The 142,119-nt window shown below is 52.7% G+C and overlaps 1 protein-coding gene and 1 long non-coding RNA gene across 4 annotated transcripts; one reads left to right on the top strand and one right to left on the bottom strand.

The window, feature by feature from the left end:
- The first annotated feature begins 39,754 nt into the window (after nucleotides 1-39,754).
- On the top strand, nucleotides 39,755-41,616 carry LOC106021885. Its single transcript, XR_001197022.3, has 4 exons — nucleotides 39,755-39,996; nucleotides 40,716-40,811; nucleotides 40,920-41,210; nucleotides 41,394-41,616. It is a non-coding gene; the product is annotated as an uncharacterized LOC106021885 (long non-coding RNA).
- Nucleotides 41,617-45,927: 4,311 nt separating this feature from the next.
- On the bottom strand, nucleotides 45,928-99,367 carry Disp3 (dispatched RND transporter family member 3). 3 transcript variants are annotated; one of them, XM_040734996.1, is made up of 21 exons: nucleotides 99,275-99,367; nucleotides 79,031-80,006; nucleotides 77,934-78,153; nucleotides 68,850-68,986; nucleotides 67,675-67,809; nucleotides 67,071-67,231; nucleotides 65,680-65,819; nucleotides 65,024-65,172; nucleotides 64,682-64,843; nucleotides 63,376-63,537; nucleotides 61,594-61,707; nucleotides 60,237-60,373; nucleotides 58,702-58,886; nucleotides 56,867-56,997; nucleotides 56,570-56,742; nucleotides 55,655-55,781; nucleotides 55,069-55,214; nucleotides 50,284-50,443; nucleotides 49,555-49,668; nucleotides 48,910-49,076; nucleotides 45,928-47,960 (listed from the first exon to the last, which is right to left on the bottom strand). In XM_040734996.1, the coding sequence occupies exons 2-21, from the start codon at nucleotides 80,001-80,003 to the stop codon at nucleotides 47,598-47,600; spliced, it is 4,056 nt and encodes a 1,351-aa protein (XP_040590930.1). In that variant the 5' UTR covers nucleotides 80,004-80,006; nucleotides 99,275-99,367; the 3' UTR covers nucleotides 45,928-47,597. The 3 variants fall into 3 exon arrangements, with proteins under 3 accessions (XP_040590930.1, XP_005079388.1, XP_040590931.1); XM_005079331.4 differs by lacking the exon at nucleotides 99,275-99,367 and adding an exon at nucleotides 96,573-96,948; XM_040734997.1 differs by lacking the exons at nucleotides 45,928-47,960; nucleotides 48,910-49,076; nucleotides 99,275-99,367 and adding exons at nucleotides 49,091-49,294; nucleotides 96,573-96,949.
- Nucleotides 99,368-142,119: the final 42,752 nt, after the last annotated feature.

Here is a 142,119-nt window from a genome sequence, read left to right as displayed (position 1 = left end):
TGACTGTGATCCTGTGGGTGGGGATGCCCTCTCCTGGGATGATGCTGGGGCAGGCAGCAAAGGTCCTTTGGCTAAGGTGCAGTGACCTTGGGCTCCAGTCTCTTTAGTAGCCCAGGAGCAGGAGCAGGACAAGGTTGGGGAACAGAGGTGTGCATGCGTGCGTGCGTGTGTGCGCGTGTGTGCGCGTGTGTGTGTGTGTGCGCGTGTGTGTGTGTGTGTGTGTGTGTGTGTGAGAGAGAGAGAGAGAGAGAGAGAGAGAGAGAGAGAGAGAGAGAGAGAGAGAGGTGGGGGATTGAAACTACATCCTGTTATGCATAACTGAGGATAACTGGTTGGTCAGCTATGCTAGAGGCTCCCCTCCTCTCCTCTCCCCCAGGGTATGTCCCCATCTCTCTGGCCTTTCTCCCACATCTACTTGATCAGGTAGAAGGTGTGGCCAGCAACAACCTCCAAGCCTGGTAAAAACAGTAAGTCTCCAAGATGGGGGTCACCAAGTCTCTGGATCAGTACACGCTCCCGAAGGGGCTGTGGCTGCTGGCGTGTTCCCATCCCTTTGACCCACATGCCAACCTAGGTCATCACCCTGGGACCTAACTCAGATGGGGATGCTGGCTCTCAGGTGCTGTCTTTGTGGAGAGTGTCCTTGCGAGAGCTGTGGGGTCCCCAGCTGAGCAGCCTGCCCTGCCCAGGCCTGTAGCTGCCAGTAAGCAGTGTTGTGGGGGTTTGGGATGCCACCCTCCTCCAGGCTTTCCTGTTTCCTATTCATGGAATTGAAAGAGGGAGGGGATACATGCTGCAGGCCTATTAACTCGAAAATACGCTCGATGCCATGCCGGCGAGAGCCAACCGCCTGGCGCCGTAACATTTTTTGTAGCTTTGTTCTTCATGGGTGAGAGGAGGTCCTCAGCACGGCAGTCATGCTGTGTGGTCGTCGGCGGTTGCTGCTGGCCTTGGCCTTGACCCAGCGTAGCTCTTAAAAGTCCCTGTAGGTTAGGGATCAGATCTTGGGGATTCTCTTAGGGCTGGAGAACAGGATGGGGAAACTGAGGCTCAGAGAGAGCCCCCCCATCCCTTGTTGAAGGTCACAGCAGGGCTTCATGTGTCTGAGCTTTTTAGGATCCCACAGAAATCTCCGAGACTTTAAAATATTTATCGGCTGCCAAACGGGAAAAGAAAACTGGGAAATCGAAATTAATAAATGTTAAATGTCTACACAGAGTAACACGAGGTCAGATGCATTAATTACCACATTTGGTATTCATAAATGTGTCATTACCCGCGAAAGCAATTTGTCAGCTACATTCCAGAGTGGGCCCAGAGAATGGATGGAAGGCACAGCCAATTATCAATGGAACCAGTGCCCGCCAGCCAAACAAGTTCAACAGCCAAATTAGAAAAACCCCTTTAAAAATCGTTGGCAAAAAGATGTTGCATTTAATGAGAGTTGCTGGTGTCTTTGCTCTTGTACAGGGACGGAAGCTTTTAAAAGCCTTTGTTGGGAACTGATGGGGGGAAGGCTCAGTGGGTGAAGGGGCTTGCTGCTAAGCCTGACCGCTTGAGTTCAATCCCCAGGACTGGCATGGTGGAAGGCAAATGCTGAGCAGGAGCAGCGTCCAAGAGCTGGGGGCCCTGACTGCTGGGGCCCTGACTGCTGGGGCCCTGACTGCTGGGGCCCTGACTGCTGGGGCCCTGACTGCTGGGGCCCTGACTGCTGGGGCCCTGACTGCTGGGGCCCTGACTGCTGGGGGCCTGACTCCTGGGCAGCCCGAACAGCAGCTGTTGTGTACGATGGGGGTGGGAGGGAGGTGTAGGCTCACGGGACCCTTGTTGGGAATTCCCTTGGCAGTGGAGCTGTCACAGGTGTGGTGAAGAGAGCCTTGGAGTTGAAGGTGTCCTCACCAGGTTCGAGAGTCTCTGCTTCCTGCTGGCCATGACCTCCCCGAGGCACCAAACAGGTTCTTATTCTGATGACTCCAGGGCTTCAGGGCAGAAGTCAGACATCCATGTCTGCATAACTGCTTCACTTATTCCAGCGTGTGGCTGACACCATGAGTAAACCAGAAGCGAACACCGTGGGTGAGGCAGCATTCCTTCAACGGGGGCTTCAGAGGGCCACGAGGGACAGAACTGAAGTAGTGAATTACGTAATGGAGTGAGGACCAGTGAGGAGCTGGGGACATGGCTCAGTTGCTTGCCGGGCGTGTCCAAAGCCCAGGTTTGATCTCAGGTGCTGAATAAACAGCCTTCAGTCCCAGCACTGGGGAGAGAAAGGCAGGGTTCAGAAACGCTCAGACACTTAGGGAAGCCAGGCTGGGGTAAGGGATCCCATCTCAAGAAGACTAAAACAGAAGCCTGGCGGTGGTGACTTTAATCCCAACAGAGGCAGGTGGATCTCTGTGAGTTTGAGGCCAGCTTGGTCTACACAGTGAGACCTGATCTCAGACAAATGAATGAATGAATGAATGAATGAATGAACAAAATATTAGGAGTTAGAGGGGCCCCGGGGTTGTTCTCCAGAGGTGGTCAGGGGCCTCTGTAACAAGAGGACATCTGGATACAGACACGGATGGATGGGGCACGCGCTGTGTGGTTATTTGAAGGGGAGTGTGTGTAGGCAAAGGGAACTGCAGGCGAAGGCTCTGAAGTGGGAACAGAGCCCGGTGGGACCCTGTGTCTGAGGCTAGTGAAGCCTGAGGGCGGACCTACGGGTGTATGTCTCCCTGATTGTGCCCCATGCTTCCCTTCCCGTGATTAGATGGCTAGATACACCCAGGGACTGGAAAACCTGCTCGCAAAGAGCATTTCCCCTCTTTCCCATAATTTTTATGTTTTAGAAGGAATCGCTGAGTAGATAGGTCAAGAGGCTGGCTCCGGGGAGAGACGGGTGGATTCTGTGGCTCCCGGGGCTGGCTGTGGATCTCATCTTGCTGTCGTGGGGGAGGGCGTGTGAGAGGGCTTGCTGACACGAAGTGCTGGACTGGTAATAGCGTGTAACGGTGTAATGCCTTAATGGGGGCTGTTAGCTGCAATCACACAAAGTCATCCTGCCCTGTCGCTGCCGCCTCAGAAACCCTTTGTCCTGACTTTGTTATGTGAGCCTCCTGAGATGTTCCCTCATGGGGGTGGGGCTTCATGGAGGAGCCCACCTGTGTACAAAGCCCGCGCTCTGGCTCCTCCTCCTTCCCCAGCAACCTGGGCACAAGGGAGGCGAGGGAAACTGAGGTCACGGTTGGCTGTGCATCTCAGTTGTGTGAGGATCCACGCAGACACTGGCTAGCTCGTTCTTCTGCTCAGCTCTGCCCCAGCCCAGTGGGATGTGGCTTTCTTAACGGATTATGCTGGAAAGGAAAATTACGGGAGAGCGCGTGTGAGCTACCTGGGAAAAGGAGGAGGAATGATTTCTCACTTGTGCTAACTGCACCCTTTAGGCACCCTGCCATGTAATTCAGAGGGTAGAGTGCTTGCCTAGTGTGCAGGAAGCCCCGGGCTCCTTCCCCGGTGAGCACTATAACGCCTGAAATCCCAGCACTCGGGCTGTGGAGGCAGGAGGATCAGAAGTTCAAGGTCACCCTCAGGTACACGGTTAGTTTGAGGACAGCTTGGGCTACATGAGACTCCATCTTAAGTTAAAAAGGAGGAAGAGGAGGAGGAAGGCCCATGAGATGGCTAGGAGGATGAAGGTGCCTGCTGCTAAGTCCGTGGACCTGAATTTTATCCTCAGGACCCACACAGTGGAGAAAACTAAGCTGCCTTCTATTCTCCACACTTGTGTCATGACATGTCTGTACTCAAATACACACACACACACACACACACACACTTTAAGTAAATAATTGTAAAGGAAAACAATCCATTCAAATTGTTTAAAGCTATTTATTTGTTTGTGTACATGTGCGCACGTGCCTGTGTGTGCGTGTGTGTGTGTGTGTGTGTGTGTGTGTGTGTACTTGCACTGTGTGTGTAAAGAAGCCTGAAGCAGTCAGGAGAAGCGTCAGATCCCGTGGAACTTGGGTTACAGATTGCCGTGAGCTGCCGTGTAGGTGCTGGGAATTGAACCTGGGTCCTCTGCAAGAAGTTTAAGTGGTCTTAAACCACTGAGCTAACTTTTAGCCCTCAGATCATTAAAAAAAAAGAAAGGTGGAAGGAAAGACCATATGCAGACCACGCCCTTATTTTTCTGTGTCCTTGGTGCATAGACTGTGGGGTCTCTTCCTAGGACCCACTCAGTGTCTGGTGACTCACCCCACCTGGGGACACCTCTTCTGCACTGGCTGTTGAGTTTGGGGTCATGTTCCCGAGGCTGAGTAAAACTCGTTGCTGTTAAATCTGGGGAGCATCGATTCCCACGAAAAATCTAGAGTTCAAATTTAACACCACCCTCACCGACCCATCAAAGATGTCTCTTGGAAGCTGTGCCAAGGTTGCAGCGATAGTGGAGTTGTCACACGGCCCTGGACGTGGGGGGGCAAGTGGCAGCAAGGGTTTTGGTAAGCGGAGGCAAATGTGGAGAAGGATGGGGGGGAGAAGACGCGTTGTGAGAGAGGGGGCAGCAGGAGGAAGGAAGGGGTTAAAGCAGGTTGAGGCTTTAGAAAACTGAAGAGGTCATGGTTAGCTCGATGGAGCACACCCCCACCACCCCATACTCCAACACACAAGTCCTGGGGCTGCCTGGACTCGGAACACAGTCACATGTCCAGTCACCCCCCTGGACTGCTGCTTCCCCCTGAGCAGGAAGCAAGCGAACTCTGGCGTGACTTCCAAGAGTGAGAAATTCGCCTCCTGGGCCAGGAAGCTGAGCCAGGCTGCAGCCTGGGGCGCTCGAGGGGGGCTCCAGAGATCTGGGTGTGGATGGGGGTGCCACTGACTAGAAGCCCCCTTTACCCGTCACCGGTGAACCCCGTACATCCCTCCCCTCTCCCATCCCATCTGTCTCCTATGCGCAGATAACTGGAACTGTTGATGGGATTTGGGAGCCAGGATGGGGAACATGGGAAAACAGAGGGGAAGATTGGAGACAGATGTTACATTTCAGGGCCTTGGCCGGCTGCCAGCTACAGACAGGCAACAAAGTAGAAAGAAGACACCCAATCAATTACCTATTAATTTGGAAACAAACAGAAGAAGGTTGGACATCTTTACTTTTATTAATGATAAGGCTAGAAATAAACATGAAAGAAACAGCTACCATTTGTCAGACACTGACGACCACAGGCATCGGGCAATTTCTGAAGTTTCCCTCCTTCCCTTCTGTTCTTCTTTCCTTCCTCCCCTTTCCCTACCCTCCTTCTTTCCTGGAAGGCTCTCACAAAGCCCGGGCTAGCCTCCAATTCTCCCTATAGCTGAGGATGACCTTGAATTCCCAATCCAATTGCCCCTACCTCCTGAGTTCTGGGATCACAGTATGCCCCACCATGCCCTTTTTTTTTTTTTGGTCCTGGGGGTCAGGAGCAACTGTAGGGATCCCTGCATGCCATTCAAACACTCTACCAACTAAACTATATCTGTAGCTTTCACTCCAGAGAACCCACTGGTGAGGCATGTGGGAAGGGGCCAGGCGGTGGTGAACTTCCAGGTAACCCCAGGATGGGCATGTGGGAGGGATCAGGGCTGCTTGACTGGTGTCTGTTTATTTTATTTATGTATGAGTGTTGGGCCTTGCATACACGTTTGTGCCACAGGCATACGGCACTAGGTGTCAAAAGAGGGCTTCAGATTCCCTGGAACTGGAATTATAGGTGGTTGTGAGCCGCTATGTAAGTTCTGGGAACTGAATCCCTGTCCTCTGGAAGAGCAGTCAATGCTCTCAACCTCTGGGTGGTCTCCCTGGCTTGATTGGTGTCTGTTGGTCTAGATGAACTCGCAGTCTCAGGAGAGACTAGCGTCTTCTTTTCCTCATGGTCATGGCTTCACTTCTCAGTGGTGGACCTAATTATTTCTTGAACAAACGAATAAATAAACCAAAGGGCCAGCTTCTCTGGAAACACGGACAGGCTGCCAGGGCCTGGGAGTGGTGGTCCTCACAGAAGACAGAGAGTTCAGATTTAACCTGAAGTACCCTAGGAAGAGGGGCCCTCAGAACTCTCGGATTTAGGTGCTATAGCTTCCAGATGCCTCCTGCTCCTACTGAAAGCCAGTCATGTTCTGATGATTGACACACCATCCAGTCTCCCTGCTGTGAACACTCATGTTCCCGTGGACCGGCCAGGCTCTGCTGGGCACATCTGCCCCTGGGGTCTCTTACACAGCTATGTAAACTGAATACAGGGATATGTGCTATCTGGCTCCATAGAGGCCAACGAGCAGGGACAGGACTTACACCTTTAAGTTGCACTTTATTCAGAGAGCCACTGAGCTGGAAAACCAGCCAGCTAACACCTGTATTAGTCATGGTTCTCCGGAGTAACAAAACTTATAAGTAACTCTCTCTCTCTCTCTCTCTCTCTCTCTCTCTCTCTCTCTCTCTCTCTTCTCTCTCTCTGCAGATAGAAAGGGGATTTGTCAGAACGGCTTGCAGGCTAATCCAAAAATGGCAGGTTATCAATGGAAAGCTCAAGAATCCAGCAGTTGCTCAGTCCACAAGGCTGGATGTCTCAGCTGGTCTTCAATAGATGCTGGAATCCCGAAGAAGTAGGCTCCAACGCCAGTGAAGGAATGGACTTCCATGTCCTTATACAGGCTTCCAGCAGAAGATGTGGCCCGGATTAGAGATGCGTCTTCCGACCTCAAAGGTCCCGATTAGGAGGGGATCACCCCACCCCTAGTTAAACATAAATCCCTCGCAGGTGTGCCCCACCATTTTTGGGTTTTAGTTAATTCCAGATATAGTCGGGTGGACAGCCAGGAACACCCATGACTCCACCCTAAAAACTGCTCTGTGTCTCACCTGTAGCCAGCAAGTATTATAAGGAATTGGGGGGGGCGGTGTAGACAAAGGTGGTCTGAGATTCCAGGGTACAGTCTTTCCCCTGTGCCTTTTTCTTTACCATCTCTGGACTCTTCCCTTATCTCTGGATGTCTGGGCTCAGAAATCCTGAGTCAAGAGTTTCTGCCGGTGTCAACCTTGTACTCCACCAAAGGTGTGTGGACTGGGAGGGGTTAGCTCACAACCAACAAACCATGTCCAGAGGTTTAGCTTTCACTGTCACCTTGACACAACTTAAAGTCACCTGGGGAGGGAATCTCAGTGAGGAGTTGCCTACACTGGATTGGCCTTAATAAAGTTAGTCGAGGTGGGAAAGACCCAGCCCACTGTGGGGGGCACCATTCCCTAGAAAGGGGGCCCTGGGAGGTTTGAGGGTGGAGGGACCCAGCTGAGCACAAGAAAGCAGGCGAACATGCATGCCTTCATTTGTCTCTGCTCTCGATTTCAGTGTGAGCTGATTAGCTGCCTTGACTTCCCCACGGTGATGGGCTGTAACCTGGAGCTGTGAGCTGGAATCTATCCCTTGGCCTTCTAAGTTCCTTTTGTCAGGGTATTTTAATCACAGTCACAGGAATGAAAGCAGAACAACTAGTAAGAGTTTGCACATCCTGATTCCTGTGTACAACATCACAGTACAGAATATGAAAGGGCCGCCGCCCCTCCCTCGCATCTCCTGTCTGTTACAGCAGTCGGTGGCTGGGGCTGGCACTGTCTGAAGGCTCACCAGGGTGTCTAAAGAAGCTGCTTTGCTGCTTGTGTCAGATAAGGCACGGGGGAAGGGAGAATGGCCCCAACACAGCTTCCACACCTGGCTCGCCTGGCCATTTGCACAGCAGGGAGGAAGTTAGACTTTTTATACACAGACGCGGGCTTTCCCTGCAGCAGTGTCCCGAGATCCTACACAGAAATGACAAGGTTTTCTACATCCTAACCCCGGAAGGCATGCACATCGCCCACAGGAGTGTGTGGCTCTCGGGAGGCAGGAGAGGAGTGTGGCACAGTGGACAGCTCCGCGACACGACGGGAAGACCTGTGTCCCAGTCCTGGCTCTGAGGGTTACCTTTGTGGGTCTCAACATCCCAAGGTGCAGAATGAGAAGACCTGATCGCCAGTGCAGACCTGGGCTTGGACCCCCAGCCTGGGCCTCTGGAGTGGCATATGGTTCTGAACCCAAGCTCCGTGAGGCCGCCAGGGAAGACTGAGAGCAACAGGACTCCAGTCGCTGAGCTTCGGAAAGAAACATCACCCTCCCCAGTCAGCTCTGGGCACATTATTCACGGGTTCATTACTGTTTAATTTAATCACCAAATGCCATCCAAATGCCATTTATTCTGCCTTCTCACCAGAGACCTACCTATTTATTTTACATTTCAAATGGGTTGCTTATGATCCTGTCGTTAGGGCTTTATTTTGTAATTCATTTGGTGAGTTCTGACAAGTTGAAAATGACGCTGTATTGAGCCACCTCCCAGCCCTGCTCTCAAGGGCTCTTTCCTTAAAGGACATCCCCTGTGCCTTTCTTTGTCAGGGAGGACCAGTCCCCCCACCCTCCCCACTTTCCTGATGAAGGGAGAGAAAAATGCAGAGTTCGGCTCTCTCTTTCTTCCAGGCAACTCAAATCTGAACCGCAACAACTCCTTAGTAGCAACTCCTCCGGTTGAGAAAAGCAATTCCAGTTTAGCTGAGTCTGGTGACACAAGCCTGTAGTTGCAGCTACTTGGGAGGTCGAGATAGAAGGATTAAGAGTTCAGAGGCAGTCAGGACTACAAAGTGAGCTCAAGACCAGTCCAGGCAATTTAATGAGATCCTGTCTCAGAATAACAGCACTGGGGGCTGGGGAGAATTTGCAGTCCATGCCTGGGGGCTGGAGAGATGGATTGGTAGGCAAAGTGCATGACTTGCAAACATGAGGGCCTGCGAGTGACCTCTGGAACCCGTGGTAAAATACTGGGCATGGTGGCACTTGTTGTAATCCCAGCACTGGGCTAACAGTGACAGAAGGACTCTGGGGCTCACAGGTCACCCTGTATAGTGTAATTGTTGGACTCCAGGTCAGCAAGGGATTCCGTCTCAAAAGAAGCAGACAGGGTCCCTGAGGCTGATATCCTGTGTGGTCTTCTGGCCTCCACATACGTACATCTATCTGTGCAGGAGTGTGCACTTGGGAGGCAGAGGCAGATGAATCTCTGTGAGTTCAAGGACAGCCTGATCTACAACACAAGCATCAGGACAGGCTCAAAAGCTACAGAGAAACCCTGTCTCAAAAAACAAAACAAAAAGAAGCAGGTTGAGCAAGCCATCGGGAGCAAGCTCTAAGCAGCTCCCCCCACAGCCTCTGCATCAGCTCCTGCCTCCAGGCCCCTGCCCTGCTTGAGTTCCTGTCCCGGCTTCCTCCATGACAGACTACAATGCGGAAGTGTGAGTCAAATAAACCCTTTCCTCCCCAACTTGCTTTTTGTTGTGGTGTCTCATTGCAGCAATGACAACCCTAACTAAGACAGCAGAGCACCCCAAAACTCCCTAGTGTAGAAGACTTGGTAGGTAAGTAAGGAGAAGGCTATGCCGAGAATGTAACACAGGCTGAGTTCTAGTTTTGTCACTCGGTTGTTGGCTGAGGTCTTCCTTTCCTGGGCAGGAGTTTCCCAGCGCCACACCTGGAGGTCCTCACTTGTAAAACGGGACGGTAAACAGATCTGTGGTTGCACGATGCTTTCGGAGGCCAACCAGGGTGAATCTTGCCCTGCCCATCGGCAGTGCTCCCTAATTGACATCATCTTATTCAGAAGGCCACAGTCCAGCTGGATCCCTGCCAAGGGACAGGGGTGGAAAGGTCAGAGGCCTGGAGAGATCAAATTCAGCAAGGGGATCAGAACACTTCTGGAGATGCAGGCTCCCACTGGGAGGTCCTGACCCCATCCTCCTAGCTTCAGGCCTGGCTGGGAGGCTGCCAGGTCCAAGTTCAACCCTGCAGCTCTCCCAGGCTTTGGCTGCCCAACCTGGCTGCTGAGCAAGCAGTCTTGGCGGGGCTGTCGATCTGAGAGATCAGTGACGCCTCAGCTTGGCCCCTAAACCCGCGTCTAGACTTAGGTAGCACTGCAGAATTGGAAGTTTCTAGGCAGCCACCCAGCCTGTTCTCCTCATAGTTCCTGGGGAGCCCCACCTTAGGATTCTGACCCTAATGGTCCTGGGAGGGAGAGGGCCTAGCAAGCTAGAACATCGGCCTCCTGTGGGTCCTTTTCCTACTTAGAGTGTCCCAGGTCGCCTGGAGTCTTGGAAAAATGTCTTTGCTTTTCTGATTGGTGGTGGACACCCACCCATACTGGAGGCATGGAAAAGAGACCTAAAAGACGCCCGTGCAATGGGCAGTGATTACTGGAGTCTTTACCCTGCCTTAGTCACAGCTTGCTGGCTCTCATGCTGCCGCCGTGTCGGCTACGGTCTGCCCGTCTCCCACTCTCCGCCCAGGCCTCTTTGCTCCCTTGTGCTGCCCTCCCCCCTTTAATCTTACCTTTGGTTCCCCACCCCAATGAGTCCTAGATCCTCACTGAGCTGTGTCTTCAGGTCCCTTCTTAACTTACTGATGGCTTTTGGAAAACAGTCCTCACCCCTGTGCTGCTTCTGGTGGCCCCCCTTCAGGGGTGCCCTTCCTAACTCCCAAAGCCAGCTCCCTGCTTCTTCCTGGTCCCCAGAACTCCAGGATAGCCCCCCTCCCTCTCCCCCTCCCCAGGGGAGCAATATGAACTGTGAGTGAGGTTTAAATTGTTCCAGGAGCCATGTTTGTTTGTTTTCCAAGGTGAGGTTTTTCTGTGTAGCCCTGGCTGTCCTGGAACTCACTCTGTAGACCAGGCTGGCCTTGAACTCAGAGACATTCACCTGCCTCTGTCTGCCAGTGCTGAGATGCTGAGATTAAAGGTGTGCACCAACATTCTTGGCCCCACTTAAACCACCACCACCCAGGCTCCCAGCAGCCCTGTTTAAACAGAAATTCCCACTGTGTGTGTGATGTCACTAAGACATCCAGATGGTTGCCACTTAATCCATGCAAAACTATGAATGGGCGATAATTGCCACTTAATTCATGTGAAGCTACGAATGGGTGATTGCGCTCTTCGCTTTTGTCTGCACTGGGATTTGGGAGTCATGTGTGTTTTGTTTGACATTATATCACATCTGGATTTAGACTGCGAGCTCAGAGGTCACATGGCTGTGGCCATCTGGGATTCACTAAGGACAAGTGTGTGGACCCCTGGTCTTAGGTCTCTTGAGGCTGTCTCTCACTGAGCCTGGAATGTCTCTGGTATCAGTGACACACGCTATGTTTCAGTGTCAGAAGAACCCCGATATGGTGAGTTGGGTTTTTATATGTTAAATGGAGCTGGAGAGATGGCTCAGCGGTTGAAAGCACTGGCTCTTGCAGAGGACCCAGGTCCCCATTCCCAGTGCCACATGGCAGCTCACAGCCTTCCCTAACTCCAGATCCAGGGGACCCATGCCTTCTGCTGTACTACAGGGACATCTGCATACATACAGTACACTTGCAGACAAGCAGGCACGCGTACACACACATAGATAGAAAGCAAAAAAAGTTTAAAAGGTATTACATTTGTTTACCGAGTGTGTGTGTGTGCACGTGTGCGTGCGTGTGCCCTCGTGCACGCCCATGTGCGCGCACACTTGGAGGTCAGAGGACAACTTGTAGGAGTCATTTCTCTCCTGTTAGCATCTTGGTCCCAGGGATTGAACCCAGGTTGTCAGGCTCCAGAATTAAGAAGCAGCTTCCTGCTGTGGGTGTCTCAGTGGGAGACTGCTTGTCTGGACTGCAGGAGACCCTTGATTCTCAATGCTGGAAAAAAATAAGAAAGAAAAGAAAGATTGAAAAAGGAACAAGGGAAGTGGCCACCACCTTCCACAGCAGCAGAGCTGGGCCTGTGCTCTGCCCCCAGAGCTCAGCTCACTGGGCCTTCCTATAAATGGGGCTGTGAACAAGCAGACAAAGACACTCAAACCACACAAGCCCCAGGGGCAGCATTTAAGGTCGCGACTCCTGCCTGCCATCCCAACACCAGGGAACCAGAGGCAGGATTGTTGTGACTTTATAGACAGCATGGGCTCAATATGTGGAGGGAGGTGAGTGTGGTGGAGGTCAGAGGGCAACTCTCAGGAGTGGATTCTGTCTTTCATTGCGTGGGTCCCAGGGATTGAACTCAGGTCATCAGGCTTGGAGGCAAGGGCCCTCACCCCTCCTGAGTCATCACAGGGGCACCTATGCAGACTTAACGAATGTATATCAACCCCAGGACAGAGCAACTGAGATGCTAATCTGCAGACGGTTTACTCCCTGCCTCCCTCCCAGTAACTTGCTGGGTCTTCTTCTCACACCAGCAAGTGGTCCCATCTGCCATGTTCACGGCTCTCTCACAGCTCAGAGACTGGGTAAGCCCATTATTTATTTAAGCGGATGCCCACTGTTGTGAATTTTCTTTTTTAGAATATATAGAGGTTGGTCTCAATTTTCTCTGCAGAAGCAAATTTACAAAGGACGTTTTAGAAGCGAAGTCTCGAGACGCATGGCTGAGAGCAAGCTGCTCAAACCGGTGCGTTTTAAAGATCGTGGCTGCGCACGATGCGCACTCAGGAGGAATGCCACAAAGTTCTCTGCCTTTCTCGGGTCTTCCATCACGCTGGGTACCGCCATTGAAGCCTTCCACTCTGGGCTGGAGAGAGGGCTCAGTGGTTAAGAGCACTGGTTGCTCTTCCGGAGGACCAGGGTTCAATTCCCAACACCCACATGGCGGCTCACAACCGCAGTTCCAGAGGGGGAGGGTCTGACACCTTCACATAGATATGCATGCAGGCAAGACACCAATGCACATAAAGTAAAAAGAGGTCTTTAAAAAATCTATAAAATATGTTAACAAACAAAGCAAGCCTTCTTTCTCCCCTTCTTATGTTTTTTAAATTTTTTATTACATTTATTTATTGTGTATGTGTGTGTACACTCCTGTGCGTTTATGCATGTGTGTATGTAGGTTTCCGTGTGCCACAGAGCATGTGGAGGTCAGAGGACAACTTTTGGAAGTCGTTTCTCTCCTTCCATCATGTAGATGCCTTGGTGACAGGCACATTTGCCCCCTGAGCTGTCTCACTGGCTTTTAAAAATTGGTATCATTACTATTTATGTGTGTGCATATGTATGAGGGTGCCAGGGAAGCCAGAAGAGATGCTACAGTCCCTGGAGCTACAGGCGGCTGTGAGTCACCTGCCCTGGGTGCTGGGGACTGAACTCCGGTCCTCTGAAAGAGCAACAGTCACCTGTAACTACTGAGCCATCTCCCTAGTGCCCCCTTCTTTCTTTCTCTGTTTTGAAATGGGGCTTCATAGAGCACAGGCTAGGACTGAACTCACCATGTAGCCAAGGATGGCCTTGAACTTTTGATCCTCCTGCTCCCACCATCTGCAAGGTGCTAGGAATGTTTATGTATTTGTGTGTGTGTGTGTGTGTGTGTGTGTGTGTGGTGTGTATGTTTGCATGTGTGGTGTGTATGTGTGTGTGTGTGGTGTGTATGTGTGTGTGTGTGGTGTATGTGTGTGTACGTGGTGTGTGTGTGTGGTGTGTGTGTGGTATGTGTGTACGTGGTGTGTGTGTGTGTGTGTGGTGTGTATGTGTGTACGTGGTGTGTGTGTGTGTGTGTGTGTGTGGTGTGTGTGTCGGCAGCATCTATTCTCTGTTTCCATCATGCAGGGCCTGAGGGTTGAATTCATGTCATCTGGCTTGGCAGCTAAGTCACTTTACCCACAAGGCCATCTTACCAATCCCAAAGGGCTCTTTGTTCTGCAGACCTTTGGGACACTTTGTCGCCCTGGATGAGGAACCAAGAGGCCGGTGCTTCTCCATCTCTTCTGGGCTGTCTCTGAGAGAGTGTCCTTGCCACTGGATTCCACCTGGCATCTGGCTATGTGATTCAAGGTAGCCACCGCTGCTCATCACTGTCAGCATCAGAGGCAGGAGAAACACGGTGATCCTGCCTTCTGAAACCGAGGCTTAACGTGGCCAATGGGCCAGCTCAGAGTGGCCTAGTTGGGTACAGGACTCCGTGCCCACCTGGGCAGACCGACTGTGGCTTGTGAGCCTCCCATGTGCGGTCCTGTGAATCACGCCGCTGCGAGGAGACGGGGATGTAGTTAGGAGCTCATTCACCTCCCGAGCTGCGAGGTCCCCTCAATCATAGGCTCCTGCAATTTTCTGGGCTGTCGGCTCCCCACTTGGCGGGGGTTTGCCTGCTGAGCCCTGTGGAGAGGAAATGAGCCTCGGGGACCCTGAGACCAGTGCCTGCCTCAGCTTGCTTTTGATTAAAGCGAACCTGGGTGTGAACTGTGTGAGCAAACTTGGTCCTCATTACTGTGGCTGGGAAGCCCCCGCTTGCCTGTGTGTTGAGTGGCACTGAAGGGAAGGCCTCTGCTGTCCACCAGGGCCAGAACCTTCGTCAAGCCCAGGCTGGCTTTCCCTCTTCTAACTCTGTTCCCTGTGAGAGAATTATGATCCTAACTGTAGCAACAGTGGTAATAGCTGTTATCATTGGCTGAGTGCCTACTGCATATTTGAAATGGTGTCTGTGTTAAGTTGTGTATATTGAGTGATGTAGGCATATGTTTATATATGCTACAGAAAGTAATTATAGAAATAGGAATATGTAAAGATTAGGCTGTTGAATATCTACAATACCTTCATTCTTTAGAGGCTAAACTGAGTTTCAGAGAGGTTAAGTGACTTGCCTGGGATCACACAGCCAGGAATGTTGGGGGGAGGAACCTGAGACCAACTCCCCGCTGCTTGATGTCAAAGCCCCGCCTCACCTTTGAGCTCCTGCCTCGACTTCCCACTCCTCCTCTTAGGTGTACCTCTGTGCTTTTCTGGCTCCAGCTACTTCATCTCTCTCTCCAAAAGAGAGACAAGCCAAGGTGCCACTCTCCCTCACTCGGCTTGGAGTGTGGCTCCGTGGCTGGGGGGGGGCTTGCTCAGCAGACAAAATGCCCAGGATTCATCACGGGCACGACGAAAATCTGTCACTCAGTCACACTTGACACCGCCGACCCTGCAAATGTTCCCCTCCTGAACCCTTCTCATTAAAGATAAAATTAAATTACTTTTTTTTGCATGTGCTTGGCACAGCAGCATGCATGTGTGTGTGTGTGGGGGGGGGTCAGAGGCCAATTTGCAGGAGTTGGTTCTGTCTACAATGTGGATTCTGGGGGCCCCTCTTTTTCATTCTTTTTAGGGTGCTCCCGTCCTCAGCCACGCACCCGACGGGTCGCCCGATGGCAGCCTTGTGCCCTGTTTTTGCTGCAGCTTCAGACTCCTGTTTCCTCGTGGGCTGGGTTTGACTCTGTTCCCATTAGCACTGTGTGACAACCTTGTCAAGAATGTCATTCTTAGAGCTGACAAGTGACGATGGTGACAGTTGTTTCTGTCTCTCAGAGAGCTGTGACTAATCCAGGGTCCCACTAGGCTTTCTGGAATTTCTTGGATAGGGTGGGGGGGTGCGGGTGGGGGGGTGAGGTGTGTCTCAGCTATAGAGTTCAGACCCTTGTCTCCGCTGTCAGAGGGGACACACGGACATGTGACTAAAGGAGTCACTCACCGTGAAGCTTGAAGGTCGGCAGCCATGTCTGCAAGGCTGAATGGAGGAGGAGACCCAGGCTGCAGCTCTAAGTCAGACTCCATAGCAGCCCAGCTCCTGAGCCGTCTTAGCTATGCCTGGCTCGTAGAGATTTGCTGGGAAGGGTTCAAGGGTTAGAATTGATTAGCAGACTACCCAGTACATGGACCAGTTCCTTCCGTATGAGCTAGGGTCATTTTCCAGTTAGAATTGATTAGCAGACTACCCAGTACATGGACCAGTTCCTTCCGTATGAGCTAGGGTCATTTTCCAAGTCACACAAGCAAACTCACCAAAGTGTTGGGAATAGAGAATAGATTTAATCGCCATGCCCCACCCTCCCCCAGCACTAACAATCAATGCATTTTTAATTGGGAGTCATGCCTGGCTAGTCAGGTCTCAGGAGCTCCTTGGAGCTGAGCGGGCTTGGGTAGCTCTGGTCTTTGGACTCAAGGCAGCTCTGATTTGGGGTGACTGGGGTAGGAGTGAGGCCACATTCCTGCCTTGGCCACTGTGGAGTTGGGGTCGAGGCACCTGGTGGCTCCCAGGCCACCTGATCTTTTCAAATTTGTAATTTCCCTTCTTCTCTATGTACACACGGGGTAGCCCATTAGCCTGCATACAGGACTCCTCCTGGAATCCGTTTGCTCCCGGGAGGTAAGTAGTTCTCCACTGGGGCCTTGGGTCTGTAGGTCCATTAGGGCCTCTGGAGAGCAGTCAGAGAGCTCCATGGAGTAACCTTTCTTGTTTCCATACCCAGCTTGCCCCATCTCCCGAGGTGTCTAAGGGGAGGCCTTATGGCAGCCAAGTGTGGCTGGAAAGGTTTCCACCCCGAGAACTCCAGCAGCCCGAGTCTTGGTGGAGGAACTCCGCTGTACAAAACCAGATGGTACACTGTGTGTACACTTCGTGGGACTCTACTGCTTGGTGGCTTTGGACCCTCTGAGTGTGGCTCCAGAGAGTACAGTCAAGATTATAGTCAAGCAGTTGGGCGTTGGTGGCGCACACCTTCAATCCCAGCACTCGGGAGGCAGAGGCAGGCAGATCTCTGTGAGTTCAAGACCAGCCTGGTCTACAGAGCGAGTTCCAGGACAGCCTCCAAAGCCACACAGAGAAACCCTGTCACAAAAAACAAACAAGCAAACCAAAGATTATAGTCACGCTGCAACCTGGATGGTTCCCACGGTGGCTTCCTCACCCTCTTGCCTCATTGCTGCCATGGCTGCAGGTCTGTTACTTCCGCCTGATGCTTCTGGAACAGACAGCTTCCAGCAGGTGACACACAGGTGACACACAGCCTCCACTTCCTTCTTCCCACACATGGGTTGGATCCAGGAAGTCAAGCATGGGCGGTTCCCTGGCATCCCTGACCCAGCTCAGCATCCTTCCCCACAGTAGGATCCAGGCAGCTGATAACAGCCTGGGGAAGTGTCTGACCGGTCCCGAGTTTGGAGACCCAGGCCGGTCACATGCAAGCATATGCTCAGCCGCTGAGCCTCCCCCACCCCGCCCCCACCGACTCCCAGTGCCTGGCTCCATGTTAAGGGTTAGTTTCTTGTATGCTGCCTTCAGATGGGCTCTCTCCTCACGGTGGCTACTGAAGCTCGGCCTCGAATCTTCCAGGCTGGTGTCCAGTAACCGACACCCAGATGCACAGATATGCGTAACCAAGAAGCTGAAAGGGACTGCAGCTCTGTCATGAGCTGAGAGTGACCACCCAGGGTCCCTTCACACACGGCCCAACTCTGTCTTCTCAGGACAACTAGGTCTTCAAAATTCCAGGGGTCCCCTAAATCTCAAGGGTCTCCTTCTCACAAACCTACCTTCTCTTAGGATGGGGGAGCAGCCCAGCCTCCCAGGCCACTGTGTAAGCTAGCTCACCTGGAAAGGGACTTCACTAACCCGTGCCCCCATCCTCCTGTCACCTCCACTATCCTCCAGCCCCACCTGTTTTAAGACCCCAGCCCCTCCCACTCAGCCCTGGAGCCTTGTGCTGCAGTCCAGGACTGCAAGCTCTTCAGTGAGCATGGGTGCTCTGCAGTGAGCATGGGTGCTCTGCAGTGAGCATGGGTGCTCTGCAATGAGCATGAGTGCTCTTCAGTGAGCATGGGTGCTCTGCAGTGAGCATGGGTGCTCTGCAGTGAGCATGGGTGCTCTGCAGTGAGCATGAGTGCTCTGCAGTGAGCATGGGTGCTCTGCAGTGAGCATGGGTGCTCTTCAGTGAGCATGAGTGCTCTGCAGTGAGCATGGGTGCTCTGAAATGAGCATGGGTGCTCTGCAATGAGCATGGGTGCTCTGCAGTGAGCATGGGTGCTCTGCAGTGAGCATGGGTGCTCTGCTGTGAGCATGGGTGCTCGCTCTGCAACGAGCATGGGTGCTCTGCAGTGAGCATGGGTGCTCTGCAGTGAGCATGGGTGCTCTGCAGTGAGCATGAGTGCTCTGCAGTGAGCATGGGTGCTCTGCTGTGAGCATGGGTGCTCTGCAGTGAGCATGGGTGCTCTGCAACGAGCATGGGTGCTCTGCAGTGAGCATGGGTGCTCTGAGGTTGCTCATCTGAGAAGAGGTGAGGTTTAAAGCCTGGGACAAGCTGGAGTGAAGCCTTAGGCTCCTGCTCACACTAGGCCCCTGTGAGTCTGGTTCTGTTTGCAGCAAGCTGGTAGCCAGCTACAGTCAAGCCAAGTGTTCATTCTCCAGGCACAGAATGTTCCAGGTCCCCTGCACCCGTGACTAAGTACCAGCACCAAATGTTCTTCCCTCCTGGCTGGTTCTGCCTGATATGCCCCGAGCAAGAAGAAAGAAAACACTCTAGATCCTTCCACTGGACATGAGGCATTGTCCCTGCTCCCGTGAGTCAGCGAGACAGCACACTGAACAGAAAACCTGCTGTGTCATGGGGAGTGTGAGCTAGCCAGGACCCTCCTTCAGCTCGTGCTGCCATGGAACCCCAAACTAGAACATTCTCTTTCCCTCTTCTTGCCCCCATGCCTCATCTCATCTCTGCACCTTGCACTCCCCCTGCCAGCATCCCCAGAGCAGCTGTGTCACCGAGCTTCCAGGGCCAGCCCTGTCCTCACCTCTCCAAGTGTCCCAGGCTGAGAATGGTGACTCTGGGTTTTGTGTTGACAGCTGTTTCTGCACACCAGGCGGCTCAAGGCCCTCTGAGCAAATCCTCATCCCTTCCTTGAGATGCTGTGCTGCCGTTTGACAGACAGCTCTCGTAATTCATGCACAGATCCAGGGGCACCGTGTAAGCAGTGATCCTTAGCACTGGGCAGTGCACAGCCTGTGCAGCTCGCTCGACAGCCGGGGCACATCACAATCCAACAATGGACTGCAATTGTAAATATAATGCGGTTCAAATGCTCAGTTATACACGCCGAATCATTTAAATAACAAACTGAGTTTTTGCTTGGGGCAGAAGAGTCCAGGCTTTGGTGAAAAGGGAAGCAAACTGGGTCAGTGATAAATAGACTCTCATAAAGAGACTGTTTAGACCCTAAAGTGGGTCAGGGCTCAACCCTGTGCAAATTAGCTACTGTTTATTTAGCGACTTCTCTCTGGTGTCTGTGTGCATGCGGCTGCACTGATGGAGACTTAACTCATTTGAGAATTGAATTTCAATAGGGTATCAAAATTCCTGTTTAAAAATAGCTTTCCCCGACTGGCAAGTTTGCTCAGTGGGTAAAGGCACTTGCTGTGATGTCTGAAGACCCAGGTTCAATTCCTGTACCCATGTGGTGCAGAGAACTGACCTGCAGGTTGTCCTCTGACTTCCATTTGTGGCACCCACATACCTTCACACACACACACACACACACACACACACACACACACACACACACACACACACACACACACACCCATAGTGGTGGTGACATGTATCTCCTTACCCCAAGCCTAAACTTACAGCCCCTTGCTCTTTGTAGAGAAAGCTTGCGACACCTCCTTAGACATCACGTCTCCCACCTGCTCTGTATGAATGGCAGAGAGACCTCTCTTGGGCCATCGCTCGGGTGGAGTGAGATCCCTCCCCATGGTGAGCACCCCGAACACCGCCCTGCTCCCAGAACACTGCCCTGCTCATGCCTCCAGCTTCCTCTTACCCTCACTTCGTCCACCCAGCTGGCCACAACTCCTCAGCCCCTTGCTATAGATGAGCATAAACCGAGGTCCGCCACTGTGCTCCAACAACACCGTCTAAAGCACCATCTGAGGGTCAATGCTCTTCAGAGGACCTGGGCTGGCTCACAGGCTGTCACACTGAGCTGGAGGCCAGCAGGCTTTGGTGATTGGATTTCAGTTCCATTCCCCCACTCCGAAGCTGGCACTGAGGCATGACCATCTCGTGCCTCAGTTTCCCCATCCACAGAACAGGCATGCAGTCAGTACCTGCTGCAAGGAGTAATCCCATTCCCCACACTCTGCAGCTGGCACTGGGCAAGCTTCACGACTGTCTCATGGACAGGAGTAAGTCAAGCACGGTGCCTGCATGAAGGATGGAATCTGCAGGGCACTCTGAACCCCTACGGGCAGACTTACTACTGGTAAGGTTTAATTCAGAGATTAGGCATGGGAAGAGTCTAGCAGCCTCCCCCAACTGCTGTAGTCAGCATTCTGTGAGTGCTGCTTGTGACTTGAACCTAGGAGTGTCAAGTCTGATTCTTGCCCAGCTTGTGGAGGGGTAGAGTCTGTCCTCACCCCTTTGGCCAGCTCCCAGTGTCTTAGTCAACATGGACTGTACTTATGTGAGTGCTCCGTGGTTCTGTGTCCCGTGGGAACTGGCATGGGGCACAGACTTGGGAGGGAGCCCTGAGGACCAGTTGGGGATCTCCTCCACTGCGGGTGTTAGCAGGGCAGGGTCCTCTGCTTTTGGAGAAGGTCCTGGAGGAGGCCACCGAACTGCCACTGGCCCCTGTGCCCTCTGCTGGTGGCTGTGCTGGGGACAGTGTGAGGCTCCAGCTGGGGACTCAGAGGCAAGGCTGGCAGTTAGAATGGCTTCCTTGGTGCTGCTTAGCTTGGGAGGAGAAGGGCATGACAGATGAGCCGCCATCCCCGAGAGCCAGCTCTGAGCAGCCCATACATTTCTGCCTAAAAGAGTTTTATACAACCAGGCACTCACTCAGCGGGGCCGCTGTGTGTTTGCCGACGTCTTTAAACGCATGTCTCCCACCAGCCTATAAAGCCACAATTAGCTGGAACCTAATTTATGAGCATGAGCTGTGGCTGAGGGAGAGCCGGTGCTGTCCTGGCTGGCTGCAAGTGGCTGGGGGCTGCTGGGACACAGTGGAGGGAGACCGGGCTCCTGCGGTCTCCAGAGCAGATGGGGTGCAGAGGGTACCCTAGTGCAGGAGGTTTCGCTCAGCAAAGCTTGCCTTCGATCTCAGATCCTCATGGTGGCTCTCGAGGCATCTCTGATGTCCCTTCAGTTTGCAAGCGAGGAAATCAGCATGGATGGGGGTCACGTGGTCTGTAAGAGTTGGGCAGTCTGGCCGTTCTTGGTATTGTTAGGGACTCAGAGAGCTGACAGTCCTTTCCAGGCTTGCCAGTCATGGCCGTGCAACCACTGGGAAGCAACTCGCTTCCTCTCCGCTGTAGCTCCAAAATCCAGTTATGACGAGGATGGCCAGAGAACCTATGTTCTTAGACAACGCATTGGTAACAAGGCCTCGGACACAGTGGGCTTAGAACTGTGAAGGGGATTCACTTCCAGCTCTGGAGACCAGAGTCTGGCAGTGGCCTCTGGCAGTTACTTAAGAGGCTCGGGGTGGGGGAAGGGGAGGCGGGCTCTGGCTCTGGTGGCATCTGGCCATCTGGTCCTCTGTGACCATCTCCCAGTTCTAGCTGTCTCTACCTTGTCTCCTGAATTTTTGACCATCTTCTGTCTCCTGTGATGACATGTGTTACTTTTCGGGGCTTGACACTGAATGCTCTCAGACGCCTGGGAGATGGCTCAGGTGGTAAAGTGTTTGCCACACAAGCATGGTGGGACTTGAGTTTGATCCCAAGAACCCACGTTTAAACAAATCAGGGTTTTGTAGTGTGTACTTGCAATCCCAGTGTTGGAGACGTAGAGACAGGAGAACCCTGGGGTCACTGGCCAACCAGCCTAGCTGACGGTGTTCTGTGAGCTCCATCTTCAGTGAGAAAGTCTACCTCAGAAACTAAGGCAGAGGGTGATGGAGGAAGACACAGGATCTCAACCTTCAGCCTTCCCGTGCACACATGTGCACACCCCAGAGGCTTAACTGTATCCCCCGTCTTCCAAATTAATTATAGTCATAGTCTCTGGGTGACCGTGTCTTTGGGGGACCCCAGCCAACTCACTGCAGCTTGTGACGGGGCTCCTGCTATCCGTGAGGGGTCAGTGAGAAGCCTGCAGAGTGTCCCCATCCCATTCTTCTTGCAGAGCACACATCTGGCTCTGCTCTGGGTCTCCATGTCTGGGTCATGGGGCTGAGGGCTTGCAGACTCCTGGTCACATGCAAATACCCATGCTTGGTTCTTCCCTGTGGGTACCAATGAGGACAGCAGCCTGTACTGTGTGAGGTGGTGGTTGCCATGGGCTGCTTGTCTCTCAAGAAGGCTCCTAGGTTCCCAAATGCTGCTGGAGGGGTGATTGTGGCAATGTATGCCCGCTTCTGCTTTGGATTCCCCTATGAAGCTCTGACGTGGCTGCTAGAGGTTGTCCCAACCCAGGGCAAGATACAATGGGCTTGGGCACCTCAGGCCTTGGGGGGGAATGTGCCATGACTTCTTGGGCCTGTCTTCGCTTGTGGGTAGCAGAATGGAATGAACATAGTGGACACAGACATCCAGTCTTTTGTTCTTAAAGTGAACACTGATTAGCTGTTAGCAGGCTCAAGGCACCAAACTGGAACAATGAGCTAGAGGGAGAGTGACCCAGGGTCTGTCCTGTCCCCATGACCCAGTGACAGTCATTGTCACTGAGGGTTAAGGGATCCCATTCCATTTGGCTTCTTTTTTTTTAAAGATTTATTTATTTTTATGTGTATAAGTATTTTGCCTGCACACAACACCTACATGCTGCTTTCTGCCTTGAATCCCCTGGAACTGGAGCTATAGACAGCTGTGAGCCGCCATGTGGGTGCTGGGAACTGAACCCAGGTCCTCTGGAAGAGCAGCCGGTGCTCTTAACCCCTGAACCATCTCTCCAGCCCCTTATTTTGGCTTTTTTGAGAGATGGCCTCATGCAGCCCGGGTTGGCCTTGAGCTCACTGAGCTGTTGAGGATGACCTTGAACTCCCGACCTCCTGCCTCTGCTTTCCAAGTGCTGGGGTCACAGGCCAGCACCACCACTTTGGTTTGGTTCTCTTTTTCTATGTGTGGGTTTTCATTCACTGGGTTGAGGCTCTTGTGTCCATTCTGAATCTTGCTCTCTTCTCACCCACCTGGTTTCCCCAGGCAAGGAAAAAACAATCTCCATTTTTAGTGGCCAGAGACTATCTCACAGGGTGAATGCGGGGACTGTCGCCTTAGTCAGTATTGTTGGACGTGCCGGTCTTTTCCAGGGTGGTAGCCGAGATCAGAGCAGGCATGAGGAGCAGATGAGAGCTGGGGGGCGTGGCTAGCCGCAGGGCTGGGGGCACAGTGTGTCTGAAAGTCTGCCTGACCTGTGGTCATCCGCCACCTGCACCGCTGTATGCCCAGCGGGAGCCACAGCCCCTGCTGTCAGTCCTCCTCACTGGCAGGCAGCTTTATCTTCATTTCTGATGGCTCTGCAGCGGCCCAGCCCTGACACTTCCTCTTCACGTCTCTCGATCTGGGAGCTTCTCTGTCAAGCAGCTAATGAACTGTAAACAGACACTCCAGTGTTCCAGGGACCCTCTGAGGAACTCTGGGAGGGAGGAGCTGCGAGCCGCTTTTGACTGTACCAGAAGAACACAACAAAGCCGCCTGCAGCAGCCTCAGGGGAGTCAGAGAGTGGGCCCCCTGATGTGCTGCCCCTGTCGGGACAAGCATCCAGAACATTGCAGAAGGAGAGTGGGGCGGGTCAGGAGCTGCCTGGGTTTCTGATTCCCTTGCCCAAGGCTTTGGGCTCCTCCAGGGTTCCTGTCCTTGTCTTTTCCTCCCTGCTTCCCAACCCCAGATATCTCCAAACAAAACCAGAGCTGACCTATCCAGGGGACCATGTGCATTCCTGGATCCCCAGACTATAGAGCAGGGCTCCTGGGGTTGGGTGGGGTCCTGACTTGACTCAATTCTCAGACTGTGCTTGGAAGCCCTGACCTAGGCTGCGGCCCCACAGAGCTTGGCCCTGAAGACCCCTCTCTGGGCTGCACCTTCTCAGACCAGCCTCTCTGCACACAGGGTCTTCTGGGAGGGGAAGCCTCTTGTCCCCTCCCTGCTGCTTCCTAGGCCTGAGCTTCCCGCAGAGCACGAAGCCGGTCGACATCACGCGTATGGCCTTTTGTCTCCGCCCCCACATTAAGGAAGTGAGTGTGAAGGTTGTGGGGGTTGTGCCCAGTGCTACCAGCCTCTCCCTGACCCACTCTTGGAGGAGGAATGAAACGGTGGGACCCAGGCTGCAGCTCCTCCTGGGCTCTAAGGACTTTGCTGTGTGATTCTGACATCACACAGTCGCTCATTCCCCAGCCGCACCGCTTTCGGAGCGGCCTCTGAGGAAGCCTCAGTCCCCTCACCCCCCCACCCCAGGCCCCTGACAATCATCAATGCTTGTCTTCCCGGCTGTCCCTGCTGTGGACATTTTACATGAACAGAGTCACGCTGCATGTGGCCCTAGTGTGGGGCTTCCGCTTGCTCACCTGTGTTGGAAAGGATGCCAGTGACATGTTCCTTCCTTTCTGTTGAACAACACTCCATTGCATGGCTAGTCTGCATCTTGTTTGGTGGCATTTTGTGTATTTGTGTGTTTGCCTGTGTGTATGTGAATACATGTGTGTGTGTGTGCGTGTTTGCCTGTGCATATGTGAATATATGTGTGAGTGTGCATATATGTGTGTGAATGCATGTGTGTATGTGTATGTGTTTGTCTATGTGTATGTGAATATATGTGTGTGAGTGTACATATATGTGTGTGAATGCATGTGTGTGTTTGCCTGTGTGTAGGCAAACATATGTATGTGTGTGCATGTGTGTGTATGTGTACATGCATGAGCGTGTGTACATGTGTGTGCATGTGTACATGCATGTGTGTGTATGTATGCATGAATGCTGTTCAGGGGACTGAGCCTCATGAATGACAGACAAATACTCTACCACCGAGCCATATTCTAGACTGACACTGGGTTTTCTGCCCTTAGGGGCTTTTACCGTTGGTGTGGTTATGACTGTATATGCAGAGTATTTTTCTTCTTCCTCCTCCTCCTCTTCCTCCTCTTCCTCTTCCCCCTCCTCCTCCTCTTCCTCCTCCCTCTTCTAGCTTCATTGTCTTCTTCTCTTGTTGGGGATGAAACACTGCTTGCCTTTTAAATTTTATTTGTTTACTTTCAATTTTTGAGACAAGGCTGTGTAGCCCAGGCTAGCCTCAAACTCATTATGTAGTCTCCTGAGTAGGGGGACTGCAGGTGTGCACCACCATGCCAGGTTTATGTGGTGGTGGGGGCCTGGAACCCAGGCCTTCGCGCATGCTTGGCAAAGACTCTACCCACTGAGCTGCATCTCCAAACTCTCTTTTTCTGTTTTTCCAGCGTAAGTTTGACTCCATCAGATTGTCCCCCTCCCCCATCAGCTCTGCCTAATAGAATTTTGATACTTGGTCCAGGCGTGCCGAGTCTGTACAACTTATAGTAAAAGACATTCCCCTGAGATAAGACGGAAAACAAACTCTCCACTTTCCCTGAAGCTGTAGAAAGCCGATTCTAATCGGCTTCAGAAAAACCCACCCTTGCAGATGCACTACCTAAGAAAGCCTTTCCCTGGCACACTGGCCTCAGAGATGACTGGGCTGTCGTCAAAGACCCTTCACTCTTAACAGAACCCAATAATCCTGGTTGATAGCTTAGCTGCATAATTTAATACCCTTTAAGTGACTGTCCTTTTTTTTGTGAGTGGTCCTGAAAGCAGAGAAGGGTCGCAGTGGGCGGTGGTGTTGGCCAAAGCTGCCTGGGTCTCTGGGGATTCCTTCCTATCTGAAGTAGAAACTGGAGGCCCCGGGGCTCACCGATACACAAGCCAAGCGCAATTCTTCACTTGGGTAATCTTGAGATCTTCATAGCCAGCCAGATGAACTCTGTGATACCTCCTTTTTCAGGCGGGACAGGGAGACATATCAGGGATGACAGAGTGCCAGAGGCTGCACAGCTGGCAGATGGTGGAGTGCAGTAGTCTGACCCAGAGGCTAACGGAGGGTAGGGCAGTGCAGTGCTGTTTGTTTTGTGCACTGAAGAGCGGGAAGCAGAGAATGAAGAAGTTTGGAGCCTGCTGGGGAATCAAGCATGCGGGAAAGAGGGGGGAGGGTGAGCCTCAGCAGCAGGAGCTCTGGGGCCAGGAAGGAAGAGAGAAGCGCAGAGAAGAGGAAGGAACTGAGGATTCTCAGGTCAGGGACAGGTGGCTGGGGGTGGGGTGGGTATGGAAAACAGGACATGGGAAATCGCTCAGGAGGTGCTTCAAGAATAGATGTCAGAGGGAGTCCCGAGTCACCAAGCAGTGGCTTCCAGGAGTTATCACAAGAAGTTCCCCTGGGAAAGAGCACCTGTGTCCCAGCCAGCATCCACTGCCATTTCTCAGTTTGAGATACCCCACTGCTAGCTGCTACAGTGACCATTGGACCCTCAGCCCCATTTACACCCAGAGGAGCGGCCACCTTGATGGAGGCCTTAAAGAAGAAATGAAAAATTGCCTTGAAGAAATGGAGGAAAAGACGAACAAAGAAATTGGAAAAAAAATCGACAAGTCCTTTAAAGAAAACCAAGAAAAATAAGCAATCAAACAAGTGAAGGAAACGATTCAAGACTTGAAATCTGAAATAGAGGCAATAAAGAAAACATAGACTGAGGGAATTCTGGAAATGGAAAAGCTGGGTAAATAAATGATCAGGAACCACAAATGCAAGCATAAACAACAGAATACAAGAGATGGAAGAGAGAAGTTCAGGCATTGAAGATACAATAGAGGAAGTAGATTCATTGGTCAAAGAAAATGTTAAATCCAACATAGTCTTAACATGAAACATGCAGGAAATCTGGGACACCATGAAAAGACCAAAACCTAAGATAGAAGAAGGAGAAGTCCAATTCAAAGGCACAGAAAATATATTCAACAAAATAAGAGAAGAAAACTTTCCCAACCTAAAGAAGGAAATACAAGAAGTATACAGAACACCAAATAGGCTGGGTGTTGATAGCGCACACCTTTTATCCCAGCACTCAGGAGGCAGAGGGAGGCAGATCTCTGTGAGTTCGAGGCCAGCCTGGTCTACAGAGTGAGTTCCAGGACAGCCTCCAAAACAATACAGATTAACCCAGTCTCAGAAAACCAAAAAAAAAAGCCCCCTCACCACATAATAATGAAAACAATAAACATACAGAATAAAGAAAGAATATTACAAGCTGCAAAGGAGACAGGTCATATAAAGATAGGTGTATCAGAATTACACCTGACTTCTCAATGGAAATGAAAGCCAGAAGGTCCTGGGCAGATGTTCTACAGACAGAGATGCCAGCCAAGACTACCATACTCTGTAGTCAAAAAACAAAAAACAAAAAACAAAAACCCAGAGATAGATATTGGGGTTCAAGCTGAAGATCAGAAAAGCAAAGCCACTGGCCACCAGCTCTTACCTCTACTTCAGCTCAGACCAAAGGGACAAATCTCAAACTGTTTCCAAACTCACTACTCTTCAGAGCCACTCAGACTGCTATGCTCTCCTCAACATGGCTAGACTAACTCTCAGACTGAATGCCAGCACTGAGCCCCTGCTCCTGTCTTATATACCTCCCTAATGCTGGGATTAAAGGCACGTAACCCCAGGTGCTGAGAATACCCAGAAAAGTTTTCAATAATCATAGATGGAGAAAACAAAGTATTCCACGATAAAACCAGATTTAAACAATTCCTACCCGCAAACCTAGCCCTACCGAAAGTACTAGAAGGAAAATGCCAACTAAAGTCAGCTACATCCACAAGAACACAGGCAATAGATGAGTTTACAGCAGCAAATCCAAAAGAAGGGAATTGAACACACATGCCATCACCACCAACAAAAATCTTCCATCTGCTCCTCGGAGAGGGTAAGGCCTCCCCTAGGATGTCAACAAAGTCTGTCTCATCATCTCATTGATGCAGGACCATGGCACACCCCCCATACCTGGGCTAAGCAAGGTATCTCTCCATATAGAATGGGCTCCACTAAGTCAGTTTGTGGATTAGAGTTAGACCTTGGACCCACTGCCAGTAGCTTCGTATATTGCCCTAGTCACACCAGTGTCACCTACATTCAGGGAGTCTAGTTTGATGTTACACAGGCTCCCCATTTATAAGACCTGAGTCAGTGATCTCTCACTAGCTTGGGTCAGCTGATTCTGTGGGTTTCCCGGTCATGGTCTTGACTCCACATTGAACCTCATAGAAGAGAAAGTGGGAAATACATTTGAATGCATAGGCACAGGAGACTACCTTCCTAAATAGAACAGCAGTAGTACAGACACTGAGAGCAACAATTAATAAATGGGACCTCCTGAAACTGAGATGGAAGGTGTGGGAGGAGGGGAGGGAGCAGGAGGAGAGGAGGGAGGGGGAGCTGGGATTCGAATGTAAAGAATAAATTAATAATAAAGAACAGATTATGTTGTTCTGCGGTGTGAGAGGGGACTCAAGGCTCATGCCAGTGGTGTGGCACAGCTCAGGGGACTGGGTAGGACTTGGATAGGGTGCAGACCTTGCTTGGGGACAGCATGCTTAGACGAGAACCCAGGTTACCCAGCGACTGACAAGAGAATGTCCAGAGAAAAACCTCGTGTATTAACCCTCTGCCAAGCTGACCAGGCTGGTAGTGTGCAGTATGTAGCTTATGTTCCTGCATCACTCTTCCCCAGGGTGAAAGTTGACAATCTAACAATGGAAGGAGTAACCAAGTGTTATGGCGCTGGGTGGAGGGTAGCTCTAGTCCAGGACTTCTGGGGTAGTTTGCAGAACCTTGTGAGACACTGTTTTTAAACAGAAAAGGGTCTGGGGATGCGGTTCAGCTGGTAAAGTGCTTGCCTGAATGTAGGAGGCCACGGGTTTGATTCCCCAACCCTGTAAACATAGTAAGTGGCACAAGGTGGCCGGATAATCAGAGTTCATAGTGAGTTTGAGGCCAGTCTGTGACACATGAGACACTGTCAAAGGCAGGGAGCTATGGAGGGTATCAGGGTCCTCCAGCCATCAACCAGAAATGGCTGCAGAAAGTACGTGACTCTGGACCACCCTGCTACTTGCCAAATTCCAGAAACAGACCTGTGGCTCATCTAGGGCATAGGCTTAAACAATAGAAGGTGGAATGTGAAAGATAAAATTAGAGTCTGCAATTAGGTTACCAGAGGACACAGGATGCCCTACCCATCCCACTGACCTTTGCTCTGCCAGGTTCATCGCAGCTACAGCACATCCCAATTCCTCCCCCTCCTCCCTTCCCCTATATAAATCCCTTTGGGATGAATAAAGTTGTTGCCTTGATCAGACTCTTGTCTTGGCGTCTGTCCTTGGTCCCCTGCCTCCTAGATGTCCACCAGACCCACATTGAGTGTCCTGCGGGTTGGGACAGAGGGGGTGACAGTGTGAGGGAAGGAGAGACAGAAAGAGAAAAAAAGGAGAAATAGAGGAGAGAAGGAGAGAGATGAGGGAGGGAGGGAGGAGGAAGAGAGAGAGAAGAGAGAGAGAGAGAGTGTCTCACATTATGTGCCTCAGAGGCAACATGATGGAGCAAAAGCTTTGAAGACCTTTTTCCAGAGGAGTGGGCAGCAAAGCCTTGGTTGTCCCTAGCCTGGAAAGTTACTCTGCACTGAAGATGTCATGCCCATCCTCCCAGGGTGTCAACACCCCTAACTACTTTAGGTCAGCCTAGTCTAAAGGTCAGCCACTAGTCTGCTCTGTAGAACGCCTCTGTCACATGGTTCAGCGGTTGAAAGCACTGGCTGCTCTTGCAGAGGACCCAGGTCCCCATTCCCAGTGCCACATGGCAGCTCACAGCCTTCTCTAACTCCAGATCCAGGGGACCCATGCCTTCTGAACTACAGGGACATCTGCATGCATACAGTACACTTTCTCTCTTTCTTTCCTTCCATCCCCTCCCCTCCCTCTTCCCCTTCCTTTGATTCTTTCTTCCTTTCTTTTATTGTTTCCCACCTGAGGCAGGGTCTCTTTCTCTGTTGCTGTGGCTGTCCCAGAACCATGTCCAGGGCACAATAATTCTTAACAGTCGAGCAGGGAGTGGAGATGCCCGCACCACCGAGTCAGTGATGGCATGCAGCGTTTGCGCTCCAGAGCTCAGCCTGTGCAAGCACTCCTGCAGAGGAAGGACAGCATCACTCAGGGGACAAATGGCACGGGAATAATTTGGGGGAGGCCTCACTCCCACAGGGTATAATTACCCTGACTTCCTTTCTCCAACTGTGATTTAATGTCCCAATTGGGGTTGGAGAGATGACTCAGTAAAGTGCTTATCTTACAAACATGAGAATCTGTGTTTGAGCCTCAGAACCCCTATTTAAAAAAAAGCTGGGAATTGGGTGGTGGTGGTGCATGCCTTTAATCCCAGCACTCGGGAGGCAGAGGAAGGCAGATCTCTGTGAGTTCAAGACCAGCCTGGTCTACAAGAGCTAATTCCAGGACAGCCTCCAAAACCACAGAGAAACCCTGCCTCAAACCCCTGCCCCCCCAAAAAAGAAAAAAATCTGGGCATGATGGTGTCTACTTATAAATCCCAGCATTGGGAAGGCGGAGCAGGAGGGTCCCCAGGACTCTGGCTAGCTAGCCTAGCCTACATGGTAAGTCCCAGGACAGAGAAAGACCTTGTCTCAAACCTCTGGAGAGGAGATGATTGGCACCTGAGTAATAACACCCGTGGTTGTCCCCTGGCCTCCACTTTCGCATGCTGGTGCATGCATGTTCACAACACACACGCATGCACATACACACTTGCACATGTGTGTGCTCACACACTTTCTGGGGCTAGAGGGAGATCTCAGCTGTTAAGAGCACCTGCTGCTCTTCCAGCCCCAGCATTTGGTCCCCGCCTTAGTTAAGGTCTCCACCGCTGTGATAAAACACCATCACCAAAACAGCTTGAGGAGGAAGGGCTCATTTCACCTCCCAGTTTATAGTCCATCATCCGGGAGAGTCAGGACAGGAACCCACACAGGGCAGAGACCTGGAGGCAGGAGCTGATGCGGAGGCCATGGAGGAACGCTGCTTACTGGTTTGTTCCTTGTGGCTTGTTCAGCCTGATTTCTTATACACCTGGGACCACCTGCCCTGGGGTGACACCACCCACAGTGCACTTCTTCAAACATTGCTGTTGGACATCTTCAAACACCAAACAAGAAAATGTAACACAGTGTTGCTGCCTGGCCAATCTGTGGGGCCATTTAAAATGACCCTAGCTTGTGTCAAGTTGACACAAAACTAGTTACCACAGTTCTCAAAATTCACATTGAGCAGCTCACAACTGTGCCTCCAGCTACAGAGTATCTGACTCCCTCTTCTGGCCCCCATAGACACCTGCACTCATGTGCACATACCAACACACACACACACACACACACATACACACACACTTAAAGCAAGACTGCAACTGCGACCCAATTGCAGTGCAAGGCACACATCAAAGCCTTAGGGACCTGACCCTGGGTGACATGGGCTCTTCGGGTCGCCATGATCCCTGCCCTGCCGGTTCTGAGATATGACTTCAGTGTTTGTAGCCCAGCTGTGTTCTGCCTAGGGCAGCTGGGAAGGATTGGAGCCTGTGGAGGCTCTGGGGTAGATCTGCATGGATAGGCGAGTGGTTTGTTCCATACAAACACCATGTTCCAGACCAGGAGCCTTGAATGGAAAACCTTCTGAAAGAGTACTCTCAGGAAAAGCCCATAGTGTCCTCCTCCTCTTCCCTAGCTAATGAGCCACGACTCCAATTACAGCCAGGGGCTTGTGTGATGAGCTCTGGCAATGGCCTTGAAAGGAAAATGGCAATGCCTGCGGCAGGGGCGGCTTCCTAGCCCAGGCCAGGGGCAGCTTCCTAGCCCAGGCCAGGGATGGCTTCCTAGCCCCATAAAGCTAGCTTTGCAGGAGAGCCAGGGTCTGACAGGGACTAGACGGGGCTGGGAGGAGGGGAAGAGGACTTGGGGAGAGTGAGGTGGGGGGGGTGTCCACGTCAATGCCCTCCAGTTAGTTCAGTTTGCCTGAGCAAGCTGCAATGGGCCCTCATTTAGCACCCTGTAGCTGAAGCAGCAAAGTCTTGTGGATAGTCGCGTGTGGCCTCCAGGTCTCATTGTCTCTGCCGGGAAAAGAGTGTGTCAGTTATTTTTCTTGGCTCTGCAGTTTTGCGGCTGACTAGGCTGGAAGTTTTATTTTGGCTCTCAGTGGAAGGTACAGTCCATTATGATGGGGGCAGACGTAGTGATGGGGGCAGCTGGCTGTCGTGGCAGCTTGCTCATGTCTTGGTGGACCAGGAAGCAGAGACAGGACAGAAAGAGGGACCTGGTGGTAAACCTCAAGGCCCGCCCCAGAGATATACCTCCTACAACCAAGCTCCACATCCCAAAGGTTCTATGACTTCCTAAGCCATGCCACTAGCTGGAGATCAAGTGGTTAGTCATAGACATTTTACATCCAGTCCGTGATAACAAATGGGCACAGTAATTGCAGTCTATATTTTGAGAGAGTTTTAGGACCACAAGAGACACTTGAATGTGAAAGTCAATTATAGGCAGAACATGGAGTCAGGGGCAATTTACAGACTTATGGATGTTTCAGCTGGAGGGTCACGAGGTCCAAATGAGTCACTTACTTGTCTTACAGATGAGAAGAATGAACCTTAGAGAGAGGAAGGGCTTCGCCTAATGTCCCCAGTAAGCAAGTGAGATGGGACAAAGGACCAGGGTCTTGGCGCTAAGCCATGCTGTCTTTGTCCTTCCCGGTGGGTGGTTCTCCTGGGTACAAGTGGGGTTGTCCAGGTGTTTATGACTGGCAAGGTGGGGGATGGACTTGATATCTGTGGTCTTTCTGGTCTTGTGCCTGCAAAGTGGTACCCATATTGAATTTTTTTTAAATAAGATTTTAAAATTTATTTTGTGAGTGCTCTATCTGCATGTACAACTTTATGCCAGAAGAGGGCATCAGATCCCACTAGAGAAGGTTGTGAGCCACCATGTAGGTGCTGGGAATTGAACTCATGACCCCTGGAAAAGCAGCCAGTGCTCTTAACTGCTGGGCCATCTCTCCAGCCCCCATGTTACATTTGTATGTGTTTATGTATGTGTGTGTATACATGTGGATGAGTGTACATGTAGAGGCCAGAGGATTTCCTCATTGCTCTGTTTTTCACACTTAAAAAAGATTTAAAAAATTCACCTCTCTCTCTCTCTCTCTCTCTCTCTCTCTCTCTCTCTCTGTGTGTGTGTGTGTGTTTGGTGTGAATGGATGTCATATGTGTGGGGGCATCTATGAAGGCCACAGAGGGAATCAGATTCCCTGTAGCTGGAGTTGCCGATTATCTTAAGCCACCTGGGCGCTGCACACATGAGTTGCAGGCACATATATGCAGGCAAAACACCCATATGCATAAAATAAAACCAAAAATGGGTTAAAGAAAGCTCAGCATGTGAATTGATGGTGTGTGTGAACTTGGGTCTTTTGCACGAGCAGCAAGCGCTCAACCCCTGAGCCATCGCTCCGGCCCCTTCACCTTGCTTTACGAGGCAGGATTCCTCACTGGAGCTTGCTACACTGGCTGGCCGTCAGGTCACAGAGGTTTACATGACTTTGCTTCCCTGGTGTTGGGATTGCATGCACACAGTACCACGTTCGGCGTTTTCACGTGGGTCCTAGGAACTGAACTCAGGGCCTCACGCTAACACAGCAAGTACTTTGCTGACTGAGTCCGCCCACATTGTAAATAAATGCTGCCTCTTTTGCTCATGAGTAACTGATAGTGTGCGGTCTCTGTGGTTGGCATCCCACCCGCCCGAGCCCACACATCCCATCGGCTGCGGTGGGGTGCCCTCCTCGGAGAAGGAGAACCCAGGAGAGAACTAAAGGCTTTGCCTGCTTTTCCTTTCCTCCCGAAAGCCTGTCCCCATCCCAGCCTACTCCCTAGTCCCCAGACTTTCTTCTTCCACGCCTCCTCTCTCTCGTTCTCCCACTCACTGTGACCCCCTCCCCCCACTTTGGTTGCACCACAGTGGTGTTCACCGCATCCCCTTGCTGGTAGCGGCCCTCTTCTCTCGGGATGCATTTTGTCCAGGTTTCCCCATGTCTGGCTCTTCTCACCGTTCAGCTCTCATCTCAGGCATCACCTGATCACAGCTCTCTCTGGCCATCCAGACAGTGACTCCCACCCAAGACGCTAAGTATTTAGTTTCTACAAGTGGAAGTGATCCCAGGTATTGGTTATGTCACATTCCCACCCTTACTGGAAGGTAAACTGCCTGAGGGCAGGAGAGTTCATTGGCCAGCCACTGTATTCCAGTGCCCAGCACACAGTAGGCTTTCAATAAGAGTTCAACATACTGGAGCTGGAGAGATGGCTCAGTGTGTAAGAGCCCTGGCTGCTCCTCCAGAGGTCCCATGGTCGATTCCCAGCACCCACACGTGGCAGCTAACAGCCACCTGTAACTCCAGTTCCAGGGATCTGACACCCTTTTCTGCCCTCAGTGGACACTGCATATATGAGTTGCACGTACATATATGCAGGCAAAACACCCATATGCATAAAATAAAAACAAAAAATCTTTAAAAATGGGTTAAAGAAAGCTCAGCATGTGAATTGATGGTGTGTGTCTATGTATGTGTGTGTGTGTGTGTGTATGAGTTTATGTGTATCATGTGTGTGTGGGTACCATAAGAGGCCAGAAGAGGGTGCTAGACCCCCTGGAACTATGGTTACAGGAGGCTGTGAGCAGCCATGTGGGTGCTGGAAGCTGAACTCAAGTTTTCTGCGAGAGCATTACCACTGACTCGGGTCTTCAGTCTGTCATCGTCATTGTCATATATTTTAAAGGGATTTTTTTTTAAAGCAAACAGCCTCTCCTTTCACTTAGAACATATTCTTGAGTCTAGGTTTTGGGAAATAAGCTGAGTCCCAGGGGTCCTGTTTTTTTGTTTTTGTTTTTTGTTTTTTGCATGTACTCTGACGATTTCAGTTTCCAAGAATGCTGGAAACCTGAGCATTTCCTGGCATGCAGGAACCCCGGGATAGCCTTGGATTGGAGGAAGAAGGTGCAGTGGGAGGCACATGTTGGGTGTTGTACAAGTCAGTCTTCTCATTACACATACGTTTCAACGTTGCCAGACTTTAATTTGTTATATAAAGCTGGAAACAGCAGCGCCACACGTAATAGAATAGCAAACCCTGGGAAGACTGCTCTTTGCAAGCATGGTTTGAGGAACCTCGCCTGTATCCACAGAGAGCAACCGGGATCTCTGTCCACAGTTCTGAAACAGTCAGACCCAGGACTTCCTAGGGTGACATCTGTCCGAGGTGCTGAAGGGACCTGTCCCATTTCCTACAGTGGGTCTTGCCCTGGCAGTGGGTGGTCACTTCATCGTGGGGTCACCATGCTCCATCATTGTGAGATCACATTGCTATAACAGATGATGGTAGTCACAGGCTACACCTCTGGCTTCTACTGAAACCTACTCAGAGTTGCCACTGTGGTCCTGTTCCTCACTAGAGGGGTCCTATTCCACTGTAGGGACAGTGGGAGGGTGACGGGAGGCTATGTTAGTTACCTTTATTGCTGCTATTAGACAATATGACCAAGGTAACTTATAGAAAAAAATAGTTTATTGGGGGCCTTATAGTTACAGAGGGTGAATCCATGCACATCATGGTGGGGACACGGCAGGAGGCAGGCAGGCAGGCAGGCATGGCGCTGGAGCAGTCACTTAGAGCTCCCATCTTGATCCCACAGACGTGAAGCAGAGAGGGAGGAGGCAGAAGGAGAAGAGGAGGGGGAGGGGAATGTGGGAGAGAGAGAGAGAGAGAGAGAGAGAGAGAGAGAGAGAGAGAGAGAGAGAGAGAGAGAGAGAGCAAGAACACTGATTGGGAATGGAGGGGCCTGCCCCTGGTGACACACCTCCTTCACCAAGGCCACGCCTCCTAATCCTTCCCAAATGGTTCCACCAACTGGGGACCAAGCGTCCCAAAATATAAGCCCATGGGGGCCATTCTCATTCTCACCCGTATCATGGCAGGCTCTCAGCCATTTTAGCATCTCTCTGGGGTATTTTGGAACCTACCAAGAGTGCTGTAAGTACAGGTAGAGGTGCCACAGACTTCGGCTCACAGACCCCACTTAGCACAGCTGTCTCCCAGACTTAGATTCCAAGGTTTGTAGTGACCCTGTGTCTGGAGACCCATGCTCAGGGATTCCCACATGTGACACAGCTCCCCTCAAGATGGAACACAAGGACCCCATGTGGCAGAATAATATAAAAATATTTGTTAGAAAGGCCACACAACCCTAGCAAGGGAAGCTGAAGCATGAAGATTGAAAGTCCAAGGTTACAATCACAGAAAGACAAGCAGGGTATGTACTCACTCATATATGGATATTAGACATAGAGCAAAGGCTACCAGCTACAGTCTACACCACCAGAGAAACTAGGAAACAAGGAGGACTCCAAGAGAAGGACACATGGTCTCCTGAAGAAGGGGAGGGGGACAAGAACCCCTGAGCAAATTGGAGGGGGAGGGAGGTAGGAAGGGGAGAGGAGGAAGGGGGAGGGGGGGAGAACACGAGGGATCAGGAGGACTGAGACAGGGGAGAAATAGAGGAGGGCAAGATGCCTTGATCGAGGGAGCCAGTACAGGTTTGGAGAGAGGTCTGGCACTGGAGAAAGGTTCGGAGAACCACAGGGATGACCACAACTAAGAATCTAGGCATCGGTGGAGAGGCTGCCTTTGATGCCCTTCCCTTATAATGAGATTGATGATTACCTTGGTTGCCATCCCAGAGCCTTCATCCAGTAGCTGATGGAAGCAGAAGCAGGTACCCATAGCTAAACACTGAGCCATACTCCTGGAATCCAGTTGTGGAGAGGGGGGGAGGGATGAGCAAAGGAGCCAAGACAGTGCTGGAGAAACCCCCAGAAACAGCTGACCTGGCCTAGTGAGAGCATGGAGACCCCTGTCATAAAGCTGGGGAACCAGCATTGGATGGAACCAAGACTTCTGAATGTGGTGCCAACTAGGAGGCCAGGGCAGTCTATGGGACCTCTAACAGTGGAATCAGTGTTTAATGGACTTTGGGAGCCCATTCCCTATGGAGGGAAACTATTGCAGCCCAGATACACTAAAGAGGGCCTAGCCCCCCCCCAATGATGTGACAGACACTGATGGCCCCTCCCCATGGAAGGTCTCACTATCCTTGGGGAGTGGGTGGGGTTTAGGTTGAGGGGGTCATGGGAGGGCGAGGGAATGGGAGGACTGATATGTAAAATAAGATTGTTTCTAAAATTAAAAAAAAATAGCTGGGCGTTGGTTGGTGGCACAAACCTTTAGTCCCAGCACTTGGGAGGCAGAGGCAGGCGGATCTCTGTGAATTCAAGGCCAGCCTGGTCTACAGAGCGAGTTCCAGGACAACCTCCAAAACAATACAGAGAAACACTGTCTCGAAAAACCAAAAATAAAATAAATATAAAGTGAAAAAAAAAGTTCAACGTTAGCCTGGACCACGAAGTGAGATGCTATCTCAAAAATGTCAAACATTTCTGTGTATAAAACATTCACACAAATTTTAAGTCTATAGCAGAGGAGGGAGAGGGAGGGAGGGAGGAAGGGAGAGAGAGAGAGAAAGAGAGAGGGAGAGAGAGAGAGAGAAAGAGAGAGAGAGAGAGAGAGAGAGAGAGAGAGAGAGAGAGAGAGATTATCTAGATGAAATTACAGGATTCCTAGCAGGCACCTAAGTCTCCGTACACGTAGAACTTCCTGTAAGGGTAGCTGTTTCCCTGCAAGCTGTCGCTACAGATACGTCTCTCTTACTCCCTAACTTCAGGACTCTTCAGTGTGCCCTCCCCCGTCTCACCTCCTTCACTCCACGTCACGCCTTCAGCTCTGTTGTGCACCAGAGTTTATTCTTCGTTGATGTACAGCGCTTTTGTGTGTGATAATTCACTGTGGTTCATTTGCTCCTTCATTGACAGGCAATGGGGCTCTCTCCAGTTTATTTGGAAGGGAGCTGACCACACTTTTGTGCAGTTTTTTTTGGATGGGCAAAACACCCAGCTGTGCCAGGTGTGTATTCAGGACAGGGATCGCTGAATCGCAGTGAAGGCATCAGTTTTCACATTGGTCATATTGATTTACAGTCATTACAAAATTAATTCCTCCTTCCTTGCTTTGCCTTTTTCTCCTGACCAGTGGAGACGATGTTCTGGAAGTGTTTTCTGGGGCACTTTACTGATCAGTATTGATCAGATGACTTCTCTGCTAACCTCTACCTGGAACAGAGGCAGCCCCCCACACACACACCTGCCTTCTTCTCTATCACTGACATGACCCGGTCTGTAATGGAACCGGAATGAGATGACACTGGGTGTGTAGTGAGTGACCCCCCTCCTTTTCTTCCACATCCGTGGCTAGATTGTGACTGAGAGAAGAATCCAGTCAAGCAGGGCTTGTGTCTCCCTCCCTGCTCCCCCCTCCCGTGTGTTCTGGACACTCAAAGACCAACTTAAAATCTGCAGGAAGCATCGTGCTCCAAGAACAAGATGGGGACAGAGGCCGTGAAAGGAGAAAGTGCTTGCCCACAGTCTCACCTTTCCCAAAGGCGTTCTGAGGTTCACGGGCAATATATGGACTGCTGATGCACAGTTTTTAGGAAAGTGTGTGTGTGCACGTGCGTGCATGCGAGTGTGTGCATGCATGTGTGTGTGTGTGTGTGTGTGTGTGTGTGTTCACACATCCATTTGAGTGCATACAAAGACCACAGGGGAGCACACGGAGTGTCCTGTTCTATCATTTCCACCTTATTCCCTTGGGATAAAGTCTGTCACTGACCCTGGAGCTTGGCAGTCAGCCATTGCTTGTCTTGTTCCTACCCCATGCCCCCCTCCGGCACTGGGGTGTCAGGCACGTGTGTGGCCAGGCCCAGCTTTCTTTCAGATCTGTTCCTCATGCCTGTATTGGCTCTTACCGACCCGTTACCCAGCCTCCGGGCTTAAGTAATCCCAAGGCACAAGCTGGACCACAGACAGTGCAGTAATCTCAAGAGCAAGGGGAATATTTCCCACTGTCCTCAACGCTGATCTGTTCACGAGGGCCCCAACCCCCTCGTCCTGATGACTGTGCACTCTGACTTTGAAGTCACAAGGTTTTCAGCTATATAGTTACTTTTCTGTGAAGCTAATCTGTCCATGTAGGCCTGTGTATTTATATATGTGCATGTCTGTGTATGTATATGTCTCTGACTGTGTCTGTATGCATATGCCTGTGCGTGTCTGTCTTTCTGTGTATATGTCTGTGTGTACAGATGTGTATATTTCTCTCTCTGTGTGTCTGTGTGTGTGTATCTGAGTGTTCATTGGCCTGTATATGTGCATATGTCTGTGTGTTATATCTACTTCAGTGGTTCTCAACCTGTGGGTCATGACTCTCCATAGGGGCTGCATATCAGATATTTACATTATGATTTGTAACAGTAGCAAAATTACAGTTGTGAAGTAGCAACACAATAATCTTATGGTGTGTGTGTGGGGGGTCACCACAAGGTGAGGAACTGTGTGAAAGGGCGGATGCATTAGGAAGATTGAGAACCACTGGTCTATGTGTTTATGTGCATAGGTGCATGTCTGCATATGTGTGTGTCCATCCATACATGTGTAGTCTGTGTGTCTCTGTGCTCCCTGCTGCTGCCCCTTCTGTGTCTCCCAGGCTCTGCCGTCAGTCTCCCTCTCTCCTCTCACTCCTGTTTTCACTGGGTTTCTGGCTCCCCCTTCCCCTCCTTCCCTCTGGCTCCCCCTTCCCCTCCTTCCCTCTGGCCTCCTTTCTCCCCACAGCTGTTTCTCCTCCCACTGCCCTGCCCTCTGAATTCAAAACATCCCAAGGGCTGGCACAGAATAAAGTAAAGCCCCTGAGTTCTCTTGAGACGGAGCAGAAGATGCCCAGGACCCCATCTGCAGCTGCAGTGGAGACAGGCAACACTTGGTGCTGAGAGACGTTGGATCAGGACTGGGTTAACGGCGTTCTCATCCTGAACCGACATCCACATCCAGGGGGCTCTTTGCTGGGCTGAGTTGAAGGTTAAAGGGCTCTGGGCATAGCATGGGTGTGTGTGCGGAGTGGGGATTAGCTTGTTTGCGGGGGGGGGGCGTTCGCTTGGTTTGGATTCTCTCAGCCTGGAATTTTGGGGGCAGGCAGATGGTGAGTCATGACAGAGTCACAGTAGGATGCAGTATTTACCTGGGAGCCTTGGGGATACTGGAGGATTCTGTGGATTCCCTACACATCTTGGAATATTCTGAATCTGGGGTTGGGGACGCTCTCAGTCTCAAGGGAACTTAACTTTCCTATTAGCCATCCAGGTTACCTGTAGGTCATACAGGAAATGCTTTCAAATCTGCCACAGCTGCAGGAGTTTCAGTGGCCCCTCTAGCCCTGCTGGCCCAAGGATGGTCACTGTCAGCACTTTCCCTCTCCATGAGGATCAATAGGGCCCTTGGATGTGACCTCGAGTTCAATTATGGCTTCAATTATGGAATAAAGAGGCTGTTATCGCACCTACCTCTTATTAGAAACACCACGCTGGGGGCTGGAGGAGACCGGTCCCGAGGGAAATCATTAGCCCACTAATTTGAAATCAATTTAAAGTGCATTTGCTTAATGATATGAGCATTGTGAATTATCTATAAATTGTTAATTTAGTTGAATGTCACACCAGATTTTCGTTTTACGAATTGGGTTTCGGGGTTGGCGGATGCGAGCATGGGTGTCACTTCTCCCTTGCTCTCCTCTGACACAGAGCTTGGCCATCTTCCTCGGGCTTTTGAGCCTGTGACCTGCAGCTACTCAAGAGCCTTCGAGTGTCTCAGGCAATTAAGGCAGGAAAGGGATGCTGGTGAGTGCTTGCGTGGCTGCCGTTTGCCTCTGCCGACAGTCTGGGGAGGAGCACAGAGTAGAGCAGGGCTAACCCTCTCCCAGCTGCCTCTGCCTGCTCTCTTCACAGGGATTCACTGCCTCCGTCTGAACCGGAAGACAGGAACCTGTGAAGCGGATTCCTGGGATGAAGGAGAGCACAGCGGCTGACAGCCTGTGGGTTTCCCACAGCCCCTGTCACGGGAACGAGGCTGCTGCCTTCAGAGGCAGCTTCTTTCCTATGGACTGGGCACCTGCCGATAGGCGGTAGCACCAGGTGGGCCCTGTGGGCAGGCAGGACCTCCATGCCAAGCAGCTGGAATTCATTAGTCTTTTAGTGTCTGCCCCATGGCAGCACTATCCTGGAAACTGCAGTTAAACTGTGAGTAAAGATTTTTGCTTAAAAAATAGACTTCAGTGTATCATCACTTTGTGGCCTCTGCCACATGCCCTGCTGAGATCTGGCTGCAACAACACCGTGTGAAGTGTGTCCTTGCCTTGTTCAGCACATGAAGTCTGGGAGTGGTTGATCACGACCCACAGGCTGCTTTCATTTCTCTCACAGAACCCGATTCTGCAAACCATCGCAGAGGACTTCTCAGCTCCGTTGGCGGGACGGACAGACAGACGGCATCGCTCCACCAGCATTTGACCCAACAGACCCCACTTCCTGGTCCATTTGGATGTGACACCAGACCTAGGTCAGAGCCAGCCAGCATCCCTTCTACTGCATAAAGGATGCTGGCATCTTGGTTGCCTAGCTACCCTAATAAAGTACCAAAAGTGGACATGTGAGGCCTTCTGGTTCTGAGGCAGGAAAGCAGGATGCTAGCAGCCCGTGGTCTGGTGAAGCCTGTGGCTTCCATCCTTGCCACTCCCCAGTTTCGGGTACTCTGCTGTCCATAGGTGTTCTCCAACTTCACCTGGCATGTATCTCTGGATGGCCATGTTATCTGTGTGTGTCTATGCCCAGATTCCTTCATTAAGCACACCCGCACCCGACAGTGTGTGTGTGTGTGTGTGTGTGAATATGTAGCTACATGTGCCAAAGTGTTTGTGATCGGAGGACAGTCCTCTTGGCACACCTTGCTGAGATAGGATGCCCATTTGTTCTCCACTGGGTATGCCAGGCAAGCTAACCAGTGAGTGATTGTTACGGACTCACCCTCTGAAACCGCGAGCTTCAGTCACACGCTTTCTTTTAAAGTTGTCTTGGTCCTGGTGTCTCTTCGTAGCAATAGAACAGTAACTGATACAGCTCCATCATAGGAGATCATCCAATTTCTCATCTAGACGGAGGTTTAGTGTGTGTGCGCATGTGTGTGTGTGTGTGTATTCAGTCAGTATTTACAGTGTATACATTATGTAAAGAACTTGGACACCCATCCTTGGCATCCATGGAGCACCCTCCGCCCAGTGCGGGAGACAGCCAAGTCGTTAAGAACGGCACGAAAGGAAGGCTAGGTGCTGTGTGTTGACTAACCCACACTTGGGGTCCCCAAAAAAGGCTTCTGGGAGGAAGCCAACTCTTACAGGGAAAGAAGGCACTGGACAGTGCCGTGGGTTCAAGATGAGGATCGCTCTCGTGTAAAGGTTAGGGGTGAGTTGCAGCATTGCACGTGTTAGGGGTGGAGCTTGGTTAGGAGAGGCCCGAAGGCAACGTGGTGGATGTGACACGAAATGAGAGTGGGGACACGACAGTGAGACCCTGCGGAGCCCCGAAAGCCGTGTGAAGAACCCTCAGTTGAACTCTAGAGGTTCTAAGCAGGGCTTCGGCTATTGTGGCTGTAGTGTTGCATAGCAAACACCTCCAAACGCAGGGTCTTCCAGGACTAATCACTTCCTGTCCACTTGGAGTCTGATCTGTGCTAGGCCCATCTAGGCTTGGCTACAGGCCAGAGGTGGGGTCAAGCTGATCCCACTGACTTCTCAGCTTCCTGGAGCCAGGAGGCTTGGGGACCGTGTCCTTTACTCAGAGAGGCAGAGACACAGAGGGGCACCCATATTTGAGCCTTTACTGCTTCCTGCTTGCCTTATCCCACTGAACAACGCGGGTCCCGCCCCAGGCTTGCTGTCAGTAGGGGAAAAAAGCGTATTCCACCCCAGTCAGCTGGGGAGGGGGGTGGACAGCTGGGGAGGGATTAGCTGCTGCTTATTGAGGAGTTTTGGAACCCTAAACACATCCATCTTCTCAGGGTTGGGAGAGGCCTGTCTGATAACAAGGATGACGGAGAAGATGGCATGACAGGCATTACCGTGGCCACGGCCTGGGCAAACATCACCTTATTAAAGCACAGAGACCATACTCAGTGGGTATTATTCTATTTAACGGATGAGCAAGCAGGTAAAGACGGAGTGTGTGGCTTGCTCAGACACAAGGCCAGCGGAGGCAGAGTGAAGGTGCTATTATGAGAGCCGAGCTGTGACCCCCTGCCACCCAGGGCAGCCCATCCTGAGTGTCTTCACTGCCCATTCGTCCACACCCGGGCGGGGCGGGGCGGGGAGGTGATCAGGGCCACCATTGCTTTGATCACGCCAGTCTCTCTAGCTCCAACCCTGTCCTTGCTTGGAGAATGTGGCGGGATGGGTACCTGGCATTGCCCCCAGCAGCTCCTGGAAGGGCATCAGATGTAACGAACGTCAGCTCCTGTTTGTCGAGGCCTTCAGTGGGACCCCTCGTCTCCCTCCCGCTGCTGGAGTGTGCTTCGCGAGAAGCCGGTGTCAGCCACCCCTCTCTTCACAAGAAAATCACCTACGTGATCGATTCCCGCAGTCAGAACAGTGAGTGCACAAAGATTTATGGTGGGAGGCTTCCTCGGTGGCTCTCTGCCTCAGAGTAGCGTCCCCACTGGCACACACAGGTAACCGCGGTTTCAGTTTCTCCTCGTATTGTTCTCCGGAATTATTTAATGCACATGCAAACAGAAAGCAAAACAAGCACGGGTTCTCACCTGCTTGGGTATTGTTCCAACACACAAGCTAGTGTATCCCACACAGTTTTACAACCTCCTCTCTCATTTACTCTTCACTGGCAATTTTTGCATCCCCGCACCTAGGAAGCCCCTCCTTGATTTTCAGCTGCAGAGCACAGACCTATGTAACTCACTTCCTCTGTTCTGGTGCTGATGGGTGTGGGGGACCCTAGTTCTTTGATAAGTCAGACTGATCGTCAGTGCATACCTTCTGCACTTGGCCAGGGTTAAGTTTACCTGCAGGATTAATTCGCAGGAACAGGGGTACTAAATCCAAAGGGCGGCGTGGCTATAATTCTGCTACTGACAAGCAGTCCTGCATGGTTGAGCAGATTACACACTCCAACAGGAGATACCGAGAACCTGCTTCCCCATAGCCTCACCGCCAAACTTTTACATCTACCAGGCAGAGATGGGCTTCTGTTTGGAGAGACTGCCATTGTTCCCCCACTCTCCCTGGGACAAAACACAGCAGCCTCTGGCAGATGGGGTGGTGGGCACAGTCCCATCTGGTCTTCGCAGCTTGAGGAGGACAGGGACATGTCTCTGGCCGCAGCTTCCTTAATGGAACAAGACTGAGGCACACAGAGGATTCTCAAGGGACAAGAAACACCCATTAAAAGCAGAGTAGCCACCCTTAAAATCAGCTGCCGTTGACATCTGGTTTTGGTGGAGAAGTGAAGCCAAGCGGCCTCCCTCAGACCCCACGCATGCCCTTAGCCCCTCCTCCATACGGAGGACTGTCACCTTGGCACACCGATGCCTGCCCGTCCTGGGTCCCCCAGGCTGGTTGCTGAGCTCAAGTGAACAGAGATCTCATTAAGCTCATTGAAGCCTATTAAGACTGCAGCCCTCACTGGCGTCAAAGGAAGGTCAAGCCTCTGTTCCCAGGAGTTGGTACCTCTGGGACCCGGTGGTGCCAGCAGCCACAAAGAAGATGAAGGGGATCAAAGAGGCAGACAGCCACGTAGCCCAAGTTCCCCAGGGCACCCAAATTGTTACCACCTCCTTTCCCCAGACCTGCCCCCACCCTGGGTCTATTAGTCACTACACGGCGGCTCCCGGGAGGAAGGCAGGGAAGTATGGCTGAGAAGCTACGATTGGATGTTGAGATTGCCATTCTTGGAGGAGATAGTAAGCCGGCTAGAAGCCAGGGTGCCGTACACACTTGTCCTCCCCGATACCCAGACCGTTCATCTGTATATTGGAGGCTGATTTACAGGAGTCCCGAGGGGCACAGAGATGCCCAGAAGCTAGGGAGCCTGGACCACAGTCCCCCTCTGTCCTCAGCCCACCTGCCCAGCATCCCCACAGCCCTCTGAAAAGGTAGAGGTCCAGGGAAAAATGAGCTATTCCTTTAAAGTAATGGGCCAGGCAGGGCTCTCCCTCCAGTGAGCAAGTGTCATGCGGGCAGCATGTAAATGAACCAGCCCTACATTAAACTGGGTTATTGGGAAGATCTCACGACAAGGTCTTGGAGACATCAGTCCTTTTGGGATGTGCTGTCAATCTGCCAGCCCCCTTTCCAACTCTCTGGACCTGCCGTTAACACCACACTCCGAGTTGTGGTCAGCTAGATGGATCCTGTGTATGCGGCTGCCACACAACGGCTCCAGAAGCCTGGGTCAGAGCTAGCCTGCTCCCTGAGACCTTTCCCCCAGTGCCAGGCCCTCCCAGGGCTCTAGCTTTACCAAGAAAAGAGAGTGCTAGGCAGATCCAAGAACTTGCTGCAGTGTTCAAGGCCCCTTGATCTGACTGTAGCCTCCGGCCTCCTAGTAATACAATCCCCTCTGTGAGAGGTTATATACCTTCGGGGACACACTTAGGCTCCATGTCTGGCTCGTGATACAGGAAAACCCGTCTCTCATGCGTTGGTTCCCTTGAATGCATCATCTACCCGTGATGACTAGAAGAAGAACGGACTCCTGCTGGGTGTGGTGGTGCGTGCCTTTAGTCCCAGGCATGAACTCAGATGACTCTCTGAGTTCAAGGCCTGCCTGTTCTACTGCATAAATTCCAGGACAACCAGGCTACACAGAGAAACCCCATCTTGAACTCCCCTGCAAAAGAAGAAAGACCGGACTCCTGTGTGTGACCACTCTGCCCCCATGTATGCTGTGGTCCTGATGACTAGTCGCCACGGACAAGAGTTTATTGGGAGTGAGGTCTCTGAAGCCAACAAGGTTAAGATGGAGTGAGGCCAACTCCAGCATGACAGATGTCTCTCTTAGAGAGAGACAGGACATAAAATGACATATTCATGGAGGCCAGCAGGTACCCAGCAGCCTGGGTGGGGGGCGCGCTGGACCAGATCCCTTCTTTGGATTCCCAGAGCGAACAGCCCTCCTATCAGAGCTGAGGGACCTCTTCCAATGCAGACATCTGTGGTGCCGTCATGGCCCCTCAGGAAGTGAGTACCAACCCTGAGGAGAGCATCTGCTGTGTAGCATGGCAGCCCGTACAGTGAGCATTCTGTTTCTTCACTGTGGATGGTGGGGCCAAAGTTTCACGTTCCCTCAACAAACAAACACTGGGCGCCGCCCCATGCTAGGTGCGCACTGTGCAAGGACGCAGCGCTATCAGCCCTCCCTTCAACGCCTATTAGTGACCAGGTGAGCTGGTGTGTGGACCACCCTGGATTCCTCTCTCCCCATCAGGGATCTGTCCCAGCTCAAGCTGTGTCCAGCCATAAGCCCGACGGATCACGGTGTCTATTCCCAGAAAGGCCAGTGACTGTCACAATGGCAGGCTTTCAAAGACGCCCAACTGTGGGGCTGGATAGGCCCCGTGAAGTCAGCAGCATCCCTTGAACCCAACCTCCCGTTGGGAGGTCCCAGCCTCCCACTGAGCCCAGAGTGTCCCCACCTCTATACTGGACACTCCTTTACCCACCCCCGCGCCTGTCCAGGTCCATTGCCACCCTCTGTGCCGGGCTGCGTGTGGACACTTGGTTATTTCAGTTTTAAGAACATGATGGAGCCAGCGAGGCTGAAAATGCTTGTGTTAATAGCAGTGGTCTGCAGTTTCGTCTCACTTTAATAAGGACCATCTGCTGTGAGCAGGCGGCTGGTGCAGCCAGCCCCTCCCTGTGCGTGCAGCTCCGCACCGCACACAACTCCTCCATTCTCAGTCAGGTGTGGGGGGGTGAGGTTTGGGATCTGTGGGGTGGCTGAGCCAGGCTCCCTGGAGGCCGGGGCTGGGGCTGGGACATGCATGACCTCAGCAAGTGCCTCTGTCTCTGCTGGGCCTGGACACAGGCCTGGCGAGGACCACGGGGCCGTCAAGCACTGGCTATATAAAGCTGAAGGGGTGTGGTCGGGGGGTTCCCCCCCAATCCACTGTGCTCTTCCTGCAAAGGCCCAGGGAGCCCTGTGCTCTGAGGCAACTCTGGCTCTGCCCTGATCCAGCCACCGGGCAGTCCCTGCCTCCTGATGCCTCAGTTTCCACACCTGTAGAGTGGGAGTCCTGGAACGCCCATCCAATCAGGTTGCGAACATGGAAGCAGTGTGAGAGGAGACCCTGGTAAGGAAGTCACCTGTCTGGTGGTGACTAGGTGTGGCAGGGGGGTCGGTATCCCCCATGGTCAGGCGGGCCTCAGTCAAGGGGCTGTAGCCCAGAGGGTGGAGCGTTGTCTGACTTCACTCCCTGTCTGAGCTGTGATGAAGGCGGTGCGGCCCACGCAGTTCTGGGTCCCAGCTCCACGAAACCTGCGAGCAGAACTAGTTGGAACTGGGCCAGAAAACAAAGAGGCCCCCGAGTCTCAGGATGAGATGCTGAATCAGGACCCAAGCACAGGGCTATAGCGTCGCCCCACTGGGCAGGGGGATCTTGTAGCCACTGCGCAGGAGCACAAGACAGGCCCCCAGCCCCAAGGCTCCCGCCAGCAGCACAGCACCCAGGGCCTTGAGGAAGGAAGTCCTGGTCCGGGTAAAGGAGCCGGGGGCCATGATGCCCAGCAGGGCGGTGCTGACGGTGAGAGTGTACAGGATGGACACGCCCGTGTTGAGCGCCACGATCTTCCCGAACTTGGCGAATGGGGCGATTATGCAAAAGAAGAGGGGGACGGTGGCGATGACGGTGGTGAGGGCACTGGACACGATGGCCACGCCCACATGCCGAACTGCCTCCAACGTCCTCCACTGGCGCTGAGAGCTGGCATCCTGAGGCAGCGGGGAGAGAGAGGGCGAATCAGAGAGGGGGGAGGGAGGGAGGACAGGCCTGGGGGTTGGCTTTGGAGAAGGTGAGCAGATACTGCCGCCCCAGGCCGGCTCCGCCTGAGGCTGGCTCCCACCCCATAAGCGGGACAGTGATGGAGGGTCACAGGGCGCAGACGTGCTAATGGATAAGTGACAGGAGGGTACGCATGGCGGGTCCTTAAAAATGGGAGCTCTGACTGGAGTTATTCCATTCTTTTAACTAAAAAGTGATTAAAAGTGTAGCTGGCTTGGTGTCACCTTTTGTCAATGCTTTCACATCAAGCCTAGGACAGTGTTAGTAGTCTACTCGACACTGCCTACAATCACCTGGGAGGAAAGTCTCAATAAGGGGCTGTCTACAGCCGGCTGGGCTGTTGGGAATGATTGGCGGATTGGGAAGACACAGCCTACCGTGGGCGGCACCATTCCCCAGGCAGGGGAGGTCCTGAACTCTGTGTGTAACAGTGCATAAGTTGAGTAAGCACAAGCCAGAGGAGGGCAAGAGGGCAACTTCTCTCTGCCCTAGACGAAGAAGTAGTGACTAGATCTGGAGTTTTTGCCCTTACCCGTCCATAATGGTGGATTACGAATTATAAGCCAAATCTTTCTTCCCCTAGGTTGATCGGGGGTATTTTATCACAGCAACAGACATCCCACCCCAATCCCTTCCTTAGGTCTCCAGCAAGCTTTGGCCGCCACTGCACCATCAGAGGGCTGTGCTGTCGTGGCTAGAAAGACACCCCATGCACCCAGGGCTGTGGGTTGAGACACGGCAGTCTTGGGGACAGCTCCTAGGACACAGCTTGCTTATCGGCGGGGAGTATGGGATGTTCATCTGTCCTTATGGGCCCTCCCATGGCCCCAGGGTGGGAGCTGAGTCAGCCGTCACGGTGGGATACGCAGGATCGCTTACCTCAGCCTGGTGTGGGGGTAGGTTCTCCCCAGCCAGGAGGTAGCCCTCTACCAGATGGACACAGTAATCCACAGAGGAGCCAACCAGGATGGACAGGGAGATAGCCTCCACGGCGCCCATCTCCCAGCCACTCCAGTACATGATGGTCACCACGAGGCAGACAATGCCTGCAAGGCGAACATGACGGTCATGTATACTTAGACCTTTTCCCATCCACGTGATCCTGGACGGTCCCTGGGGAGCAGGGCCATCTGGAGTCAAGAGGGACGATGGTCAACACCAGAGAGAAGGGAAAGGATGAAGGTAGGTGCAGTGCCGTGTCACTCATCCAGACGACGTCACAGAGATACCTCAGGGAACACGGACTTGTAGTTTCTGTGTGCCCCTGTCACACAATGCCAAGCTGAGGGTCTTTTTGTAGGGGGTGAGTGTGGCAGCATGCCTTTGCTAGGACTGGGTGTCCGGAGGCTAAGAGGAACTTGCTGCCTTGCGGTCCAGAAGGACCCTCCCTGGTCCCTTTCCCACCAGCCTGGTCCACTGCTCCAGCAAGCACATCCCAAGCCCGGACTGTTGTCACCTGCCACACACCCCGGCTTGTCTCGCCCCCCCGCCCCCCCCCCGGCATGTCACCCTTGGCACACATACCCAGGATGCTGAGGAGCACAGGCAGCAGAAGGAGGACATGGGTAGTGAACACGGCCACCGCAGCCACGCAGATGAGCAGCGAGAGGACCAGGCCATACAGCGCACTCTGCACCCCTGCAAGGCAGGAGAGGAGGGGACTCAGGGGGCGCAGGGTGAAGAGACTGTAGCTCCCCTCGACCCCAGAACAGAGGTTACTGGCGGTGTACAGCTAGTTTCACCACTCTGAGACTACAGGTCAATTTTATTTGGAGTTCAACGAGTTAAACAGGCCTCCGGAGAGGGGTGCGTCCTAGGAAGGGCCATGACCTACTTTTACAATTACTATTGCATGTGTGCACTTATGTGACCCAGGACATGTCGAGGTCGGAGGACTCAGTGGAGTCAGTTTTCTCCCTCAGCCGTGGGATTCAGGGATTGACTCAGCTCATCGGGCTTGCATAGCAAGTGCTTTTATCTGCTGAACCATCTCGCTGGCCCAAATGTTACTTTCCATGTGGCCAAATTCAAGATCACACGTGGCCAGATGCCGCCAGCGGGAGAGGACCCGCACTCTGGCCTCTCATCAGGAGCCTGGCAGCCGCATCACACTTTCCCCGGGTTCTGAGCCAGGACTGAGGAATAACAGAAGCGTGGCACAGACCACACGGTGCCCTCCATGTGGGTGGCTGCCTCTGTGTGGCTATTCACCACCCAGCCTGGGGGGAGGGGGAGGGTTGGACTCACACCCACCTATGATCTCCATGAAGATTTGCTTCCAGTGCTCGCAGGTCTGGAAGCCTCGGCGCAGGGCGGAGCCCTCGGGGAAGGTCTGCAGCTGCTGCCGGAGGAAGCCCTCCCATCGCAGGTAGTCTGAGTAGGTCTGGAAGGAGGACTTGCCCTTGTATGTGGTCTGCAGGGGACACGGGCTGGTGAGGCTACTGAGTCTGCTTGCATTTCCTAGGGACAGCTACTCTGTGGCCACCGGTGGAGGGTGTTCTGTGAGGATGTGGGTGCTGAGCTATTCCCCACACACTGCCACTAGGTCTGGACCAACACAACACTCTTAGAATCCTCCATGCTTCTGTATTCAGGAAGCCCCTCCACATGACCCTAAAACTGGCTAGGGTCAGCCCCCTCTGAGAAACTTTCTTTTTGTTCATGATGTCTCTCTTCTGGGCTCTCAGCTCTACTGGGCAGATGCCTGCCTCTTGGCTGATGACCCAAGCTAACAGGGCCTTGGGAAGTCTGCTAGCTCACAGGGACCTAGGGCTTTCTTCTGTGTTTCTTACTGACACCGTTCTGTTCTTGCTATGATCTAGCCTCAGCATGCCTGTGCACAGATGTGCGTGTGTGTGTGCATGTGCGCGCTCATGCACATGCATGTGAGTGAGTGCTGCTGAGGTTCAGCTTGGAAAGGGGGTGCCCTGTTGGGTGGTTGAGATGATCAAGGGCATCTCCAGTTTCAAGGTGGCTGTGGCATCATCACTGGGAAAAGGAAGGCAGTTCCACTACATATGGGCAGATCTTGAAGGACATGTTGCCCATGTAAAGGGCAGATCTGTTATTCCATTTATGTGATATATTTAGTGTAGTTAAACACAGACAGAAGATAGTTGGGGTTGCCAAGGGCTGGGAGGAAGGGCAGGAACTTTGTGATTAATGGATGGTATCAATGATAATACAACAGCGACATTTTTATTTCTTTTTGAGACAGGGGCTCACCATGAGGCCCTAGATGGTTAGGGATTTACTATGTAGACCACGCTGGCCCAGAACTCACAGAAATCTACTTGCCTCTGCCTCCCAAGTGTTAGGGTTAAAGGTGTGTGATACCACACCCAGTTGTCAATGTCACAAAAAAAATTTTATGCTTAAATGTCATGGAGCTCTGCTCCTTTCTGAATGGAGATGAAGGAGGAGTGGGTGGGGGGAGGCAGATGAGAGGTGGGAGGAGGGAACAGGAGGAGTGGAGGGAAGGACACTGTAGTCTTAGCCATGATGGACTAAACTCTTCCTCCCTAATCCCAGTCAGGCATTTAGGTCATAGTAATAGAATACTAACAATACAGAAAATTGGTACCAGGAGTGGGGTTGTTGCTGTAACTAAGCCTGACAATGTAGTTCTAGGGGGACTTTGGAAGAGTTTGGCACTGTGGGCTAGAAAAACTCTAGACTGCACTAACCAGAGCTTACTGGGCCATCCTGGTGGGAGTTTGAAAGACCAGTATTCATACAGGAATCTGACAGTAATGACTGTGTGCTTGAAGTTTCAAAGGGGAGTAAGGACTCAGAGAATCAGACTAAAGACCATTCATGTTATAATGTAGCAAAAAAAAAAAAAACACCAAACCACTGTGTACATCTTGTCTATGTCCCTGTCATGGATAATCTTAATTGCCAATTTGAAATATCTACAGTGACCTGAGAAGAAACTTACATTGAGGAGCTGTCTAAGTCATATGGACCTGAGGGCGTGTCTATGGGGGGATCATCTTGATTACATTAATTGAGATGAGACCTACTCACTGACAGTGGCAACATTATCTGAGTAGGGAAGCTTGAAGTGTCTAAGATTGCAGAGCTGAGGGCCTGGACAGATGGCTCAGTGGTTAAGAGCACTGGCTGCTCTTGCAGAAGAGCTGGGCTTGATTCCCAGCAATCACATATTAGTTCACAACTGCCGGTAACTCCAGTTCCAGCACATCATGCCATTTTGGCCTCTGTGGGCACTGAATACAAGCTGTATACAGACATACACGCAGGCAAACTCTCATACACCAGTAATAATGATAATTTTAAGAGTGTAGAGCTGAGCTCACACACGCAAGCCTTCAGTACTTTCTGCTTCCTGACAATAAATGCAGTGTGAACAGAAGTCTCGAGCTCCTGTCACCGTGACTTATCGAGATGGACTGTGACTTGGAACTGGGAGCTAAACTGCACCCTGCGTCCCTTGAGTTGCTTTTGTCGGGTGCCTTGTCACAATGTGCTGGATAGTTTTATGTCAGCTTGACACAAGCCAGAGTCATCTAAGGGAGGGAATCCCAACTGAGAAAATGCCTCTGCAGGACCGGGCTGTCCGCAGGCCTTCAGGGCACTGTTTTAAATTGGTGATTGATGGGTAGAAGGGCCCAGCCCACTGTAGGTGGTGTTGTCTCTGGGCAGGTGGTTCTGGCTTCTGTAAGAAATCAGGCTGAGCAAGCCATGGGGAGGAAGCCAGTACCCATCCATGGCCTCTGCATCAGCGTCGGCCTCCAAGTTCCTGTCCTGTTTGAGTTCCTGTCCTGACTTAGTTCAATGAACGGTGGTGCGGAACTGTAAGCCGAACAAACACTTTCCTCCCCAAGTTGCTTTTGGTCATGGGTTTCATTGCAGCAATAGAAACCCTGAGTAAAACAAACAGCGACTAGAAAGATATTAAGACAGTCTCAAAGCATTGTGAGAGGACACATTTAAAGGTGAGAGGTTAATTAACCTGGCTGAGGAAGTTTCAAGACAGCATAGCACTGAGGTCGCGGCATAGTTAATGCTGTCCACTTTTAGCCAGATTTGTAGTAAAAATGAGCGTTCAAAAGCAAAAACAGAGTAGAAGGATTTGAAAACTATGCAGTCTGCTCACAAAGGGAACACGTTGGAAGCTGTAGAAGATGGATTGTTACACAGATTAGCACTATTAAGCAAAGTCCAAACATTGAACTAGGACACTAGGAAAGGCCTTAAGCACGTCTCAGGAATTAGACTCCAGTGCATAAAAAAAGACAACTCATTTGGAAGATTTTCCTGGGCAAACACGGGCCAGCCAGGGAAGTGTTTTTCTGAGTTCAGCTACCTGGGCACTTAGAGGCTATTGAAGCCATGGACCGAGGGGTCCATACACTCACTGCTCAAGTTGGTGTCAGACCTTGGCATCACCCACATGGTGCTGGTTTGCAGGTATGCAGGATGCGAGAGGCATAGGTCATGGAGCCTTACAGGCGCTCACAGCTGAGAGCTTGCCTTGAGTCTCAGAGCAGACTTTGAAATCAAGACTTTTGAAAAACATCAGAACTGTTAAGAATACTTTTTTTTCCCACTGTGAGATGGACATGAGCCTTGGAGGGGACCAGGGATAGAAGGCCATGGCTTTGACTGATACATTTAAGTGTCAAGCTGACAAGGGGTGGGCTCGTAGCACATTATCTTTATTGTTGATGCCATAATATTTAGAAATGCCTAGGAGATAGCGAGGAGCACATGCAGGTTTCTAGAGAGTATTGAGCGAGGTGACTGGCCTTGGATGTGGGTGGCGCCCCCCACAGGCTGGAGGGACAGGTGCAATGAAAGGGACAGCCAGTGGGACACCACCATTCTCATTACATTACTGTCTCCTGGCCTACCAGATGTGCTCCCTGATCTACCAGATGTGCTCTGCTATTCTCTGCTACATCTTCCTCACTATGATGGACTGAACTCTCTGAAACCCAAAGCCAGAATAAATCTTTTCATTCATAAGTTTCCTTCTTTCTTTTTTTCTTCCTTCTTTTTTGGTGGGGGGAGGAGGGGGATGAGCAACAAAAAGCCAACTAATTAAGACACTGAGTTTTATAGTGTGTTTCACACACACACACAAAGCTTGTCTAGAGCTTTCTTTCAGACCATGCATCAGTCTGGGATTCCACTCACCAGGTTTGGGGTCTCCAGTCCCCCTGATTCAGACCAGCGGCTTCGTGGTTTGTACTAAGAGTAACACTGACCATGGGAGAGTGCTTGGGGACTGGAGAACAGGCACTTCCTCCCACTTGTCACCTGGTCTCTGTCTCCATGAGGCTGTGTCTCCTTAACAGCCAGACTGGGCTGGGTAGGGGAAGGCTTTTTCCCCCCCCAGACAGGGTTTCTCTGTGTAGACCTGGCTGTCCTAGAACTCATTCTGTAGACCAGGCTGGCCTTGAACTCATAGAGATCTGCCTGCCTCTGCCTCCTGAGTGCTGGGATTAAAGGTCCAGTTAGGGAAGGTGTTTTTTAACCCCGCGTCATAGGTGGGGAATTAGAGGACAGAGGGAACTGGGGATCTGATCCACAGTGTTATTCACACCAGGGTCAGGCAGAGGCTGGGACCCTGGTCTCCACACGGAGGTAGCAGGACACCGTGTCGAGCCTGAGAGACTCAGTGCCAGGTCTCAGGGAGGCCAGGTCAGGTGATATATGACTGTGTGCATACAGTCTCTCAATGCCAGGTCACAGGGAGGCCAGGCCAGGTGATATATGACTGTGTGCATACGCGTGTACACACATTCCTGAACATCCCTTGGCAGGGCCTAGAGGCGTAAAGATGACAATGGGGCATCTCCTGGTCCCCTTCCCTCCTACAGATTGTTAACCTACGTGACAGGAAGGACGAAGCTGTGTCGTCAGATGGGGTAGTTCTCGTCACTGACAACTGCCAGCTAGGAACCCCAGGCCAAAGCCTGGGTATCTTTCTCTGGTCTGGGTTGAGGGACAGGAGTGGAGGGGACATGGGTTCAAGACAGGCGCACTGCGCGGTGTCTCCCGGCTCACCGACTCAAAGGCCATAGAGATCCACTGCACTCGGCCCTCTTTGACGCCCACCGCCCCGTGGGACAGCTGCCCTGGCAGCAGGTTGGGCTCAGGCAGCTCCTTGCACTCGGGGTGCAACATCTGCAGGAAGGAGGAGATGCTGTACCCTGTAAGAGGCGAGAGGGAGCTGTGACAGGAAGAGTGGCCAATCCTACACATCGTACCCGGGTGCACACGCTCTCCTGCCTCCCAAGCTCCCAGTGTGCTTGCAAATGCCGGGCCGTGTCACTGAGAGGCCTGCAGCCCATACTTGCATGGAGGTGGAGAGTAATATTTTGGATCACCAGGTAGTCTTTGGGCCAGCTACAGGCCTTGCTCTTAATTTTGGAAGAGCTCCCCCTTGAGGTACACCTATACATCACACTAGCACACCCTTGCGCGTTCCTATTCACTTGCAAGCCTAAGCGCATCTGGAAAAGGTTTGAGCAGCCCTGTGAGCACTGTGTAGGCACACTCCAGCACAGACATCCAAACACTAAGCACGCATTATCGTGCTGTATCGTGTGAACCATGGCCACACAGCTTCCCCAGCCATGACCACACATACCTGAGGGCAAGCACTGGGCCCCGCCGGGCTTCACCAGCTCCGAGTTGCCCGCGATGGCTTTGCAGAGGCGACACAGGTGTCCAATTTCTTTGAAGAGGTCAAAGCTGCTGTCATAGATGACGCTGCCCTTTCCCGAGGAGACACACCGGCCCGGGCACTCAGTGAGTTGCGGACTCGGTCCCAGGCTCCCCCTCCCCGCCTTGGGGTCAGACCCTCCCGGCATCTCCCTGGTACTGGGTTACCACCACAGCACGCCATCACGCGGATGCCCATTGCCCCCTTTGCTCTGCCCCTTTGGCGCTTCCACTCCAGTAACAGCTCACCCTGCAGCCCCCTACTCCTGCCTCTGACCTTCCTCTCAACTGGCCTTTATGCTTTTCGCCTTTGCTTCCAGCCAGCTCTGTCTTGGGTGCCTGCCTGTCCCCTCCGTGCTCCGTCTCCCTCCCCTGCACTGAGCGTGGACACTGACCACCTGGGCTGGATAGACAGAGTTCATCTTCTTCCTTTTTGTTACTGGGGAGGTTGTGCCTGCCATGACCGTGTCCACCCTGACGATGTCCTCTAGTGTCATTGGAAGTACCCCTGCCAGGCCTTCAGGCCTTTCAATCACACGTGGTCACAGACCCCACCCCAGAGGAGGACGGGTTTCACACATGACTTCTCTCATCTCTGCTCCAACCCCTAATGGAGCCAGCCGGCCAGTGTGGGTCCCCAAATGTACCCATATTCCCGAGTAATTCTCAATCAGTCCTGCTCAGCCCCCCAGGGGGACGAGGCCTCCTCAGGGGCCTGGGGAGAACTTTGCAGGTGTCATGAGTGTATGGGGAGGACCGGACTGGCGGGCCATGCACACGTGTCAGTTTTCAAGGTTGCGGCTGCGGCTGGGCCCCCTACGCCTTCCCAAAGTGGCCGTACCGGGTCCCCGATAACGTGGTTGTCCATCTGCTGGGTGCGGTTGATGCCAACGATACCAAAGACCACGAAGACCATGGCCCCGGTGTCCACCAGCGGCCGCACGGCGGGCTTCCCACAGCCTGTGTTCACACAAGGGTTGAAGCCGAAGGTGGCAGAGATGCGGGCCTTGGGCACTGCAGGAGGAAGTCAGAACCAGCACTGAGGGCAGGGCCCAGGGAAGTCGGAACCAGCACCAAGGGCAGGGCCCAGGCTTCTGGGGCCCCTTTGGCTCCCCCAGGGATGTGCCCCCACAAATACCTTTGTCGCTAGGCACGTAGAAGAAGCCTTTGGTGGGCCCATCGGGGCTGGAGCTGAGCAAACACCCGGGTGGTGCCACACACAGGCGCCCATGGAAGGGGGGCTTGTGGGACTGGGCGAAGTACAGCTTCCTGTGGAGGCAGGGGGGCCAGGCTGAGTCGGGAAGGCCAGGAGAGGTCGGGGGAGGTGAGAGAGGAGGCCATTTCAGGGGCCAGGGAGGGTGGGGATCAAGCTGGGCTCCCCCAGAACAGGGGCAGAGCGTGCCCGGGGCTGGAGGCGTGGTGGCTTGCTTTAGTACTGCCTCTGCCAAGACCAACCTGGCCCTGATCAAGGCTCTTCCCCCCCCCCGCCCCCCCCGCCCCCGGCTCTCAGTCTCGAACCCTGGACAAGAGGGGAGGGAACATGAGTGTCTAGCTTTAAGACCGTCCTCCAGAGTTCAGGAAGGACCAGGGCCAGCCTTAGCATCTCAGCAGACGAATGACTGTCGAAACCCGAGGAGTCTAGGAACCTTGAGTTTGCCACTGGCTTCTAGTTTCTTCTAGAACATCATCCAGGGAGGTTGCCAGGCTCCAGGTCAGGGCTGTACATATAGAGCAAGCCGGCCCGGGGCTCAGGAGTGGACAGTCCACCCTGAGACAAGGGGTTCTTAAGCAGAAGGAACCAGTTAGAGGCACCTCAACACCCGCCGCCTCCTGACTTCACCTCTCTGCTCCAAGTGGAGTCAACCTGTGGGGATGGGGGAGCTGAATGTCCTGAAGTCGGTTCCTTGTTGGACCACAGTCCCCAGGTAGCACGCTTAGTGCAGGCCTGGCATTGAGATGCCCTTCTGGAATGGGGGCTGGGCTGTTCCTGAGTGTGAATCCTAGTCTGCCCAGACGCTGCTGCCACTTGGTAGCTGCCTGTCTCCCACGGAGGTGCCTCCTACCCGATCCTGCCCCTAGCATGACGACACACAGCCCACATTTGGTGTTTGTGAAAATACTTGTGCCGAGACAGCCTTGCCTGAGTAATAATAAGGCTGTGTTCATAACACGAGGGTATAAAGCCAGGGACAAGACTGCCCTGGAGGCTTGGGGCCCCATGAGGTGGGAGAATGCAGCGCTCACTCAGCAGCAATTAGGCACCTGCTGCATGTCAGGGGATGCAGACTGGGTGTAAAGTAGAAACTACAACAGATAATCTATGCCACTCCCCAACAATGCAGGAGAGGACAGGAAACCTGCTGCTTTATGACAAGTGGGTGAGAGCCTCATAACTGAAGTGCGTCACACCCATCCAGCCAGCAGAGACCTACTGAGCGCCTGTCATATTGTCAGACGCCACACAAAGTGTGGGATGAAGCCGGAATGATCTCTCAGACTGCCCTGAGGGGCACATCCCTGGGGCTGGACGGGTCACATGCCAGACCAACATGACTGACAGTAGGTGGCAGTTGGGTCAGAAGCAGCAGCAGGTGCTGGACCGAGGGTCTGAGTGGGGGTGATGCCTGGATGGGCAGGGGCTCTGTACAGGGACAGCCTTCCCCAGGAGGTGGCACTAGGCTAGAAACTTGAATCTGGAGGAGTAAAGCTCAGAGTGTTCTGGGCACGGGGGATGGCGAATGCCAAGGTCCTGAGGTGACCCTGCAGAGCTGACAGGAAGAGTGGCCGACTGGAGTGGGGGGACTGTGGGGCGGTAATCTTTGCTAATACCCCACTCCGAGAGAGAGAGAGGGAGAGAGAGAGAGAGAGAGAGAGAGAGAGAGAGAGAGAGAGAGAGAGAGAGTGAGGGGGGGCGGGGGAGGGGCGAGGTGAAGCAACGGTCTAGGTGTTTGCACAGGCCCGTGTGGCTCTTACCGAGTATGCTGTTGCTCCTTGGTGGCCACGTAAAAGCTGAAGTCAAACTTCCAGCCCCGCTTGGCGTCACAGGCCAAGGCCGTCACCATCCACTTGCGGGAGGGGCTCGCCGCCTGGAGCAGCCCTACTGTAGACATACAAGCGGTCAGCTTCTTGGTGAAGTCACCAAAAGGCGCTCTATACACCTAAGCAGTGGGTTGACAGAGACAAGACACGTGACTCGGGGAGGCTGCCTCGGCCTGCCCGGCCTCAAGGTGGGTCCCTCCCTCCTTGGCCTGTCTCCCGCCCTGTCCTGGTTCCCAGCGCTCAGAGGGCTAGGCTTGAACTTGAAAGTTGGGCAGTTCCTCCTCTGTCCCTTTGCCCCTTCTCTCTGAACCTCATTTCTTTCCACCAAGAACTCACAGGAGTGGCCTTGACTGTGACGCCACTGAAAGTCATTTGGGAAGAGAGTCCAAACGAAAGACTGTCTACACTGGGTTGGCCTGTGGGATGTCTCGGGTAAGCTAACTGAGGTCAGAAGACACAGCTCACGGTGGGTGGCACCATTCCCTAGACAGGGGGTCCTGACTGTGTGTGGATGGGGAAATCGAGTCAAGCAAGCAGATAATCAAGCATGCACGCACACATGCATTTCCCTCTGCTCTTGACTGCAGACTCGGTGTGACACTGAAGTTCCTGCCTTGATTTCCCCACAATGAGAGACTGTAACCTAGAACTGTAAGCTGAAATCAGCCCCTTCCTCCCCTAAGCTGCTTTGCATCAGGGTATTCTATCACAGCAAGAGAGAATGAAACTGGGTTAGTGGGGGCCTTCTTGGGACAGGCTCTGTGTCTGGCTCTAAGGACTCAGACTGGGCAGGATGGGCAATGCCCCGCCCTCATGGAGCTGGCAGTGGGGATGGTGTCAGATTCCAGCTGGGCCAAATTCAGTCAGACAGCACCGTCCGGTGACAGGGGTGCAGGGGAGAAGGCATCCCGAGGAGAGGGGTCGGGCAGGGCTGTGGAGGGAGGGGTGGCTTTTGTGGTGGGAAAGACCAGGTAGATCTCTTGGTGCCAGACATCTGGAAAGTGGGAAAGGTCAAAGGAACGTGAATGATCCTGTTGAGGGGACACTGAATCTGGGCTGCTCCTGGGAGGCTGTCTTCTTTGTTACAGGAGGAACTATGGTCTGTCGGTGTGGACAGTTACTGTGCTCCAGACATCAGGTGCTACACAGCTCTCGTGCCCTGTATGTCCAACAATGCCTTTTATATTCCAATTTCACAGATGAGGAGACAGAGGCTCAGAGAGACTGAATCACCTGCCCAACAACATGCGAGTTACACATGCCGGAGTTAGGACTCAAACCCGGGCCTGCCTGGGTGTAGGCCCTGTAACACAGCTGACTGCCTGCTATGGCCGGTCCTCACGTGCCTGGAGCAGCTCCATCCTCAAGAGCCCTGGTCCCTGCCTACACGGCCAGTATCCACCAGTATCCACCAGTATGGCACTGCTGACCCCTCCTCAGTGCCTAACTTGATGACAGCCGAGGCTCACCTGGAAGGATGGCACCTCTCCATCCCCAGGGGACACGGCTTGCCAGGGGGCTGGTAGGCTGGCATTGAGGGAAAGCCTGTAGACAGCTGGGCGGCCTTTGCTCTTCACTTTGGAGATGTACACGGTGCTCATGGACTCTGAGAACAGGCAAGGGGCGGAAGAGGAGTGGACAGTGACCTCAGCAGCCTCAGCGTGTGACAGAGGCCGCCTTAGCTCTGTCGGGTGAGGGGCTGAGCACTGATCTTGGGCTCATCCTCAAGTGCTGACGCTGACCCTTTCTACTAGGAAGGGGCCACGGGAATGATGGTGGAGGTGACAGTCATGGGATGGGTGGTGACAGCGATGGTGACAGAGATGGTGACAGCGATGGTGACAGCGATGGTGGAGGTGACAGTCATGGGACGGGGTGGTGACAGCAATGGTGACAGCAATGGTGGAGGTGACAGTCATAGGATGGGTGGTGACAGTGATGGTGACAGAGATGGTGGAGGTGACGGTCATGGGACGGGTGGTGACAGTGATGGTGACAGCGATGGTGGAGGTGACGGTCATGGGATGGGGTGGTGACAGCAATGGTGACAGTGATGGTGGGGGGTGATGGTCATAGGATGTGTGATGACAGCGATGGTGACAGAGATGGTGGAGGTGATGGTCACGGGACGGGACGGGAAGGTGACAGCGATGGTGACGGCGATGGTGACAGCAATGGTGGAAGTGACGGTCATGGGATGGGTGGTGACAGAGACGGTGACAGCGATGGTGGGAGGTGATTGTGGAATGGGTGGGGGCGGTGGTAGGTGACGGTCAAGGAATGGGATAGTGGTGATGTTGGTGGTCATGGGATGGGGTGGTGACAGCGATGGTGGCAGGTGGTAGCAGTCACACACAGAGTCACACCAGGGAAATACCAAGAACAAAGCATCCACAGGACACAGTGTGAAACATGGGGCTAGGTCTGTAATGACAATAGTAGAGACAGCTGGTGACAATAACATGGGGTGACAGGGACAAACACAATTGCCCACTAGGGTTACTTTTGTCCCAGCACTCCCTCTGGAGACCCCAGGAGAGATGTGTCAAGGCTCAGGACACCCCTATACTGACTCTCAGGATGGCTTTGGTGACCAGGGCAGGCTCATGGAGGCTGCGGTTGGCAGGAGAAAACTGAGTTCTCCTTGAGTCCTGAGGGCTGAGATGGTGGGTGAGGACTCTGAAGTTTCCATAGGCTGTCCTTTAAATGACCCAAGGACTCAGGCTCTTGTTCCCATAGAAACATCAGCTTTGGATGTGATCTGCTCTCTGTGTGGAGTCAGACATGGGATCACCAGGGCGCATGTATGGACCCCAACCCACTCACCCTGTGCAGCGGCCTCAGGCCGGCTGGCCCATGGAGCCCCAGAACCTCGCTTCTTCTTCTCCAGGGACGTCCTGACGTTGCTCTGCAGGCTGTGGGGCTTCTCCTGGAACAGACCTGCCCCTCCCACACACACACTGAGTCAGGGACATGGGAGTCTCTCTAGTCACCCCTGGAGGACAAGGAGGGCAGCCCAGAATCTGCAAGGGCCCAGAGGCTGGAGGGAGTGGCTGTCAGTGGCTTGAAGGAGACTCAGCAGAACCAAGGAAAACATCAGATGTTTATTATGTCCCTATCTGGAGGAAGACACGCTGGCGATGTCCCCCACGTACCCGCTCTGTGCCTCACTGTCCCAACTGTCAGGTGGGGGTACGGTTGGGCAATGCCCTGCTTTGCAGTAGCACTACAGACAAAGCATTTAACTGAGAGAAACCGCACACATTAAAATAGCAGCCCGTGCCGGGCGGTGGTGCGCACGCCTTTAATCCCAGCACTCGGGAGGCAGAGGCAGGAGATCTCTGTGAGTTCGAGACCAGCCTGATCTACAGAGCGAGTTCCAGGACAGCCTCCAAAAACAATACAGAGAAACTCTGTCTTGAAAAGCAAAAAAAAAAAACCAAAAAAAAAAAAAAAAAAAAAAAAAAACAGCCCACACAGCCACCCCGAGGTTAGAGGAGAAAGCTGTAGACAGACTGTCCTCTGCTGCCACAGCAAAGGTCCCCCTAAGAAGGGGTTCAGAGTGGTTACAGTATAGGGGCTGAGGTGGCTTCTCTGGTGTCTGCCCAGCTGGGAAGTGGCGGTGGCAGGGGACAGGCAGGGGGCCCTGGAGTGTGTGCTGTGAAGACTCAGAGCAGCTCTGAGCCCTAGTGGGGACCTGGGGGCTGAGCTGGGTACCTGTCTGCTCCAGGCTGCTATCATGCATTCAGCTCATGCCATGACCAAGGGGGGAAGGCTGGGTTAATGGGGACGACGCCCTAATTAAGTGGAGGCAATTACAGCGGTGGCGGCCAGCTGGGCTCCACCCCCGCACTGTAGGCACTCAGCTAGCTCGGTTAAGCATTCTCTCACTTTGCTTCTGCCTACCCAGGCGGAGTGTTTGGACGCCCGTCCACCTTTGCCCCACCCCCAGTCTCCCTGCCCTAGGTAAGGGCCCGGGCCAGATACCTTGGAAGGTACTCCTCCCCATCTTGGTCGTCTCAACACCTGCTGTGTCATCATCCTACGGGCGTCAGATCACTCCTCAGACAGCGACTCCTTAGCTCCTCTGTGCCTCTCCCAGAGACAGTGCCAGACTCCTGCCTACCTCAACCCGGCCCACCAACCCAGCGCCCCCCCAGAATCCTGCTCTTCCTGGCAACCCATGGACCGGTCTCGGCTCCTGCAGCCACCTGTCTCAGGCTTGGCTCTGCTATTCACCATCACCGCCCCTGCCCTCAGCCTGGAGCCTTCTTTCCTTGCCCCTGTCCACCTGGCCTGGCTGCCCTTCCTCTCCTTTGGCCTAACCTATCCCTTCCCTCCCCAGCTCTATCAACCTGACGACTCTTTAAGTAGCTCCTTAGACGCCTCCTCCGGGCCGTCTTCCAGGATATGCATGCCCCCAAAGCACCTTCCCCCGCAAAGGTTCTATCTGCTATTGTCACGGCGTGACCCTGACTCGGTGACCTGGGCACCCTGAGCCCAGGATGTCTGTCCCTCCTGCTCAGTGCGTCTCTGCGATAGCTCATTTCTCAGGGCCAGAGGGCTCGGACACCACGGGAAGTGGGCTCAGCCAGCGGGGATCCTCACCTGAGCAGGTGATGCAGGATATGCCCTCGGCACTCAGGTTGTACTTGAGGTCCAGCAGCACCTGGATGTTGGTGTCAGGCCGGAAGAGCAGTGGGGCCCGGCTGGCAGGGCGCAGCCGGCTGGCGAACACCAGGGACAGGATGAGGATGGAGGCGAAGAGTCCTGTGAGGAAGACGCCGTACGAGGCGGTGCCCGTGAAAGATCAGCGGCCGGCACCCCGCCCTGGCAGAACCAATGTCTTTGTAGAGAGGGAGGGGGAGGGATGGCCCCACCAGAGGCCGAGATAGATGTCATGTTTGTGGAGTCGCTGGGGAGTGGCTGTAAGCTACAAGCTGACGCTTCTCCACAAGGGCTAGTGTGGTAGTTTGAATGTCGTCGGCCCCCATAATTTCGTAGGGAGTGGCCACTATTATGTGGTGTGGCTTTGTTGGAGGAAGTGTGTCACTTGGGGGGCGGGCTTTGAGGTATCCTATGCTCAAGCTACATTCAGTGTAGACAGTTCACTTCCTGTTGCCTGCAGATCAAGATGTAGATCTCTCAGCTCCTTCTCCAGCACCATGTCTGCCTGCTTGCCTCCATGTCCTGCCACGTTGATGATGGACTAAATCTCTGAAACTGTAAGCCACCCCAGTGAAATGCTTTCCTTTATAAGAGTGGCCGCAGCCATGATATCTCCCTAGCTAAGACAGCTAGCTGGTGTCTCAGAGCATCTGACGGTCCCCGGAGTCCTGGTACTTCTGCTTGACGGCGGCAGCTCTGAGGAGCCGTTGAAGATGGCAATGCTGAACAGTTGGCACACCCGCCTGTGCCAGGCTAAGACCTTTATAAATGCATCACGGTCTTAGAGCTATTTTACTAGACCCTTGGGACAGAACCCAAGCCTGGAACATGGGTTCTACCACTGAGCTACACCCTAGCCCCTAGGCACTATTACCACCCTCATTTTCAGAAAAGGAATCCAAGTGTTAGGTTGGCTGGGATGGCCAAGGTCACAGAGGGCAGAACCGGGGTTCAGACTCAGCCAGGCTGGTCTAGTCCAGGGCCAAACATGAGCACTGTGCTTTCTTGCCCGGCACACAGCAGTGGCCTTGGCTGAGGGGGCCCAGGTACAGCCTATGCAGGAAGAGGAGGAGGCAGAGAGGAGGGCCCACCCAGGCCTATGCAGGAAGAGGAGGAGGCAGAGAGGAGGGCCCACCCAGGCCTCTGAATGCTACGTCACACCCAGTGCTTGCCACCTGCTTTTGTTTTTGTTGTTGTTGTGTGTTTGTTTGATTTTGGTGGCAGGAAGGGGGTCGTTCGCACTCACCTACAATCACCCAGCGGCTCTTGACAGCTGCCCATAAAACCCAGTGGTGCAACAGCTCTTGCAGCTGGGCGAGGAGCTGGCCCCGGCTGTTCCCGTCGGGGGCGGGTTGCAGACCCTCACAGGGCACAGATACCAGCGATACGTCTCCCAGTTCTAGAGACACTGCCAGGCAGAGTGGTAGCCGGTCAAAGTCTGAGCCTCAACCTGCTCTGGCCCACACCTGCACTGGAGAGGCCCACATGCTGGGTGAGGGTCCCCATAGGCCAACTGGCCCCCTTGGGACCAGCCTATCTTTGAACGTCCCTGTGGAGGCCAGTCCCAGTCAGGCTGGCCCGCTCTCACCTGGCTCATCCTCGACGTTCAGCAAGGGGATGTCGTCATCCAGGTAGGGTAGGGGGCCATGGGCAGGGCCACCCCCAGCCCGCTCTGGAGCTGCGAACAGGTCCCCAGGGAAATGCAAGGAGCTCTTGCGGCCGCACTTCTGGTGGCAGCTGTGGAGGGCAGGGGACAGGCATGAGGCTAGGAGTCACAGCACCCAGAGAGGATGGGGCGGGGCTAGGAGATCACATAAGCCCACACAGCACATGGCTGCACCTGCCTCTCAGGAGGGCGCCACTAACTACCGTAGCTAGTGCTGAGCTCCGTCTGGTGTCGCCTACCCTCAGCTGTCACCCTTCTTCTGGGGATACAAAGGGTCACAGCAGCTGAGAAAGCTGCCCTTTGATGCCCTAAGCCTCGGTTAGGTTCCTCATTTGCATAAAAGGTACAGTAAGAGGACACGGGTCCCTTGGGTCCTTCAGGGGAAGGGTGGTTAAAGTCGTGCATGAGTATGCCCACCTCCTGTTCACAGGTGACCACAAACTGATGATTGACAACAGCTGTCCCTTCCCTGTCACTGCCTAGCCTAGGGCCCAGCACACAGAAGCAGCCCAGGGGTTTCAGAAAGACAGGCCAGGGTGCTGTGGCCACTCAGGGTGTGAAGGCTGCAAGCCGCTCACCTGCTCTGGCAGGAGCTCTCCAGGGGAGCCATGTAGAGGCTCCAGAGGCCCAGGGCCGCAGGCATGGTGAACAGCACGGCCAGCCAGCAGCAGGTCACAATGAGAGACATGAACAAGCCGAAGTCATGCACAGCGGGGATCTGCAGCCGGGAGGGCAGGACGATGGTCAGGCTTGGCTGTCTCTATGGCCAGAGACAACCAGAGAGCTGGCTCTCTCCAGGCTGAAGCAGGAACAGCTTGGCTGCAGGGCAACAGCACTGGGCCTGGAGGATGCCAGAGGCTGGGGACTCTGCCGGACACAGCAGCAGAGGAAGAGCTTGTTCTACCTGCAACCAGCTGGGGACAGCACCTCGCCCAGAGTAAGTGTGTGGTAGCATCCCACAAAACCAGGCTAGAGGTTGATGAGGAGGAAGGGAAGGTTGTTACCCAACAATGGAAACAGGAGACAGGAGCCCCAGAAACCCCAAGAGGCCTGCCCAGGGTTGAGGAGATTGGCGGAAACCCTCACCAATCAGCAGGCAGACCCGAGGTTTGTGAAACCACCTGACTACAGGCTCTTCTCGGCCCCAGACAAATCCACTGAGGACCTGAGGCCCAGAGAGGTTTACGTGAGCTCCTGGGCCAAGCCACGAGGTCTCTCAAAGATGTGTTCGCAGGTACACAGGAGCCCACTTGGGAACATGAATGTGAGAGGGGAGAGGGGAAGAGAAGGGAGAGGCGGGGAGAGAGGAGAGGAAAGGGAGAGAGGAGAGGAAAGAGAGAGGGAGGGAGACGGACAGACAGACTGACTGTACAAGAGGTCGAAGTGGTGCATGAAGGGGCAGGGAGAGAGAGCTCAGGCCAGGGGTTCTGTACCGGGGTCACCATTTACCAGCTGTGACCACAAGAGTCACTTTAGCTTTCTGGGACAGTTTCTGTGCTGGGAAACAAATGGTGGCTACACTTTCATCTTGTTTTTTGTTTGTTTTTCAAGACAGGGTTTCTCTGTATTGCTTTGGAGGCTGTCCTGGCACTCGCTCTGTAGACCAGGCTGGCCTCGAACTCACAGAAATCGGCCTGCCTCTGCCTCCCAAGTGCTGGGATTAAAGGCGTGCGCCACCAACGCCCTCATCTTGGGTTGTAAAGATCAGATGGCAAGGAGTTTCAGAAACTGCCCGGTCTCCCGTGGCTGCGGCAGAGTGCCTTATTCACGGGCACCAACAACTAACTGTACTGTTGTAGCCGCCCTGCTTGTTGGCTTTGGAATGAGTGGTTAGTGGCAGCAATGCACTGGAGTCTCCACAAGGCCTTGAGATGAAGGTGCTGGGGTCAGGAGCCAGCCATGTGTGGGCGGATGGACGGCAAGCCGGGGCGGGGACTTGGGGGCGGGGACTTGGGGGCGGGCCTCCCACCTGGGAGAAGACGTTGGCTGCGTAGGCAGCGGCAGTGGTCAGCGAGGTGAAGAAGGTGGCCTTGCCTGCCGTCTGGATGGTGTGGATCATCCTCACTTGGGGGTCTTCCAGGTGGGTGGCCTGACGGTAGGTGTTGATGAACACAAAGACATCATCCACACCTGCAGGGGGGAGGCCCGGCCAGAGGGAGGCTCAGCTCAGGTCCCGCTTCCGTGTGCCTGAGGCTAGGTGCCGGACACTCTGGCCACTCGGTTCTGGTTTAAGAGTCCTGTCTGACTGGCTCCATCCCGAGGTCAAGCACCACCCAACAGACTCCTTGGCCTCACTCAAGTGTCTCCGAGCCCCACCCACTGTGGCCAAGCCCCACCCACCATGCTCCTTGGCCCCACTCACTGTCTCCAAGACCCACCCACAAAGTCTGAAGTCCCACCTACCTTGGCCACACTCTCTGAGTTCAAGCCCCATCCCTCATGCTTCCTGGCCCCAGGCATCCCTCTTCCAAAGCCTGGTTGTCGCCCCACCACCCTCATCATCACCCAGAACACCTTCTCGGGGAAGGGGCGGAGGTCTCAAGTGGGAGTCCCTGCCGTGGCTGGGAACTCACCAATGCCCACGATCACAAAGGCGGCCACTCCATTGAGGATACCCAGGTACTGGATGCCAAAGACCACGTGGTAGAGGAAGAGAGCCACCAGGCAGCTGAGACCGATGCTGGCGATCCCGAAGAAGGACAGGAACACTGGGCAGGGGAGGAGCCGAAGGGTCATGGGAGGGCCCTCACAGAACACAGGTCAGTAACTCCACCTCGGGGCCGCAACCTGGGCGCCCTGCACCGCCCTGCCTGCACCCCCTGCCTGCACCCCCTGCCTGCACCGCCCTGCCTGCTCCGCCCTGCCTGCACCCCCTGCCTGCACCGCCCTGCCTGCTCCGCCCTGCCTGCTCCCAGCTAGGTGTAGTGACCATTTGCAGTATTTGAAGCCCTTCATTCCCAGAGAAGGGGCTGGGCAGAGGAGGCCCGCGTGGCAGATGGAACCATCTGAGGTCAGGTTGCCTATGGGGCCTCTTCCAGACGACCTCATAAACAAGGAATGGATTGTGTTCTATGTGTGGGTCACCTGAGGTGACTAGAGGTTTGTAGCGGTCTTGCCGGTGACCCTGTCATGGTGGCCACACCCCCTTTGGGCGTGGCCTCAAGCGGCAAAAAGAAGCCACGCCTCAAGCCTCCCTCTTTTCGCTTTGGTCCGCCTGAATCCACGCCCAAAGGGGGTGTGTGGCCACCATGACAGTTTCACCGGCAAGACCGCTACCGAGGTTCCATTGTGCAGGACCTATGTCTGGTTCACCACCGGATCGCGATGAGTCAGAGCACGGGGCATGTAACTAGAGCCCAATTAGTATTTGCTGCGTGGATGACCGCATGATTTGTCCAGTTAGTTTCCTATCTCTGCTCACTTGGGCAAGAGCACACGCCTACTGTATACAAGCAGCAGTTGGGGGCAGGCAGCCTGGGCACGTGAGGAGGTGCTGGTGGTGGCGGCGAGGTTAGCTGCGGCCAAAGGGGCAGCTGCTGTGGTATATAAAGAGTAGACTCATGAATAACCCATAACCGTCTAAAAGCATCCCCGATACCCCTACACGAAGCTGTCATGGTGCCTGAGCACCGTCCGACCCAGCGCCGACAAGCCGGATTCGAGGCTCTCCCGGTACCCTTGGACAGGCTGGCACGCGCTGCGGGGAAGAGAAGGCACTGGCTCTCGTGAGCCTTCCGGGACGTCGTACCCGAGCAGGAGGTGAGGATGTAGACTAGGGCGGCGATGCAGCTGCTGCTGATGAAGGCGAGGAGCATGTCGTTATTGAAGGTCCTGCGCACCTCGTAGTCGAAGAGGTCTGTGCCCCCATAGAGGACCTGGACTTTGCTGGGGGAGGGAGGCATGGAGAAAGGAGAGACAAGAAGGGGACTGAGGGTGACTGTGGACACGTGAGAGCCAGGGCTGCGCCCTTCGCCAGCGGCTCCTTACCTTGGCTGCTCATTGAAATTACTTGAGCTTCCAAAAGTCCTGATATCTAGGCCTGATGCCAAGCAAATTAAATCATAATTTCTTGGGTGGAGCTGAATCAAGTGGGTTTTTTTAAAATCCCTCCCCAAATCTCCCAGGAGATTCAATGCACAGCTGAGGTTGAGAGCCGCCATTCTACACAAATAATAATCAGGGACAATCAGTCGCTATGTCATCTTTCGGTTCTCAGCGGTCCACGGCAGAATTTAAAGGCAATCAAACCGGCTCCGGATAATCCCGTTTTACACTGCTACTCGGTATGTGTTCACTGCAAGGTATTTTCCGCAAGAAAGCCAACCAGGATGGTCAAACCACTCTCTCTCGGGCGGATGTAGATGCGATGTGTGTGTGTGTGTGTGTGTGTGTGTGTGTGTGTGTGTGCCTGTTGGTGTATTTGTGGGCCTGTGTGTGCAGATACACTTGCGCGTGTGCGGGTGTGGAAGACCAGTGTTGATACAGAAAGTCCTCCTGGATGGTTCTCTGCTATATTCACTTTCAAATGGACCCTGAGCTCTCTGGAAACATGAGTCGGGTTTAGCCAGCTCGCTCCAGAGACCCAGCTCCAACTCACAAGCCTTGAGTCACCGACGAGCTGCTGCAGTCACCCGGCATTCATGTGGGTTCTGGAGATCTGAACTCTGGTCCTCACTCTCAGGCAGCACATGCCCTAACCACTGAGCAAACCCCCCAACCCCAAACGGTATTTTATTTATTGGTTTTTATTTTTGTGAGACAGAGTCTCACTATGTAACCCTGGCTGGCTAGAAGGTGCTAAGCATACCAGGCTAGACTTGAATTCATAGAAGTCTATCTGTCCCTGTCTCGTGAACACTGGTATTAAAGGTGCACCGCCACCCCCAGCCACCCCCAAACTATACTTTTAAGGTTTGATTTAGCTTTATTTGTGTGTGTGCCACCTGTGCATCGGAGCCCCTGGACCCGGAATCACAGGTGATTGTGAGCCACCTGAGGTGCATGCTGGGACCCGAACCGGAGTCCTCTGGACGAGTCCTGCATGCTCTCAGCCACTGAGCAATCTCTCTGGCATCCAAACTGCTTTAAAATCCAGCAAGAGAGACATTTCCAGCAGCGATGGAGCAAGGACTTGACATCTGGACTGACCTTACCACTGCATCCACAAAAATACGAGAAAAAAAGGGCCGGAGAGGTGGCTGAGTGGTTAAGAGCACCTGCGCTCTTACAGAGGGCCTGGGTTTGATTCCCAGCACCCACGTGGTGGCTCGCAAACATTCGTAACCCCAGTTACAGGGGATCTGACAAGCACGCACGTGGTGTGTCACATATGTCCACAGGTAAAACATTCTCTCACATAGAATAAAAACAAATCAATGTAAAGATACTTCTAAAATATGAGGAAACCCGTGAGATGGGACTCTGGACTCCAGACCGCAGAGGACCATGATCCCCTGAGATAAGAAATGAAGTAGGCACTGTGGTTTCCCCAGGGCCGACAGACACCGTGGCTGTGGTTCCCCGGGGCCGACGCCTCGGCAGTGCTGCTGTACTCGGGACAGTCTCACAGATCAGGCACTAGACTCTCCAGTTGCTGGGAAGTTCCTCAGACTTGATGAAAACTGTGAGCCTGTTGATCCAACAAGCTTGAATCATGAGCTTCAAAGACCAAGCAACTAAAAGGATAGCAACGCACATCATTGACTGAACTGCTTGGACACTCCCACCGAGGGAGGGACTGGCAGAGGGGGGAAAGAAATGTCACATACTAGAGAACTAAGAGAAGACAGACGGCAGATTTCTCGTTGGGAGCGATGGAAGTCAGAAGATGGTAAAGCAGCGTTCCCAGACACTCGGGGGAGACTCAACCTAGAATTCTATACCCAGCAAAAGTACATTTCAAAAGCAAAGGCAAAGTCAAAACTCTGTCAGCCCCACAAGCCTGAGCTTGCCTCTGGTACACCCACACCTCTGACGAGGCTGAGGGGGCCCCTCAGGCAGAAGGGAGATGATGAGAGTGTGCGGGAAGGAGTATCTACACGAAGGGCAAAACGCTCTGCAAATGGAGATGTCGTGAGTGAGAAACGCAACCTTTTCGTTTATCTCTACAAAAGAAAACCGGCCACTTAAAAATAAGGTCGTGTGGGGTTCATGACTACCAGAATGAAGAGGCCACTGGAAGCACAGGAGGCCATGACTGTGTGGTACGGTACCACCTCCCTCAGAGATATACTGTGATATTTAAGGAGGTACACTACAAATCCTAAAGTAGCCACTAAGAGTCATGGCTGAAAAATCAAGATTAAAATAAAAGTATAAGAAATAATTCATCCAGAAGAAATAAAAAAATTCCCCATGCCATCTATTGAGCACTAGGTTCTGATGGTGTTAGTCAGTGTAATCAGGTAGGAAAGAGAGAAACAAAATATAGACTGGAAAAGAAGATGTAGATCTGTCTTCATCAGTATAACAAACACATGCTTATCTGTGTGGGAAATCCAACAGAACCTAAAAAAACAAAGCAGCGACAACAAAACCCCCTAAGTTTAACAAGGTCATAGAACATAAATAATAAATGAACAGTTGGAGAATAATTTTTAAAATTATATTATCATAGGAGCATGAAAATAGGGACTACTTAGAGAGAAAATGGAAAGTGACATTAGACATGCCATGTTCCTGGGTCCAAAGACGCAGTATTTTAAGGTGTCAATCACATTCAAGAGTCCAGTAGACTTTTCTGTCTCCTGATACTTGGGATTGAACTTAGGGCTTCATGATTGCTAAGCACATTCTCTACCTCTGAACTACAGCCTCAGCTGTTTTAATTAATTTGTTTATTTTTAGATCCGAGGCAGGGTCTTGTGAAACTATTCAGGCTGTCCTTGAACACACTCTACAGCACAGGATGAACCATCATCCTCCTGTCTCCGTAGTAGGCTGCTTGTCTAGCACCCTGGGCTCAACCCCTAGCACTGAAGGAAAAAAAATACAAACAAACAAACCTTGGTATGAAGCTATAATGGCCATGACTGTGTAGTTCTAAAGTGCAGATCCACGGAGCAGAACAGAAGGTTCAAAAGCAGACACACACATAGACATCAAGCTTTTGTCCGAGGTACAGAGGCAGTTCAAAGTAGAAAGAGGGCCCTTCCAACAAAGGACACAAGATAGCCAGATGCCCATGTAAAAATAATCAACCTCAACTTACATCTTGTTCCACGCTCAGGAGTGAACCCAAAGATGAGTGTCACAGTATGAAATGGAAAAACCCAATTTAAAAAAATGGGCACAAGGGGACACATAGGAAACTCACACTTGATCAAAACACAGAGAATAGACGTTTGTAGAGTGCCCAGCCACAAATAGGACACCGCATCCCTAAGGCTCAGGGAAGGTGGGGAAAGAGGGGGGTAGGAAGACTTTTAAAAAGACTTATCTTTATTTTATGTGTGGGAGTGTTTGCCTGTATGCAGGCATGGGCACTACGCCTGTGCAGCGCCCATGACAGCTGAAGAGGGCGCCAGACACAGTGGCTTGGAGCCACAGATGGTTGTGACTGTCATTCGGGTCCTCTGCAATAGCAGCGAGTGCTCTTAACCACCGAGTTCTCTCTCCAGCACATGTGAAAAGAGTGTGCAAGACAAGAGGCTGAGGAGGGCCAGAGGGAAACAGTATCTTTTGGACATGGCAGGACTCTGCACTATGAACTTAGGGGGCCGCACAGCATCAACCCAGTCGTCAATCCAGCTTGGAAGTAAGACGGGCTCATGAGTCCCCAGCCCTGGCTAAGCAGCTTTGGATGTTGATGGCTTCTGGGGAGGAGAGTCAGTTTTCTCTAAGGGTGTGGCCCCTGGGAGGTCTACTGTGCTCAGAGGATGGTCCCATACCCATGAGTATATGGGCAGCACAAACCGGTCTCAGTAGGTTATAAAATGGAAAGGACATTCATTACGTATGACGGCCGTGATGTGTGGGGGAGGTGCTGTGGTTGTCGTTGTTGGTAGTGGAGATATTGATGGTGGTGTGCTGTGTTGGTGGTGGTGGATCTGGGAGGAATTAGGAGGGGAATGCGAGGAGAATGTGATCACAGTACATCATACACATGTATGAAATTCTCAAAGAATACAAATGTTATTTTTAAATGGGCACAGGTTCAGCATCAATAGTTCACCAAAGAGACTAGATGGTTCGTGAGCCTCTGGCTCACTCAGTTTCCAGCACAGTGAGGTGACCGGCTTCCCTTGCCACGTGTTTCCAACACAAAGCTCTGACATACCACAGGCCCAAACCAATGGGGCCAGGAGAAGCCAAAGACTGAAAACAGGAGTCGAACAAATCTTCCTTCTTTAGAGAGATGACAACAGATGCTCAACATCATCACTCATTAGAAAAATGCAAACCAAAGCCACAGGATTGCTACTGCATGCCTAGTAGAAAGTCATTTAGTAGAATAGTCATTTCCTTCCTTCCTTCCTTCCTTCCTTCCTTCCTTCCTTCCTTCCTCCCTCCCTTCTTCCCCCATCCCTTCCCCCTTCCTCTTACATTCTTTCCAAATTAAGAATAGTTTAGAAACTGCACTATCTGTATGTGATGGTTTATTTTTGTCTACCCAACACACTGGAGTCAAAGGGAACGTTTCTTGGCCTCCCTCCACAGTGGGCTGCCACTTGGAAGAGTAAGACAAAGTAACCCCCTCCCTCCCGAGTTGGTCACAGTGACAGAGAAGCAGATTAGAACGTGATAGCAAGCATTAGCAGGGATGCGGGAGAACCGGAATTCTCACACACGCAAGTTGGAAAACTCCGGAAGTCTCTTAAGTTAAACATATGTTCACCATGACTGCTCAGTCATTTGACTATGAGGCTTTTCTCCAAGGTGAAAAGTATCCGTCCCCACGAAGACTTAACACTAACATTCACTGGAGCTTTATCTGTGATGGTTAAACCTGGAAGCAACACAAACACTCACCAAAGAGTGAGCAGATGAACAAAATACGATCCCCATACAGTGGAATACTATTCGGTGTTCAACAATAAACTGTTGAAACATGGTAAAATATGGGTACAAATTAGCTAGAAGGAATGAGTGAGTTCCATCAAAAGAGAATGTAAGATACCATGTATACAAAATTCTGGAAAAGGAATGCCTATGTATGATGGTAGAATGCGGAAAATGGGGGCTGAAGACATGGCTCTGTTAAAGAGCTGCTCTGGCAGAGGACCTGGGTTCAAATCCCAGCGCTTGCCTGAGAGCTGGCCAATGTCTGTAATTTCAGTTCCAGGGAGACTAACGCCCTCTTCTGGCTGTGTAGAGCACTACATGCATGTGGTGCACTTAAATACAGACAGGCAGATGCTCACACACATAAAGTTAACAAACAAAAAATCCGGGAAGTGACTGCTAGGGTTAGGGCTGGGGAGCAGCTTGGAAGCAGGATGCAGGATGAGGCGGACATAGGGAAACGTACTGGGAAATTCTCCATCTTCACAGCCCATGTGCCAGGACTAAAATGTAAGTATAGACTGTTGGTCCTGTGCCAATTACACCTCGACAAATTTTCTATTTCCTCAACTTCATATATAATAGCCAGGAAGAAAAGATCTCTGACTTTCTTACTTTGACAAATTAGATAGATGTTTTTCCTTGAGTGAAAAAAAAAGTTGAAGGTTAAACCAGCCATTTATTGTATGTACATAAATGTATCCGGTGTTTACAGAGTGTCTTATGGGGAAGGGGGCTGCAGAGATGACTCAGTGGGTAAGAGCACTGGCTGCCCCTGCAGAGGACCTGGGTTCAGTTGCTGGGACTCATGTGGTGGCTCTCACACACAATCCGCACAAATGCGCACAAGGCAAAACACACATGAAATAAAAATAGACATTTAAAAAGTAATCAAATTAAAAGGAGAGGAAAAACCGTCATTTTAAGAGAGCAACGATGGACAGTCAGGAGGCTCGGAGGGTAAATGAGTTTGCCGCCAGATGTGACAACGTGACAAGTGGAAGGAGAGAGCCAAGTCTGGAAAGCTGTCCTCTGGCTTCCACACACACACAGTGGCACGCATGTGCCCACACATACAAAATAAACGAACAAGTGTAACAAAAAAATTAACAAACCAAAAGAGCAACAAGTAAGATTTGCAGCTGACCTCTCTACAGAAAGTGATGGAAGCCATGACACAATGGAGTGACATCTTTACAACAGTGAGTAAACACAGCTGCCAATCTGGAACACCACACAAGTGAGGTGGATTAGAAAAATAAAGATGTTTTCCAAGCAAACAGAACAGAAGTCACTACCAGCAAACCTAAACACTACAAAGAATTCTTCAGACACAAGGACAGTGGTCCCAGAGGGACGCATGGAACCGCAGAAAGCAATGAGGAGCAACGGGAGAGGTAAATATGGAGATAAACAGCAATGAACAGGTTCTGCAAGACAGAATGGGCTGTGGGGCTTAAAATGCATATACAATTAAAACGCCCACAACAGAACCACACAAGGCTGAGGAACAGAAAATGCCACCGACTGTTCTCAGCTGCTGGTGTTATCAGCGATGCCATAAAAGTGATGATTCGTGTAATTCTGTGTCGTCAGGTGTGCTTTCCTCTTGAGTCACCAATAACACAACAATAAAAGGTATTTTGCAAATCTGAAAGAAGGCATTAACATCAAGTCCTCTGGGTCCCAGCTGTCACTTCCTGCTAGAAAGAAAGGGACAGGACAAGGCCTTGAACTTAGCAGCTGAATATTTCAGCAAATGAAACTGTTGCTTCTCACAGCTACCTTTCCTTGAAGTACCATCCATTTCATCCTCAACCCATTATCTCATCCATCATCCATCCATCCATCCATCCATCCACTCATTCATTCCTTAGATTAATCTTTACCAAGTGGTTCCAGGCACCTTGTTGAGGCTAGGCTTACATAGAAGTGAACCAGAAACAAGCCCATCCTCAAACCAGATCTTTCTTAAACATGTGTGTGGGAGGAGAGTGTATGTGCATACCATGGTATCCATATGAAGGTCAGAAGAAAACTTATGGGACTCAGCTCTCCTCCCACCACACTGGTTCCAGGGACCTAACTGAGGACATCAGGTGTGGTATCAGGCTCCAGTGAGCCATCTTGCTGGCTTCTCAAACTGTATGTGTATGTGTGTGTGTGTGTGTGTGCGTGTGTGTGTGCATGTGTGTGTGTGGTGTGTGTATGTGCATGTATGTGTTGTGTGTATGTATGTGTGTGTGATGCGTGTGTGTGTGTGTGTGTGTGTGTGTGTGGTGTGTGTGTATGTGCATGTGTGTGTTGTGTGTATGCTTGTGCATACCCATGTGTCACTCTGGTGCATGTGTGTGGGGGGAACAGAGGTCAGAGATTAGCCTTGAGTGTTTCCTGTTATTTTCCACCTTAAAAAAGATTTATTTAGCTGGGCGGTGGTGGCGCACACCTTTAATCCCAGCACTCGGGAGGCAGAGGCAGGCGGATCTCTGTGAGTTCGAGGCCGGGCTGGACTGACAGCCTCCAAAACAATACAGAGAAACCCTGTCTTGTAAAACCAAAAAAAAAAAAAAAAAGATTTAATTTTTAAAAAAATCTACGTACATGTGTATGTTTGTGTCTGTGAACAGGACTCCAAGTCACCACCGAGGCCAGAGAGGCGCAGTGGGTCTCCTGCAGCTGGAGTCACTGCAGGTGTGAGCGGCCTGATGTGGGAGCTGGGAACAGAAGCCCCCTGGAAGAGCAGCAGGCACTCTTCACCGCCGAGCCCGCCCTGCCTTCGTTTTTGAGGCAGATTCCAATCTAGAGTTTACCAATTTGGCTAGGCTGGCCAGCAGTGAGCCTAGGGATTCTCCAGCACTGGGATTACAAACGCATGCCACCATGCCTGGCCTTTCTAACACGGGCTGGGGATTGAACTCAGGTCCTTGCACGTACACGGCAAACACTTTACAACTGAGCCATCCACCCAGCCCTGACTTGCTTAAGCTTTGCAGGGCACACAACCCCCTGGAAGTACCACAGCTCTGAAAGAGGGCTTGCAAGCCTGCGGTTCTAACAGTCCTATTACTGGGATTATACCAGGATTTTATGTGGGTGCTGGGGATCTGAGCACAGATCGTCACGTCTGCATGGCAAGTCCCCTTACTAACTGAGCCCAGCTCATTTCTTCTTCTTTTAGAAAACATATTTGATCTTATACATACGAGTGTTTTACATGTGTGTATGTGTGTGCACCATGCGCATGCCATGTGCCTGCAGAAGCCAGAAGAGGTTGTGGGATCCCCTGGGACTGGAGTTACAGGCTCCTGTGACCTGTCCCAGAGGTGCTGAGGACCAAGCCCAGGTCCTCTGCAAGAGCAGCGGGTGCTCTTAACTAACAAACCACCTCTCGAGCCCTGCTCTCTCTTCTTAATGACCAGAGTAATAGGAACCACGGCCTCATCTTACAAATAAGGATACTCAGATCCAGAGAAATGAAGTGATTTTGCCTACTAACTCCTTGGGTATTAGAAGCAGAAAGGAATTGCTTTTCTGGCTAATCATACCCCAGCCCTCCAGGACAAGAGTTTTGTAATTGCCTCCCTCCCTCAAAGCTGCCCTGTCTACTAACCATTAGCACCAATCAAGGAAAGAGGTCATTCGGAGGGACCAGGTGATGTGCCCGACTCTGTCCATAATTGGGGGTAAAGCCTTCCTGGGGTTAAGGTTGTGAGGAAGGCGATTTGGGGGCATAAGAGGCGCCCTGTTATCTACACACAGGTACACGTGGGGTGGCTGGACTTCCTACCTATCTACACACAGATACACGTGGGGTGGCTGGACTTCCTACCTAGTAGACTGCTTGGCTAGCATGGCCACGTAGGTGACCACGAAACTCTGAAACTTGGCCCTCTGCTCCTCCCAGCGATCATCTACTGAGTAGTAGTTGGGGAGCGGCGCCCCAAACAGGATCTCGCTGCGCAGGAGGGAGCTCTTCAGATTATCCACGGAGAGGCCTTCATCCACGTACCAGTAGAACTCGGGGTGAGTCATGGCTAGCTCTAGGGAGCCTGCAGAGGACAGGGAAACCCAAAGATCTCAGCCCACAGCTCCCACCAGCACCACCCCCTACAACATTTGGGACAAACGCATAGCTTGGAGAAGCTACTGCTTCCCAAGCATGAGCCTTCTTAGCCTGAGCAGGCAGTCCCCACCACGTTGAGGTTTGATTCCAGTTTGAATCCCACCTAATTCCAAGGCTCAGCCTGCAATCCTGTAACTCCATCTGCTAAAGCCCTGCCTGCCTGTGCCCTCCCTCCACCCAAGCTCTCCTCTCCCATCCTTCCCCAAGCCCCACCTCCAAGATACCCTAACCCTCACGTTCCTCTTTGTCCTGGTTAGGGGTTTTTGTTTGTTTGTTTTGGGGGGGCAACTTGACACACACTAATGTTATCTGGGACGAAGGACCTGGGAGACTGAGCAAACACCTCCATCAGATTGCTTGTAGACAAGCCTGTGTGAACATTTTCTTGGACTGTTCACTGACAGCGGAGGACCCAACCCACTGGGGTGGGTGCTATTCTTGGGCAGGCGGTCCTAGGGTGTCTTAGAGAACTGACTGAGCAAGCCAGCCAGCAAGCAGTGACTTTCCACGGCCTCTGCTCCAGTTCCTGCCCTGACTTCCTCCCATGATGTACTGTGATGGGGAAATAAACCCTTTTGGTCTCTAAGTTGCTTTTGGTCAGAGTATTTTATCACAGCAATGGAAACCCAACCCCATCCCCAAGTATCTCTCCGCTCTTTCTCTCTCCCTGGACTCAACCTAACTCCCAAAGTCGCCTTCTCTCCCTCGTCATACCCAATCCCAGCTGCACATCCCACTGACACCTCGCCCTCTGACCATGCTCAAACTCAGCATCGTCCCTTGCCATCAGTGCAAGTGCTCACCCCGAATATCGGCCAGGTCCTGGCCCATGCCGTCGTAGTAGATCTTGCCGCCCCTCTCGGTGGGAAAGAAGTAAGTCATGAGCGAGCTGGGCGGGGAGCAGTAGGAATAGGAGCCCAGAGGCAGATCCTTGAGCACCTCATGCGGCTTCCAGCAGAACTCCCGGAAGCCCGGGTGGTCCATGATCTTTCGCTCGATCTCGTGGATCGTAACCAGGCGCTCGCTCGTGAAAATGTTGCGCTCCGCATCTCCCCGCGCCAGGAAGATGAGCTCGATGCGCCAGTGCGCGTGTGTCTGGGTGTTGGCGCTCACATAAGTGCGCGAGTAATCCCAACGCGAGGCGCCCCGACGGGCTCGGCTCTGATTGGCTGCCTGGTCCCCTAGGGTTGGAGCCTGGCGTCGACGTCGCTCACTCGGACTGGCTGCTGATCTCTGAGTGGCGGGGGTGACCCTCGGAGCTGAGCCAGGGGTCCGGGATGCCGGTCGTGAATGGTTCCCCAGGTGCAGCTGCTGCAGCTGCTCTGAGATGAGGCGTTGCAGCGTTTCGGAGGTGAAGTCCGCCAAGTCTCTCCTGTTGCGCCCCCAAGATCCAAACTGGGACTTGAGGGCCAAGGCCAGAGCGTCGAAGCGCTGCGACGCCTCATGATTGCGAATTTCGAAGGCATTGTAGGAGATGTCGATGTCCAAGGGTGGGTAGTAGAGAAACATGAAGGCGGACAGCACCATGGGGATGCTGCAACCGAGGAACAGCACCAGACCTGCGCAGCATGGGTTGGTGAAGGCCCAGCCCAGGGTGCTCCAGAACCCTGAGGCTGGGGGCCGGGAGGGCAATGTCCAGCGTCGCCAACAGCCCTGTGCTCCGGAGGGCAGCCCTGGCCCAGAGACACCTCTGCAGGCCTCCCCGGAGGTCTCCTCCTCCTGCTGTTCCTCTTCTAGCCACACGTCCTGCAGCAGGGGGTCATCCTCCGAGTCCATAGCCTAAGGGGAAAGGATGGGTCAACAAGGTTGAGAGGAGAGGCTTCGCCCCGCAAAAAGGCACCGGTTCCACCGTGGGATTGGAGCATGAGCTCATTAGGCTCTAAAGAACCCAACCAGGAAAAACACGTTGTTCTTTCCCAACATGCCCAGTAAGGTGATCTTGGCTTAGAAGACGAGCACTGGCTGCTCTTGCAGAGGACCCGGGTTCAGTTCCCAGCACCCGCATGGCAGCTCACAACCACCTGTAGCTCCAGTTACAGCAGATCTGACTCTAAGGGGGCACCAAGCACACATGAATGCACAGACATACATGCAGACAAAATAACCATGTGCATAAAAATACAAAGACAGACAGAGAGAGAGACAGACAGACAGACAACCAGACAGACAGAGACAGAGACAGAGAGAGAGACTTGTAAGCCAACTGCAACAGAGAAGACATTTCTTCTAATGTATAAAGGCCAATCAAGACTTCCGGCACATTTGATTTTTCAATCTTTGCTACATTCACCGTCCAACTTCAGAACTCAAGGCCAATGTAAGACATGGCACCATAGCAACTACTCGTGTATAAAGAGCAACTGTATAGCACCTTCAGGAGTTTGTCAGGGTAGAGGGAGAGAAAATCATCTCTGGAATCAGACACGCCCTGGTTTGGGTCCTGGCAACCGGAACACTGGCAAGACTTGGGAGCCACCCTGACCCTTAGAGTTACCCTCTATAAAATGAAGGCAGCCATTCCTGTCTCAAGGGGGTGTGGGGTCAGGGGTGAAAGTGCTCTGTGATCTGTGTAGTATGTTAAGTATCGTCTGTCAGGCAATCACACTCCTTTGTTCCCTTTTGGAGATTGTAACACTCCCAGCCAATGCCCAGGGGACTGTGCCAAGACTAGGTGTCCCAAGCCACGGGGCCCTCAGCACATCCCCACCCCTTCCCCGAACACTGCAGCTGCAGCCACTGTTTGTCAGGCTTAGACCACTTAATATGCAGCTCCAGGAAACGGCAACCCCCTGAGCACAGGCAGGGGCCAGGCATCTCTCAGAGAGATGTGAGGACTCCCACGGGGTGGCCCAAAGGCCACCTTCAGTGTCGCTGGGACCGCCTACCACCTTGATGGAGGGAGACTCCTAACTCAGATAGACATCAGACAGAGAGGGAAGAGGCAGTGGGTCTGGGGGATGCCTCTCTTGCCACTGGCATTCTCTTGAGCATTCCCTTTGGTTAGTTAGCCGGTCAACCCAGGAGGGAGAGAATGCTGTCAGTCCAGAGAAAGTAAGGAAGAGGGAGGAGGGGGGGAGTACGGTGATAGACTCAGGGAGAGAGGGAGGGAGGGAGAGAGAGAGAGAGAGAGAGAGAGAGAGAGAGAGAGAGAGAGAGAGAGAGAGAGAGAGAGGCATGAGAGTGGAAATGGGGAGGAGAGGCAGAAGCAATAGAGAGGAAAAGACTGAGAGGATCCTCTGGGTCCAGATCGGGAGAACGGCCCATTCACGGGGAGCAAAGAAAGAAAAGGCGAACCCAGCTCTCCTCCCCCCCTCCTGCCTTTTCATTACACGCTATTCCCTCCCCTCCCCCACGTGGTGTAGGTGTCCCTGTGCTCATCCACAGTGTGCGTGTGCAAGTCAGCCCTCCCCTTCACCATGTGTGTAACAGAGATTGAACTCGACCTGCAGGCATGCCTTTACCTTCTAGGCCATCTGGCCGACAAATCTCCTGTGTGTATTTATGTCCATGCGTGTGAGTTTGTGTGTACCATATGTCGTGCAAGTGCCCATGGAAGTCAAATGACACTGGCTTCGCTGGAACTCAGTGGCAGGCAGTTGTGAGCTCCTGGTGTAGGTGCTGGGAACGGAACCCAGGTCCTCTCAAGGACAGTAAGTGGTCTTAGCCACTGAGCCCGCGCTCTAGCTCTGTCCTTGTGATTTTTGACACTGGGTCTCATGTAGCTTATGCTGGCCTCAAACTTTCTACGAAGCTGAGGATGACCTTGAACTCCTGATCCTCCTGCCTCTGCCTCCCAAGTGCTTGGGTGCCAGTCATGAGCTACCATGCCTGCCTGGCCCATGCAACCAGTTTCAAGGCAAGTCTTGCTGAGACGCAAAGCCATTTGGGAAGCAAAGTCCCACTTTTATGATCAGGGGGCTATGGTGGGGGAAGGAATCTCGGATGTATGTATTTTAAATGTAACCCAATGAGAATGGTTATCACTGTCTGGGAGGATCACGGATGGTTCTTATCTTCTCTTTTATGCTTGTCTGTTTCCAAATTTTGTGCAATGATCAGGTATAGCCTTACTTTTAAAAACAGAAATAAGGTCGGGCGTTGGTGGCGCACGCCTTTAATCCCAGCACTTGGGAGGCAGAGGCAGGTAGATCTCTGTGAGTTCGAGGCCAGCCTGGTCTACGGATCGAGTTCCAGGACAGCCTCCAAAACAATACAGAGAAACCCTGTCTCGAAAAAAAAAAAAGAAACAGAAATAAATGCTATTTAAAAAATATAACTAGATATTACTTAAAAATGTATGTGTGTGTGTGGTGTGTACTCACGTGCATATTTTACCAGCTATTTGTACCTCTTCAGAGAGTCATGATACTGTACATGGAGTGAGGTGGGGAGAGCATTCTGGCTTCCAAGAAGAGTGTGTACAGGATACAGCAGTAAGAACGTGCAACGCTGAGTTAGGGGTATGGACACTCCTGGTATCCTTGAGACAGAGAGAGCAGCCTTGAAAGGCAAGGGAAGTAAATCACAGCCCATAAAACCTTAGCAAAGGAACTGTGACTGCGGCTCAGCTGCATAGAGCTTGCCTCGCACTCACGGATCCCCGCCTCCATTCCCAGCATCCATAAACCACGTATGGTGGCACACACCCCTAATCCCAACACTCAGGAGATGGAAGCTGAAGGATCAGGAGTTTAAAGGTCATCCTTAGCTCCCCTGCAAACTTGCGACCAGCTTGCGCTGCATAAAATCATGCCTCAGTAAACAAAACAAAATATATCAAATACAGTGCTTCCATTGCACACATGGGAAAACTGAGACCCAGTGAGCAGGGTCATGACACCCAAGGTCATTCTCACAGCACGGGGGCCTGGATTCTTGCCTGGAAGTTTTCCATTTTGCCACCAGGTCCTGGGGTAATTTTTCAGCAGCCCTAAGGGACAAACAGGTCTGGAGATGATAGGCATATTCAAAATAGAAAAGCTGTGTTTAAAGTCTCCAGGGAAAGGGCCTGCAGTGGGAGGCAGTGCAGACGCCAGTCTGGGACCCCTTCCTGTCCCCACACAGCACCCAGGCAGAAGGCCCAAGCCAAAGCTCTCTGCTTACAACTTCCCTCCTTGTAGCCAGGGATGACAGACCCCTTCCTTCTTCATTCCCTCATCCCAACCAGACTATTAAAATGTAATCAAAAACTCACATTAGACATGCAGATCCTACTTAAAATACATATATGTATATATATAATTTAACGGCAATTAGGAGCTAATCAGCTTTTTCTCCCTGACTCGGTGTGTTTTGCTTCCTTGGTTCAGCCCTGGTCCATGAACGGCTCAGAGCCCTTAGAAACCCTCACGTTTGGGTTGAGAGATTTGGGCAGAAGTTCACACTGAGATATTTTGAGTTAAGTAGTTCCACTCTGCTGTCGTGTTGGAGTGGGGACACTGTGTCTCCTGCTTGTGGGTCTGCCTGTCTCACGAATCCCGCTCAAGGGAAAGAAAAGGAAGCAAGGAGAAGATCACAGACACCCCCAGGCATCACTGTCCTGAGCCTTGGTCCTGCCTTCCCGATGCCCTCATCCCCAGCCCTTCCCAGTGACCTGAACACTCCATTTCAAACCAGGAGACTGGTGACAGCTTAACCACTCAAAGGGGGGCAAAACCACACACATGGGGTGAAGCCAACGCCCCGATAGCTGAGCTGGAATCTCCGACACTCGTTAAGATAATTATAGCATCATAATTAGTTCTGCATCCACTGTGCCACAAGGATTTTTCATCCACCCTCCGTCAGCCTCACACCAGCCCTTGCAACAGAGGAATGTGAGCAGCCCCATTTTACGGAAGAAAAAAAATTCACAGAGAACATTGATATCTATATATAGCCAATGGCTCTGTTTCACCAGAGGACACTAATACGGGGTGGCGAGTGGGTGGGTGGGGGCAGCTAAGGGGCAGACAGAAAGTGAGATTGGCCCAGGGAGCCCTACCGTAGCAACTAGATATTAGGGCAGCTCCAGGATTTTCTCCCCGGAAACCCAGGTCCTGTCCTGGAGACACAGCTCAACAAGGAGAGTACTTGCTTAACCTGTGTAAAAGACCCTGGTTCAAACCACAGTTGCAGAAAAAAAGAAAATTCCAGATCCTAGCTGGGGAACGCTCCCCTCCCCGCAGACCTCCAGAAAAAGGCAGATGCTACTTCTCAGAGCCTTTCATCCTTCCTCCAGCAAGACCCACTTACGTCTCTCTGCTCATCCCAGGGGCAAGCTGGCTGAGCTAGATGCCTCGACTTCCCCCATCGGATGTGCTCCATTCTGTTGGCTCAGGGGACCTGGACTATGCTAGGAGCCTAGGTGGGGTGGAAGAGGAAAGGGGTGTGGCTGTGGTAAGCCTGACCAAGCCCCTAGTTTCTCAGAGAAGGGCAGGCTGCTGAAATGGAGCAGACAAAGGACGGCCGTCCTCCCAGGCCGACAGCTGGTGAGGAAACTGGGCACTGACTCGTAAACCCAACAGCTCAATATATATCAGGCAAACAAGCTTTGCCCTGGGCAGTATATCAGCCAGGGTGCTGTCCCAGAATCCCCAGAGAAGCCTCACAATCAGGACCCAGAAGCTGCTATCCTTTCTGCCATTCTGTGGATTCCCTCTGGTGGGCTCGGTGGGACAGGACTGGTCCCCTGACAACAAGAGGTTATCAGAGGCTTGAAACAACCGTGTGTGGCTTGATTCCAGGGACGAAGGGTAAGCTGAGATGTTCCGACTGTGTAGCTGGCTAGAACTGGGTTCAAATCCCGGTACTGCCACTAACTAGGTGTTTGGTACAGGAGTGTTTCTCCCTTCATAAAATGGTGGGAGACTTTCCACTTTCCTACTACACACTATGTGCTTTTTTAAAGTCACATTTGTTTATTTATCGTGCGTGTGGGAGGAGATTGGGGCACACCTTGTTGGAGTCAACGTTTTCCTTTCGCCATGTGGGTCCTGGGGACCGAACTTAGGTTGTCAGGCTTGGAGGCAAGAGCCTTTAGTTGCTGAGCCATCTCGCTGGCCCTGCTCTTCTAATTCAAACCACTTCTCATCTGCCCTCAGTTCACGAGGCAGCTAGCTGCCTGCAGGGTAGGGTTGGATGGAGTTCCCGCAGTCTGGAGGCAGAGGCCATCCTTTTAGCCACACTGGCTGCCTAAGGGACTCCACCCACTGATATCTCCTCCTCTCCCCCATTTTCTCCTCTCCTCTCCTACCTTGTGTAGCTCAGGCCTCTTCCCAGACCCATCAATCAGCCAGGACCCTGGAGCCTGTAAAGCAGCCTCAGTGTCATAGAGAATAAGACAAGGAAAGCTTAATGTAACCAGCGGCATGAAGAGAAAACGGGAATTAGAACATACTCCCAGATATTCCTGGTGGGAGGGTCGGAAGGTTCCAGAAAGCCCACCCTGTCACCCCTTCCCATCACACTCTGACCACTGCCTGGAATGCCATGTGGGCTTCGGGAGACTGGGACCCCCTGGGGTTCAGCCATCTCTGCAGCTCCCCAGCCCCTAGAAGACTGGCTTAATAAAAAAGAGAACGAGCCCACAATGGAGGGTGAATAACCAGGGCTATAAAAGCCAAATTGGATTCCTTCCTGGCTGATGAGCTCAGGGCTCCTCTCTCTCTCTAAGACCCGATTAGCAAATATGTAAAACCGCTCTTGCTTCCCTGGTTCCAGGCAGCTCTCCCCGGAGCTTCCTCAGGAGGTGAAGGAAGCCGGGATGTGCACCTGCAACAACAGAGCCGTCCGACCTGCCACAGACCTGCTGTGTGGCCTAGAACGAGTCATCTCTGGGCCAGCAGTTCCCCAGACAGTGATGGGGAAGAGTCATCTTAATCTAAGTTCCCCAGACAGTGATGGGGAAGAGTCATCTTAATCTAAGTGGCGTGGGGGGGGGCAGTGGAAAGGGATCTGAGTGTTGGGGGAGCTGCCCCCCACCCTGATCACAAGCTACTGTGTAATCGGGTAAGGGGGAGTTGGCACTCAAGGACAGTGCAATAACATCACACTATGTGGGCGGAGCTAGCGGAATAGCCAGTAGCTACATGCTGGATGCCATGGGCTTCCCCGAGACACAACACGGCATCTGGTCACCTTACAGCGCCTAGTTCTGGGAGAGGACACTGATACACCCAGACCCCACCCATGAGCCCAAGCATGTGACTACACTCTTCAGGGCCAAAGACCTCTCAGAGAGAAGCTGGAGGGAGTGAAGAAGTTGTAGGATAAACAGGAGCCTAAAGCAGGGTGCTCCAGCCTTGGGGGAGCAAGTGTGACTGGTCCTGGGTGGAAGGAAATGAGATCTCTGGGACAGCACCCTTACCACTGAGAACTTGGGGCTTCTGACCCCCCAGGCTTACGAAGCGCAGAGTAGACCAGTACCTGATGAGAGAGGCGGGGGATGGTAGAGGCCACCCAGGCCCCGTGTACCCACGCCCGAGTCGTTTTCTGCCCATCCTTGATCTTCTCAACCTAGGAGACTTGGCCACTGAGCTCTACAGCAGCTTCCAGCTTGCAGACCATTCGCTATCGTGTTTTCTACCCCGAGGAATGATTTCCAATTTGCAAAGCAGAAAGCTGCATCTTTTAAAGGCCTATAGGGGCTCATTTGAGCCTGAACTTCTCACTGTTAGATTTTACTTGAGTTTGACATATTTGAAAACGCTGGGCTCTAAAATCAGCCCTCATGACCCTCACTAGTGTGCACACTCACGTTCACACACTGTGCTCTGGATGGTGTGCACACTCACGTTCACACACTGTGCTCTGGCCGGGGTGCACACTCATGTTCACACTCTGTGCTCTGGCCGGTGTGCACACTCACGTTCACACACTGTGCTCTGGATGGTGTGCAAACTCACGTTCACACACTGTGCTCTGGCCGGTGTGCACACTCACGTTCACACACTGTGCTCTGGCCGGTGTGCACACTCACGTTCACACACTGTGCTCTGGCCGGTGTGCACACTCACGTTCACACACTGTGCTCTGGCCGGTGTGCACACTCACGTTCACACACTGTGCTCTGGCCGGTGTGCACACTCACGTTCACACACTGTGCTCTGGCCGGTGTGCACACTCACATGCATACACTGTGCTCTGGCCGGTGTGCACACTCACATGCATACACTGTGCTCTGGCCGGTGTGCACACTCACGTTCACACACTGTGCTCTGGCCGGTGTGCACACTCACGTTCACACACTATGCTCTGGCCGGTGTGCACACTCACGTTCACACACTGTGCTCTGGCCGGGGTGCACACTCACATGCACACACTGTGCTCTGGCCGGGGTGCACACCACGTTCACACACTGTGCTCTGGCCAGTGTGCACATTCACATGCATACTCTGTGCTCTGGCTGGTGTGCACACTCAGTGTCTACTCCAGTGACGGTCTAAGCTGAGCCCCAGCTGGGACAGCAGGACCGCGGGGCCCCAGGAGAGAAGTGAATGAAGGCTTCAGCCTTGAAGATGGACACCCTGCTTTGCATTGAGGGTGTGCAGATGAGCTCTCCTGCCCGTGCCCAAGTCAGTGTTTTTTTTCCCATTGACTGCTGACTGTCAGCTCTGGCATCCATGGAGGAAGTATGGTCAATGCTGGAGGAGAGCCTGGTACTTCTCCTCACTTAAGATTGGCTCAGGGACCATAGCAGGCCAGGAGTCCAGCACTGCTCCAGTCCTCAGCCCAGCCCATGACGATTCCACTATCTATTGAGACAGGCAGGAGTGGGTCGGAGCTGAGCAGCTGGGGCCAAGCGCTCTAGGTGGAGAGTGGAACCTCAAGAGACGATCCTCAGCTCTGCAATTTGTATCACAAAAATACTGGGGAGACTCAGGGCCCCAGGGCGAAGATCTGGAGAGTCCCACTAAGGCCACATGGTCCCTCCTGCAGTGCCCGTCTCACCTGTTCACCATGATATCCTCAAGTCCCATCCCTGCCTACTGTTTGCACTCCCATCAAATGGGAAGGCTGAACCCAATGAGCTTCAAAGACAGTCCACTTCTGTCTTCCAGAGTCTCCAAGGGGCCAGGATGTAGGGGGTAGCACAAGAGCTAGATGGAGCTAGCTGGGAAAGGAGCTGTTGGCCCCTGAGATCTTGGGGTCACAGCCCCCATTAGCATTGTGCCCTCCTAGAGAGATTCGTGGGGGACAGGGGGATCCCATAACTGAGGGCAGGAGACGGAGTGAGAGAAGGAGGCTCACAGGATCAGATCATCTTTCCTTGTCTTGAGCCAGTGGGGTTGCTGGCCCCACATCACCACAGGGCAAGGAGAGCTACATGAGGAGGCGGGAATCTAGGAACATTTTGATAGAGGACAGCAGAGGGAGAAGCAACTCTTAGTCTTCTGGGCAGGTGAGGGCGGCAAACAAACCACACTGATCCTTATTCAAGTGCTGCCCCTGGCTAAATTGGCAGCAGTGGGAAAACAGCTGCTCCCACCCCCTGATGGCAGGCCCTGCCATGACCCTAGACTTGGACTTGGCTTTATCTACCATCCATCCATCCCTCCAGGAGAGGAATTTATTAGGGTCTCTAGTCCAGAGACAAAGATCCCTCCCCAGGCTTCCCAGACTCCGAAACCTCCTCCAGTAACAGGGCAGCTCTTCCTGGAATAAGGGAAGTTTTTTGAAGATGAGGAGGGAGACATAGTCCCTTCCCATTGTCAGTACCTGGGGCCTGGCCCTGCCAAATCAAAGCCCTGATTACCAAAGTCCATCAGTTACATCCATCCATCCACCTATCCACGCAACCACCTATCCAGTGTCCATGAATGTGTGCGTTCATACATCATCTACCTAGCCATGCTTGCACCTACCCATCCATTCATCCATGTATGCATGCATTTATGTAGACATACATAAATACATACATGACCCATCCATCATCTATCCTCACTCATGCATGCATCTACTTAATTGTATATCCATGCATCCATGAAGACAGCCATCCATGCATTCATCCATCATCTATCCATTCACCCATACATGCATACACCCACACATTCATGTTCATAACTGTCCACCCATCCATCCATGCATCATCCATCTTAGTATCCATGCATTCACCCATATATGAGTACATAAATCCATCCTCTTATTCATCCATCCATCCATGCATCAAGCCAGCCACCTACACACCCACACAGGCATGAAACCATCTATGTACCCATCCATCCATGCATCCATTCCACCTTACTGGTACTCTCTAAATAAATAGACTGTTATTTTGTTAAATCATCCTAGCCTTGTCTTTGTGGTACCTAAAATTCTTCTTCCCAATGGATTCATGAACCTTCTCACCCTCGATCCATTCTCAAGCTCACTGATGTCCAAGAGTCTCTCTCAACTCTGATATGTCTTTGCTTATCGCAGATTCCAGCTCCGTCACTTCAGATGGTTTGCTCCGATCCTGTCAGACCTGCTAGGGCCTTGCAGGTCACATGCAGCAGCTGCCACTGCAATACTTGCCCCAAGCCAGAGCAGAAGGATTGCCGTCTGGTGGCTGATGCTTTTCCAAAACATGATTTTGTTCTGCCTTAATTTCTCTCAAGTTTGGTTGCAGGCAAGAACCAAAAACCAGTATCCTGTTTTTGTGAAACCACTCAACTGAGTTTTCCCACCAGCAAAGGCTTTGCAGCCAGGAATTCTCAGATGCTACTATATCTAGAGGGACCTGGGACCCAACTGTGTCTATGAGGGACGGAAAGGGGTAACGACCTGAATGAAAACCAAAGGATGTCCTGTCAGATGGCCACATCTGGACATCTGGAGAGTGATCTGTTTGGCTGCTTGGCAGTCAGGACTGAAAATGGCCAGTCCCCATCCAGAGCCAGACATACAAACTACCCAGATCACTGAGGACCAAAAGGTAAGCAAAGGCTAAGCTGTGAACGTCTTCCTTGCATAGCGGTCTGCCATCAGCTTGCCTGGTTTAAATCCTGTCTTGGATGTTTCCCACTTCACCTGTCTGTGCTTCCCGTTTCCCACTCTTATGATGGACATAGCAAGTGTCATCTGCTGCCAAGTGAGCATGAGGACAAAATCTACAGAATGCAGCCTGAGTAGCAAACACTCAAAAAATACGCTGCCTGGGGCTGGAGAGACGGTTCAACAGTTAGGAGCACTTGTTCTTACAGAGGACAAGCTCCCCATGGTGGCTCATAACTGTCCATAACTCCAGTTCCAACGTATCCAATGACCTTTCCCAACCTCTGTGGGCACTAGGCACACATGTGGTTCACATATATACATGCAAAGGAAACACTCATTCACAGCTGGGTGGTGGCAGCGCACGCCTTTAAACCCAGCACTCAGGAGGCAGACGAAGGGGGAATCTCTGTGAGCTCAAGGCCAGCCTGGTCTACAGAGGAGTTCTAGGACAGCCAGGGCTACACAGTGAAACCTTATCTCAAAAAAAAAAACCCTCACTCACACACATAAACAAAATTTTAAAATCTCAAAGTATGCTGCCTATTTTTGGAGTCATTCTTATCACTGGGATGACCACTCTGCAGCTCAACCCCAGCAAGGCTCATAAGAAATCCCCCCTCCCGTGATAGCACCAAGGTCAGGACCCCAGTACCCCAGCATCCCAATTTAGCATCATCTTCCTATCCTTGAACTCCATGTAAGCCACCGTCCCGAGTCAGGAAAATCACTAACGCCCCTTCAGGACAGGACTGGCTGCCATCACCAGTCACGGCTCCTTTCTTACTGACCACGCGGCATGTTTGTGCTGGATATCAGGACCAGGTGTCAGCTGGGAAGAGCCAGCTCCATGGCCCCTCCCACCGCAGCCACCAAGGCAGGAAGCACGACTGGTTATTAGAGCATCCAGGGAAACTTTCTCCCTGACCTGGAGAAGGACACTTGCTAAGTACCTGGTCCCTTTTTCTGTTTCTGGCTCGGATACACCATCACCTTTGCCCTCAAGGCAAGAGGAGTCAGGAGTAGGAGACTCCACGATAGTCTACAAGGACAGAGATAGATCTTTCCATTTCTGAATGCCCAGTGCCTGACACGCTGTGGGGCTGTGCAGGTAGATGCTTAGTGGTGCGGGGGATTAAAAAGACCTTTTCCAAGAGGCTGAAGGCTCTGTTACTGTCCGCTAGGACACGCCTCTCTGTAGGGACCCGGATGGTACAGACTGGCATCAAAACGCGTACAGATCTTTCCATGGTCCCTGCCTCCTAGTTCCCAATCCGTTGAAACCTGAGCCTGTCAGCAATGTATATCCCAGATTCCCCATATCTCTAGGCTGGCTCCCTAGGGAAGGGCATTAAAAGGAGGAAGTGGGATGTCATACCTAGGGCACATGGGACCTGCATGCCATGACTTCCCCCCTCAAGTGGCTACTCTACCTGGAGTTTAAGGTAAAATGTTCCAACCCTACACTCTAGTGACATCCTCCAGTAGCTGGTCCCAGATGCTGCCCCAGGTTTCTTCCTTCCAGGGATTGGCAGGGACATAGTAGCTGCTAGTGCCAACAATCGTGACAAGGCTGGAGAGGTGTCATATAAATAGCCTGGGGCTGCCCAGCGGCTCCACCTTCCCTCTGGCCCCGGTCCCAAACCTCCCCTTTCCTCACTCTCGCAGTGAGCCTGCTAGCAGGGGCTTTGCTGGACCCCCATATGCTTCTTAACTGGCTGTATGACCTTGGACCAGGGACCCAACCTCTCGAGTCTCACTGTCTTCCTTCCCGTGTGAAATGGAACAAGAATGCCCGTCTTTCCGGTAGCTGTGAAGGTTAGAATATAAGGGAAGGACGCTCGGGAGCCATGCCTGACATACTATGTGCCTCAGCTACTTGTCGTTGTAGGGCTGGGGAAGGACAGGGGTTGAGGCTGAAGCCAGTGGGGACACAGAGATGGCTTGAACACTAAGAGCAGGAGCTTCATCTCTGCCCTCGAGGGCTCAATGCCACATCGGTTCAGTCCCCTTGGGCCAGCTGGACAGCTCCAGAAGAAAGCTCTTTGTGCTAAGGAGACTTGGCTTCTGGCACCAGAATGCTGTGTGATGCTGGGGGACTCACTTGCCTTCTCTGAAATCACTTCCCTACCTGCAAAGCCTCTTGGGCTCTGGTCTCTTCTGAGTTAAATTGTCTTTCATAGCCTACGTTTTACAGTGGGGCTCCACCTCTCAGGCAGCTGCCTGGGCTCCCAAGGCTGAAGACCGCCTAAGATGCAGAGCTGTCCCAACCTCAGCCTAGTCATGGCTCAGAAACACCTGGTACCCAGTCTGGAGTACCGATTCAGGTCACTGGGAGACGTGTTTGTGACAATGCTAATTAAACCCCTCAGGCAGAGAAATTTATGTTCTTTGAAAACAATCACATAGGTAGGTCTAGTTTTTTTGTTTGGGTTTTCTGAGACAGGATCTCATTACATCATCCAGGCTAGCCTTGAATTTACTAGTCTCCCCAATATTGAGATTATAGCATGCACTACTATGCTAAGCATAAGTGGTTTTCTTGACAAAGCGTATTAGATAAACAAGAAAAGAAACAACTACAACAATGCAGAATCCTGGGCAAAATAGAGACTTGTTTCATTTGAATCAAAATTCGGTGCTGCCTAGCGTGGTGGCACAGGCCTTTAGTACCAGCACTCAGGAGACAGAGACAGGAGGAGCTCTGTGAGCTCGAGGCCAGCCTGATCTACAGAGTGCATTTCAGGACAGCCAGGGCTACACAGAGAAATCCTGTCATGAAAAACAAGCCAACAAAAATTCAGTCCCAGCTTGGACTCTTCAGGCTGTGTAGCGCCAGACTGGCCTCTTTACTTCCTAGAGCCCTGTTCTCTCATGAATTCCTTAAGGATAACAACCCCCATGCCATGAGAAGATCTCAAAGCTTAAATGTGATTGCATGTGTGCGTATTTAGTGCCTGGCACACGGCAGGCATCCAACTACTGGCAGCTGCTGTTGTGGGTACTGCCATTGCCAGCCTCTCATTGCAAGCAGGGGACCTGAGGCCATCAGCCTTGTATGTCCCTTCCCAGAGAACTGGCGACTAACCCACAGGAACGAATGAACCTCCATTCACCCTCCAGCCAGGGTAGCCCTCTGGTTCTGCTGGCCTCCCTGTGCTGGTCCCAGCAGCATCCCTGCCTCCGGTCTTTGTTGAGCAGCTGGAGCGAATGCTGCACTGTCTGCCCGTGAAATGCGACTTCTGGAAAACATGCATATTTGTGACTGGGTGCATGTTTCTATTCCGGGCTGACACTGCTCTTTATTTATTTTCCCTGGGATATTGGTGCTTTGGAATCTAGCTTTGGAGGGTGTTTTGACAGACTTTGAAGCCTCTCCCGCTACTACGGGCAGAGACGGGCTCCAGTGGGCGGAGGATGGGCAGTGAGAGAGAGGGTTTCAAATGACAAGCCCCCCTCCCTTGGCTAGGACAAGGGACAGTGACCCTCACAGTCCACACCTGAGCATGCAGGAGAGGGAACACAGAGAGGAACAGGTGAGGGAATGATTTCAAAGAGGGGGGAGGGGACAAGAGCTAATCACCAAGCTTCCAATTGAAATTCTGCTACTGTCAGTTATCAGTACCAAGACTACTACTATCAACTTCCGTGTCATCTCCAGGGTCATCATTCTTGGGGTGTCTATATCTACAACCAATGGTAGGTCAGTGGTTCCCGTAGGGAACTCACCCTGTTTCTTGGCACAACACTTTGCAGCCCCCCAAATCAAGAGGCTATGAGAAACAGCTTAGCCAATGGTGCTGAGGCCTGCCTTCCCTCCCTGCAGAGATCTGACAGCCTGTGAGCAAGCTGCTTGGTTGAGTCCTAGAGACTTATAATGACTGGTGAGATACCTTGACCAGTCCCTTCTGTGAGCCCATGTGTCTGGGGACAAGGAGCTTCAACCCAGCAATCCCATCTGCCTTTGAATGATGAGGGAGGCTGGGTAGTCAGGGAAGTCCTTGTTACCAGAAAAAAAGGGACTTGGACATTTGTGGCTTGACACAGAGGACAGCCATATCAGTGCCTGCCTCCATGGAGACTAGACCTGAGCAGTAAAACCATAAGAAAATCACTCGACATCTCTGGTCCTGTTAAGAAAACCAACTGGGCATTCTCCACTCAGGAGCAGGGTGACTTTAGCAGTAGTGAGGCGTTCTGAGGAAGCGGGGATGCACCATAAATCTCTGGGAGTTGCAACCATGATTTTCAGACCCACCCAAGTCAAGTCACTCACTAGAGAGTCAGCATTCTTCATAACCAAGTCCCAAAAGGGGTCCCGTGGACTGTGCTGCCCTTTTACAATGGAAAGTCTGAAACTGGGCATGAGTCTGTCCAGGGAGCACTGGGCACCTATGACCAGTTGAGACCAAGATCTAGGTGTCCCCATTTCTACCACTACTAGTAGGATTTTCTCCAGCATTTTCTGGATTTTTTAGGACAAGAGAAGGAGACTGTCAAAGGCCAAACCAGGGCACGGGCACAGGCCCGTCAAAATGCCAACTGTCTAGCAGGACTGAGGCTCCCTGTGACCCCAGTCCTGTCTCACTGTCCAGGTTCTGGAGCCCCTCGACACACTTTTTGAGTCTTCTGGCCCTCAGATTTGCAGTAAAGGCTGCCAATGCTCTTGGACAGAAAAGCAGTCTATATACCCGAAGAGACAGGAATGGGTGAACGGAAACCGCAACTGAGGAAAGAAGCCGGAGTCAGCACTCCCAAAGGCCGGTGCCAGCATGGGTGTCAGAGGGCAGACTGGGTCAGACTCAAGTGAAGGGAAGTCAGAAAAGGAGCGAAAGCAGCCTGGAGGGATGATGGACAGGAAAGACCAAAGGGTGTGCATTTGAAAGATAACCCTGGTTAGGAGCGAACAAAGACAGTACAAGCAACCACTGCAGACCCTGGAGGGAGAAGATATGCCAGGAAGAGGCTTGAGTAGGCATGGGGGTGAAGAGGACGAAATGGACACTGAGCTTCAAACCAAGACAGTGAGGCGCCTGCATGCCTGGCTGGGCTGCTGCCCGGAGCTTCCACTGAGCGTAAAAGCTGCTTTGCTCCGTCGGGCAGATACTCTGATGCCGGAGAGGTCTGAGGTAGAGCCTGTGTGCTCGTGTGTGCACACACCAGTGTCTGTGCCTCACAGCCCGAGACCCTGTGCGTCGTTAGGTATCAGCGGGAAATCCTATGCAGTGATTTCCAGAGTCTGGGGTTTTTAAGCATGTTCCAGCGAGAGCATGGAGTGAGTGGGATGTATCCTGGTCCACAAACTGGGGCTTGTGGGAAGATTAGGCTTGGGCACGTGAGTGTGTATCTTAGATCTGTATGTGCGTTGTGTGTACCTATGAGCCACGACGGGAGTATATTTACCAGAATGGGGTGTGAATTTGTGCACGGGGTGTTCGCGAGTGATCTATGTATACATAGTGTGTTGAGCGCGCGTGCCTACAGAGCTGTAGGCTCCGGTGCGCTGTCCGCGGTACTGACCGAGGATGCGGGCAGACCAGGACCGGCACCCAGACTCAGTAAGCATCGCGGTTAGATGACACCCTCCGTGGAGCAGAGGTCCAGCAGAGGAAACCTCCAAGGAGAGGTCTCCCCTGGGGAGTTGTAAAAAGTTCTCCCAGCGGCAGGGTTGGCTCTTGGGACCCGCTGTCACTCGCGCTGGGAACCTTCCCCTGACTCTGGGCTCCACGGCTGCTCAAGTGCCCACCCCATCAGTCCTCGCTGACGTTCTGGACCGATCCAGGAACCCTCTAGCGCTATGCTTCCATCGCCTGCCGGAGCCCCAGAGGTTCCCTCACGCAGCAGCACCTGCAGCGGGTTAACCGCGGTTCAGGATTCGAAGAACATCCCGCTGAGCGCGAGTGCTCTCAAGTAGGGGGCAGCTGTAGAAGCCATCCTTCACCTTTCCCTGTGCCCTCCCTCTTCTGAAGCCTGGAGGACAGAGGATTGGGGATGGCTTCAGGTTGACGCTCAACTTTTATGGACCCAGACAGACATCTCTACTGGGACAAGCAGGGGTACGGAGGTCGGGACCCAGCCTGACTCTGGATGTGAAACTCGCTCTGGCAGACCGAAGCTGCAGCGGCTCCCTAGAGCCTTGATGCGAGGTTGGGATTTGGCCTCGTAAGCGCGGGGACAAGCTCTGAGATCTGAACTCTGTCTTCATCAGCCGGCTTTCCTGGGACGCCGAGGCCCTTGCCCGGGGTGGCCTGAGAACGGGAGAACTTTCCGCACTCCCCTCCCTTCTGGCCCCCAGCATAGACACCGGCGCGGTGGGGCGCATTAACCCCTTTCCCTCCTCGGAGTCGCTCATCCCCAGCCCCGATGGCGCCCAGCGGCAGTCCCACTCACCTCGCTGGCCGAGCTGAGCTAGGCTGAAACACGGGTGCCGCAGGGAATAGGGGGCTTCAGCCACCCCGCCGAGAAAATATGTCCCTTGTGCGGAGTCTCAGGGGGGAAGGTCCTCGGAGCCGCAGGATGCCAGCGTCACCCCCAGCTCCGCTCCCGGGCGTGCAGACCGTGAGCAGGTCAGTGACAACTGCGTCCCCAGCGCGCAGCCGGAGCACTCGGCGCCGCCGCCTTTTATCTGCCGCCCGCCTTTGTTTGGGTCCCGGTTCCTACCACGGGGTGCGGGGGTGTCCCGGGCAGGCTCTGGAGTCGCGCCGCGCCACGGCCTCTGGAGCCTCCAGTCTCAGCGCCTGCGGACTCTGCGTCACCGTCCGGTGAGGGCTTGCGATCCGCCGCGCGCTGCTGTCTCCCGATCCCGCCGCCAGGCGCCGCCCTGGCTGCCGCTCCCCCTGTGGGAACCGCGTGGTGGTACAGCCAGGCTCCCGGCGCTGGCGAGCAAGGGCTGCGCATAGCGCAGCGACCCCTGGGGGTCAGTCCCAGTCTCTGCAAATGGCCCTAACCATGCCCCCTACCGGCCCCCGAGGTCTCTCCCAGGCGTGCGCTCCTGCCACATCTGCCCAATTTTGGCACCTCACCAGTCTCCTGGACACTCGAGGGCATCCCCGGATGCCCTCCGGAGGTGGCTGCCAAGCCCAGGCGCCTGGCACCATTCCTTCCTCCCTCCTCTATTCACCTCTCTGGCAGCAGAGCCCAGAGCCCTGCCAGTCCCTGGAACCCGGCACTGGTCCAGTAGAGGCACAAGGTCTGCCTGACATCCTCTGTCGAATGGGTGCCCAAAGAGGAAGGAGCCCAGGAATCAAGACTAAACCCCCCACCCCGCGCCTCCGCTTAGTTTCTCCTTTTCAGTGCTCCAAAAGGCATTGGCCTTGATGTCACCCAACGAGAGGCAAGGGAGCCCTCCAAAGGACCTGGTTCTAGCCTCCGGCTGCAGGAGGGATGTCACTCAGGTGATTATGATGCAAAATCAGAATGTGAACTTCTGGAGAACCAGGAAGATAGAAATAAGTGAGCTGAAATCTTTGCCGTTAGGAAATCTCCATTTTATGTAAAAAGAATGCAGGAGCATCATGAAATAAAAATGTCAAAAGTCCCACACCTGGCTCTACGTTGTGTAACCCAGGCCCCCATCCGTATTTTTGGAAGAGGAAACCTACGGGCCTGGGCATGAGTTAACAGGTGCTTGCTGCCAACCCAGGGAAAACCCGCCCCAGTGAGCTGTCCTCTGACCGCCACTCATGCACCGTGGCACACATGCACACCCCTCCAAACACACTATAAATAATACGTAAATACGAGTTTCCATTTAAAAAGAGACAACCTGGGAGTTATTTGAACCCCTCTGACTTTGGCGTTCTCCAGTGAAGTCCTGCCATCCCTCACTGGCAGCATCTGTTCAGCTTTCCTGGATACGGTCACCTGCTGGATGCCAGGGGGATGCATGGGCATTTATGATTCTGGGTACCCCAGAGCTCATATGCACCAAAGCAAATGACCAGAGCCAATGTCCCTGCCCTGGCTTTTGCCTCCCCCCCCCACCCGTGCTCAGGAAGGATTTTCAGGGGACCCATGGTCCAGCCACCAAATCTATCAGAAGAGCTGCAGTGAATTCACACCACCCTGAAGACGTTAGGATTAGGGACAGTTCCTGGAAGGAAGGTTGTCCAAGACAGACAGACAGAGAGAGAGAGAGAGACAGAGAGAGAGAGAGACAGAGAGAGAGAGAGACAGAGAGAGAGAGAGACAGAGAGAGAGAGAGAGACAGAGAGAGAGAGAGAGACAGAGAGAGAGAGAGACAGAGAACAGGCCTAAAATGGAGGGTGTGTATATTGTTTTATGGAGGCCAAATGTGATACTCTAGGTGGAACAGCCCAGCACTGCCTTGAAAACATCCCAGAGGGAGGCAGAGAAAGAGGAGCCATGGGGAAGGGTGGGAGGAAGGAGAACGTGGAAATACTTGTTTCTAAGGGAGTAACGGGCAGCACAAAGTGTGTTCCCAAGCCCAGCTGAGAGCAGAGGCTTGCCCTCCTGGGCGAATGGCTCCTTTCTTTTTAGCTCGTTTTGAGCCTGCTTCTAGGAGCCTCCTTAAAGTTCTCCAAAGCCCCTGTGCTGCTCCCAGCAGTCTGACAGAACACAGGCCACCCCATTTTTGCCTCCAGGGTGCTGTGCCTCCCACGAGCCCACACTCGTGGCTATGACCTCCATTCTCCCAGGCCCTGATGACACATTCCCTGCTTTCATTGGGGTCCTTTCTCCCCTCTCTGGTGCTCCAGGCAATCTCCAGAGGGCCAGGGCTCATCCATGCTCTCTCTCTCTCTCTCTCTCTCTCTCTCTCTCTCTCTCTCTCTCTCTCTGTGTGTGTGTGTGTGTGTGTGTGTGTGTTGCAGGAGTGATACTGAGAAATCCTGAAAGGATATGATTTTCCCAGGCCATCAGCAGGGTTTTAAAAATGCAAATGGAACCAGGCCTTTGAAATATGTCTGCTGAAAAGGGGGAGCCTGTGGTGGCAGTGGAAGAGACACACGTGTGGAGAGCTGCGAGAACCCTGCTCCAGAGCTCTGAGCTCTGCCTCCCTCTCCCTGGTTGCCCTGCCTAGATGGGATCATTGTCCCACCTCAGGCACCTCCCTGAACCCCACCACCCCTTACCTTCAGGAGCTTCCCAGGGATGACTCCGGTGGCCCCATGATGGACCCAGCTGTGAGGCAGCAGAGAATGCAAGTCCCCATGGTCCCCCCTCTCAGTCTCGGAATTCCAATGTTTCCTGGGTCTGATTTAAATGCCTCTCGGTGCCCAGAAGCTGCTTCCCTTACTCTGTCTCCCCGACTAACTGAAAAGCCTTCTTTTGAAAGGGACAGGAGCCATAAAGAGTCACTTTGTCCTCGGTCCCAACTCCTTTACTGCCCCTTCTGTCTGGTCTCCAGCTATTCGAAAGCAGGGCCTGCCAGCTAAGCCTTTCAGTCAGCTGTCTTAGGGGAGCTATTTTCCCGTTCCACTCCCTACGAGCTGCTGTGTGACCTTGGGAAAGTCACTTCCCCTGGTTGAGGTCCCACCCACCCCCCTCCATTTATAAAATAGAGACAGTGGCAGTACCTGCCTCTTGGCTATCAAGGTTTACCAGACAAGAGCATCTCTATGGAAAAGCAGCACTTGGCACATTTGCGTGGCATGGGTTAAGATTTGGGTAAATGTCAGTGTTGCCTTCATACTCCTGGTACCCACTAAACAAGAGCCAGGACGCCAGCTCCTCCTGTTTCTTTGCTCCACTGGTGAGGAAGATTGTGCACAAACCCAGTTATTTCACCAGATGGCTGAGCAGCTGAGGGTTAAGCACATGGGGAGGGGTTGGGAGTGTCCCAGCATGGTGGAAGGGAATAAATACTTTTTGAAATAGTTCCCTTTTTAATCTTCCAACACTTTGACTTTGGGGAAAGATGGTATGTGTGTGTGTGTGTGTGCCCGCACACACATTATAGTGACTGTGTGAACTTGAGTGAGTCAGCTCACTTCACCGACACTCAGTTTACTCATCTGCAAAATGGGTCTAAGGAGGACCTCCACTGCTCCTCCACTTGCAGTGAGTTTTATGGCAGATGGGAACTCGTTTCTAGGCAACCATTCAATAGTCACTTACATAGAGTTTAATTCAATGCAGTCACAAAGATAAATGATAGAACGATCGGTTGTGTTTCAGCAATTGTCGGATTGGTTGGGAAAAGCTTGGTATGCATGCCCAGGTTCACTTCGAGTAAACTGTCCTCTTGAGGTCACATAACGAGCTGGTGAGTGAACTTGGGTTGATGTCCAGGCCTTCTAGGGCCAGGTCTGTAGTTCCTCTGAGATACTTCTTTTCTTCTGTCCAGCCCCCTCTTCCCTGGAGCCCCATTAGGGAGTCTGAGCTTACAGAATTCCCACAAGGAGAGAATAGATGATCATTTAGGGGAGGTTTGGGGGAGGGCAACAGAGACAGCTCTGGGCTGGGGTGACGGCAGATGGGTAGCACCCTTCTCCCTCCCCCAGCATTCTGCAAGCAGCCCGGCCTACCATTCCTTTCCCAGCCTCACTTGCCTCCTCCAAGGAAGCAGGCAGCCTGCGCCAGAGTGAACACAATCCAAGTTATTAATTGCCTGCAACAATTAGCCCCAGCGCCTGGGCCTGCAGACACCCAGGCTCTGAAAGAGGGAGCCAATTACAGCTTCATCAGTATTCACACTGCCGCATCATCGTCTCCTGACAAGAGGCCCCGCCCCCACCCATGTTTCTAGGGACCTTTGCTCTAACCCCCAACATCTTCAGAAGACCCAATGTTGCTGAAGCCTTTGAGAGTGAATGTCACCAACGGCCAGACCCAGAGGGACATTTTATGTAATGGAGTCATTGCACTGGGAGAGGAGACAAGGACTGTGCTTCAGTGGCTTCAGCCAGGATGGTCGCATCATAGGGGAAGCATTAGAGTCTCCGGGTTGTGGGTGTAAGTAGATTCCTTGCTGCTCTTGTTGCCAGAATGGCTCTGAAGGGGGAGGTAAGAGACACTCCCTAAAAGTTCTAGGGTTTTCCCTCATGTGTGTTTACATGTATGTGCATGGGTGTGCGCACTTGTGCAGGCTATACACCCACGTTGGTTGGGGGTCTTCCTCTCTTCTCCCTATCTCACTTTCTGAGATGCACCCTCTCGCTGGATCTGGAGCTCACTGAGTCAGCTAGACTGGCTGGCCAGCAAGCTCCTGGGCTCCTCCCATCTCTTCTCCAGCACTGGGATTACAGGGCATGTGCTGCCACTCGCGGTTCAGCCCATGGGCACCCAAACTCAGTCCCTCGGGATCGCACAGCAAGTGCTTTGCTAACGGAACCCATGTCCCCTGACCAAGTTCTAGTCTCAGTTCCAGTCCTGTCGCACACCTGTTTGCGGCCTGGTAGGAGTCGCTTCTCATCTCTTGGCTTGAGTCCTTACTTGCTCCCTTCCTCATGAGGGAAGACTTGGGAAGGGGCTAAGCAGAGCTCACAGTGAGCAGCACGCAGTGAGCTGGGAATCAAGACGGTGCTTCTGTTCTGCCTGGGAAAACATAAAAGATCTGAAAGAGAGACCATGGCCCCAGGGAAGAGGGGGGTATGGGGATGAGGCAGTCAGAAGATGCAGGTGCTGGCCCCAGATTCACTGTGGCTGGCTCCTTGGCCTTCACAGCCTTTTGTTCCTTGTTTCTCTGTTCATGCTTGCCCGGTGAGGACACCAAAACTGATGTGCTCAGAGGTGCCCTGGTGGGATTTCTCAAGAAAGCGTGGGAGGTGCAACGGACGTGCGCTGGGTACACAGCATCAGAGGACTAGGAGACCCCTGATTTTCAAGGGACAAATGGCAGGGGGCAGCGAAGTGAGGAGAAATGGCCCGGAGAACACGAGACTAAGCACACCACTTACTCGGTCAAAGGCATGCACCTGTGTTCTCTACAACAGCAAAAGAAACAGCGTGCTTTTTGAAATCAAGTTAGGAAATAAAAATTATTTCCCAGTACAGAAAACTCCCGAGAGACTGTGTGGGAATCCACCACAGACAGAGCCTAGCCCCGGGTGTTTCAGCACCACGGACAGTAACTAGTGCTTGCCTTGGTCGGGTGAGGACTTCATGCCTCTTTGTCCAAACCTTGGAGGTGATAGGAGGCTTGGAGCTAGTGGCGTTGAGCAGGGCTCAGGTTCAAGTGTAAGTTTGTGTTTCCTGGCTTTCCAGTGCTCGGCGAGGCTGCCCGGACCTTGAGAGGGCAGAGGTCTTACTCACGGCCTGTCTTTCTGCTCCTCCAGGGATACTCAAGGCTCAACATAAAACTTCAGCCTGGCTCCCTATCCTGCTCTTTGTCTGTGTAGTCTCAGCTTCCTGGTACAAGTTGGCCAGCATCTTGTACTCCACCCAGCTCTGCTGGCCCACTGGCGCCAGGAGACGGGCCAGCTTTAAAACTCTGGCCACCAGGACCCAGCTAGAGCTCTGCAGTGACAGCAAGAAAGAGCTTTCTTGGCATCTCCCCAGTCAGGAATCCATGTGGCTCTGATGGGCTGCCCTCCCCCAGTGCCAGCTTCCACTCCTGCACATCTTGTGTATGCAGGGTGGAGAGCGCTCTATTACAAAGACACGGTGGTAGAGCACTAAGCTGGCTAGTGGACAAATCTGAATTTTATCGGGTCATATGCCCACTAGGCAACAAGAAGACTGCCAACCATAACTGTCATGATCCTAACCAATGGCTGCCATGGATTGGGTGGCAGGCCCTGTATACATATGCCTTCACCCAAGCCCCGCCCTCCCAGGAAGTGAGCCTTCTTGTTAATCTATTTTCAGAGGAGAAGTAACTAGTGGCTTCAGACCACCAAGCAGTTAAAGCCTGGGGTCAAATTCAGGGCATTTGATTCTGTAGCCCAGGTCCATTTTGACATTCTCCCCACTTTACAGATATGAAGACTGAGGGTCAGACTCATGATCGCAGGGATGATAGATGTTGCAGCAGGTTTGAACTGAGGTCTGCCATGGTCACCTCTATCCCCCCCCATGGTGTCTACATGTTTGGCACCCTGTCCTTCTGCTCTGGTCTGCTCAGGTCTCAGCCGAGGTCTTGAACACACAGCTACTGTAACATCTCTGCATATTCTTAGGGAAGTCAATGCCAGGAGAGTTAGTGGGTCTAAGTCAAAGTTCACATTCAACTTGGTTGAACTTGAGGTTGTCTGAGTCGAGTACACCCTGCCTCAAGGAAACCGGAGGGACCAGCCCCAAGGAGGGAAAGTCACACCTCATCTTGACGAGATCAGACGAGATCGGGCGTGTTCAGGGTGGTATGGCAGTGGACTACACCTCGTCTTTCTAGGACAAGATCCTGGGGCAGGACTAGTGGCTGCAGACACGCTATAGCCCTGGCTTCCTCTGGCACAGGTCGCCAGGTCACCTAACCTCTTCCAGCAAACAGCAAGACTGAGTCCCCAGGCAGGGGATCCCATGACCGAGGGTACTCCCCAGCATTGCTGTCCTTTTGACCACCTCTCTTCAGTTTCCTTCCTGTCATCTCCAGTTCCTCATTCCGCAGCTGGGCACGTGGGGGGGGGGCAGCTGCTCTTGTTGGCAACCCGAGGCACATCTGGCAGATGTGTCAGCAGGATGCGGAAGGAATGTGTGAGTAGCCTTAATGTGTACGTGGGGGAGCAGCCTTGGGCAGAGCTGTGCCTGGAGAGTCAACGTGACGGCCTCCCCTCCCCCTCCTTCTCTCCTCCCCCCTCTTCCCCTTTCTCCTTTTTCTTCTCTTCCCATACTCCCGCACTCCCTGACCTCATCCGTACCCCTTCCTTTTATACTGGTCCCCGTAGCTCACCACCATCTTCCTTCGTCTTCCCATGACAGCGGGAGGACAGTTACCTCCCTTCTACACACAGGAAAATGTAGAAGTGAAGATCTGCAAGGCACAGCGAGTCCAAGCCCCGCCCCTGGGGCCCTGCTCTCCCAAGCACCGAGGGAGCAGCTCAGGCCTGCAGGATAGGAAGGCCAGAGCTGGCGGGAGGGAGGATGTGATTCTGTTGAAGCTCTGAGCTGATCTCATCACCCAGCCTAGACTGTGAGTCTCTGAGCCCCAGCTTAAACCCCCACCCTGCCCCGGGGCATGGGGTCAGCCCAGGGTCAATGAAATTTATCAGATGCAAAACCAGAGAAAAGGAAGGAAAGAGTCAGGGAAAAAAACTGCAACCAGGCTATTCCACAGGGACCCTGGCACAGAGGATTTCTCCCCCTGGAGATTCTGTGACTGTTGTTTCTACACTGGACGTAACGCTTGGTACTAAGTGGACTTAGTGCTTTGACATCTGCTTTGCTGGCTGGAGGATGTGGGTATATCACCTTGCGTCTCTGAACTCACCTTCCAGTTACCTCATGAAGGGGCTGTAGCTGGGCATAGCAGCCATGCCTATGATGCCAGCACTCACGAGGCTAAGGCAGGAGGATCTAAGTTCCAGGCCAGCTTGGACTATGTACTGAGATAATGTCTTTCAGACAACAAAAGTGCAGCCAAGTGGTGGTGGCGCACACTTTAATCCCAGCACTTGGGAGGCAGAGGCAGGCGAATCTCTGTGTGTTTGAGGCCAGCATGGTCTACAGAGCGAGTTCCAGGACATACTCCAAAGCTACACAGAGAAACCTTGTCTCAAAAAAACACACACACACACACCAACAACAATAACAAACATGCCAGGTGGTGGTGCACGACTTTAATCCCAGCACTCAGGAGGCAGAGGCAAGTGAGTTCGAGGACAGCCTGGTCTACAGAGTGAGCTCCAGGACAGCCAGGGCTACACAGAGAAACCCTGTCTCGAAAACACCATAATAAATAAATACAACAAACATCCAAATGGTTGCTAAAGTCAGGTGAGATTGCTGCGCTGTACGTTTGGTGCATGACAGATCCTACAACGTTGATGCTACCTCACAGACAGCTGCTTGTTCTCCGTGTTTGATAACGGTTTAGATAACAAGGCCACAGCAAGCAGATCTCGAGACAGAGGCTGCCCATATGATCTCACAGTTGGTGTGTAGGTTCAGCCCACAAGCCCTGGAGTCAGATAATTTGGGTTCAAGCCTCAGACTGGCAAGTCACTGGGTGACTTCCGGCAAGTCACTGAACGGTTCTGTGAATTGATTTTCCCATCTGTAAAGGAGGTTCAGAGTGGTGCCTGGGCTGAGTCTATGCAGAGGAAGCAAGGAGTGTGGGAGGTAGAAGCCAGAGGAGTAACTGTTGGCTAGCATCATATTTAATCTCTTCAACAATCCCAGAAGGTTTCATAGAAGAGGTAACACAGCCAGATATGGGACCTGTAATCTCGGGACTGGGGTAGCAGAGGTGGGAAGGTCTGAGGTTCAAGGTCAGCCATGACTGCATAGCAAGTTTCAGGCCAGCCTGGACTACAAATTCAACCTTGTCTCAAATTACATGATCACCATCACCAACAAAACCAAAAGAGTTAATGATGAGACTGATCCACTAGTTCAACGTCACACAGCAAATAAATGGTCTAACTACTGGAATGCAGGATTTGAACCCACTTCTGATTGGTTCCCAGGCTCGTGCCTTATACACAGCAACCACACACCTGGAAATATGCGCAGGCTGGGTTCCAGGGGCTCCTCTAGGGCTGACAGCGCTTTGCTTCAGTGACTCCCAGGAGCTCTCCTTCACACCCGGCCGCCTGCTCATCCAGCCACCCTGCCTTAGCTGGCGGCTCGCCCTTCCCACTGTGTCATTCCTTTAAGCTACACTCCTTCCTACTTAGCTATAGCAGCTCCCTAGGGCCCTCCCACCTGTCAAGCCTGCTTACCTCGCAGGTCCCAGGGGTCCTTCAGAACCCTGAGCCCAGGCCTTGCTCTGGATCTGGGCCTAGTTCAAGGAGCTGGGAGAGCCAGGAGAACTCCCTTCCCCCTATCCCCTGATAGTGGGCGGGTCCATGTTCCAGGAGCTCCAGGACCCCCACTGTGTGGCCCTCCAGGTTCCTGCTTTCCTCCACAGCCTCCCTCTAGCCCTATAACCTGCTGGTCTTCTGTAGCCTCTGCCAGGCCCATCCTAATACACACTGACCAGGCTCCTGTGTGCCCCAGCCAGGCTCACATTCCTGTCCCCACCTCAAATGCCCTCCTCCTTCCTCACTGTCAGCAGACTCATCCATCCCTGGGCCAGCTCATCTTGTCATCGGAGAAACCGCCCCCATCCTCCCCACACCTTTTCTCTCCAGAGTGCCACCCCACCCCCTCCTGGCTCCCAGAACAAACTCACACGTCTATTTCTGCACTTATCCCAGCCTGACTTGCCTGTTCTATATGGAGGTTGTTGACTAAGCGTGAGGGCTCCTAAATCTCTGCAGGGGGCCACTTCCCAGGCAAGGGCTCCAGCAAGGTTGAGGGGGTCCCACTATCCAGGCAAGACTCCAGCATGGCTGAGGGGGTCCCACTATCCAGGCAAGGGCTCCAGCAAGGTTGAAGGGGACCTTGGGCAGCAGATCCAGGAGCTATGGGTCTATGTGGCTCCCAAAGTCCCAGACACTCCTCCCCTAATTTCAGAGATGAGACAATGGACACTTCTTTGAAGGTATGACTGTCCTGTGATCGAGTGGCCTTTGTGGGATCCTGGAGATCCTGGCCTCTATTGCCTCATCCTACAAGGTCCTTAAATTCTGGTGCAGAGCTGGGCTGGGGACATCAGAGTCTCCAGTTCTCACTGAAATGTCAGTGACATAGTAGCACTGTGTTGAGTCACCTGAGTCATTGGACAAGAGGTCCTGTTTGGCTCACAGACGGAAGACTGGTTGGGAGCTCTGCTGTGGGCCATGAGCGAGGCTACCTCTGCTCAGGGGGTTCTGGAAGGGTCCAAGGCTACTCTGTGATCCTTTTCCTGCTAAGCTAGGAAAAACCAACAGGCCAATTGTGACCCATGAATATGCCCCAGTCTAGGGGCTGGAGAGATGACTCAGAGGCTGAGAGCACCCGCCTCTGCTATTGCTGAAGACTTCTAAAGTTAAGTTCCCAGTGACCTAGCAGCTCACAACCACCTGCAACTCCAGCTCCGCCCAAGGGGAGGTAGACTGCACCCAGCTGTGGCCTTGACAAGGGTGTAAATGTCAAATATCACTTCAGGAGACCCAAGAATTGAATCCTGTAACGCAATCTCTTACTCTGTGTCTATGCCTCTCTCCACTTGCAGACGAACTGATAACTAGATGTTTCCCCAAAGCCACTGGACAAGTTCCCCATTTTCCCCCTTAGAGCTATTGACTACAGAGTCTTTGGCTCATTCTCACATTCCCTGTTGGAAACTAAGCCGGGCTGGCTGCAAATCAGCAGAGAAGAGCCATGGAGAGAATGCCCTGACCTACGCCGTGCGACATCGAGGGAGGGCACAGGGGTGCCGGGCTGGCTCAGTTCTGAAAAGGCAGGGAGCTGTAACCAGGTGCCTTGGTAAAGGCACTGACTTTTGGCACCGTCTGCCGTCCAAATTTGGTGAGTTTTGAGGACCTATCAGAGAACCTTTGAGCTGGGCTGACAAGGTGGCTTTGCAGGTAAAGGCTTTGCTGCCAAGTTCAAAGATCTGAGTTCGATTTCTGGGACCCACGTGGTGAAAGAAAGAACTGACCCTCACAAGTTGTCCTATGACCTCTTCATGTGCACTGTGCACACACACACACACACACACAGAGTAAATCTGAAAGTTAAAAAAAGCTTTGCGTGATGTTTTCATAGTATCATTGTTCAGCTGGCCTGAGAAACTGTGTGGGGATTTTATTTTTACCTTCCTATATCTGTTTACCCTCTGTTTAAAAAACATTTATTTTTATTTTTAGCTGTGTGCTTGCGTATGTTTCTGTGTGGGTTTGTATACACGAGTCCAGGTGCCCAGGGAAGCCAGAGAAGCTGAATCCCCTGGAACTTGAGTGGTAGGCAGTTGTGACTCTTCAGATGTGGGTTCTGGGAATTGAACCAGGTCCTCTGGAAGAACGGCAAGTGCTCTTAACCACTGAGCCATCCTGCCAGCCCCATGCCCCTCCACTTTTGATAGCAGATGGCTGCCACCCTTTGGCTTGATTTCTAAATCACCTTTTCCCTTCCAGCCATTTGATTTGGATGGACAAGCATTGGGGAGTCAGGGTAAGCAAATCAGAGTAGTCCACCATCCCCTTGACTGCTGTGTTTGGTTCATGGCCATGATGGCCTGGTGGCAAATCCAGTTCAGCCATCAGTCTTAAGGTTTCTTCACTTTGCTTGGCAAGAGACCCTCATTTGTCCAAAGGGTCGTGGGTTTCTCCTTACTGGTGGCTATTTCACCATAGCATCGGTTCTAAGAATAAAGGCATCATGAACTGGGGGGGGGCAGGGATGCCGTCTGAGGTGCTGGATCAAGCTATGCCTGGAGTCTGATCTACTTGTGAGCTTCTCTCTGGCCAGGCAAAGCAGGGGTTTTGTCACTTATAACAGAAAGAGTCTGATTAAATAGACTTGAAATCCCGTTTGTCGTGTTACCTTTCCCTGGGGAGACATGAACAAATGTCAGTTCACTCCAGATACAGCACCAACGACAGACCAGAGAAACGATTCCACCCAAGTCTAGGTTGGTGAACCACTGAATTTATTTGACTTACTTATTATAGGAGCTTGGGTAAGGGGTTACATATGAAATTGTGGGCAATTCCAAATCAGCCACATCTCCAAAAAGTCTCACCCCAGCCATTTCCCCATAGCTGCATGGTTGGAGGGCCTCCATCTTGTCGTGGGTCTTCCACAGGAAGTCTCAGCTGCTCTGAGTAAGATGGTAGTGTCTGCCATCCCTGGAGGACAGCAGTCCACAAACCGCACACAAATTTGAACACCCAGAGCGAGCAAGAGCACTTAGATCCATAATTTTGGTGTGGCCCAGAGATGAAGCCCATAGTGATTAAACCTATCGTGGTTGGGGAGACGTGGGAAGAGCTTTAGCTGTGGGCGTGGAGAACAGTCCTGTCTCTCCAGCTGGTTAGAATTATCCAGGCATATTCAGAAAACATTGCTGGCTGGATTCCCTTACCCTCAAGGTTCTGACTCAGCTGCTGGGCTGCAACCTGGGCATTGGGAGCTCTGAAAGTCTAACAGGTGCTTCTCATGAGAAGCTTAGGCTGAAATTCACAGCTTGAACTTTACGGGGTACGCTGCTAAATGTGTGTGTGTGTGTGTGTGTGTGTGTGTGTGTGTGTGTGTGTGTGTGTGTCTACATGAATCTGTATGGTCCACATGTGTGCAGATACAGTGGAAGCGATTAGTGTCAGATCCCCAAAGTCACTCAGTGAACGTGCTGGGAATTGAACCCAGGTCCTCTGGAAGAGCAACAAGTGCCCCTAACCACTGAGCCATCCCACCAGCTCCTACTTATCCTCCATCAGCTTCAGTTTCCTTGTGTGTAAAATAAGAGAAGGGTTGGGACCACCTCAGAGTTGCCTTGCTGTTCTGTGGTACACATAGCTAATCCATCGTAGAACCCTGGGTTTCTCCTAGAACTTTCCCAGCACCCTCCACCCCAGGAAAAGCAGACATCTGGAGTGGAGTGGATGCTTCGGGCTGGGATTGATCTCCGAGGTCAGGTGCAGGCTTTGGACACTATGCTTTGTCCCCCACCCTCCTTCTCCTCTTCCTTTTGCCCGAAGGAATGGAGAAGCTGATGCATCTGTGGGGCGCAGGCCATGACCCCCATCCACACACTTCAGATCTCTCACGTTGGCAGAGGCTGACCCCTGCCTACTGGGATTTTCCTCAGTCCTCCTCTAGAGTGAGCTGCAGCCTTCAAGGGCTAGCTCAAAGGCTAGTTCCGCAGGGAGCTGGCCCGATGCCTGCAGACAGGGACCACCCAGCAGCTTCCTGCCTGCGCTGTGCACCGGCACCGTGATCTGGGGAACGTCAGGCTCTGAGCAAGGACTGGGACCAATGCTTAAGACAGGCAGAACGGGCTGGACAGTGGCGGCCCACGCCTTTAGTCCCAGCATTCGGGAGGCAGCAGCAGGCATATCTCTGTGAGTTCGAAGCCAGCCTGGAGGTCAGTCTGGTTTACAGAGCAAATGCCAGGACAGGCTCCAAAGCTACCCAGAGAAACCCTGTCTTGAAAAACAAACCAACAGTAGGCAGAATGATTTGAATGGCTGGATGGACATCTGGTCATGGTACCTCTCACACTTGATTGGCGGTTGGCCAAACTCCCCCCCATCAACCCTCCATCCGAGTTCTGTGCTGACCACTGGTATGGACTAGAAGTACAGCGTCTGGAGGCTGCCAGGGTGCTCTGCACAACCTGGTGGTCTTGTCCTTACCAAGGATGGAGACAGTGAGAAGGAGAGGGGGCCAGGAAGCCGCAGCAGACAGACCCACGGCCATCGACAGGGAGCTGACAAGCAGGAGAGTGATTCATTGACTGCAGCCGGACGATGAGCCCCGAGGGTGGGGCAGTCTGTAAGTGAGGCTGAGGCCAAGGACAGAGAGGGTGCCTCTATTCTCCCCGTCATACCCCGTCCACTGTGCTCAGTCCAGCCAGACGCCACGGCGCCTTACGGAGGCACAAATCCTGCTCCCAAGGGAGTGGAGAAGGAGAAAGACACATCTGTGTTGAAGCCGGGGGACACACTCAGTCCTGTGTGAGGAAACCATACACTTGCCACTCACCGTGCGATTGTTGAGTGACAGAAGTGTATTCCAGATACCTACTATGTGCATGTCCCCAGAGAATACGTATGGGGCACCTACTGTGTGCAGGCCCCCATGGGTTCCATATTGGTCCCCAAGAACAGAGAATGAGGATGCAGGCCAGTGTGCACCGAGCCCGGGTGAGACCTTCACGTCATGGAAACCTTCCCCAGGTCTCTCAGAAGCGTGACTCTATTCCCTGGCCTCCCTCCACCCCGGGGACCCACTTCCTCCTGTGCCAAGACCCAGTTCCTAGGGCGGGCCTGTCTCCGTGCAGAGCCTGGCTCCTGCCTTGGCTTGCCCTCTGCTTAAAACCATGGCAGAATGTTCAGGCAGTGCTGACGCTCTGCAGGTACACCTCCCATAGCAGAGATGCTGCTGCCCAGCGGCATTCTCTTTCCTCACGCCGTAGAGAGGGCTGCCACTCATCTTATAGTTCCGGAAACTACCGTTCTAAGAAGCCTATGGGTCCCACCTGAAGTGGTATAGCCAGCCAGTTCAGAAAGCTGGATGAGTGAGACCTGAAGCCCAGCTGTCCTAAGGGACACTGGGCGAGTGACCCAGATTATCTTTGAGTTCCTGGTCAGGCTGGTCCCCAGAGACCACCTGATGGCCGTTCTGCCAATCATAGCAGAGCCTTGATTCCAAGTGGACCTCCTTTTCCACGAACCTGCCCCCCCACCCCCAGATGTCTGCCCAGGAGCCCAGCAAGCCTGGGGGTGTCAATTCCCAAGTGGTGACACGTGAAGACATTTCTGAGTGAGAGACTGACAGTCTTGGGGGGGACGCCGGGCTTCCCCCTCCCTCTGGGCTCCTGCAGGCTGCACTTACCCACCAGGCTCTCCCGCCCACAAGTAGCTACTGAACAGCTTGCCTGGAAAGGAGAATTCCTGGATTATGGAGCCATGATTCTAAATGGCTTTTTATCTGTGTTTTCTTTCATTTCTTAGACGAAATTGTTCAAATTTAAGCGAGCGAGTTAAATGCAGAGGAGATAAAAACTGTGCACATCACCGCATGGGGGATGATATTGGACACCTTGGGAGGAGGAGAAGGGAGACATAATGGCCACCACTGCCTGCTGGCTTTCTGGAATTACTCCCTGTTTGCCCAGCATGGCCTCCTTCTCTTCCTCCCCGTCATACACACAGGAAGAAGAGAGCCCAGAGAGTTCAAGTAACTGGACCAAGGTTGCACAGCCACTATGTAGCCGTGTTACAGTTGAAGTCAGGTGCTCTGCCTCCAAGGTCATATCCCTGGCCGTGATAAGTTGAATCGCTGCCCACTGTGAGCCTCACTGAAAGGCTGTCCCACAATGATGTCCCTCATCACATGGCTGGTGAGCCATAGGACCAGGGTTGGAACCCAGGCTCTGCCCTCTGAGGGAATGGCCCTGACAGAATCCCACAGGGAGAAGCAGGGGACTTGTCCTTATCTACCATACACCTGGGCCCCTGGCAGCCACAGCATGGACACTCTAGCTCAGTTGTTCTCAACCTTCCTAACGCTGCAAGTCTTTAATACAGTCCCTCATGTGTGGTGACCCCCAACTGTAAACTTATTTCACTGCTACTTCATAACTAATTTTGCTACTGTTATGAATCGTGATGTAAGTATCTGCTATGCAGGACAGCTGATATGCAACCCACAAAGGGGTCATGACTCACTGGTTGAGAACCACTGCAGGAGTCTTTGGACCCTGGGTACCAGCTCCCAGAGGCCAGGAAGGTGCTGTCCCTCATGCTCAACTGCACGGCCAGCCCTTTAATGGATTATTCACGGTCATCAGACCCGTATCCCAAGCTCCATTCCGCATCTGGAAGAGGGGATGAGCACCAGTGCCTGCTCACAGGCTTTTTGGAGATTTGTGAAGCCTCAGAACAGTGCCCGCCAGCAGGATGTGGGAACTGCTCAGTAAACGCTGGCTTTCCCTTCATACATTCTCAGTGAGCGCTGTTGTGTCTGTGCTGGAGACAAAGACCCAGGTCCCAGTCACTCCAGCTGCAAGTTCGTGGCCTGGGGGGAGTGGGAGGGGTCATACTGAGGAGTGGCTGGTGATGGAATCCTAGATAAGCACCGGGAACCCGCAAACTTAGCCTGGAGTCAGTGAGGACTCGGAGAAGAGACAGTTAAGTTTAATCCCGATGGTGGAGGGGTCTTTTACCTCCTGGACAGCCACGTAGGACAGGTGAACAGGGGTCCCAGGCCAGGCATTTGGAGGAAGGAACAGCATTCAATGACTCAGGAAGGACAAACTGCCCCCTTAGGGGGGCTGTGAGTTCCCAGGGTGGCCAGACATGAGCTATGTCCTAGGCGGTAAGCAGAGATTGTACATTGGGCTGTCAGGAGTCCTGGGAAGTGTTGGAGCCTAAGATACACACCCTAAGCCACCATGCAGAGATAAGTTGGTAGGGCTTTATTCCTAGTGATAGGAGATGGAGATAGGAGGATCCCTGGGGCTCATTGGCCAGTCAGTGTAACCTAGTAAGTGAGCTCTAGATTCAGCGAGAGACCCTGTCTCAAAAAATAAGGTGTACAAACCAGGTGTGGTGGCGCACACCTTTAATCCCAGCACTTGGGAAGCAGAGGCAGGCGGATCTCAGTGAGTTCCAGGCCAGTCTGGTCTACAGAGTGAGTTCCGGGACAGCCTGGGCTACACAGTGAAACCCTGTCTCCGGGGGGTAAAAAAATAAAGGTGTACAATGATTAAGGAGGACCTCTCATCTCCCCCCACTAACCCCCCATACATACATGTGCCCCGAAAGAGAGAGAGAGAGAGAGAGAGAGAGAGAGAGAGAGAGAGAGAGAGAGAGAGAGAGAGAGAGAGAGAGAGAGAGCACCTAGCCCCTAGTGCCTATGAATGGGATAGTCATTGTTTGGAATAGAATTGTCACAGATGTAATCAGTGAAAAGGAGGGCATGCCACCATAGGGTGGCCCTTAGCCTAGTGTGATCCTTAGAAGAGTCGAGAGAGCCAGGAGGGTCAGACTTGGTGAAGACCAGGACATACAGGGGTGAAGGCTGTTCAAGGGACAAGACAGAGACCCGGAGGAGCACCGGGATTGACTGCCCCCCAACTAGAAGCTAGAAGGGCCCAGAAAGGGGCTCCCTTCAGACTGCAAGGCCCTGTGACAGCTGGGCTTGGACTTCCAGACACCAGGAGCGGGAAGCGACTCCTCTTGTCTGAACCACGCGTTTGTGGGATTTTGCACCACTGCCCTGACAAGCCTGCTTCAGAGCCGGCTGATGCCAGTGTTCATCGGAGGGTGACCCAGAAGGCTCTCACCATAGTTGCTCTCTGAGGCTTCCGTGACGCCTCGCACTCTGTGTCACCTCACGGACCTGGCGCCAGGCCGCCTGCCTGGGCTGACCAAATCCCTCCTACCTGGGTACCATTTCCTGTGGGGCCCAGATTCTTGGGTTCACCTTAGGGCCATAGCTTTAGCAGTGGCCCCGGGTTCACGGCTGAGAAATACAGCTGGCCTTGGGCGGTGACAGGGCCAGCCGGGTTGGCATGAATCGTGTTTATTGAAAACAGGAAACAAAGGGAAGAAGAGAAGAAAGCCCAGGAAGGGGAGGCGGCAGGCGGAGGTACAGCGTGTGCCGCGGGGGCAGCCTGAGAAAAGACCCATTCATTTCCTGACGCTTGCTCCAGGACACCGCAGACCAGCACGCCCGCGAGGTTTATCTGCTTGCTCCAGCTGTAGCGTTCACTGTGCGCCAGAAGCTTGGGTGCTTCGGGGATTTGCCAGCCCAGGAGGGGACAGGGAGGCCCCCAGAACAGCTTCCGGCCCATCTTTTGGCCAGCAGAGGCCTGGCTTTCAGCGCTGTCCAAGGGTGAAATTGCGTTACATTCTGCCTGGTAATGAGGTGTTGCAGGTCTCGGCCCCCAGCCAGGAGAAGCATCGCTGACCACCAGGCCTGGCCCAGCCACCCTCCAGCCAGGGCAGGACTGGCCACCAGAGCCAGGGACGAGGGCAGGTGCAGGTATTTGAGGTAGGGACAGGGAAATGCAGAGACAAAGGGTCATCACGGGGAGATGAAGGGAGGGGACCTCTCTGAGAACCACCCAGCCCTGAACACCTCATACTCAGCGCCCTGTACTCAGTACTCATATGCAGCACCTAGGACCCGGTACTTAATACACAGTACCTCATATGCAGCACTTAGGACCTGGTACTTAGTATGCAGTACCTCATATGCAACACCTAGGACCCAATACTTAGTACTCAGTACCTCATATGCAGCACCTTGTACCCAGTACTTAGTACTCAGTACCTCATGTGCAGCACCTAGGACCCGGTACTTAGTATGCAGTACCTCATGTGCAGCATCTTGTACCCAGTACTTAGTACTCAGTACCTCATGTGCAGCACCTAGGACCCAGTACTTAGTATTCAGTACCTCATATGCAGCACCTTATACCCAGTACTTAGTACTCAGTACCTCATGTGCAGCACCTAGGACCCGGTACTTAGTATGCAGTACCTCATATGCAGCACCTAGGACCCAGTACTTAGTATGCAGTACCTCATGTGCAGCACCTTGTACCCAGTACTTAGTACTCAGTACCTCATGTGCAGCACCTTGTACCCAGTACTTAGTACGGAGTACCTCATATGCAACACCTAGGACCCAGTACTTAGTACTCAGTACCTCATATGCAACACCTAGGACCCAGTACTTAGTATTCAGTACCTCATATGCAGCACCTTGTACCCAGTACTTAGTACTCAGTACCTCATGTGCAGCACCTAGGACCCAGTACTTAGTACTCAGTACCTCATATACAGCACCTAGGACCCAGTACTTAGTACTCAGTACCTCATGTGCAGCACCTAGGACCCAGTACTTAGTACACAGTACCTCATGTGCAGCACCTAGGACCCAGCACTTCATAGCTAGTACCCGGAAGTTTGCTCAGTTGTACTGCTTCACACAGCAGGTCTCTGGTCCCCTGAGGCTGCCACAGTAAGTCAGCAGGAGCAGGAGCGAGACACTGTCACCTTCTGTGGCTGCCAGTCCTAAGTCCAGGTGTTGACAGGGTCACACCTCTTTGAGGCTCTAGGGCTGATCTATTCCACACATCTCTTCTCCCTCGGTGTCCCCGGGCTGACACAGTCCCTGGGCGGTCACTCCAATTTCTGTCTCGAGCTCCATACAGTGCTCTCTCTATACGTCTGTGTTTGGGCCCAAATTTCCATCCTTTGATGGCAGCAGATTAAGACCACGCTAATCCTGTATGACATCATCTAAGCCCCATTTCCACACCCAGGTCCGTTGCCAGTATTAAGGATTCCGGACACTTAAAATCCAACCCCCAACCAACAACTGATTGACTGACACTGATTGACAGGCTGCTGATTGACACTGATTGACAGGCCGCTGATTGACACTGATTGACATGCTGCTGCTGCCCATCCTGCACTCTGTGAGGAGCTATCTGTGACTTTTCCTACCATGGTTACACCAGAGAGATGAGGTAGGTACTGTCAAACCCATCCTACTGATAAGAGAATTGAGGCTTAGAAAGAACACACACACACACACACACACACACACACACACAGTGTGCACACTCTAGCTACAGGGGGAATAAGGGTCAGTGGTATATCTCCTGTGCACCACACACGAGGCCCTGTTTTCTACCCACAGTTACACAAATGAAACAGAGACCTGTGGCTAATGTGGGATGAGTTTAGGCGTTAATTCAATAAGATGCAACATAGTCATGCGGTGGGCGGAGCATCATAGCAAGATGTGGGAGTGTGGAGTAGTGAGAGCATTTGGGACGAAACTGGGGTCCAAAGAGGCCTCCTGGAGGAGGAGATATGATCAAAGAGGGGAGGGCAGGCTCGGGGTCGGTGGCCAGAGTTAGGTGTGGCAGGCTGAGGCGTGGCCTTGCTGGAGGAAGTGTGTCACTGGGGGCGGGGTTTGAAGTTTCAAAGCCATGCACCATTCCCAGTGCGCTCTCTCTGGTTGGTGCCTGCTGTTGGAGATGTGAGCCCTCAGTTTGGCCCTACGGTCACCATGCTTCTACTCTGCCATCGTGGACTCTAACGCTCTGGAAGCACAGCCCCTTCCTTCCATAAGTCTCCTTAGTGGTGGTGTTTCATCACAGCAACAGAAGGCAACCAATACACAGGTCCTCATCGTTGGTGCGTCTGCCTCTCCTTTCCCACGAAGGGCTCATGATCCAGTCCCTCAGATCTGATCCCGAGCCATCTTGGCCATTCTTCCAGAAGGCCCTAGAAGGACTATAGCAGGGACAGGAGCCGACTCTGACACTTCTCAACTATGTATCCTTGGGCCCCATTTTCACCTCTCTGGGGCACCTCCTGCAGTGGTGACAACTAAAGATCAGATAAGGTGACCACATGGAAGGTAATCTGAAGACTAAAAGCCGTGGGGAACTGCCATCCATAACAGGTGACATCCAGTGTAAAGCAGGCTCTTTGCGCCACTACACCACCCGTCTGCCATTCTTTAAACACACATGCTCCTTCGTACCTCTAGACCTCTGCAGAGGCCTTGCCCCACCCCTGGAGCACCCACCCCTGGAGCACCCACCCCTGGAGCACCCCCCTGGAGTACCCACCCCTGGAGCACTCACCCCTGGAGCACCCACCCCTGGAGCACTCACCCCTGGAGCACTCACCCCTGGAGCACCCACCCCTGGAGCACCCCCCTGGAGTACCCACCCCTGGAGCACCCACCCCTGGAGTACCCACCCCTGGAGCACCCACCCCTGGAGCACCCACCCCTGGAGCACCCCCCTGGAGCACTCACCCCTGGAGCACCCCCCTGGAGCACTCACCCCTGGAGCACCCACCCCTGGAGCACTCACCCCTGGAGCACTCACCCCTGGAGCACCACCCCTGGAGCACTCACCCCTGGAGCACCCACCCCTGGAGCACCCCCTGGAGTACCCACCCCTGGAGCACCCACCCCTGGAGCACTCACCCCTGGAGCGCCCCCCTGGAGCGCCCCCCTGGAGCACTCACCCCTGGAGCACCCCCCTGGAGCACTCACCCCTGGAGCACCCACCCCTGGAGCACTCACCCCTGGAGCACCCACCCCTGGAGCACTCACCCCTGGAGCACTCACCCCAATCACTGTGCAAGCTCAATGACCCAACACGCTGGGGCTGTCCTGGTGCTGTGAATTTCATCTCTAGACTTCAATTTCCACAACACAGGGAATGCACGCGGCCTCCTCCGTGAGGCTGCTGTGAGAATTAAATAAGGTGATGGGATGTGCCTAAGAGCCGAGCACCATAGCGCACTCTTATCAGAGGAGGTGGAATGGCTACTGCTTGGGTGTCTGCGAGGGCATCGGTGGCTCCCACAGCCCCACAGACAGGGAGTGGAGGAGGGAGGGAGGGACATGGGAGGAGAGGTGAGGTATAGGAGCTAATTACAGAAGCCAGAGCCTAGAGTGGCCCCTGGGGCTCCTTGACTCCCGAGAGTCCCTGCTACCTGGGAGTCCCTGCCTCCCAAGGACACCCAGCGTTTAATGTCCCAACTCCAACCCCAGTCTGACCTGCCCCAGCTCATCTGGCCATTTCCAGGGACTCTATTTAGGTTGTCCTTGGGACTCATCTTGGTCATGTCTTTCTTATATGAGGGCTTTGACTCCTTCCTCTTCTCACCGACTTCTTAGACCTGTGCTCCTATGAGGCAACCCTGAACTCTGTTTCTGACCTCGGAGCACAACAAAGGTTTGGCTACTTCTCCAAGAATCAGCGAATGATATGAATCCACAAATGACTGCAAGGGAGACCAGTCCCTGTAGCCCTGACACCAGATCCCTGTCTCCTGCCCAGCTGCTCCTGCCTCTGCTTTCTGCCCAGTGTGACAGTCTATCTCCATACAGAGGAAGGAGCCCTGGCATTGGGAAGGACCCCCTGACTGCATCGCCATCACCTGCAGTAAGCACTGCCCCAGAACGCCAGCTCCACTGGGCATCCAATACCTGGCACTCTGCCGTCTGTGCCTGCTCTCCTGTAGCCTCAGGGAGTTTGTTACTGGAGAGGAGACACGAGTGGTCACAGAGAGAGGTAGTTCAGCTCTTGGACTCGGGGAACGGGGCGCAGCTTCTCCCACCCCTGGCACTACCCTGGACACACGTGTCTTCTCCTGCTGGACACCCCCACCCTGATATTTAAGGAAATTAAGGTCAGGTCTGGCTGCTAAATATTTGTCTAAGCGGAACAGAAAATGGTGCCAAAGAAGACCTTCAATTTTATGAGCAAATAAATCGTCTGCAGGAGATGAGCTGGGGAGAGGGAGGCGGCAGGGCCTCAATTATTTAGAGCAGAAAGTGCCTCCTGAAGTCTGGGGGGGCTGTGCAGGTCCCCCTGTTTGAAAGCACTCTCTTCCTCCTCTGCTTCGCTGTGCCGGCTGAGACTGGTCACTTGCAGGCCCTTGCCTTCCTCCCTTGGGTCCCTGGCAGGTAGTTCCAGGTTTTCCTTCCTGGATGGCTGCATCTTCTCATCCCCAGGGTAACCGAGCAGAGGAGCGTGGCCTCCGTGTTTCACTGGACCTGCCCCTGCCTCCCAGCAGCAGTCGCCACCTGCGCAAGCTCAGCCTCCCATCTGTACGACGGGATGCCCTGACGCAGCTTCTTGGGGTTGCTGCGGGCACGAAGAAGGGGACCCTTGCCAGTGTGCGATCCACAGTGAGGTCTCCAAAAGGTGTCCACATTCTAGCCCCCCAGAGCCCGGGGATATCATACTTTATGTCGCAAGGGGGAGAGGTGGAACCAAGGCTGCAAATGGGATTAAGGTTGCCGGTCAATTAGCCTTCAGATAGCAGAGGATCTGGGTGGGTAAGGAACGGGGAGGAGGAGGAGAGTTTGTACTTCAACAGCCTTGCTGACTTTGAACTTGGTAGGGGCCATGAGCCAAGGAATACAAGTGGCTTCTAGAGGCTGGAACGGGCAGAGAAAAGGGCCCTTCCTTAGAGCCATCAGGAGCACACAGGTCTAACCCATGCTTTGGTGTCAACCCAGCAAGACCCATTTGGGACTACTGACGCCCCCCCCAGCTGCCCAACAATGCTTTGCACTATTGATTCATTTTATTTGGGGTTGGATGCTTGTGTTCGGGAGTTAGCGCTCACCTTCCACCGTGTAACGGAGACAGAGTCTGTCTCCTCGTTCCTCCTGCTGTGCTGCACACCCCCAGGCGAGCTGGCATGGAGCTTCCAGGCTGTTGTCCTGGGTCTGACCCCCATCTCAGCAGGAGTGCTTGAACTACAATGCTGCTGTAGCTGACTTGTTATATGGGTTCTCAGGTTTGACTGATGTCTTTAGTCTTCCCCCGCCAGCTGGTGCTTTTATCTCCTGATCCATCTTCTTGGCCAAAGGTATTAGTGTTTGGAGACAAGGTCTCCTGTATCTCTGCTAGTGTCAAAATTGCTATGCAGCTGAGGCTAGCCCCAAACTCCTGCTCCTCCTTCTGTCTCGTGAGTGCTGGGATTAAAGTGGCATGCCACCATCCCAAGCTTCATCTGTGCTGTGTTTTAAACCACTCTGCTTATAGTAATTGGTTACAACAGCCAGCAGAACCTAATCCAGTACCCAATGAACAGTGAGTGTCAGCCCTGTCCCTGTGGGGCTGTGGGATGTGGCCAGCTCCCCCGCTGCTCTCCAAACACCAAACTCTTCTTTGTAAACAGAAGAGCATAGATTACAAAATGAAAGTTTTCTTGCCGTAATTGTCCCCTAAAAGATCATCGCGGCCCATCCAGCCCCCTCCACGCCCCTCCTTCCCCCTGCAATCTGTTCCCGGCTCCCAGCGGGGTCTAGGCTGGGACCTGTGGTGCCTTCAGCCCCTGGAGGAGACAGTTAATAAAAGCAGGAGGAGGAGAATCAATGTGTGCTGACATCCCTATGACGGATCAGCAAGAGAGACAGATTTAATATCCTGCCGTTTCCCTTCCTCAGCCTGGGGGCCGGAATAGATTAAATAAATTAAAGCTATGCAGTTGTGATGTCTGGGTAAGGTCGTCCGGTCCTCCTGCTGTCACTGTCCAGCTGGCTACATGGCTTGCCCCATTCCTGAGGTCTCAAGTAGCCCTCTGAGGATGGAGTCCTACAAGTGTGGGCATCCTCCCTTTGTCTGGATCTCCCTGCACGCAGAAGACCCTGGGCAAGTGAGGAATTGTGGCGGGGATGGCGAGAGAGGGTGGGAGGGAGAATTGGAAGCAAAGGTAGCTGGAACAAGGGGCTGCAGCAGTGACCTAGTCGGGCAGGTGACCACCGCATGCAGGCTTTGCCTGGGTTTGGGCTCCAGCTGGAGGTAGTGATAGCGGCCCTCAGTGGAAGTTCAGGATAACAGAGTCCAGTCATCCTGGACTCGATCCCACGTCCTATCTCCCCACCTAGCAAGCCCCATCCCCGGCACACCTGGCGGGCATGAGCTTACGAGCACATCTAACAGCCCGTTCCTTATTCCTCCCCGCTCTCTCCATGGCCAGCTCAGGGGAGGCCAGCGCTGAGCCTACAGGAGGTGGGTCATGTGTGGTGACACTCTTTGCAAGTCTAATACTTAGGAGGCCGAGGCAGGATGATCGGGAGGCTGAAGTTGCCAGGGAGAACCTGTCAGCAACAAGGACCACGACAAGGACAGTCAAAGCCTCTTCAGCCTCAGCAAGAATAATAGGACACCTGAGGACAGCCTGTATGTGAGCTCCCTTCCCCGAGCACAGAGTGGAGATTCTCCTCCAGTCACAGGGCTTCACGGGGCTCATCCTTTGCCTAAGTATAGCCATGGCTTGAACCTCTCAGCCCTTCATAACTGCTAGACCCCACGAACCTCTGGTGATTTTCCCTTTCAAAGCACCCAACATTATCATCCCAGCTGAGCTGAGGACACGATTCCCATTTAACAGACGAGAGAAGTGAGGTAGGAAAAGGTGCCCAAGATCACAGCATCACAGCTGCAAGGGAGCCAAGAATGCTTCCCCACACCAGAGTCCATCCCACGTCACAGGAAACACCCTAGCTTCCGGGGTCTGGGACAGGGCGGGGGTGATGCGTCAGCAAGGCTGGAAATGGCCGGGCTGGGGACACCATGAGGCTGGGCTCAGGGCTCAGGGGCAGAGTTAGGGAAGGGGACATGGGGGTGCTTATCACCTTCCACCTTCTTTCAGCCGTTTCCTTCACCCTTACTGACGGGGCCACGGTTGACCATACACCAGCCTCTAGGCTTGGATCAGGCAAGTCCCAGCTTTCCCACAGCCCGCAGGCCCTCAAGCAAGCCACTGGCTTCTCACAGCTCTTCAGTTCCCCTATGCATAAAATGTTAATGATGAGGGCATCAACTCCACACAAAATGGATCCTCCAGAGCTTTACAACAGGTGACACAGCCAAGGTGTGAGCTGTGACTTATCCATTGCCAGTCTGAGCTGGCAATGCCATCAGTGTTCCAGGAGGGGCGCTTAGGCAACCGGCACACATGATCCAAGCATGGAGAGGCAGCAAGGAGAGTCAGGACCCCCGTACAGAGACTGCTTCCCCTCCCCAGCTGCTTTCCGAGGTCAGCCATTCATGAGACAGAGTGCCACTGTAGTGGGCCTTACGTTGCAGATGTTTGCGAGCAGTCTCCCGAACGCCATCCGTGACTACTGAAATTGCCACGTCTCACAGAGACGGCAGGAGGAAGCCGGGGCTCCTGGCTCTGGTGTCGTTCCTCCCCTTCAGCATACCAAGCACTGCTTTTGCTTACGGGCTTGTGCCAGCTGCGAGCCAAGTCTGTCATTAGACCTCGATTTTCTCTTGCAATTGAAGCGGGATGCTGGGAGGGGAAAGACAGCCAGGCACTTGGTGATTCTAAGCACAACAGCCACGTTTAGCCATCAGCCTGTCTGCCAGTTCCCAGTGCAGCTCCTAACCACAGCACACAGGGCGGCCCCTTCTCCCCTGCAATTAATTCTCGCTTCAGTTTAAATCCTTCCCAGGGAATGGTATGCAGCTGTCCTAGGAAGGGGTGAATGCTCGGACAGAGGACAAGTCAGGACAGGCAGAAAACAGGGCATGGGGTGACAGCAGGTCTGAGGGTGCAGAGGCGATGACCAGTGGTGGTACCCAAGAAGGATGGGAGTTCCTGGGACCCATTTTCAGCTAGTGCCCCTAAGTCCAGACTCAAATCCCTACTGTTCTCTCAGCTGGCCCTAGGGCCTACCAACTCTTCTTTATTTCACTTCCTTTATCTCCAAACCCACCGCCAAAAAAAAAAATAGTTTCCAGTGGCAACCCAGCAGCAATAATCACAGCTCCTGTCCGCGCTCTCCCAGGAGGGGCACACGGTGCCCCAGCTCTACTCATCACTCATTTTAACTTCACAGCCTCTAAGCAGAAGGTGGACGTCTGCAGCCAGGTTACAGAGGAGGAAAGTGAGGCGGTAGGCAGCAATGGCTGCGGCAGAGCTGAGGGCTTGCACACAGGTGTATCTAGCCCCAGCGCTGGCTCCTGAACATCGAAGCATACATTTCTCCCATACCTCAGTTCCTTGCCCTCTTCTCCAAATGGGCAACACGACGAGTCTCCCATCTTTCTTTCCCAGCCTCAGTCCTCCGCCTCTCAGGAGGCATGCTGAGACTCTGTCCCCATCTCCTGGCCTCCCCCATGAGCCTGCCAGTCAATTCTCGAAGGGTCTTGTCCTGGTAAAACAGCCATCATCCTGACCTTGGGTGCAGGCTCTGTTCAGTATCCTTGCTTTGTAGCTGGGTCACCTAAGGCAAATGGCTTCCTTCTTGGAGTTCCAATCACTCTGTCTGGACAAAGGAGGAGACACACCCCCAACAGTAGCAGGTCTGTGAAAAGGACACCTGCTGTTGCTCAGCTAGCCCCAGGGAGCTGCCAGGAATCTGAAAAGCGACTGTGTCACTGGAGGTAGAATTTGCTTCCAGCACAGTGTCCCGGTAGAATTTGCTTCCAGCACAGTGTCCGCTGTGGAAGGCAGGGACAGAAGCTGTGGCCTGGCAGGAGCTGGAGGCCTTAAAGAAGCCAGCTAGAAAGAGGAGGTGCCAGCAGCAGCTGTCACGGGTCACTTATGACTTCTATCAGAGCTGTCACTAAGGCTGCTGCCCACTCCAGACAGAGGGCAGACTACATGGCCCCAAGATGCTCTACTCTGCCAAGCCGCTGCCCGTTGGCACTCATCCTGCTAAGCTGTGCCCCGACGGCCATTAACCATGGGTGCAAAGTCAATGGCTGCAGCCAGTGAGGACAGGACGAGCTGTGACCTCCTCCTTGCAGGTGTGGAACTTTAAATCTCCGAGAGGGGAAACCACAGACGCCTCGGATCTCCCCCAGCTCATGAGAGCTAAGAACATTTATCGTATGCCAAGTCACCGGAACTCTGGCTTTCCTGAGCTTTCTACTACCCCAGCCTAGGGCAGGATGTGCCATGTGGCCAATGAAGGTAGAGAAAGGGTCTCCACTGCACAACATTTAAAAATAGTAATTGTGTGAGTTTTAAAATTGAAATAGTAGAGAGGAATATAGGCAGAGATGAAACACTTCTCCGCAGGCTCTCCATTCTGCTAGAGACAGACAAGACGGCCCACAAGCTGAAGGGGATTCTCTCCTGTGTCCACTCCCCATCTCGCCATAGTGCTGGGGTTACAGGCGCATGCTACCACATTCTGGGTTCTGGACTCAGGTCCTCAGGCTTGCGTGTCAAGGCTTTAACCCACTCGAACATCTCCCCAGTCCTATTTTAGCCATTCTCAAGTGAGACTATGGGCTGGGGACATTCCTGTGGTCGTTCAGCTGTTACCTTCTCCAGTAACTTCCCATTTCTCCAAGCTGGATCCATCCCCCCACCCCCGTTCAACACTATATTTCCCTCCCACCCACCCCATCCCTAACACTTGCAATCAGATTCCTACTGTTGCATCTGAGGGCTCTAGAGGCCTGTCCTGTAACCCTGGGTGACCCTCAGCTATGTCTTCCAACACTGTGAGCTTGGCCCAGCTGCAGAGACATTCCCCATCCCTGCCCTCCCTGAGCAGAGGACCCTGGTCACAATTCCCACAGCGCCCAGTGCCATCTCCCTCCACCTCTACTTTCATTTCAGGGTGTGGCTGTGATAAAAATCACTGTGACTGGGGCAGATTATAGAAGGAAAAGTTTATTGGAGCTTATGGTACCCGAGGGATGTGTCCATCGTGGCAGAGAAGCATGGCATCAGGGGCAGGTAGGACATCTTAACCATGAGCATCAAGCAGAGAGACAGAGAGAGAGAGAGAGAGAGAGAGAGAGAGAGAGAGAGAGAGAGAGAGAGAGAGAGAGAGAGAGAGAGAGAGAGAGAGCAATTGGATGAGGCATGAGGCGTTCAATGTCAAAGCCAGCCTCCAGCAAGGCTATACACCCCGAACCTCCCCAGACAGCACCACCAACAGGGGACCACGTGGTCAAATGCCCAAGACTATGGGGTGCACTTCTCATTCAAACCGTTGAATCGTCTCCAGGGTCTGCTGCTGTGGATGAGGTTAATTGTGGGTATGGTGTGCCTCTGGAGTAGAATTGCAGTGTCCACTCTGGGAGCTGCCTGTAGTCACGTGTCACCAGAGCAGTTGGGAGACACCAAGAAGGGAGAGGACAGAAGGCCCGGAAGACTGAATCAGATCTGGCTTCTCCCAGCCCCACTTCCCTTTCCAGCCAGGGTTCTATCCATTGCCCCGGGGTCATAGCTGCCCTTCTCAGGCCCTGGTTTCTACACTAGAAATCGAGGCTGAGTCAAGCCCCATGGTCAGCCCTTCCGACTTCTCAGCCTCCCCACTGCAAGCCTGCAGCCCGGGCTCCCATGATTGCAAGGGAGGCCCTAGCTGAATTACAGCTTACACCGTCCTCTGGCAGATTCATCCAAGGGTATTTATCTTGGGCCTTTCTTTCCCTGCAATAAATGGAGAAAATTTACAGCCGGCAGCTCTCCAGGGCAGGCTGGGAGTGGGAGGCACTGCGGGGCAGGTCGTTATGGGCAGGCAACGTGGGCCAGGCCTAGGGAGGGGCCAGGCAGACTGGGAACCACAGAGGCCAGCAGGGCAAGGACCCCAGCCCGTTTGCTCTGCTTCCAATAAAGTGTCCTTTGCAAGTGTGTGGCTCCTCGGGGAGCAGCAGACAACAGGAAAACAAGAACATCAGACATTACCCACTGAGCCGTCCCTAGTACCAGCCGCTCCCTGTGTTTGTGTCTCTTCATTTAATTCTCCTTCAAACTCTATGCCCCAGAAACGATCCCATTTTACAGAGCAGGAAATGAAGTCTGCCAAGGCCTGTCCATCACAGCCACAGAGCAGGTAAGCAGACAGAACTTAATCTGACCCAGGACCCCCAGGTTCCAGCCCTCAGCCCCGTCCCATGTGACAGTAAATAAGAAGCTCCCAGAATAGAAAAACCGAGTTTCGTCTGTTGGTTATTTCCTCCTCCTGGCCTCCTCACCCAGACCCCTTCTCAAGGTCACTCTCCCACGCTGCAGATGGACACAGAAGCTTCCTGGACGTTCCTTCACGGTCTCCCTTGCTCATCACAGCCACACAGCCATGAGCCGAGCAGGTACTGGCCATCAGCTGATAAACAAGGCAGAAACTTCATCACCTGGATGCGACCCACCAAACCCAGCAGGAGCCAGGAAGCAGCAGTCTGCTCCCACTGCCTAGCACACCCCTGATCCTCCCTCTGCCCACTGCCCTGCCTCACAAACCAGTTCATTTCTCCAGACAAGCATTAGAAACACAAAAAGCCAGTTTTCCCCTTGCCATTTCCCCTGAGTGGGTTAGGGGTGCTCTTCCTGGAGCCTAGGCCAAAGGATCAAAGGCCAGGGATTGATGTGACAATACCTCAGTCCTCAGTCTGGGAAGCATTAGAGGCAAAATTCCCCGATGACGCAGATCAGAGTATGTAGCTGAGCCATCCACCGCCCTGGACTCTTTAGTAACTCATTGCCTAGTGGCATTTAATCTGGACCTTAGGCCATCTTGGGTCTCAGCCCCAAAGGTCACCTGCCTTGGGTCTCTGCCTGAATCCTGGCCTCACCTAACCCTTCTCGGATTCACTACTGACAATAATTAAGTCTCACAGGGTGAAACGCCAATGAGTCGGAAGCCTTCAGGGATGGAATTAGCACACTAACTCTGTTTGTGGCTTAAATATTAATGTCGGAGTGTAATTACTACCCCTGTGTCGAAGGCAGTGATGTGGAAATCGTCTGAGCCCAGCAAATGGGATCCATCCATCCTGAGTGCACACGGAGGGGAAGATCTCAGGTTCTGCGGGGTTCTGGAGCTTTTAGAACTCCGGACACTTAGAAGAAGGGTCACACACTGACAATCTGGGGGCCCAATCTGTCCACATACCCGTTTGTAAATTCTAGCCTCTGGCATGTTTTCCCACAAAGTATGGACTTTATACAAAACAAAACAAGCAAGACAGATTTGGAGCTGTAGCTCAGTGGGAGAGTGCTTGCCTCGTATACATGATATCCTAGATTCAAACCCAAGAGCATAAAAAAAAATCACAAAAACCCAAATCTACAACTTCTATTTTATTTTGTGTGTATGAGTGTTTGCTGGCATGTATATCTGTGCACTGCTTATGTGCCTGGTACCCATGGAGGCCAGAAGAGGGCGTCATATCTCCTGGAACTGGAGTTATGGGTGATGGCTGTGAGCCATCATGTGCTTTTGACCAATGAGCAATCTCTCTAGCTCCCTTTTATCTCTCTTGAGCAATGTGGACATATGACCATGCCCGGCCACCATCCTACAGTGTGACCACGGACAGAGGGGTGGCTGTGCCCTGGAAATGTCCACCTCCAGTTTGCCACAGTCCTCGTTGTCCCTGTTATCTTCATCCAGCCCATGTTTCTTCCTGCTCTGCCCTCCTGGGCCCGTAGGCTTTGAGTTTGCAGCTGTCTGTTTAAAACCTGGAGAGTTCAGCAAGAAAAAAAATTGGGACCACTGAGCTAAAAGCCAGGTATCAGGAGCCCCCCTCCCACAAAGGGACAAGCCCTTGATGATGGGGAAGGGGCATGCCTAGGTAAAGGGTAAGTCCTTCCCTTGTTCTCCCACACACACATCTGGTGCAGGTCCTGTGGCCCTCTGGCCCTCTTGATGGTTTTTGTGAGATCGGATCTCAGTTCTGCAGCCCAGGTTGTCCTGGAACACACTATATAGTCTGGAATGGCCTGGCACTTGGTGGAGTCCCTCCCACCCAGCTCAGATAACACACACGATCACTCCATGCATGAATCTCTGCCCATCTGACATCACACCTACTTGACTCAGTTTCTCCATTTCACTCTGGAGTTGGTGGCTTCTGAGAGGAAGCTCATTCAGATATGGAGTCTCACTCCCTCAAGTGGGATCCTGTGGCACCCAGTGGATTGTTGTAGAACTTGGTCCTGTAAGGAAAACTGCCACTGTCTTGATGAGATCATCTGTACCTGCTTACAAGAATCTGCCAGGAGTAGCCCAATGACATTCCCATGCAGAAGGAGAGGATGGGCAGGGTCATTAGAACCTTCTTGTGAGAGTCCACCCACTCCTCCCAGTTATTACTCAGCCTAACATGGTCACACAGTGTCCGGAGGCGCTAGTCACACAGTGTCCGGAGGCACTAGAGCATAGGGGTGAGGGGCGGTTAACTGAAGAAGGCTTCTGTCTATGCAGCCATGGGGAAGCCACCATCCATGCTGGGTAGGGACTTTGCAGTACAACCACTTTAGAGTCACCCATGGTCCTGTATGGAATCCCTCGCCCAAACTCTGGAAGTAAGTACAAATAAATGCATTGGTACCCTGGGTTGAGCTTTGTTGGAATAGTACTTTGGTTGATTGTTGGAGCCTTAAAAGGAAGGGGTAGACATTGTTTGCACCTCCCAGCAGGGAGGGAGTCTCACAGAGGGACAGCAGACAGCAGAGGGACCACTAAGTGAGAACACAGAGTGATCCCTGCCATCTTTCCCAGCTGGATGGACCCAGGCAAGTCTTGCATCCATTCTGCTCTCCTAACCTATAATGAGGGAGACATTACCCGTGGCAGGGGACTGAGGGAATGGTTAACGGAATCTCAGGCCCAGCACTCAGCATGGCCAGTGCTCAGAGACTCTGGACACTGGATGGGACCTGCCGGGCTGGAGTCAGAAGAGTGAAGATGCTGTGTGAACTGGGAAACCCCAGGAGCCTAGGACTGAGGTTGGAAAACGGGAAGGCAGCATCAGGGTCGTTAAAATACTAATGTTGGGATCACAATCCCACATAGGCTATTTTTTTTTTTTGAGACAGGATTTCTCTGTGTAGTTTTGGAACCTGCCCTGGAACTTGCTCTATAGAGCAGGTTGGCCTTGAACTCACAGAGATCTGTCTGCCTCTGCCTCCTGAGTGCTGGAATGAGAGGTGTGCACCACCACCGCCCAGTTTATCCGACAGTTTTAAAGGTTCCTTATGGGATCAAGAAGGGGGGATGGGGGACCGAATGGCAGAAGGTAGGATTGGAGGGGCTGCTTCTCACACTGTCTTCCTGCCTTGCGTGTGGACCTCCTCCCTCCCCCCCTTCTACCTGCCTTCCTCACCCCTTTAATTGTCTATGTTGGTCAGTCTCTGTCCTTGTCTCTCTGTTGTCATTTCTCCTTTTCTGTCTCACTCCCTACCCTCTTCATGTCAGATTCAAACCATGGCAGGGGGTAAATGCAGGGTAGAGTTTTTCTGAGGTGGGCCCCCACTGTGTGGCCTAGCCAGACCTTGAACTCTTAGATTGCGGCTGATCCTCCTACCTCAGCCTCTGAAGTAGCTGGGACCAAAGGCATGAGCCACTATAACTGGCTAGGAGTCACATATTCTAATGGAGCAGATTGGAAAAGCCTTGAAGCAGAGCCCCCGGGGCCTGGATGAGACGGTGAAGGCGGGTGGGGGCCTTGGGACCCCCTCTCCCGAGGAGGCTGCTGACAAGTGGAGGGGAGAGATTGGAGAGGGGAAGGAATGCTGTAATTCATCTCACTTCATCTCTGTTCATTGTGGACAAATAGAGCAGAGACTGCAGACCAAGGAGGGAAGAAACAGGGCATGAAATTGAACTATGCCTTGTAATAGCTCCGCCAGCTGCGCGGTCTGGGGGCTAATAACCCACCAGCGCAGGCCCTGGCCCATCCTGCACTATAGAGTGGGCACTCCAGTGCCCAGATAATGACGGGACAAACAGCTGCCGGGCTCCTGTCCTGGCATCTTCCCACGGCCTGAGCAGTTCCAGGGCCCAGAGGCTGGGTAGCCTCAGCCAAGGATGTTCCCGCTGGAGAGGCTCAGAGAGGGATCTCTCCTCAGCACCAGAGAAACAGCTCGAGTGTCTAAAGGATTTGGCCAGTCCCTGTAACCCAGACGCAGATGGTCGGGAGCATGTCTTCAGGCAGGGCACAGAAGCTGTCGGAGACTCCTGGCAGGATAGGGCTATAGAAACCTCTCCATCTGCAGCTTTGGTAGGATTGTGCGGGAGATAGGGCCGTTGGGGTCTCTAAAGAAAGAGGCCATGCTCGCTCCCCACTGCCCAGCCTTGGATGGCTCTCTGGGGTAGTGTCATCATTAAAGGGCACAGGCTTGAAGGATGGGGTGTGAGAGGGAGGACACATTCCTTGCTGAGAACTGAAGCCTCGGCTCCCCAAGTGGGTCGTCCCTTCGCAACTGGGTGGAGGGGTGTAATGACAGAAAGGCGGAGACCGCCATCTTCTCCCTTCAAAATCTGCAGCTAGGACAATGGTCACCAAGGTTCCCAGTGCGGGACGCTACCCACTCTAATTCCACTCACATGTGCCTGCAGGCAACTCTCCTGTCACCCAGCCCCAACCCCAATGCTCCTCTGCATACTGGAATCCACAAACTTTGGGAATAAATCACTATGACCCTAGATAGCATGTGTCACCACGCTTTCTCGATCCCAAGCAAGGTACCAGAAACGACACCTTTGATGCCGTGAGACCCTTAACTCACTTCAGATAAGCATACCTGATCCCAGAGACAAAGGGTCTGTGTCAGAGATGTGGAAACATCGGAACGTTGTGGAGTCAGGAATGGAGCCAGGCTATCCACTCCAGAGAATGCTCCATGCAGGGCTTTGGGCTGAGTGGGAGGAGGAAGACACAATTGGAGTTAGGGAGGTGGGCAGTGGGTGGAGCAATGGTGGATAGGTTACAAATGAGCTGATGGTTTGGGGGTTGGGATCATGGGTGATTTAGTGGGTTTGTGGGGTTAGGGGGGAGTGGAAATATTTAGTGGCTGACAGTGAGCTGGTGTATGGGGCAGGTGACTGGATGAGATGGTTAGTGAGATAAGGACAGACCAATATAGGCTTCCTGGTCCTTGTGTGCAGGGTATCTCTTCTGGCCTCCAAAGTTTACTGTCTGTTCTCAGCAAGCCCTCCTCCTCTCTGCCCCCCTTCCAATTATGACCCCATCAGGCTCAGAATGGATTCCTTGCCACCATCTCATGCCTCTATAGCAAATGGCAAATTCTCCTCTGCAGCAGCCTGAGCCATTCCTGTTGCTGCTCACTGGCCACTTCTACTTTCTAAGGGACCTGGGGACTCCTGAGGGCAGGCATTGTGTATTCATCGATGTGTGTGTCCCAGTGACTGCTCTGTGTCAGAGGTAGCAGAGGGGGTAAACTTCTGGTCAAAGGGAATGAGGGCTAGGGGCTCCTTCCCAGCTCTGTCACCTGTCCTGAAGTCTCAGGGGTCAATGGCCAAGAGGCAGGAGGCTGGGGGCAAGACTCCAGCCAGGCATCATGAGCTATGAGCTCCTGAGCTCCAGTTTTGACACTGGGTAGGTCCTAGGCTGCAAAGGGAACCCAGAGAAATGCATGCAGGGAACCTTTAGCAGCCACTGAGACTAGCACAGATGTCAGAGCCACAAACAGAGCAGCCTTTCTCTAGATCGCTGACCCCCAGTTCCTGGGCTGCTGAACCCCCACAATCTTCCTGTCCTCTGCTGGTACCTGTCAAGAACTGTCCCCTCCTCTCTGTTTACCTTCCTGTGGCGACAGCAGGGGTGTGTTGGGAGGAGAGTCTGCCGCCCCCCCATCAAGGCAGCTACTCTCCTGCTAATTGGTATTTGCACGGCAAAATCCCGGTAAAGATGGGATCATTTGCATGTTCTGGGGGTAATGATATTTGATGTTGTCAACTTATTACAACCTTAATCACCACTCAATTTCCTGCTTTCCAAGCTCCCAATCACGCTGCCACCCAAAATAACCACCTCTTTGACACTTGTTCAGAAGCTCCTTGGGGAAAGGGACACACGGAGATCCTCAGCCAAGGGGGCTGAATGACAATTGCATATGGTGATGCTCCCTTTCTGTGCCCCCTCACTGCTCCTCCCCTTCTCGTCCTCTTCCTCCCACCCCTTGTTCCCCCCCTCCCCCTCCCCCTCTCCTCCTTTGCCTGCCCTCCTCCCCTCCCTCTTTTCCAGGTAGCTGTCTTTATTTCCTTCCTCTCTTTCCTTCTCCTATCTCTCCTTCCTCCTGCCCAGGGGCTGCTCCTGCAGTGAGCCCTCACTTTGTTAAATCTACTTATTCTCAGGGGGGAAGCACGACCAAAGAGCCTGTCTCCATGGCAAAAACAGGAAAAGAAACTCCTGTAGCATGGGCAAGCATCTAATTGGGCAGTGTTTGTTTCTGGAAGCAAGAAGGGAGACCTTCTTCCAGACTACAGAAACAATCTAAAGGAATAACATGGGCTAGTCACTGCCAGGCACGGCCCCATGTTCAGAGGAAAGCCAAGGTCTTGAGGAATACCGAGATGTTCACCCTAGCCCAACCTGCCAGTCTCCATCTCCGGGGATGCTGCCTCCCAGGCTCAGCCATGTGGGCCTCAGACATCTCCCCACCCTCCACACACTTCCTACCCCGCCCCTCTCTCATTTAATCCTGAGATCCAGGCTATTCCAGCTACAACACTCAGGTAACCCCAGCCTGCCGCCAGCCTTGGGGCCTTGCTAACCTGTCTTCTTTATCTTGTCCTTTAACACAGCGAGTCCTCCATCTCCTGCCATGAGACCATGGCTGGATCAGTCAATCTAGGTGGCCTTGGGTACACAAGCCCTAGGTCGGAGGCCAATCTCCCTTACCCCAACACTGTGCCCTAGAGCAGTAGGCTCCAGCAGCTGAGGTCCTGCCCTGTCTAGCTGGAGTGATCTCACCACGTCCAGATAGCCATGATGGAGTTGTCCCTGTTGGCCTGGAGTCAGACAGACTCATCATGAAACACCTACCACCCAATCCTGAATGACTCAGCAGTAGCAAAGTCTCAGCCTGCCTAAGTTTACTCATCCAGGAAATGGCACCTTCTCCTAAGGTGGGATTGGGGAGCCACGATCTTGCCTAGCAGACTTTGGACATTACCTATGCAGGCCATGTAGACACGGGCTTTCTCAGCACCTTCCCTAAGGAACCTGATGTCACTATGGCGCTTGAGTGCTACAGGTCACCACTGAGATCTCCCTGGGGTGGACTCACCAAGTCAGCGGTGAGCTACTGGCAAGGGTCAACTATGACTCGACAGACTCTTGACTTGAGTGGGCCTCTGGGCGTGCCTGTGGGGTTATCTTAATCAGCTAATTCACATAGGAAAACTGCCCACTGTGGGTGTCACCATTCCCTGATGGGCATCCTGAGCCATATAAAGTAGAGTATGCTAAGCCGCAGCAGCATGCGTTTCTTTTCTCTTTTGAAGCTGATACAATGTGACCAGCTGGTGCAAGTTTATGGCTGATACAATGTGACCGGCTGTTGCAAGCTCGTGGCTGATACAATGTGACCGGCTGTTGCAAGTTTGTGGCTGATACAATGTGACCATCTGTTGCAAGTTTGTGGCTGATACAATGTGACCAGCTGTTGCAAGCTTGTGGCTGATACAATGTGACCGGCTGTTGCAAGTTTGTGGCTGATACAATGTGACCAGCTGTTGCAAGCTCCCACAGCCTTGACTTTGTCACAGTGGACTAAACCCTGGATGGTGAACTAAAATAAACTCTTCCTTATGTCGCTTTTGTTGGGCTATTTTATCACAGCAACAGGAAAAGAAATGGAGACAGTTACAACTGAGTCACATGGCAGAGCCAAGAAGATAGCTCAGCTGATTCATCAAGCCCCTGTCCCCAGGGACAAGCCTCTGTTCCCAGGAAGTCTGCTCCTCATGACCCCTAAGTTCCCACAACACACAGGATTTGCTTCTGGTTCATGTCACAGTGTGTACAAGTGAGGCTGGATGTGTTTCTGGAACACATCTGTGGAACGAACAGAGTGAGGGATCGTATAGAGAAGACAGAGGTAGGGCACAGGCTTCCCCTTCTGTGTACAGCAGAGCTGGCCAGGAAAAGGGAAGGGAGTCTCTGAGCCTCACCCGGCCTCCAAACTCAACTTAGTTCCCTCAAAAGCACAGGACCTTGGAGTAGGGACCGGGTTCCAGTAAAGGCATGCACATTCTCACAAGCCCATTCCTGGAGACATCATGGACTAGGAGAGCTGGTGTCCACAAGTGCCCATGTTTTTTTGTTTGTTTTTGTTTTTGTGGTTGTGAGCCTAGCCTTTAACGGCTGAGCCATCTCTCCAGCCCACTCATGTTTTTTTGTTTGTTTGTTTGTTTTGTTTTTTTGTTTTGTTTTGTTTTTCGAGACAGGGTTTCTCTGTGGCTTTGGAGGCTGTCCTGGAACTCGCTTGGTAGTCCAGGCTGGTCCCGAACTTACAGAGATCCACCTGCCTCTGCCTCCCGAGTGCTGGGATTAAAGGCGTGTGCCACCAATGCCCGGCTCGACCATGTTTTGTTTTGTTTTTTAAAAAAGCACTTCTCTAGGGTCCCATCAGACCTCCAATGGCAACCCTTCTCTTCTTATAGCCATAAAAAGGACAGGGTTCCCCTCAGATCCCTTGCAAAATCTTGTAGAGTCTAACCCTGTGTGTGTGCGCACATGCACCTCAGGAATGCTAAGCCTCTAATCAGCATCATTGGCTAATCAATGCCCTCATTTTTTGCCTCTAAGCGGCCGGCTGGGGAAGACGGTCATTAAATACTCTTGTAGTAATTCAACAAATCACCGCCTTTCACAGCGTCTAAGGGACGCAACTCAAGGCGTGCACCCAGCCGCTCATTCCTCACAGACATCTCCAGCTGCCTAACATTGCCACAGCCACGGGAGGGGTGTGGGGCACAGGGCACAGGCGTGCAGCACTGCAGTTCCAGAAGCAAGCTGGCAACCCTCATGCCAGGAGGGTTTCCTGGGAAAGCACTTTGAAGGAAGGAGGTGTTGGAGGGAGTTGGGGGAGGACCAGCTCAGAACTGATGAATTAAACATTCACGGAGCTTTCTAAGCAGCTGCTACCAGAGACAGGGATGTTTAATTAATAAAACACACTCAGGGAGAGGGAGCTGTTTCCCCACATGGAGCCGTTGGGCTTCCAGAACATGATAAGCAGTCAAGACAAGCAGTGTCCCTCCCACAGGGTCTGGGTGACATGGCTGCTCACACGTGATCCCAAGAAGTGGAGGCTACGGGGAGATCTCTTTCTTGGCCTCGAAGTTCAGGTCAAGGTTAAGGCACAGAGGCTCTGGACCTATAGCAGAAGAAGCAGTGAGCTGGGAGCCAACGGCTGATGTTGTCATCATCTCTAGTTATCATGTGACTTTGGGGAAGTCATTTCCCATTTCTGGACCCTGGGTTCCTCATCTATGAGTCCCAGGTTGGGTTAGCACACTCCCTGGAGGCATCTCAGAGAAGCCTTTGGGAGATGGTATGCAGGCATTTAAGGCTCTGAGCCCTAAGCCCAGCTCGGGCAAGAGCAACCTTGCTTTGCTTTCATCTGCAAATATACCATGCTTCAAGTAAAATGTCCTTTGAAGAAGGAACACTGAGGATTTTTCTGAAAATTTGAAAACTAATGGCTTAGATGTTCTCTCCTGTCCCTTCAGGAGCCTGGGCCTCAAAGTGAAACCATCCCAATCATGCAGTCAGCCAACATCAAGCATGGGCAGACAGCTGCCAGGGCTCTGCAAAGAAAACTAAGCCCTAACTTATTCCCAGGAGTTTCAAATCTGACTTGGCAGATATATAACACATGTACCATTATGTCTATGTTCACAGCAGACATTACTAATCAATCACAGCTCTCTCTCTCTCTCTCTCTCTCTCTCTCTCTCCTCCAGAGATCATATGTAAACTCATACCCTCTCTCAGTCTAGTGCTACAACTAATCAGTTGTTCCTAAGATGCCCCTCCCCTGTCAGTTATCCATGTCTGCTCTAACAAATATATGTTTCCCAAGGTGCTATGGGCTGCCTCACACAGGAGGAAGGATCTCATGAGGTGAAGGAAAAAGTCTACAGAATGGAGAGAAAGGCAGGCAGGGATTGAATGACTCATGAGAAGCAGCATCAGGAAGATTTGGGAGTTTTGTTCTGTTTTGAGTCTGGAGCGGAGGAAGCCATTGGAGGGGAGCCACAGGCCATGATGATTTTAGGTTGGGATTTTCTTCTCTAGGAGGGAGTTGAGACTGGTGAACCTGCCATGGAGACTATGTCTTCTCTACCCTAGTCAAGCACTGAAGAGGGCTGCAGACCTATACCATCCCACCTCCGTCTCAGCCAGTTCTAGGGGGAATCCATTCCTTCCTGCCCTTCCAAAGGTTCTCCTCCTGCCTCTACTGTGGCCCTGCCTCCCTCTCTCATCCCTCAGGCTTCCCCTGCCTGTGTTCTGTCTCCTCCATCCAGGTAGCTCGTCCATGCTGACGCATGTGTGAGTAGTCTGCAAGGAAATGGCTGAGGGGTTTCCTGTCCAGGTCATGCCTGGGGTGGGCAGTGGTGGCCAGGGAGAGGGTAAGAGTTGCTCAAAGCTGTAACAGCCAGAAGAGAGAATAAGCAACTTCCCCTGGCAGAAAATCCTAATGGAACATACAGACACACTGTGAGCTGCATACAGACACACTGTGGACTGAAGTCGCCCTGTCCCAGACACTGGGCTTAAGTCACCCCTCCCAGACCCTAACAGACAATGATGGTCATTCTCATCACCTCCTCCTGACCCACGCTGGTCACAGATCCCAGAAGCCATAACTTGATGACAAAGGGTTCACAACCTCCAAATTAGGTAAATGAAGTGTCTGGCCATTTACATACGACTGGTTTTGTTTGTTTGTTTGTTTGTTTTTGAAGATAGACAGTTGTGCTTCATAAAGGGGGAGCTTATGGATGTGTGTCTGCTAGACTCACAGTCAGCTGTCATTTGGAATGTTCTCAGGCAATGAATGAGAGAGCAGGGCTGGCATGGCACGGGACCCCACAGACCAGCTGGATGGGCATGGGAGGGGCTTCTCAGAATGGCATTCACAATACAGTCTGTCACCAGGAAAAGTAGCTCGCAGAGAAGCGCATACAAAGAAGCCCATGTTGGCAAGTCTGAAAGGAAAGGGAAGTGGAGGCCACAGAGTGACAGCAGAGAAAGGATCCACAGGCTCTGACTGCAATTCTTTGTGCTCATCCCTTATCTTAACATTTGTCCCTGGGATTTATTCCTTAAGCCACGGAAGAAGCCCTTAGGGGTCCAGGACAGAATCCTGCAAATCTTTGTGCCCCTTGGGCCTGCCTAGCATGGAGTGGATGGTGTTGGGGTGGGGAGGGGAGAGGAAGGGAGGGACACAGTCAGGGCATCAGGTTAGGAGGCCCTGGACTGCAGGAAATCTTCAGGGATGTTTCTGGAGACAGTCCAAGTGTGGAAGGAAAGATTCCCCAGCCCTGTCAGCCTGTCCCTCACGCTGTATTCGCCTTCTCAGGCATAAAGGCTTTGGCTCAGATGACAAGAAACCCCCTGCGGTCCCGGTCCAGACAGGAATGAACGAATGTCTACAGAAAGCTCCTGTGTGCAGCTTGCACTGATTCTACCTTCCAGGTTATTTATTTAGCTCCACTAGGAAATTTCTCCCGACGATTATTGCTTTGGACGAGTCTCCCTGGTTTCAGTAGGTCAGCAGGTAGCCTGCCCTTCACACCCCCTGTGGGTCACACAGAGCCTGGCCTCCCTCAGGGACATAACAGACTGGAGATAACGGTGGGCAAGCCGTATGTGAAGTCCAGGCCTCTTGCTGCTGCCAGACAGGCGGATGGAACCTCGTTCCCAGATAGAGGCTTCAAGAAGAAGCACTTGCCTGGGAACCGCTGGTCCAGTATCTGCAGGAACTTACACCCAGTCTGCAGCTCAGCTTGGCCTCATTCCCAGTTATCTCTGACAAATGACCCTGCCTAGGTCTCCCGAGGCGTTGATGTTGGATATGAACCTGGGAGGGGACAGAGGACATGTCCCTCATGAGCAGCCTGGGGAACACTGTGGTTGTGCCCAAGCTCTCTGCTCTCTTCTCCAGGGCCAGGGGGAGGGTCAGAACAGCAGAGCCAGGTTGGAACCCCAGATAGCACAGAGGGTGACAGGCGACTTGGTGGTCTGTGTGTCCCTGGAACTTGGCCCTTATTGGATGATGTGTCCCTTGGCCTCTTTTTTTTTTAAATAAAGGTATTTATTGTATGCTAGCAAAGAAGGGAAACAGAGGCATGGTCAAACCCAGCTGTCCATTGGGAGCAGGGCATTTACAGGGAAGAAGAGAGGCAGGCTGATAGCTGACTGCATGGTGGGATGGAAGTTTTTTTTTTCTCTTTTTTTTTTCTTTTTTTTTTTAATTTTATTTTCCAGTTTAAATTTAGATAAGAAACGAGGTTGCTTCACAAGTCAGTTCCAGGTCCCTCTCCCATTCCCTCCCCTCCTCCCGTGCCCTCCCCCCAACCCCCCCCCCCCCGTTATCCCCTCATTTCCCCAGGGAGGGTGAGGCCCTCCATGGGGGTGTGCATAGTCTGTCATTTCATATAGGGCAGGGCCTAGACCCTTCCCCAAGAGTTCAGGGTGAGAGTGCACCTCACATTGTTCTATGGGAGTCCAAAGTCCGTGTGTATACTTGGGATGGGTACTGATCTGCTGCCCAAGGCTCAATAGATTCCCTAGGCCTCCTCACTGACATCCAAATTCAGGGGGTCTTGATCAGTCCCATGCTGGATTCCCAGGCTTATGCCTGGGATTCAAGAGTTAACCTTTGTCTGGTCAGCTGTTTCTGGAGGTTAAACCTGCCCAGTCTTAATCCCTTTGATCATCAGTCCTACCTCTCTGTTACTGGCTTTCTTGAGTTCAGCTCAGTACTTAACCAAAGGAGTCTGTCTCTTCTTCGATCAGCCACTAAATAAAGTTTCTGTTTCCCAGACTCTCTGGCCATAGGATTGTAGGCTGGCACTCCCCAGATCTATGTCTAAAATCCATATATGAGAGAGTACATGCCATGTTTCTCTTTTTGTGACTGGGTTACCTCACTCAGGATGGTTTCTTCTAGTGTCATCCATTTGCCTGTGAATCTCATGATTCCATTGCTTTTTTTTCTGCTGAATAGTATTCCATTGTGTAGATGTACCACATTTTCTCTATCCACTCTTCGGGTGAGGGACATCTAGGTTGCTTCCAAGTTCTGGCTATTACAAATAAAGCTGCTATGAACATAGTGGAACAGACATCTTTGTTGTATGAATGGGCATCTTTTGGATATATGCCTAAGAGTGGAGTTGCTGGGTCTTGTGGTAGGTTTATTCCCATTTTTTTTTATGAGACAGGGTTTCTCTGTATTGTTTTGGAGGCTGTCGGTCCAGCCCGGCCTTGAACTCACAGAGATCCGCCTGCCTCTGCCTCCCGAGTGCTGGGATTAAAGGCGTGTGCCACCACCACCCGGCTTTCCCTTGGCCTCTTGATCCAGAACATGGCACTGTCCCCAGAAACAGGAACTCCCACCATTTTGATTGTCCTGGCTGGGGTGAGTGTGCTGTCTGCCAGCCAGCCCTCATGGAGAAGCCCTTTCCACGGTGACTTGGGTGCCTGGGGTTGGCACAGCTGAAGGTCTAGGCTGGACAGTAGCTGGGATTCCTATGTCAGCTGGTGGTACAGTTACTTCTCAGGGAGGTTTGCTTTGCGACATGCATCATATTTTGCACTTAGGACAGGGCCCGGGCATACTGACATACAGAAGTTACAGACCAAAAACTTCTGTTCTGGACCAATATTCACCTCTGCTGTATTGACTGTGCAGGGGTAAGTCATTCATTCAGCGAGTCTGTGCTGAGAGCCTACAAAGTGCTGGGCACCGTAAATAAAGCCGTGAGTGACACAGACAGGATGGCCGCACCCCTGAATCACATCTCACCTCTCGGCTTTGCCCCAGCCTCGAGCTTACTAGAGAGGGCGAAAGCATCACCCATTTCTGTAACCCAGCCCAGCCTATTTATTTATTTATTTATTTATTTATTTATTTATTTATTTATTCAGCAAATGATTTTTGAGGACCTACTATGCGTTAGGCCTGATCTTAGACAGTGGATTTAGATCAATGAACAAAATAGGCAGAGTCCCTGGCCTGGTGGAGGTTCATTCTCCCAGCAAACAGGAAGTAATGAGCAAGTAAAGCCATGTCTGTAACAGGCCATGAGTGGGCTGGAGGAAAAGTAAACAAGCATGGGAAAGAGTGGCAATGATGGTGGCAGTGTCAGCTTAGCACAACCTAGAGTCACCTGGAGAGAGAGTCTCAGTGAGGGACTGTCTGTATTGGGTTGTCCTACTAGGGGATTGCTGAGCTGACTGATATGGGAAGACCCAGCCCACTGCGGGTGGCACTATTCCCTAGGCAGGGGTCCTGAACTGTGTGAGAATGGACAAGTCAAGCTGAGCGCATGCAAGCAAGCATGCCTGCATTTCTGTCTGCTCCTGACTGTGCACATGATGTGACTAGCTGTTTGCAGCTCCTGCCTTGACTTCCTTACAAGGATGGATTGTAACCTGGAATTATAAGCAGAAATAAACCCCTTCCTCCCCTGAGTTGGTTTTGCCCAGGTGTCCAAACACAGCAATAGAAATAAAACTAGGACAAATGGCAACGGGGTTTTAGGAAGGTGGCCAAGGACATCATTGCTGAATGAAGGCCCTGGGGGAGGTTTATCTGAAGAAAAGTGGGGGAAGGATATTATTTAAGAAATGGCCAGAGAACCATGATGCTGGAGAGAGTGAGGAACTCTCTTCAAGCTTACAGGAGGCTCAACGGTGTTCCCCAAAAGGCACCCCTACATCCTAACCTTGGAGTTAAGAAGACAAGGGTCCTACTGAGAGAGAGGTCAGGGAGGAGCAGTCAAGACTGGCCAGGGAAGGTAAATATGGAGAAAAGACATCTCAGGAAAATCCACGGAGAGATGCACCCACAAGCCAAGGAATGTAGCAGCTCCCAGCTGGAAGCTGCAGGAAGGACTGTCCCCTGCAGAGTTCGACTCCAGGGCCAGGGAGCTAGCTTAGTGGATAGCAGGGTTTGCTCTGTAAGCATGATGACCTAGTTCAAATCCGCAGCACCCATGTAAAAACCAGGGTATGGCTGCACATGCCTGTCACCATGGAACAGGAATAGAGGTAGGCAGAGCCTCCAAGAGCCCACCACTGTGTCTGACACTTGAAACTTTGGATTCAGTGAGAGAGCCCTTGTCTCAGGGCAATTAGGCAGAGGATGACAGACGAAGACCTGTTCACTCACATGCATGCAACACACACACACTCACACACACACACACTCACATGCACAGGCATAGACGTGGTACTGAATTCAGAGCTCTGGCTTCCAGAACTGGGAAAGAATCATTTTCCACTGTTTGGGCAGGGTTGTCGTAGCAACCATCCTAGGAAACTCCTGTAGGTGACACGTGCATGCCCACAGCCATCCACGTTCACTCTGAGATGGATGGGAAGCGGCAAGAGTGCTGAACAGGTTGGGGGAGGGGAGGTATGATCTTTGCCTTCAAGACCCCAGAGGCTGCCACATTGAGTACAGCAAGAGGTGGGTTGGAGGCCGGGAAAGGGCGGGACCTTCTGTTATGTTCAGACACTGGGCAAGCAGGTGTTGATATTGAGATCTATCAGGGTGCTAGCACAAGGGATCCCAAAAGGACCCCAGGACTGAGGCTAGCTACCCAGACCTCACTGCCCAGGGCAGTGTAGAGAAAGGACTCCATGAGGCCAGGCTATGAGCTTGCAGGCAAGGAAGAACGCTACCTGTGCCATAACAACCATGACTGCCTGCACCTTGCCAACTGCTCTCCATGTGATTTGTTTTTGCATTTGTCCTTGCAAAAATTACAGGAAGAGGTGGGCAGATTCTGCAGATGAGGAAGCCGTGGCTTGCTTTAAAGCCTA

Source organism: Mesocricetus auratus, unplaced genomic scaffold (assembly GCF_017639785.1).
Source record: "Mesocricetus auratus isolate SY011 unplaced genomic scaffold, BCM_Maur_2.0 Super-Scaffold_100042, whole genome shotgun sequence".
In the NCBI taxonomy this organism is placed as follows: Eukaryota; Metazoa; Chordata; class Mammalia; order Rodentia; family Cricetidae; genus Mesocricetus; species Mesocricetus auratus.
The sequence above is the reverse complement of the archived record's forward strand: the minus strand, read 5'-3'. Positions and strand labels throughout refer to the sequence as shown.

Coding starts and splice junctions, on each gene's coding strand:
- Disp3 (XM_040734996.1), bottom strand. CDS start 80,003: ATGGACTCGGAGGATGACCCCCTGCTGCAGGACGTGTGGCTAGAAGAG. Junction 64,844..65,023: donor GAACGTCGAGGATGAGCCAG/GTGAGAGCGGGC, acceptor TCTGCCTGGCAG/TGTCTCTAGAACTGGGAGAC. Junction 49,077..49,554: donor TGTGCTCCTCAGCATCCTGG/GTATGTGTGCCA, acceptor TTCGCCTTGCAG/GCATTGTCTGCCTCGTGGTG.